This window comes from Pezoporus flaviventris, unplaced genomic scaffold (genome assembly GCF_033815535.1).
Source record: "Pezoporus flaviventris isolate CSIRO_AGI_PZ_B2104156 unplaced genomic scaffold, CSIRO_AGI_Pfla_v1 ptg000063l, whole genome shotgun sequence".
NCBI classification, from domain to species: domain Eukaryota; kingdom Metazoa; phylum Chordata; class Aves; order Psittaciformes; family Psittacidae; genus Pezoporus; species Pezoporus flaviventris.
In genome coordinates, this window is record NW_026892611.1 from 6,231,907 (window position 1) to 6,353,802 (window position 121,896).

The following is a 121,896-nucleotide window of genomic DNA, read 5'->3' on the forward strand; positions in this document are numbered from 1 at the left end:
TCAGCTTTTCACTATGGAACTTTGACATTAATGGCGACTTTCCTGGTTTATTTAAGTGGACTGGACACATGAGCCAGCACTGAAGGAGCAAGAGGGGTAGAAGGAAGGTTTCACTGTTACCAGAAGCTAAAAAGATGGAATAATATATCCCATTACCCTTACTGTGAATGCCTGCAAACTTCCACATGGATTAGTACTGCGGCATCTCACTGCAGAAGGCCCAGCCTCTCAGCACCCGATACTGCTCCACACGGACAATGCAGCCAAGCAAAGCTGCCTTCCTTTGGGAGGACCTGTGGGGACTCCACCGTGGTTTGTCCCTTTTAGGCACTGTATCGCTTTATGAAGGGCTGGTGCCTGCCGCAGCCACGCAGTAACAGCAGCGGAGGCTTTGTTCTCGTCTCAGCTAGAGGCTTAGACGCTGCCTTTGTCCTGCACAATGTTTTCCTTCCCTTCCTGAAAGGCAGCCCCTCACAAGCCTATCAGCCTTTTAACAATTTCACTCACTCTCCGCTGTCCTAAATACACAAAAGGAAAAAAACCCACAGCCAGATTCCCCCGATTCCTTCACTTTTTTTTCTCATGCTCTGCCACGAAGCACAAACGCAAGACAAGGTGAAACATGCTGAATGTGGGACCCAGGAAAGGTCACCTTTCCTTCACCTATGCGCTCAGTGAGAACAGGCAGCAGAAGGCCATTTTTTTTCCAGTGTATCTTTATGTATTCATTTTCCATAGAAGTCTTCATCTTAGGACACAAGTGTCTAATGAATGCCTTACTCTAATGATGAGACATTCTCATTTGCTGCTGGGTATGTGCAGGCAGCTATCTCCAGTGTTATAGATGCCAAAAGATAAATAATACAGCTCTCTTGATTACAGCCATAATCTTTACCCAGAGGTGGGGGACAGACATTTCATAAACACACACTGGGTCCGTCACAGAGCAAGAGATCAGAGCCAGCTCCCCCAAGTTCTTCATCAACATCTGTGGTCCCAAAGTACTGCTCTCCAAAGGTAACTTCACTGAAACATAATTACATTAACAGAGTTCCACCACAAAGTTTTAAGATTAAGAAGCTTGCTTTTAACTAATGGAAAGTGTTTAAAAGTCCTCCTTCCAGATATTCAGACATAACGCCAGGACCACAGATACAAGAGGTCTTGGGCTCTTTCCATTTTCCACAGTCAGTTCCTTCAGGCTTTGCCATCAAACAAAACCTGAATAAGCTTTCTCGGGAAGACTGATTTCTCTAAGCACTTATGTAGCCCATTCCTTGAGATAATGGTTTTGGTAATACATTTTGTGGGGTATCCACAGCCTTCAAGGTGATGCTGGAACCAACATGCTCCTTGGGTGGCTGGGAAAGCACAGCCAAGACAGAACTCTGAATGCTGGAAAGCATTTCAAGATGATGGGGATAAATAACAAGAGCTCAAGAAAGACCAAAACCATGTGTGTAAACAGAAAACTTTGGTCTAGAAGCTGCGGTCTGGCTGAGCAATGCTGAACTACACTGAAGACAAGAAAATTTAAGATCTATTTTCCTTCCCTTCCTCCTGAGGTCAGCAGCTGCTGCCTGGTCTCTAGCAAATCAGGGCAGTGTGAAACTGCAAACCCTTTCCTCAGGCAATTACCCATCAAAAGAGATCACTTCAGGTGTGAAGCACAACCTCTGGCTTTTCGGATACTCTGCAGAGAGAAAGGGAATGGGAGAGCTCTGAAACGTGACTCCTCTGTGTTACAGAATTCTGTCCCTGAATTCTTGCTTTTTTTCTAATGCAGTGACTTTAGAAATAAAGAACAGCATTCCATGGCATGCTGGTGAATACGAATGCATGGATAAATAGCGCACCAAAGAGGCAGAGCTACTGGCTGGAGGTGGGAGATTTGCATCCCATGATGGGATCTCCCATAGCTTTCTTCAAAGGTAAATCATTCAACAACCCGGTGCCTCAGTCTCCCTACTGCTAAATCACTGTAATGTTTGGCTGCCTCCTAAGATGTTGCTGGGTTCATCTAATTAATATTCACAAGGCATCCAGAGATAAAGCAGTTTCGTAAGTGTTTTGTGTAGCTTGTAATCTTTTGATGTTGCCATGCAAAGGAGACATCACAGAGCATGGGAATACCCTGGGAGAGCTCCGGGTCCGCTTTTTGCTTCCGAGAGCTCTTTTCTTGCAGTGATCCCTTCTTTCAGCAGCACATTCACCTTGGCCTCTCATGAGTGGGAGCAATGTGCAGCATCTCTGCTACAGGCCTCCATAAGCCATGAAAACCTGCTGTTATGACCAGAGAGAAGTAACCAGCACCATTATTTGTATCATTTGCTGAGGTTTGTAACCTAGAATTAATTTTCAAATCGAGTCCAGCCACTGCCTATTTCACCCATATCTGGGTAGCAGACAAGAACCCTTTTAGCAACAGAAGCTAAAAGAGCTACAATCAAGCAGCTTAAGGCACAACCCTCTAATAGTTCAGTAATCAGTAATAATCAACCCTTCTCTTTATGTTCAGGGAGACCTAATAGAACCCAGCTACTCTACAGTGAATACATTTTCATTTCTAAGACTAAATGCAAGCATACGTTATCTACTTAATTAAAATCTAAATTCTCTAACTAACCATTTGTTGTTTCTCCTGGGTGCACGTTACATACATTACTGGTGCTTTCCTGAAATCCATTGCTAATGGATTAAAGTAACTCGAGGAAATGTTTCATCTGCTGCATGCGGTTATGAAAGAGCACAAAATCCTCTGTAGGGAACTTCTCCACCGTCATCCCAGGACTGCAGCTCCCACTGCTCTGTGCTAGGAGCCCCAGTCCTTCCCGCAGGTCCCCCTTGTCTTTCGGGACAGGGAAAACAGGACTCTCACAAACACCAGCAGAACCATTCAGACTGGAAACAGCTTATGAGTGCTCAGTCCAGAAAACTTCCACAGTACAGACATGATGGGGTCACAGAGTCATAGGGGCTGAAGTGGAGGCAGAGTGTGTGTGTGTGTGGAATTATTAGCTACAGAAGGGGAGAGACTGGAGGTCCTAAAGGCACAAGTTTACTGTCAGGTTTGACGGACGTGGCACAGACCCTGCACCCTCTGAAGTAACAGCTCAAATTTCTCCTGTAAGGATCTGAACATCACTGCACCCCTGGTGATGAAACATCCCTTTCCTTGCTCAGGAAACGGGGCATTTTTCATGCCTCTCTTTCTCAGGTGAGCAGAGAACCTCCATCCACCCTCTGTGGGGGGAGAGCTGCCCCCTTCTCCCATGAGAGCCTGGGCTTTGTGTCCAAATTATGAAGGTCTTCAAAGGGTCACAATCTTTATCACTGGTGCAAAACCTGCCTTGTTCCCTGGCTCTTGAAGGTTGTGTTTTCTTGCTCCTGCAGCTCCTTTGCATAGATGTTAAATACCGGTAACTGTTTTGAATATCATGAAGAAACGTCCTCAGGAAACAGGAAAGCAGGGAGTGGGAAAAGAGGGGTATAATATCAAATTAAGACTCATGGCTACTGCTCTTGAATGGAAGGAACCTCCTGACAGCCTCACATCATTACTGCAAATCACAATATTTAGAGAGATGCCACCAGGAATTCTGCTTTGCTTCCAGCAGACACAGAGTAAAAGGGCACCTCCTTCAAGCTATTCAGTCTATTGTGCATATAATTAAAAACAATTTCTATCCTCAATAGGGTTTTGATTCAGGTAACTCATTACCCCCAAGAGCCATTTGTGAGAATAAATTGCAAATGCAAATTAACACCGGCTTTAACAATGATGCTTTTTTTCTCCCTCCTTTCTGTCTCTTTTGCTAAATTCCTTTTATTTTTTAAGTTCTCTTTCCTTTGCTCTCAGGCAGGTGTCCAGGTAGATGCAGGTGTACCTGCCCGGGGACAAAGAGGGGCTTGTGCCTCTCTGATTAGATGCAATTTTGTGCTCCCTTGCTGCAGTATGGTCATGCCGGCCAATCCCAATGCAGTGCTAGAGCTGCAGTCCAACACAGAAGAACCTGCCTCTCCCCACTGCAGCCCCACACCAGGGCTTTTCTGTCAGCCCACAGAGATGAGTTACTTGCTGAGGATAAAGGCAGGAATTCCCCCAGATGTCTCTGCACACACAACAGCCAATTGTTCTGATTATTACTGCAACAGGAGTAAAAACATCCATGTATCCTCTGCAGGGAAACCAAACCTCTCTGGTTCACCTGTACTTGACGTGCTTTGCTCTCTAACAAGCCATCATTTTGTTTTATCATGTCATTCTAATTGTGTTGCACGCAGTTCTTCACCTCCTGGCTGTACATCCAGTCTGATGCTGCCTCAAATGAGGCAGAGCCGAAGGACGCCTGCTATTCTGCACAAAGAGGAAAGCAGTAAATACAAGAACTGAGAGGCTTTGCTTCTGTTCCTTGCTTAGACAATACGTGACCACAGCAGCAGCGTGGAGTGACAGGAGTTTTTGGATTTGGTTTGAAAGGGCAAGAGTGCATGCACAGCGAGGCTGCATTCATCAAACACCACTTACCCACATGCTCACATCAAAAGCAGAGGAAGAGTCCCCTGTGCTTCCCATCAAACACACACAAAAGGCCAAACAGGTAAAACTGACCAAATAATTATTGGTAAAAGCTAGAAGCAAGCCAGAAATCCAGACCCCGGGGGATGTCTGAGACGCAGAGACAGTTCCTGCTGTGGGTCCCTGCTGGTATCGTAACAAAAAGGCAAAGGTGTTATTTATTGCCCTTTATCCCTGTAGCATTTGATGTCTTTAATGCAGTCTGCACACAGGAGTGTGGTGAAGTGCTCTTGCTTCCATTTCCCGTATGAGGAAAGAGAGACATAGCCTCATATACTCAAAAAGTACTTGAGCACCTAATGCCCTTGGAAATCAGTTGTAGTGGAGCTCTGAAACACCTCAGAAAAGCACACACGCCTGAGGGGCTGGGGCTTGTCCAGATTCCCAGTGCTGTGAGCTGTACACCTATCAAGAGCCCCGAGGTGGTACTGAGGGGAGAGCACCTCCCAAGGGCTGGGCTCTGCCACTGTGGTATCCACAGGCCCAGCTGGCCTTATCCATCCAGCAAGGATGCCTGGCCAAAGGAAAGCTGCATCTCAAGCATAGAGAGCACCGGTGTGTCCAGAGTCAGAGCACCAAGGCTGGAGGACATGTTTTAGAGCACCCCTTCTCCATGATGTAAATCCAGTGGAGGTCCCAGGGATTATTCCTGTTTTACAGCAAGTGGAAGGATTTTGAGGATCCTCTTAACTCCTGAGAATCCCAGCTCTGCTTCGGATTTTTCCCATGGCCTTCAGCAAGTTATTCTTAATCTTTCCATGTTCCCATCTGGAAGAGCCAGCTACTGGCTCCAGCCTGAGATTTGATGGATTAACTTGCTACTAATTCCAACATGTTCGACAAGTGCTGAGTATCTCTTACTAATCAGCAGAAACTTATTAATTCTCATTATGAGTGCTTCTCATGTCCTTTCTGATAAAGCTCACTGGGAGATACAATAGTTCTCCAGAACAGAGGAACAGTCCCTTGGAAAATCAGCAGGAAAAGAAACAATCAGCCTATTTCTCTGCAAAAATAACTGCATACCATTATGGGAATTTGCCCCACATTAGATTTCCAAAGGAATTTTCCACTCGCTCAATTTCTTAATATTAGAGCTTTTTTCCCCACAGAGAAACTGCCTTTTTAACCCACATTTTCTGGGTAATTGGACTGGAAATGGGTTTTCCATGGCAGAGGATGGAGCTGGCCCCTCACAGATGCCAACCCACACCCCAGAGGCTCTTCAGTTTCTCCCCTGCACATGAAGCTGATGCCAGCCTTCCCAGTGTGTTGCCAGATGCTCCTCACCACTCCATTCCCTCCCAAGATAAAGTGCCAGAAAGCATCCCACAAAGCAGAGCTCCTCAGGAAACTCTCTCCCGCAGAGCAATACAGCTGCTTGCATTTGGGATGAAGGGAAGCATCTCCCACTTGTGAGGGTTACTCATCACTGCTATGAAGGGCACCATGTATAAGGCTAAATTCACAAAGTGCTCTCACGTCCAAATGAATTTGAACAGAGACAATCCCCTTGGGATGGTATTTGCAGGATGCAGACCGGGATGCAGGTGGTGCCATGAACCACACAGGGAGCTCTCACCCCAGATACTTCTCTTGATATGCGAATTCATGACAACCATCATTGCTGACATCCTTGGTCACCTCTGGAGCTACAACAGTGAACCACTACAACCTGGCACAGCAGCAGGCTCCCACCCTCTACCTGCTGAGGCACCAGAGTAAGTAATCTTAAAGCCAAGAGGCCGCTTTTCCATACTAGAGATGGAGTTTTCAGTTTGACCAACCAGTTGTGGAAGAGTCTGGAGGGATAGGGCTGGGAGGGAATCCCATAATTTCCTTTCCTGCAGGCAGATGCTCCCTCCCCAGACAGCACACAACAAAAATAAGAACTTCCTTCAGACATTTTCCTATTGATGGAGCAACCTGCCTACACACCCAATACCACCAGTGAATGCTGAGAGTGGGAACTGGGATGGCTGGACAGGACAGGAGGAGATCCCAGCATGGGGAGGTGTCCAGTCTTGCCACCTCCAGGCAAGAGCTGCCTGGATTTGGAGCCTCCCAAAACAGAGTCCATTTCCACATCACCTTACTGAGCTTATTTGCAGCCGCAGGCTCACTGCAGCAGCAGTATTTTGCTTGCAAGCCAATACACAGCAACGTTAATAGGGTGTCTGAAGAGACATTTTAGTTGTGAGCTGTTGTCTTTCTTAGCTGAAAGTACACCAGTGAACCCATAAAAGTAATATAATCTCAGCAGCACGAGTGCTGCTGCAAGGATTGGTTAGAGCCAGGCTGATGTTGCTGTATGTTCCCAGGAAAACCCCCAGGATGACTGTGCAAGAGCCACCAAGCCAGGTACAGGGCTCAGTATGGCTCTCACTGAGGGTCTCCTGAGTCCCCTCTGCTCTCACAAGCACTTCTGAGGTTCTGCTCAGTGCCACCTAAGGCCAGAGAGCTGAGTCCTGCTGTATTATTAGATCTACCACCTTAACCATATGTCCATGCTGGTTAAAGCACAGCTCTGGGACCCAAGGTCTGAGCTTTGGTCCCGAGACAATCTTTCTGCATAACCCTGGGCAGGAGATTAAAGATTGGTGAACTCCAGTTCTCCTTCTGCTAAACAAGGAGCACACGGACTGGCAGTGCAGTGACCCAGAGACTGGGCAGGGCTGGACACATCAGGCACACTGATGGATGTGCATACACTGAGTAAATAACAGTGTGACCCTCTAAATGTCACTGCCATGCAATTGAACATTATACTTTGGGGGCATCAGATGGATGTTTTAGGCAACCCAGCCACTGCTTAGCCTAAACATTCTGTGTACTTGTCTGTAGCCTCACAATTCCTGTGGTATCTTTTACAGTCTACATAAAAGCAAGCAGAAAGAACATCCTGCCTTGCTAATACATCCAAGCAAAGCCATTAAGGTATCCCCAGCTGCAATCTAAAACCATGGGAACAGGCTGACAGCCCAGTGCTGCTGTTTCCTCTGATGTCTAGACCTCCTGTGCCTTACTCTCTCCCCTGTGAGACCTATTGCAGGAACAAGAGTATTAGTTATGGTCACCTAGCAATATAACTAGGTCTTTGGGGAGTCTGCAGCCTGCCTATCATGTGGAGCCCTAGCCTGGAGGATCTGCTAATCCACCCGTGCTACTCAGCAGAGTGTGAGAGAAGCCTGCACACAGGGAATGGAAGGCAGCTCAACCCCAGTGGTTGAATCCTCTGACCCTGGCTGAATCATTTCACTCACTATTAAAGCAGCTACGTGCACAAAACCTAGGCACTGGCCAGGGAAAACTCAGAACTGTGCTGCAGGATGAATAAGGATAAAAATGAAAGCGTTTGTCCACAGCAAAAGTGTCAGGCTCCATCAGGCAAGATTCAGTTCCACACGAGTGTTAAATAACACCGTTGCTTAAGCCATCCATCATCATGCTGAAACCAGGAGGTGCCTCCAATGTCAGTTTGAGCTGGTAATGCCCATTTCAGACTAGACACATGGGACACAAGGACCCCTTAGAATGAGCTGGCAAAGCTGTAGGACCTGTCCCTAGACAGACTCACAGCTGCAGACACTCGTATGTCTCCACTAACTACAATGGAGTTACTCCAGTTGTATCAGATGAGAATCCGACTCAGAACTGCATTTTTCTACTCTCAGCTCATAATATTTGGATGGGATCTTACAACAGGAACACAAACAGCTCAAGTCACTCAACCCTCGTGTCCTGGGTTGAGGACAAACATCCCCTATCCTAAAGTATTTTTCTTCTGCATTTGGGGTGGCTCAGGAGCACTGGTGGGGAACCAAAGCCCCCAAGTCTAGACAAGGTGAATAAATCCACAGCTTGTGGAGCTGGCAAGGCAAAAAGGCCTATTTGTTTTCTGAATGAATAAAGTTCAGTTTAACCTTTGTTCCACTACACTGCAATTCTGCAGTGTGGCAAATTCTTGCAATGGGAGCGGAGGGTATCCAGCAGGCCCCAAAGCTGTACTTTTGGATGAATTAACAAAAAATCAGTGTTCTGTGCAAACCTCGTCTGACTGTAAGCTGAGCTTCCTAATTGAGAAGCCCCTTTTTCCCCCCTCAATTAGAAAACCTTCAGAATCCAGCTCCAAAGCCTTCATTCTGAAGGACAATTAGCCCCATTTCCAGGATGTATCTAGCCCAGGTGCCACACTGCCTCCGCTCTGTGTTAAGCACATGGGCTGTAGCGATAAGGGGCTCCCAGGGAGTGGGATGGCCATGGAAGATTCAGGTTTCAACACTACCAGCACTCAAGGCTTGTCCCAGCTTTCTGCCCACGTGCAGCTGTAAATCTTCCTCTATGATTAACCAGGCAAGCCCAAATCACGCAGATTCTCCCACCCCCAGCTTCTCCTTATCCCATTTACTGTGCACTGGAAGCACATATATTCCTAACATCAGATCACATTCACTGAGCTCACTTGAAGATCACAGAATTGGTTAGTTTGGAAAAGACCCTTAAGATCATGGAGTCCAGCTATTACCCCAGCACTACCAAGGCCACCACTAAACCATGTCCCTCAGCCACGTCTGTTAAATCCCTCCAAGGATGGAGACTCCACCACTGCCCTGGGCAGCCTGTTCCAATGCTTGACAACCCTTTGGTGAACATATTTTTCCTAATATCCAGTCTAAACCTCCCCTGGTGCAGCTTAAGACTGTTTAGTCTCGTCCTATAGCTTGTCACCTGGGAGACGAGACCAACTCCCACCTCGCTACAACCTCCTTTCAGGTAGTCATAGAAAGTGATAAGGTCCCCCTGAGCCTCCTTTTCTCCAGGCTAAACCACCCCAGTTTGTTCCAATTACTGCACATGAGATAGCATGAGGTTATAGCCCTGAAATCAACTCCTGGACTAACCACACATCCTTCAGAGCAGCAGTGAACAGTGATGTCAGTATTCTGTGGGATGTAATTGCATTGTAGGTGCTCCTATAGCTAACAAACGAACTCCTTAGTTTGAGCACTTTCGAGTTTTGTGGGAAAAAGGCTGCAAAGGGAGACACACCATCACCTGCAAGCTGTGCAACCTACATGGATTTATTAGGTCTCTTCCTATTTGTCCCAGCCCTGCGTCCTAGGGGGAAACCAGGACAGCAGGACACTATGAAGAGATATGCAGAGATGAGGAGTTACCATCCTCCTCTACCAAGGATGAAGGAAAGCTTTCTACTATACACTAGTAAGGCCAGAAGGAAAGACTGGTCTCAAGCTATGTATGAGAGAGACATACTGGAGGGAAATGGTTACAGAAGCAGAAAGGTTTGTGTGCTTAAGAGGTTGTGAAGCTCATTACTTCTGTTAGAGTGCTCTCTGAGTGGCATTACTGGGATTATGCTCTATAAAGAATTAGATGCTCTTCTGCTGTGCTTCACAGTGGCTATTAAGAGATACATTGCAGGCTGCCAATTCGTTGTATGAAGCTATTTTAGTTTTCTTCAGAGGAAACCAATGCCTTTTCAACAAATAAAGGAAAAGAGAAAAGGAAGAGTTCTCTTTTCTTTCTGCCATTGTTGCTAGCAAAGACAAGGACCTCTAGCTCTCCTCCAGGCTGGATCTGCAGGCACTGTATACAGGATCAGGTCATTGCCTTCAAAGCCTACCTACCTTATGACAGCTTGTGATTTGGCCCTGTATATTCAAGCCCACTTCGGCTCTCCCCACAGCCTCACTTGCTATTAACTCTGCTGAGCTGTGGCCCATATCAGTGTTTGCTCTGATTTTCCTTGATGTTTCATCTCTCTGACCTGCTTTGGAAGACATGATAACAGCTTGCCTCCTTGAAAGTCAATAGTTTCCTTCACATCAAAGTAAGAAGCAAGGTCAAGATCCAGCTGCTACTAACTGATAGCTTTAAAACAATAGCTTTTGGTGGAGACCAAATTAATCTGCTCTGAGCTCTTCTTGGGGAAAGGTGGGAGGAGTGGGTTGAGAATGGGTCTTTACACCTTCTACTCAAAGCAGGCAGCCTGCTTTGGTGACAAACTGGGATAAACAGGAGAGTGCTGATAAAAGAGACCAAGGTGCTGATCACAGAGAGCACACAGACAACCCGCTGTTTCCCACAGGAACTGATACAATACAAACATTTCTTTAGAGACTAAATGCTTTACTTCTGCAAGGAAAAAAACCTTCAAAATCTACATATGACACAGCCATTGTCACAACACTGTGTTTTGTTACTTTGATAAGGCTGCAAAAGGATGCAGCCTAAAAAAAGCCTGGGAGACCATAATGTAGCATGAAGAGTCCTACAAACTGCCGGCTTCCAACACTATCAAGATATAGGTGGGCGATGTGGGTTAAATCACATATAAGCATATGATGTGACCAAGTTACACTCTCAGGGATTTAATCAATTCATTGTGCTTTAAAGCAAGGGTAAAAACACCCAGGAGAAATACCTGGACCAGGAAAAGAGCAGCAGAGCCATGAAGGGATCCCAGAAGCCATCACTCCTGCTGAGAGCAGCCCGTCTGGTTTCTCAAACCAGCTCACCCAGCAGGCAGAATGACATGGTGTGACTGGTAAGAGTTCCTCAGAAAGCACTCATACAACCTTCATCACAAATAAGCCTGCAGAGCTGTCAGAATACACACACCACATGGGGCTCTTTGTTGTGTGCTGCTCCCCATTAAATCTGTTCCTCCAACACCCTCCCAGCAGCTGCAGTTGGTGTGGGTTGGAGCATCCTCTTCCTTCCCCACCAGTGCCTTCTGATACCTGCCCAGGTGCAGAGCTGGCTCCTGCTCCCTCCAACCTTGGAAACGAGCCTGAACGCTTCAATAGGGTGTCCACAGAGAATAAAGCAACACATGACTCTGGCCCTCAGTACAGACGGGTGAGCAGCATGTCTCTCATCAAGTCCCTGTCTGAGGGGTTTTACTGGTCCACACTCTCAACTTGCAAGGTTGACTCCTGAGCTGCTGCTGAAAGGCAGCTGTCTACCATTTATATTGTGAATTCATTAAAGGCAGTTCTTTATCCTCTCAGGAATCAGTCCTGCTTCCTGGCAGACAATAACACGCGAGAGCTGCAATCGCTGACAGTATCAATTATTTAGTTTTCTGCCAATTCCTATTAGACTTTTCAGGCTGGAAAATTTACACTGTGTTATTGAATTAAAAACCAGCTAAAAGCTTTAGGGAATCCAAACTAATTAGCCAGTGTTTGTAAACCCCTTTGTTCATGGTAATTTGTTTACAAGAGTAGCTCAACCTTTTAATTCTGGGCACACTCATAGGGCACATTCTGTGCCATTACAGGCAGGAGATTTTGTTTGGTGTAAGAAGGGCAAGTGTGGGGAAGGTAATTTTGCTTTAATGAGCTGTGATGACCCTGCTTGGCACTGAATGACCTTAAAATATGTGTGTCTATAATTATAACTAAGAAAAAAAAACACACTCCAGATGCTTTGAGTGGGCAAGAAATCAGCATCCAATTGTGTCAGCAACACAGCTCCACAGCCCTGACTCTTACTCACTCTTCAGCCTCTTCTAAGATCTCAAGATAGCTCTTCACCCTCTTGCCTATTCCCGTTTTCTCCTTCTGCTTTAGACCTGAAAGATGAATGCTTTAGTTACAGTAGAGCAAGAGACATCCACACCTGTGATGACGACCCTGTCATGCTAATTTGCACTCATGTCTCTCCACAACATTGCTCCACAAACTTCTCCCCCTCTACTGTGCTCTGGGGCTTTGAACAGGGGCCTGTAGTAGTAGGACAAGGGGAATGGCTTTAACCTGCCAGAGGGGAGACTGAGATGAGCTCTTAGGCAGAAGCTCTTCCCTGTGACAGTGCTGAAGCGCTGGCACAGGGTGCCCAGAGAAGCTGTGACTGTCCCATCCCTGGCAGTGTTCAAGGCCAGGTTGGATGGAGCGTGGAGCAAGCTGCTCTAGTGGAAGGCGTCCCTGCCCATGGCAGGGGGTTGGAAGTGGATGTGCTTTAAGGTCCCTTCCAACCCAACCCAGTCTGGGATTCTGTAAAACCACTGCTTGGCAGCAGCACCATCAACATTTTACAGGTCCTTTCCCTTTAACACAAGAGTAAGGTTTTCATTTTGGAGGAAACACCACAGTTCTGATTGATGGGAGGATATTTAGTCCATTAAGCAGGAAGCTGAAGCACACTGTTTGCATTCCCTTTTGATCACTTTACCAGACTGAGCTATTGGGCAGAGCTGTTCCATGGGAACTGGGCAGAAGTGTTTGGGCTGAGATCCCAGGATTAGGAGGCTTCCTGCCTGCAGTCTGTGACTGTCTCTCCTTATGCAGCAATGCATGGACATGTAAATAAAGAAAGTAGCCAAAGAATGTTTCCCAGCTGCATCTTGTTTCTTCAGTAAAAAGCTGATGGCCAAGGCTCCAGAGCAGACCTACCCAAAATCAACAGTGAACATCTTGACATTTGCCTTGACATTGAATAGAAATTCTGAGTATGTTCATTTCTGGGGTAAGGGGTGGTAAAGAAGGGAAGACTTGAAACAGGAAGAGTGCAACAAATTCCTAGTTTCTTTTGAACTCAGTCCCAGTGACAGCTACAGCCTTATGGCAGCCTGCACTGCTTCTTCACACCAGTAACACCAGTTCAGGTGAGTCACACACACACCTGGGTATCTGTGCACAGCATTGTCTAACCAGAGGACAGACACACACAGCATAGTACCTGGGTATCCTGTGCACAGCATGGTCTAACCAGAGGATAGACCAGACCACTGTTTTCTCCCAGTCTCTGGCACTGGTTTGCTGGGTCTGGACAAGGTTGACTTTCCACTCTATTGTTCTGTTTTCCAACCTGGAAACTGCTCCCAGCTCATCTTCTATCCTATGTCTTATAAGCACTTCGAGGTCTGCATGGGGAGCAAACAGCTGGCTGGGGCTCGGCGTGGCATCTGACAGCATTGCATTTAGCTCTGCTTTAAGGGCAGCTGAACATTATATTTCAGTAGAGCGGCTGATTTAATCTCTTTAGGAATTTTGTTATGAGGCTCAAATAGCATCCATAAAAATGGAGATGGGCACAACTGTCCCTCAAACATCCAGGTCTTCCAGACCACATTTAGTTAAAATATCATTAACTGTGCAGCATGTCTGACATGAATGTATGACAGCACTAGCCATATGGAAAGCATAAATATTAAATGCTGGATATTGCAGCCATTTGCAAGAAACTGCATTAATCCCTTGAAGGTTAATGAGAATTATTCATGTGCATCTGAGGGAGAGAAGTACTTCACTTTAGAAACTGAACAGCTTGACATGCCTGATTTTTCACTTACTGATAAATAGGGAAATGGGAAATGGATGGACATCTCAGCACTGGGCCGGAGTGAGCGGCTCAGGAAACAGCTCCCAGGTTTGTTTTCTCAAATCAATATTTTACATCATTAATATCTGCAGTTCCAGGAATGGGAGAAACAATAAATCCTGCCTCATCACAGACATTTGCCACTGTGCAGATATCCCTGCGAGAGGGGAAACAGATGTCAAGGAGTCAAAACAAACCTGGTTTGTTTAGTAAGTCCTGAGAGAAGTAAGGAGGAATCAAAACCTGGGTAGGGCTTGGTCTGAGACCATGTGTAAGAGGAAAAGACAAGTGAGGCAGAATTATCCTTGATGGGCAAGATCTCCAGCTGATATGGAGACAACTGATCACACTATTGAAGCATCTCCCCAGAAAATATTGATAGATTTCTGCAAAGAGTGACTCATAAACTTGATTTCTTGGAATCACTGTTAGAACTATTTCAGATGGTTTTAAAACAGTTTTGTTTTGTGCATTGCAAGTGCTTGGAAGCTGATGGGAGAAAACCTGGAGCATCCTGCCCTACTTCTGCACCAGAGCATCCCCGTGCTGGTGTGCAGTGATGCGTGTGGGTCAGGAGCAATCGCACATACTGCCACCTACCAGTCCCAGCGAAATCTTATGGAATCATGTACAGATCCACAGGCAAATTCAGTCTTATGGTTATCATTAGCTGGGCTTCCAAGGAATCAATGCACCTGATTCCTCTTGCGCTGCCCAATGTCAGGAAAGCAGCTGAGTGAGAGTGTTTTGCATTCCAGGTGTATTTATAAACAGCATCTGAGGGGTTAGTTAAAGGGTGTAATTAATCAGTTTGCACAGAGTATTATAAGGCCAGCAGATGCACAGGTTGCTAATGAACGCCTTCAATATCAACTACTGATATGCATGCAACCGTTTGATATAACACATATTATTAACCACCTCTGTAGCAGCTATGCCTAAGCATTTATAAAACCAGCACTAATATGAATCCTCTCACAAAACCAGCTAATCCATGAGACTGGGACTCACTGACCCAAACCAGGCTGCTTAGGAGAAGACAGGTAGGAGCCCTCTCCCCTGGCCAAAGGGTAGTTTCTCTTTCAAGACTGTCTCATCACTCCAAAATTTGGCAACCAGTGAACTCCAGCAGAAGAGCTGTGCTCTGTTTTCACTGTCAGACACAGCACACGATCCCTGTTAGACCCTACAAAGGAAAACACAGCTGGTGATTCTGGACTATGTTATATTTTTATTCTGAGTCATTTACCACCTCCTTTAAATAATCCCAAAAGCCTCCATGGGGATTTCCTGCTACAGCTCTGGATTGCTCAGGAGCGTGTCTGTCTCTGGCCTTTTCCTCCTGCTTTTCAATTTCTGTTCTGGCCTGCGTCCATCAGAGAAGAAGATGTGCTCAAAGTCATCCAGAGGAACATTTTTAAGCTCTGGGGATGATCCACAACTGATACAAAGCAGAGAAGCCATGCAGAGGGCCACTGCGTCATAAAGTTACAATGGGGAATAGCCCACTTTTTTCTTTGTGCAGATGTGGATGGTTTGGAATATCAATGTTCTTAAAGACCAGACTTAGAGGATAGGTGCTACTGTTCTGTAAAGGTATTTCATGTGAGACACACCAGCTCTTACTGTATCCTGCTTTACCTTATGTTTTCGTGTTCCATGAAGCCAAAAGAAAAGACTCACTTTGCCTAAAATTCCTTTGGAAACCCACAGATAGGGGGAAAACCAACAAGAAATGGAAGTAAAGCCAATCCACCTCTTCCTCTGCTTTGCTGTAAAATATTCACTTGACAGGTTCACAAGGTGAACCTACTGCGAGCTCCAAGATCAGAGCCACAGGAGGAGAGGAATTTTCCAGAGCTGTTTAATATCCGTAGTGAGAATAACCTGTCAGGAAACCACGTTCCTTACCTTGGATCTGTTATGACCTCTTTGGTAGAAAGGGGGCAAACAGAAAGTCATCGAATCATCCCCTCCCTTACTGGCTTTTGGAGGGGCTGCCCAGCTGTGAGGAACTGCAAAGCTCTGCTAAAGGCTGCATGCTTTACAGACTGAGGATTTCTTTGTCTCGTAGCTCTTTGGCCTCAAAATTAGAGATACTGATCAGTTGTAAGTTTTTAAGCAAGTTCACCTTGTAAGTCATGAGAGAGATATCCCTTTTAGTTAATCTGAAGGCTGTATCTTCCCTCAGCTTTTGTGTCCATACCCAAATGCCATCCTCTAATTTTCCAGATGATTAAAGCTTTCATTTCACTTTGGGGAGAGCAGAACCTGTGCAGTTAAAATTCAAGAAAGCACAGCTCTTCTCTGGGAGACATTTCGTGTGCTGCCCACAATCAGAGCAATTGGTCCCTCTCCACGAGGAAAGCAATTCTTTATGGCAAATTAGCTTCTTCTTAATGAAGACTTGTTATTTTCATTAAGTCAGCACTTTTGGTGGGGAGATTTAATAAACTTTATTCTTCTTCCTCTCACTGTGATAAGGAAATTTAATTTTACTCGTATTATTAATAATAATTTGAAGCATCTCCTGAACATGTATAGTAGGCAATCTGAAGCAGTTTGGTCAGGAGGAAAATCCTTTTTTTTTGATAGAACATTTGGGTAAATGGAAAACAGTCCATCTCTCATCCATGGGTGTGGAGACAGAGTGAAGATACACGTAGCAGCGAATACTGACCCGCTGGAGGCGGCCAATGGCCTACTCGTATCTCAGAACATTGCTGACATTCCCCTTGCCTCCAACAAGGTAACCACTGAATAAAAGGGCTGCTGTCCTGAATTCACAAAGGTTATTTATAAGCACTTCTTTCCTGCCTGTCCCAGCCAGGGAGAGGTCACCTCAAAGCCCCTGCACCCACCCTCTTGCAGCCTGGCTCCGGGCTTTGGTTGCAACTCTTCCTTTCCCAACAAACCACTGCAGTGCTGAACTTCCCAACATGATGTTAAGCCGCAGTGTTCTGTGCTTTTGCAGAGCGCAAAGCATTCGGTAAGGCATGGGAGTAAGCCAGGCAGGTACAGAACATCACGCACCCATGCAGAAGCACCCCCCCTCCACCTTTGCTCTGCACAGATAAGCCACAAGTGATATCCGCCACCTACCCACGGTCTCCAGCACATTTCCTTTCCTGGCAAGTGCTTTCTGGGCTATCACATCTGTGTATCATCAGGCAGTGCATTCTGCAGGCTGGCAGACAAAATGAGGCTTAACATACATTGATGAAAGGGAATATTCATCTTATGCAAAAGGTGAATTGGGGATAAATTCAAAAGCTTTCTGTGCCATGACTACAGGAAAGTGCTCCAGAGTTTAATCATGTCTATAGAGAACTCAAAGAGATACAGAAACTACTCTAAAATAGGCTGTCTCCTATAGAAAATGAGACCTTTTCTGTGGGTGCCTCCACCTGGCCCTGCTGCATGGCTGGAAATTCTACAGGCCTCTCACAAAGGAGCAATTTTATTCCCTTTTCTACAATGCATTAGTATAATGGCTTTATCAGCAGAGATTCTCCTTTTAACAGAACAACAATATTTACAGAGCCTGCAAAAATCATTTTCCCTCTCCCGTGCTGACCTAACTGTATCCTGGGGCTTCACATACATTCAAAGGCTTTTCAGTCACTTTGTATGAACGATGGAGGCTCTGAATGTATCATTTCTTCCCTCTTCAGAGAGGCTTTTCAACACAACACCTTTCATTTCTTTTGGACATACTCTTTTCTCTAAGTGTTACTGGCACAGAGCTGTTGTTCTCCTTACCTCAGTGTTACTAGTCATGCCTTACTGGCTCATTTGGTCCAAACATGATAAATCAATTTCCATCCAATTAGGCTACGCCTGAAGAATTAATTTGCTACACTTTAGACTGTAGCATTTGGTATGTTCCTCAACGCAATTAGAAAACTTTAATTTAATCTTACATGCCCAATATGATCAGCTGGCACATAAGACAACCCAGTTGTGGCTTGTTCAGCATGCAATGGTAGTTGTAATTGATTAAAATTGGTTTTGCAAGTGTGTCCTGATGTCATGCATAACTTGATTTGCTTTGGGTCTTACTCCTGCAAGCATGTATGCACATCAGAAACTTTCTGTGTGAGCAGCTCATCAAACCCTGCAGGATTTAGGAGCAGAGATAGGCCTTTTCCCCTCAAATAGCATTAAGGGCTAGACGGTAAAGATGCTAGATTGTAAACGCTCAAGGGCAGGCTGGACACAGCCTTGTGCAACATGGTCTAGTGTGAGGTGTCCCTGCCCATGACAGGGGGTTGGAACTACCTGATCTTAAGGTCCTTTCCAACCCTAACTATTCTATGATTCTATGCTAGATGGTGAAGATGCTAGATGGATTTTCAAAACAAAGGAGGTGCTCAGGCTGACGTCCACAGAGGCAGCAGCAGGGAGGATGCATCCTCCTTGCTTTCAAGATCCACTCAAAGTGCTGATTTCAAGAGCTTGGTTACCTTAGGGCAGCTCTGCTCACAGCAGAGGGTTTCAGTTCGCAATTTCCTCCTCCATTTGTGGTAACAGGAGTTTAGGGTGACTTGTCTTCAAAACACAGCCTGGTACTTTATGAGGTATAAGGGGATCCCATCAATCCATGCCCTGCACCCCACAATGGTGCACAGGGACCATGACCTTTAAAGTGCTGTGGGTGATGGGTACAGGAGAGGTTGATGCCTGTGTGAGACCAGGTCAGGTCAGGAGTGAGCAGCCTGCCCAGGTGGGCTCTGGCAGAAGATGGGACCCCAGCTGCTGCTCTGGCTCCAGCCTCGGCTGTACTGGCTCTGGGGACTCATCAGAGCCTGGCTGCAAGCCCTGGCAGGGGCAGAACACACAGATATGGTCCTCAGCACTCCCATCACCTCAGCCTTGCTGACTGCAGTATTGAAAATAAAGTCACAGAAATCCCACTCCATCACCCATGAATACATCTTGAGAAAACAGGCCCTAATTCCACCAGAGACACCGAATCCATTCCCAGGTATCCAGCCACTATAACTGGACCTAACTGAAGATCTAGCACTTTTATTAAGAGATCTGGGAGGATATTGCACTCCTGGAAACAACTGTGCAAAAAAGCCATTTCTTTGAAACATATCAACAACAAACCAGCTTCTTCCCTGAGCCAAAAATGACTGGATCAAACCCCACAGCTTCTTATTTTCAGCAGCAGGCTACAATGTGGAGGTTGACTGTAACCGGACATGACAGAATCCTAATGCCTTCAATTTTACTTACCCACTTTTGAGAAGTGTTTATATTTGAAATCACGGTGAGTTAACATGAGTTAAAGGCACATGCTCTCACCTCTTGATATAGAAGTAATGGATTGTTCCCTGGATAATACCAGGGCTTGTCAGAAATATATAACATAGACATTGTGATTTTTCACAGCATGTAGTTCTCACTATGTCAGTAGGTAAGAGAATTTCAGAGAGGTGGGAAAAAAAGCAGAAGATACAACATGGAACTATTTCATCCCTTGCAAGATACGGTGCCTGTAAGTTTGCTTCTGATTTATTTTCTCTGTTGTGTTAAGTACAGAAGCTAGAAGAGAATTTCCATTGCATATGTATGATATACTTTAAAAGATAGGAGGCTTATAAAGTAGTAGACAGCACAATGAGACACAAAATGACATAATGAATGCCTCTGCTTTGGAAGACAGGTTGGTAGAGTCTGGGAAAGAGGATGAAAACCTCACCCAAACTTCAAAATGACTGAAAACCAGGGCCCCTGCTTAACCAAGCTGCTACTTATAGGAAAACACACATGCCATGTCTCTGTAACTACTACCCCGCATACTGAAAAAGGAAAAAGCAGATGTTAAAATGGCAATGATTTTCTGTCCAAGGCTTCATATGTTCTTTCTTCAAATGAAAGCCAGCATTTCAAGCCTCACCGTGTCCCTGCCCATGGCAGGGGTTTGGAACTGGAGGATCTTTAAGGTCCCTTCCAACCCAAACCATGTTGTGATTCTGCAATTCATTCTCTGCTGGACTGTCTTTAACGGGCAGACTGGCAGGGTGAATAGCCATAAAGTATCACACAGTATCACAGTATGTTAGAGATTGGAAGGGACCTCGAAAGATCATCTAGTCCAATCCCCCTGCCGGAGCAGGAACACCTAGATAATGTTACACAGGAATGCGTCCAGGCGGGTTTTGAATGTCTCCAGGGAAGGAGACTCCACAACCTCCCTGGGCAGCCTGTTCCAGTGTTCCGTCACCCTCACTGAGAAGAAGTTTCTTCTCAAGTTTAAGTGGAACCTCTTGTGTTCCAGTTTGTACCCATTACCCCTTGTCCTGTCATTGTTTGCCACTGAGTAGAGCCTGGCTCCGTCCTCGTGACACTCCCCCTTTATATATTTATAGACACTGATAAGGTCACCCCTCAGTCTCCTCCAAACTATAGAGACCCAGCTCCCTCAGTCTTTCCTCATAAGGGAGATGCTCCACTCCCTTAATCATCTTAGTTGCCCTGCGCTGGACTCTCTCCAGCAGGTCCCTGTCCTTCTTGAACTGAGGGGCCCAGAACTGGACACAATACTCCAGATGCGGTCTCACCAGGGCAGAGTAGAGGGGAAGGAGGACCTCTCTCGACCTACTAACCACCGCCCTTCTAATACACCCCAGGATGCCATTGGCCTTCTTAGCCACAAGGGCACAGTGTTGGCTCATGGTCATCCTGTCGTCCACTAGGACCCCCAGGTCCCTCTCCCCTACACTGCTCTCTAAAGGAAGGTTCTTTCAAAGTCATTAGCATTGACATTCAATTGGCAACACTTGCACCAGTCCTGGTGAAGACCACGCTGCCACCTTTAGATATTTCTGACTACACTGAAGAATAACGTACAGCCATGAACATGGAGGTGCCAGCAGTTCTTTTCTCAGGCCAAGATATAATTGCTGCTCCCACAACATCCACAAACACTGCATAAATGTCTTTTTCCTCCCTGCTCACAGCTTGGGAACCTCCCCATCCTACACTCTGTCTCCACTTCATCCTCCAGCCACATCTAGCAAAACTACTGCCCCAGGCAATGCAAAGAACCTTGAGCTGGCCAGAGCTAGGGCTGACTAGGCTTGGAGTGATTAACTTCAGCATCATTACTTTCAGCATCATGTGCCTGTGGGTGCCTTCTCCTGGGATTGCAGGAAGCAACCCTCTCCAACAAACCCTTCCAGAAACAGAGCAGCTTTGCTATAAAAGCGGGTAAGTTTGCATCCCACACTCCCGCTATAGAGAGCTGCTCCAGAACTTCCTTCCTGTGATAGCTTGAGGTTTCCAGTTTACTGATTGCCTGTCTATACCTATTTGTTCTGTTCAACAGCTCTTTGCCATCCAGCATAAACTCCCTTCCTCCCTCTGGGCTTAGAAAGAGCAACCATATCTCTGCTCAGCCACACTACCAAAGCTTTCTGCTTGACAGAAGCTCTTCATCTTCCTGATCACCCTTAACAGCCCATCTCTGAAGCTATTCCAGCACAGGTTCATCCCTCTGCAGCTGCCTAACCTAAATGTACTACTGAAAGCCAGTGTATCTACTACAGGTAGAGACAGGTCACATTTCTTTCTTTCTCTCCATATCGTTAACCTTCAAAGCATGCTTGAAGTTATCCAGAGCAGCTCTGGATGTGTCTCTCCACACTGCAACCAGATGCCCAGGTGCAGAATAAGTCAGTCCCAGGTGCGTGTTCTGTATCAGAGCTTTATTCAGTCACACAGTCCCTACTGCTCCCGCTTAAACTTCTGCATCAGATTTCCCACCTCTGGGAAATTATACCACTAAAAAAAAACACATTTACTTTTATTTTTAAACAGATACCACAGGATAAATAGAGACAACAGATGAGGCCACTGCTTCCCCTTACAGGTACTCAGATGGTGGGTATCCTGGGGAAAATAAAGGGAAACCCCAGGTGTAGTATTGTAGCAGTTTTGAAGGCTCCTACCCAGCAAAGTATATAAGCACAGGCTTAATGCTGAGCCCTTCACTAAAGCATCTTGTTTGAATGTCCACAGGCAAGCCAGCCTGGTGATGGTCGAGTATGAGTCAGGCCAGGTTCCTGGTGCCAAAAGAGTGCGTTACTGTTCTGGCTGTTCTGCATGTTCTGCAGGTTTGGACCATCTCTTTGCTGTCCCTTTTTAATACAGCAGTTGTTAATAGATCAGGTGCTTCAAACCGTACCTCTAAAATATTCATTTTCCTGAATATTACATTTCTAGTCATATTATTTAAATGTATCAGGAAAGCTTCAACTAAATCTTTTAATCCCATTTGATCTACAAACAGAGCTGCAACATGACAGGTTGGATTAATGCATTTGGCATTTGTGAAATTATAAACCTCACACAGCAAACAGACAGCAACTGCTGCTGCTCTTTCCCTTCTGCTTCTGTAACACCAGGCTAAACTAAAATAAACCCTTTCCCTACATCTACATTTGATTGAAAGACAGACATGCACGAAAGGGTGAAGTATCCTAAGTGATGGGCTCAGTGGGATATTGAATTTATGTCTACGCTTTGATGCTTCTGGGTTTCGTTTTCTGCTCCTGAGTAGAATTAATTCTGTTCCCCACAGGAATCGATTTGGTATTCTACATAAAGCCTCCCGTTTTATTGTTTTAAATCCAACTTCCAGGGAAAGGCAAGAGGTCAAGGGGAGACTGAAGGAATGAAAAGTGGAGAGGGGACCTTTTACAACCCAAATTCCATTAAGACCCTTTTTAATATACTAAGCTCCGTTTTGTCTGTCTCGGTTTCAAAAAAGACAAGAGCTCTTTTAAAGGGGCCCCTGAATCCTCATTTCCAATTCCACGTTCTCCCTGACAACCCTTTACCTTGTGTTCTTGACAGTTACACAACTGACAGCATTACTTTTCCCCTTACGCTCCATAGCGAGAGCCAGAAAGGAGAGAGCCAGCTCCCCACAGCATCACATCCAGCATCCCCCAAGCCAGTGGGGAAAAACCCCCTTAGCTCCGACCCTGTGCTCCTGCCCTGGCTGTGGTGAAGCCAGTGAGCTCTCCTGAAGAGCCCTGAGCCAGCAAAACGCTGCCCAGAGATGCTCATCAGCATTCCCAGCAGCTGTCTCCATGGCATGGAGGACACTTTTAAAGAGCGTAAAAGCAAAAGTATATATGGAACAAAGCAATGAAAGGGAACAAAACAGGGAGGAAGAAAAGGACAAGGCTGTAACTCAAAGGGCTTTGTCTGAAAGTTTGCTTCTGACAGCCTGTCCCCAGGTTGCAACATGAGGTTTCTCCAGATTTCTCACTGGTCTGAATCCTAAGTTGATGGTCATGTAATACATTAAATATCCAAGTTCACAGACACAGCAAAACTATTCCTCACCCAGCAATTACACAAAACCTAAGCTAACCTCACTGACAAGCAGCTGACAAGAGGCGCATGCATGTGGTGTGAAGGGCTGTTTTAGCATCTGTTTTCTTACCAACACTGTTCCAACAGACATGCCCCTGGGCAACCTGAAGCACCAAGGGCTCATGTCAGAAAGGTGCTGAGCCCCTCGGCCCCAGTACAGTGTTCTTGCCTAACTCCATAGCAACAGGCCCTTACAAAGATGTTCCCCACCTTTCAAAAGCCAGAGCAGAGGGGCCTAAAGAGCAGAGCCATGCTCAGGATCTCAAATCTGGGTCAAGTTCTCACCTCCTAAGACCAACTGTCATTTCGGAATGATAGAAGTGATGCTTGAAAACTAAAGACCCGAGTATAACCAATATTCCTCTTTGGCTGAGTCTGCAGACTCAGCTTGACACAAACCCTATGACCTGTACCAAATTCAGACTGCGTGTTTCTTTGAAATCCACTGTTCTGCTGAAATTTCATCAGCAAAGGCCTCCCTTGGAGGAGGATAAATCCTGTGTCAGAAGTCACGCAGAAACCCTGTGAAGAGGCAGCAGATCTGTACAGGACACAGCATCAGGCAGGCACTGACTGACCCTTCTTACCCCAGAGGAGATGCACCTATGACTGTGGCAGTCAGGGATGCTCATACTGACCCCAAATCTGTTTAATTCTAGGGCCTTGGATAGCTTTAATCCAGTCCTCCTTATAGCCTGCAATGTGGGAATGACTCTCTGCTATTCTGGCACTAATAGTGTCAAATGGCATTCATTCAAACAAATCACTTCTAAACTTCTAAACCAAATCACTTCTGGATTCATACAGACAGGGCTGGGTTTATATCAACTGGGCTGGATTCAGCAACAATAAGTGAGGAGAAATTTTTCCCTTTTTTTTTTCCTGGAATTTTAATGAATAAACAGCAATTCCTATTCATTATTTATCTACTTCTGAATTTTAATGAATAGTTCCCAGCGCTCATTAACAAATCTCTGTATTTATGGAAAACTGGCACTTCATAAATATCAAATTGTGCTATTTTATGTGCTGGTTTTATATAAATATAGAAATTCTGTAATTATCACTCGAACTGATCATTAAAATTCAAAAGCAGATAAATAAGCGAAAGCTTTCTGCCTTATTATTCAGATAAAACATCTTTCTTTTCTTTTCTAAATGACTCCCTGTCCCTACGCTGCATCAGGCCCTGTCCTTAGGGTGGCATGCAGCCACTGCTCACCTTGCAGGTAGTGACTGTCTGCTGTGTTATCTGGGCTTTCTGCTCTGTGCCAGCAGCAAGAGACTCCTGTTGATGTGTACTGGCTTTCTCCCAGCTTCGTCTCTCTCTCTGTCATGAGATTCCTGGTTGGCATTTTCATTCCACACTGATCCATCCTTCCCCCTGCCCCAACACTGTTCCTGACTTCCGTATTATCACAGCAGAACCATTAATTAGCTATTCTATGTAAATCCATGTGTGGAATGAAATCCATGTCAAGTCCATAAAATCAAATTCCAAGTTGATGTGTGATGTAAGCTATAGAGCTGCCTTTGTTACAAACAGCTGGGAGGAAAACCCACCTCATCCCATCCAAAGCAAAGCAATACAACCTGCTCGCCATCTCATCACACTCCTCTCTGGAGCACAGAACAACCCATAGCCTCATCTCAGTAGTGTAAGGAGAAAGCTGAAGCATCACTGCGGCTATCCATGAAGCTGCCCTGGGTGTACAGCACTTCATTTCCGACCAGCAACTGTTCTAGGATCAATTATCTATGTGAAGAGAAAGAGCACTAACGTTAAAGTAACACTTGAACAACACACTGGTTACCTGCGCTTTAGCTGGCCTCACTACAAGTCATTTGTACAAGCCTAATCCATAGAGTACACCAACAGTTTCAGATATATGGAGGTACCCCTATCCCACAGGACAAGAGGTGATAGAGAAGGCAGACAATCCTTACAAAGCAAAATGGATATGTACCTAAAAGCCCAGGAGACGCTGCAGGCACATATATTATCAGGGCACTGCAGCAGTCATGTTGTGTTAAAGGTTATCCCCCTTAAATATCAGCCATTGCACTTAAGGTCAGGAAAATGTGTCTGTTCCCTGATCACATCAGGCCATGAAACCAAAGGCTGCCCAGGCTTCAGCTCTCTTTAATGAAGCCTGTGGGCTAGATTTTCCCCAGGTTTTTGTAAGTCCTTGTCACAGTGCTGGAGGTATTTGCGACAACTGCTAACCAAGTTAAACCAGATGTGATTAGCAAAGGGAACAGCAATGTCTCCTTTGAATTTACATTCTCCTTTTGTTCCAAACATCCCAATCTCCTGGAGTTTTGCATGTCAACACACCTGAAATGAAAGAGACTTTGGATCTTAAAGACTATGGCTCCATCTGAGCATCACATCTTTTATCAGGTCTGCCATGGGAAAATTCCTTTCCAGTCTCCTGACTAGGCTTAAGTGGTTCATAAGAGCTTTGTCCAAAACTTCCTGTGTGCACTCACTGGTATTTATTTGTTCCCCAGAGCTGAATCAGACCAACACTGCTCCAAATTGCAGTCAAGTGAGTCAATGCTCCCTATGTCATTTGTGAGAAGAAGTGACACTTTTCTCCTTTTTAAATCCATTTTAGCTGTAGAACAGTGGAGTTCAGAGAAAGTGCTGAGTTTCATGTGTTGTAAGTCTGGCTTTCCCAGAGCTCTTGACAGTAAGGAGGACAGGTAATATGCCTCCTTTCTTCCTCATGCTTTCCTTTGCTTTACATAAGCTTCGCCTCTTCTCTTACACCCAAACTGTAACCATCCTGGAGCAGCAGGAGTGTTTAGTGTAGCTGGTATGGCACCTTGCATGATGAGACTCCACTGCATCATGGCAGTCCAACAAAGGTAAGACAAAAGGAAGATGGATTAACTGTGGCACTTCCCTGGGGCTGTTAAAGGCTACAGAACTACTGGCCAGTTCCTGGGAGAAATCACTGAAATCCCCGAAAAGCCCATCTCCCACATGGATGCCTTTCCCAACAAGGAATGCTGCAGGCAGCTGTTCCCAAAGGAAAAAACCCAACTTTTTCTCTTACACGCTTATTTTCCCCTTTTCTCTTTGCTACTTTCTCACTCCAGCTCCGCTTTTTCGGTCTGACCTTTTCTCTATTGTGCCGAGCTTCTCCACAGTGCTGGCAGCTGCTATTCAGAGTCTGGAGGCAGCAGGTTTCATTACAGCAAAGCTCTCCTAACATTGTGCACTATGCCTGGTTCAGCAGTGCAGCATTAATCCTCTCCCACTGCCCCTACCACCCCTGGGGGAGGTTCTCCTGCAGGATACACACCCCTTGGCCTGTCACAAGCCAGAAGCTCCCGAAATAGTCTTGATTTTATTGGCACAGTTGCAGCAACAGAAACATTTGACTTGTCTAAATCAATACAGGGTTTCTTCCTCCGTTTTTATTGTAAAGGACATATGCCTACACAGCTGCTTCACTGCCAGGCTCTTCAAAGGCACAAGCAGAGGAAGAGATGTGGAATCATTCTGGATGTCATTTCAGCACATTCTTTCAGTTGCCCATCCACAAGCGGGTCAGTCTTGTACTTTCTGACCACATTTCCCCTCTGTCCCAGGGTTGATGTTGACCTACTTTCCCACAGCAGAACTCACTAATATTCCCCTCAGCATCCAGATAATAAAGTGAGAGGAAAAATCCAAATCCGACTTGCACCAAGCAATTATTTTCACGTCCATCTGTATTCGCTGCGCTAGTGCCAGGGTTTTGTTAATGCACAATAGAGGATAATGAGATCACTTTTGAATTCCCCATCTTCTTCCCTCTGAAGCTCTGAAAGCACTGGGTAAAGACAAAAGCTGTCATGTTTTACCAGGGTGCTGCTTCAACCAGCAGTGTGCCTCGCAGTGATTACAGCCATGTGTTTACAGCAAGGTGCAAAAACCAAGTGGATAAATAAACACATGAATGAAAATCCTTTGACATGGATTTAGTAACACCTCAGGCAATTGTATGATTTAGCGTAGGGTGTCCCTGCCCATGGCAGGGGGTTGGAACTAGATGATCTTAAGGTCCTTTCCAACCCTAATGATTCTATGATTCTATCCCTTCACAAATACTGATTCTTTAAGTCCTCAGGTAACCCCCAGACAAAACCAGATGTAAAGGTGGGGAGATGAAGCAAGTCAGCTGTGTAAGAGACAGAGGGCTTATACTGCAAACAGCCTGAGCTGGACATGTGAAAACACAGTCCTGAAAAACATGATGCTACAGAAAATCTCTGCTTCAGGACTGTGCCTAGGAGAAGGAAGTGTAGGTCCAAACCCTCCCCTACACCTGATGTGCGAGCTACATGGCACGATGTCCCCATCAAGGCAAGCTCACTCCTGTATTTACTGCTGAGCCAGGGCTCCAAAGGCTGTGCGGAACTGCCAACCCTAGGGCAAGCCAACCCAAAAGCTGTGCCAAGGCTCAGAGCAGCCTCTGTGCAGAGAGTGGACAGGGATTGATAGGCCTTGGGGCTAGAAGAGGCTGTGGTGATCATCCAAACAGACTCCACACGCACCATATGCTGCAAACACTTCACAGATGTGTTACGTACCACCCAGCATTTTGGGAAGCTTGAACCCAGCAGCTCTGTGTATCCTGGGAGCCTGCTGCCTATGAGAAGGTGTATGAATGTTTATCACATGTTGGAGCAAACCAACCAAGACCACAATACAAAACAATGCCGTCTGAAGCACAGCACACATGGAGAATGGAGTGTGCTAGGAGTTGTCTTATTTTTCTGCCTTTCAGAGTTGCTCTATTCCACAGCTAGCTGTCGTCTGCTCTCCCTGCAATGTCCTCACCATCTGCTGCATGGAAATCTGTCTACCCTCTTTGCCTGCAGGATTTTGCATGCCTGCATGTGTTTTGTCCTGTGTCAGGACCTGCAGCAGTCATTCCAAGGAAGCACATTCTGCCAGTGAAAGAGGAAGCAGGGGGTGTTGAAATCTCATGATCAGACCCACACTTAGGAGGGAAATGGGTTTGGGATTTTGCAGCAAAGACTGCCCAGGACTCCAGTGTGACAAATACAAACAGGCAGAAGGACACACATGTTCCCCTCCGTGTCAACTCACACATGAGGATATTCTAAAACAACCTCAGAGCACGGTCTGACTAATACTAGAAGCCATGGCATAGAAGCAGAAATTTTCCAAGCTCTACTTTGTTTTAAACCTGATAGATTATGGCTAATAAAACCATAGTGCATTCAGAGAATAAAAAAATATGCATAACATAAGGCAGAAATGATTAGATGGACTTTCAGATCACATGTTTTCTCATATTCTTGAAATAATACTCTTGAGCTACAACAAAAATTACCAAAGCTGTGAGTAAATACAAGTGAAGCAACTCTGCTGCCCTCAGCAGAACAGGGCTAGTGTTTACATCAGGATTAAGCCTGGTGCACACATTTACACTGTTCTCAAAGTTCTGTTTTGATAGAACAACTTGTGCCTTCCTCAACCTTTAGGAAATTCCCCAGAACACAAACTCCAGGGCAAGCAAACAGACACTACTTCAGAACAGCCTGAGTGTGTCAGTAGCTAACAGCAAGGGAAGAAACACTAGGGAAGATCTACTAGAGCACACAAGCGTGAGATGTACACAGAAATCTCTCAGAGTAAGCAGCCTCCTCCAGATGTATTTAGTGACAAGAGAATAAACCCAGCTCCCAAACTATGGTCCAAGTTCACAGCTCAATTTGTTTCTTATCTTTCAACCACATCTAAACGCAGCAAAACGTAACCTCCCAAATGCTGGGGGATGAGGAGATCCATCCTCAGCTGCACCCACAACCACAGCAGGGCTGAAGCCAGCCAAGATCTGTGGCTTTCAGCAGCCTTGCTCGTGGTCATCCCAACCCACCTTCTGAGCCTGGCAAGTGGCTGTGGGCAGCCGGAATAAACCTCCTTGGCTTCACCACAGCATTTACCTCTAACACAAGCCCATGGTCATAACTGGAAAGTACTAGAGAGCACGGACAGGGAGCCAGCCCAAACCTAGGGTGGCCAGAGATGCTCCCTGACCAGCTGGAATGTTTCAAGCACAATATTAAAAAGTGACCATAGGAGCCAGAACCCCAAATCTCATTAACTGTGTCCACACTGTACTTGACTGAGTGGCTCTGGGGTCCTGGCACTTGACTCCTATGCCAGCCCCCACTGGCAGCCTGTGCTCAGCTTGATTTCAGCTTTGCTTCTGCTGCCTGTAAATCCCTTCTGCCCTGCAGCAAAGACAGAATCCTCTGGGAAAGTCATTTTTTCTGTCTGACATGATCTCCATGAGGGAGACCAAACAGCTGGAGACTGAGAAAGTGATGGCCCATGCCAATGAAACCTGTAACCAGTGGATGTGCCTTGGAAATGAGGTTTTCCCTCAGGAATGTAAACTGCAACCTGCCAGACTAACAGGATATATAGAGAAGGCTAATAAGCAATGAGAGAAATAGGTATAAACTGGAGGCAGAGATAACCCACCACCACCAGTATATGGTTATGCCTCTACTAATATTCCTGAGCTATTCAGTTGCTCATTATTACATGAGTACATAGTACATTTACACACCCAAAGACACATGAACTGTAACACAAATCAAAGCAGGATGGTTGAAGGAAGAAGATACTCTTGGAGAGAGTGTGCACATCTCCCAGTAACAGGACAGCCCTCACAGGGCTTTGCACATCTATTTGGAAACACAAACCTTTATGGAAAGAGCTCAGCTGCAGCTTGAGCCCTCTAACAGCCACCCCAGGCAGGTGCAGATCTTCACTGAATTTCTGCAGTTTCAACTAGGCTGCAAGTGGATTAAGCTGGATAAATGCACAAACCTGCACAGGCTGATTGATAAGGCAGGACGTGGAATCAAGGGCTATCAGCTGCTGATTCAGGCTGAGAACCCTCCTGTGAAGTTTTATGTGAGGCTTCACTGTGCTTACGACTGTTTTCTCACCTTTCTTCTCAGGAACAACTGAATAGCTCAGGAATATTGTTAACCTAGTACAAAGTGAAAACATATCCTGCTTAATGTATGATTTTGCAGACCCAGGATCTTCCACTGTTTCTATAAATTTGGCAATTTTGCTGGCTGGTCACATTTTCCTCCCTATCAACCTGGGCACTGTGATTTGTTGCCCTGCAAGAAAATCACTATTATGTTAGCAGTACACAGCAGCAACAGCTCTAACATCTGACACAACAGTAGTAAGTTCCTGACCTGACATTTAGAAGAGCCTCTTTTTGACTCCAGTGTGCTTTGGAATAAGCCCTAAAGACCTTGCCCATGCTTTACACCAGTGGTGCGGCTTGTGATCAGCACTTGAACCTTCATTTGCTGTGGCTCCTGGGGTCTTTTTGTTCTTTCCAACCATTCAGCTTACAGTCAAATGTCAGCTCCTCAAAAATAAGTGCCTGGCTTGTGGTTAAAGAACAGGAAGAAGAAGGCTCAGTTAATTCCCAGCTCAACCACAGACATTGGGATGTCTCACCTGGGAGTGAGATTGACCAGACTGCTCTGATTTATTCCAGAAGCACTAAGCTCCCCTGAACTGAGTTGCTACCTAGTGGAGTTCTTATGTGCTTGGCATATTTGTAAACCATCTTAACACCTCTACTAACATCAACAGCTGTAGGGTAGGGACCATCCTACTGCTTTCCTTTCACTGTAAGCTGAAAGCCCATTAAGAGGCACTGCTCACTGAAGCATGTGTACAGCTCCGAGCACATGGAGCTCCAGTGGGTTTAACATAGCAGCAAGAAGAGAGAGTTGAGGAACAGAGACCCTGCCTATGAGAGAGTCAAGCACAAGGGGGTTCTCCCACAGCCTGGAAAGCTGATCAGAGTATGCCACAGGGAAAAAGAGATGATAATTCTCTCAAAAGTACTTGGAAGATTACACAAGCTGACTCATGGGCACATTTAATGGGTTTCTGGCGGAGTGACTGTACCTCCTCATTTGAACTGCTCCAAACGAAGGCAGAATTTTAGTCACACAGAAATTACATCAAAAGGAAAAGCCAGATGTTTTGTGAATCCCACCACTAATGAGCTACAAGTGCTGTTTTTTCCATTGTACAAGAAAATTATGAATTTTTAAACATATACAAAACAAATTGTTTGTGATTACATTAGACCTTCAAAAGCAAGTGGGAACATAAATTCAGAGATGAATAGCATAATATTGGATGCTTGCCTCACTGCTTGACTTCAATAACTTATCTCAATAAATCCCCAGCAGAAAGCATCTTATGTACTTCAAGCCTGCAGAAGATGAGACGTGAATGCTGGAGGAATTACAAGACAGAGGGGCTTTCTTGCAACAGTGAACAAGCTGAAAATTACAAGGTAATGGAAACTCAGCAGGAGGCCCCGTACCCTGCCATTAGCTAACTCCTACAATGATTGCTGCCGGAATCGCTTGGCTTCTGTAAGCACGGTGCACTGCTTCTGCACTTTGCATCTCTCCCCGCCTAAGCACACAGACAATTTAATTAGGCAAGAGCAGATACCTGAGCAACAGGGACGTGGACTTGCAGGTGGAGCAAAGCTGCCTCCTGGAGCAAACAGCAGCTCTCAGTCCCCACACGCCTGTCTCTTCTCTGTGGCACTTCACACCGGCTCTACAGATCAGTTTATTAAAGTGTTCACCATCTTTAAGCCAATATAGAATTACTGACATAGAACAGTTTGGGTTTAAAGGGACCTTCAAAGTTCATCCAGTTCCACCCCCCTGCAATGCGCAAGGACATCTTCAACTAGATCAGGCTGCCCAGAAACACATCCAGCCTGGCCTTGATGTCTCCAGGGACAGGGCATCCACCTCCTCTCTGGGCAGCCAGTGTTTTACCATCCTCATTGTACAAAATCTCTTCCTCACATCCAGCCTGAATTGCCCTCTTTTAGTTTAAAACCATCACCCCTCATCCTACCATAATAGGCCCTGCTAAAAAGTTTCTCCCCATCTCTCTTATAACTGTGGCCCTTTCAAGAACTGAAAGGCCACAATAAGGTCGCCTCAGAATATTTCTGTTCTCTAGGCTGAACAATCTTGACTCTCTCAGCCTTTCCTCACAGGAGAGGTGCTTCATCCCTCTCATCAGTTTTGGGGCCCTCCTCTGGATCAACACAGCCCCGACTTCCTCAAGCCATGTTATTACTGTAACTGCAAAGCTCAGTAAAATGAAGAACTAACAGGAAGAGAGTATTAGGCTTGAGTTGCTTAAAAGGCCAATTAGTGCCTGTCCCTTGTGCTTCTCATCCCATAGAAATTCTTGTTATTCCAGTCTTGGATAAGAAGTCAGCTTCATATAAATGCCCTCGAGTTGTGGCTCTTATTTTACCAACCAGGAGGTTAATGAGGGTAATACTTTTCCAGTGTTAAAAGAAAGCCAACCCAGCAGGTGCAGTACGTTAGAGCAGAGGGGGAAGCACACTTACAAGGAGGCACAACAAAGTGGGCAAGAAGAAAACGCTTCCTTCAAGCAGATACAACACATAAACTGACAAAATCCTCTACTGAGAGAAACTGGGGGATAGAGGAGGAATCACGTTCAGCTTTTCCAGGGAGGTGGGGAAGGAGAGAGCAGTAGTAATGGCTAATGGAGTGACACTTCAGATTTAGAAGATGATACTAGTGCTGTAAGTGGATTTAAAATGCTGAGATGAGGAGGCACAGTGCTAGGATTGTGGAGCAGGGGCCTTGATCACTGGCTCTGCACACTGCAGAAAGACCCTCCAAGACAAGAGGCTACCTATAGAACAACACTGTCCCCTAGATTTTACCCTCCAAGAACTGCTCTCTCCTACCCTCCTTTATGCTACCACATCACAAAGCCATCAGCAGCAATCTGCCCTCAACCCTGAGGGTTAGGGGTTGTTTGGATTCAGAGAAGCCATGCCAGCCTCAGCTTCCTACTTCCTACCCCTTGCTATGAAATTCAACCCTGCAAGACCCTGGGCTCTGTGCTGCTGGCCAGGTCTGGCCCTACCTCAATTGAGTTTTAGACAAGGAGAAGACAGCTTCTCCTTGAGACCACAGTGGCTACAGAGAGAGGTTTCACTCATCACAGCAGAGAGGAAACACAAGCCACAGGAGATCAAACCTGCAGTCTTTTTTATCTTAGGTGCTTAAAAGATAAACATCTAAATCCATATCTAGGTACTTACATGTCTCAGTGAAGTATTTTGGGGCATGACAGGGGAAAGCTTGATATAAGTTGACATTTTTGATAGCTGTGACCTCGTGTACCTGCATGCCAGTCAGGCCCAGCTGGCCTGATGTCCATCACAGCATCCTCTGGAGAGAGGTCAGCCTCAGGCTGGAGCTGGTTTAAAGCATGCTTTAATGGAAACTCTTGCACTGCACGTGGAATTCTTTGGTGCCATCTCAGCTCTCAAAGAGAGGGCTGGGAGTTATTTCCTCAGAGGTAATGCCCTGCATGGAAGCCCCTTCCAAGCTATCAGCATGTGTTAGAACCATCAGCAACTCCTTTGATGAACACTGCTTGCTTTTAAACTCAACCCTCCCCCAGCATTTTCCAATCAATACTCTGCCAGGATTTCTGAGATACCTTGGTATTTTCCAGTAACTATGACAGAAAACGTGAGATCTATTGCAAATGCCACAGGAGCCACTAGATGACATATATTCCTGTGCCGGGCTTCAAATTCAGTGGGACAGATTGTGTTGTGAGCTGGAGGAGGGATGGATTTCAGCCTGTGTGTCTCAGAGTGGTGATTGTTACATCCCTGGTATGAAATAGGCAATTATAAGACCTTGTCTCTCCCTCAGTTCTAAAAGAATTGTTTCTCTGAAACAGGAACCTGGCTATTAACTGTTAAATATTCCTGTCTTTCTTCTGCAGCCTCCTGTTTAGCAGCATTGGTGCTCTATGTGGGAAAGTGAATCTCACATCCCAGAACGTGCTTTGTTTTTTATGGGTTTCATTTCAGAAGCTGGTTGAATTTTTCAATCAATCAAATGCACGGGTGCATTTCAACACTCATCCAGCTTTCCTGGACATGTTAGGAGATTACTAAGCTTGCCTGATTCTAATTAAAAACAGGCCAGTGGGCAATCAATTTCACTTGTACCAACTTGTAATTACAGTGTTTGCTCCATAGCTCTACAAAAAAGAGGTGGCAGAAGAGGAGGGGGTTCTGAGGGACTCTGTGGTGCTGCCCTGAAGAACGTCAGAGTGAATCTCTTGTCATAAGTCATAGTGTAAGAACTGCATTGTTTTAAAATCATCTCAATACTACTTCATACTACAGTAAAATGGAAAATCTGGAAAAGTAAAATCTGTCATATTCTCTATGGATTGCCATTCAGTCTACTCCTGCCATTGGAGCAGGTTACTCACATGAGGAGCTGTCTCTGTGTCTCGTTCAGCTATGGTAGGTGTTTCTATGGGCAGACCTCTCATTACTGCTGCTTGACGATTTAAAAGTGGAGTTTCATCCTCTTCTGCTTTTTCCTCTTTCCCCATCCCTATTCAGGCTCTAATGAGGCCAAAAATACAATCAAGTTTTATAGTTCCATACCCACCTTTCCCTTCTGAACTGACTTTTTATTAAAAGGATTCCTGAAGAGTTATCCTGCTGCTGTTCAAGCAGTACCTCAAATTCCATGGACTGTGCCTGACTTAACCCAACAAATAGACTGTTTCTCCTATGCCTTGGCACTTCGTACAACCAAGGTGGACCTGCAGCCTGAGCATAACATTATGGCAAGACAATATTTCCTGATCAATGGAGACAAGATGAAGCACTTCCTTTCCTTATCATTCCATACCCCATCCCCAGCAGCAGAAATCCTTTGGCAATTACTCCTAATACAAGCTCTGTCAATTAAATGACAGCAAATAAATGACAAGTTTAATGGCACTCTATAACTAAAATGACTGCAACAATTTTTGCTTTATTACTCACTTGTGTCATATCAAGTATCACACAGTTCTGAAAAAAATGCCCAGGAGGAGGAAAAAAGAGAAATACTGGAAGAAGGAAGCAAAACCAGTGAAAGAAGAGACCAGAATCTGCTTTCTGTTGTTGGGTTTACACAGTTCATCTCTCCTTTAAGACGGGGCACAGTTCAATGCAGCTGGTGAGGTGACCGGTAGATGCTTGCAGTGAAGCTGGTCTTTCCCAGCAATTCACATTTCTACCTTTGTTTGCACTGCCAGGACATGCAGCTACTGACAGAGAAAAACGTACAGAGTTCAAACCTGTGATTTAATAATGGGAAGTACAGCACTGCCTCTGCTCCCTTGGAAATATCTGATGCGCAGGGAAACCAAATCACTTACTGGTGACACTGACTTGTTTCATTGAGGATTCTGATTTGTTCTGAGTTACCTTCAAGCACTGGAGAGTGTTAAATGCACACCACCAACCAGAAAATGCTTTTAATGATAGTTATTTGTCATATGTTGACACTGGATGCTACAGGATGGATGCGGGACCAGGTAAGAAACAGAACCGCTGAATTATCTGGGTTGGAAGGGACCTTTGGAGGGCTTTAGGCCAGCTCCAAGCTGTCCCAACCAGATCAGAGTGTCAAGGACTTTGCTGGTTTATGTATCTCCACTGGTAAATAACCCATAACCTCTGCTCATGTCTGATCATTCTCATAATGAAATTCTTTTCTTTATATCTGGAGAACTATATCCAAAAGGGTTTTATATCTGGAAATGCCTCCTTACTCCTTTTCTCTTGTACCACCGCAATTCCTTGCACTGAACACTGTATATGTCACCTCGTCTCCTAACAGAAGTAAAGCTAGAATCAGGCTGTGTGGAAACCGTTGACAGCATCAGTATTTTGCAGTACCCTACAATAAGCAGGTCCTGTGCTCATCTTCGGGAATGTGGACTCATACCTGGATCTAAGGTGTGACTCTGAAGTTACTAAAGTTAAAGAGAGCTTTTCCATTAGTGACACTGAACATCCCTTGATGTCAGTGACAACTTGTGAATGCTCAACAACATTTTTAAATATTAAACAAGGACTCAAGTGAAATCACTACAAGCTGGGACTCTGCTGCAGTAACTTGCACTGTCAACCAAATCCATGCTTTCACAAAAATAACAGAGTGAAGAAGGACCAATGAATTTACTAGAAGGCCTGAAGCATGTCAGCACAAGAGCCATGACAGCAAAAGAGCCACCATCACCAGCTGAGGCATTGAGTTCAGTGGTCTGAAAGCAGCTCTGGCTGCTACTTTGCTTATCATTAAGGAGGAAGCCGTTTGGTTTCTCTCCCAATATTTGCTGCCGTAGACTTCAAACAGAATCCTTTCTGAACAGGAAAGCACACCACAGATGTATAAGCCCCATTCACCACAAAGGCAAACTGGTCTGCTTCATAATTGATTTTGCACAGACCATTGATTTAAACTTTTCAAACCACTCATGATGGCAGGATTAGATCTGAGTCTTCCTAGTGCCCTACAGTTTGCACGGCAAGCTCTGAGCTATGTTTCTCTTTCACAGAGTTCTGCTTAATTGGACAAAGGGGACGGTTCAAGGGCAAGCCAACATAAGGTGTTTCATTTAAACACAGCCCTCAAGTACCTGTAATGAGCAAGTGTGTCTCTCACTCCCCTGCATAAATGACAGAAGTGATGTTTCAATTCCATTTACCTCTCTTGGCAAGGTAGTTAACACAGAAACCTGAGCTATTTTATACTTATAGCATTAGTGCAGGGAAATGTGTTTATTATGAGTTCCATTATAATATACTTAGCACAGTCCTTTCAAGTGATGACTGGAGGTTTATTTAAGAACTAGTTCAGCACCAGCTACAGATAAAAAGAAGCTTTCACATGTCAGTGGAAACTGCATTGGATCTTTACTGGCTGTTACGGTTAAAAACAATCAGAAAGACCTGAGGAAAAGAGATTAAACATTTTTACATGCAGCTTATTGGCATAAACAGCATTACTTCTTTCAGTGCATTAGCGTTTCCAACAAGGTTTTTACTAGGATAGGTAGAAAATACCAAAGCTCCATGGCTTCTCTGTAAATATGTATCCTGCTCATAAAATTTCAGTTTGCCATTTCAGAACTGGGAGCTCCTAATAACCCTAGAAACGTTTTCAACCCCATTAGGATGGTCAAGCAGCAATAGTAAGGAGCCCCTGCTCACAGGACCACCCAGCACAGCCACCTTTACTTTGCGGGGGGATAAAAAGCCTAAAGATTACCTCAAGTTACTGAATATTCTATTTTTCACAGTTGAGGACTCATTGATTCTGCTGTCCTCCAGGGGAGAGGAGGCACCATCCCCACAGGCCTGGCTGCCTCCATTCGTGGTATGTACTGGCTGGACCAGAAAGGAGCAACTGTTCACAGTGAAGCTGGTTTAGGACATGTTATAGATCAGTTAATAATGTCTGAGGCTCCCAGGATAAGAAAAAAAAGAGCTTTGGTACCTGGCAAAGCTGACAACCATGTACAGTGAATACACACTGTATTTAAAACACCAGACGTGACGCTCTGGGACATGGTTTAGTGGTTGCCTTGGCAGTGCTGGGTTAATGGCTGGACCTGATGATCTTACAGGTCTTTTCCAGCCTAAACAATTGTGTGATTCTATGATTTCATATTAGAACAGCAAGGTTTTTCATAGAGTGTAAATGTCTTTAATCACCCAGGCTAAACAGCACTAAGCACAAGTTCAAGGTGACTCTAACAGCTCCTATTAAAAATCTGCATTTTTATCTTCCTTAGATTAACTCCTATTTTAATTGCTCCTCTCACCGATTGAAGCGCTGGTGAAGGGAGCACTCTCATTCCTTTGATCTCCTGATTTCACTAAACACAGGCGAGGCTGGACATCAGGCAAAGCTACACAATTGCTCTGCTCCAGGGCAGAGCATGTGGCCCAAGCGTGGAACAGCTGATACACACAGCAGAGTGGCAGCAGGGCCTGGGGACAGGCTGCCTCCTGTTTTTCCTATTACCCCATCCATTTCATTGCTTACACCACTCCCAAACCAAGAAGGACTCCATCGATTTTTATGAACCTGGAAGATACTCAGAGAATCCTTTTTTTTCTTTTTCAGTGAGCTTGTGAATTTCCACCCCAGGGTCAGAGCAAACCTCCCCATCCCTTGCACTGGGTGGCCATGGCCCTGAATCTCCCATCTTTCACATAGAGCTAAACCAACCAACAACATACCTCTTCATATACAAAGACCTGTGAGTAAACCACTGCTTCCCAAAGGGCACAAACAAGACCACTGTGACAAATGAAGGCAACATCACCAGCAGGTTGAGGAGGGACCATGAGACCTTTTGTTCTTGCCAGCCACATCACTGAGGAGCTTTCAGAGAAGTTGAAAGGAGAAAACTTTGAAGGCAGCAAAAGGAAGTATTTTTATACTGTGATTAGCCTACAGCACTCACTGCCATGGGATGTTCCTGAAGCAAGAGCAACAAAGATCTGGAAAGGCACTGGAAATACACAGGCCTATCATGGCTGTCAGAAGTTGATGGCTGTCAAAATGGAGGAAAGGATATCAATGTTTTCTTTCAGTGTGGGTTCCTGTGAGGTGTCTGTTCCTCATCTGTCTGTTGGGGGTTTCAACACTTTCAGGCTAAAGTATCTGCTTCTGATGCCTGGCACAAAGAAGACCGTGAGCTAAAGCTGCTGCTGCCAGTGCACCCGGCCTGGATGGTCCTCTACTGCTGTGAGTACTGACATCAGCAGCTCATGCTGCTCAGCACAGATACCATCTGAGCCACCATCATACTTGAAGAACAACAGGAAGCTCCCCAAACCCACACAACCCCCCAACATTGCATTCTTCACTCCAAAAAGCCAAGTACAACTTTTTTCCTGCTGTTGTTCTGCCCAGGTAATGCAGTATCCCCAAGGGGCTTCCACTGAGGACATGAGCACACCCTTGGCAAGTGATGCCTGACCAATTCTGAAAACTATATTCATAGTTCAAAACGTGGTGTCTCTGTGTTAACAGAGGAAGCTCTGCACAAAGCACTGTGTGCACAGGCTGTTTCTGCACACCTTAAAGTCCCAGTGAAGTTGTACACACCAGGAAGAGCACTCTCTCTGGCTCTAGTCACGAGGACCGCAGTGCAGCCACAGTCTGTCCATGCACAGGGAGCAATTCCTTAGGTGAGGAGTTGCTGGTGTCCCTGGGAATTCCCTCCACCAGCAGCCCCATCCTCCTTTCAGCTGGGAGGAAGGTGACAGGCTGGTATGAAAGACCTTCTCCCAACCAGACTAGTTTGCCCAACTTCAGATCTGCACTTCCTCCTTTAATGTGATTAGTGGCAGCTGCTGTTATCTGAGGAAATCTAAATTGCTTCTTCCTGTGCTAATGAATCACTGCACTATGTGTGTGGAGATTAGAGAACAAGATGAATTTATTAATACACGTCTCATTAAAGGGAAAGTTCCACTGTTCCAGTGGCTTTGGTGAAGGGGTTGTAGCAGGTTTTGGAGTTGGAGAGGACAGCCACGGGTTGTCACTTCTAATTACAAGCCACAGTTGTACCTATAGGTCTTCTTAGACTGCGACTAGTGAGTGGAGGTACTAATGTATGTACACAGAGTGGGGCAGCCTCTCAGTGGGGATGTCACATTAAACTCTCCTGTCTGCAGGACCCAGTTTGGGTCCAGCACGGAGCTGCTGAGGCTGCACTGCCTGTTCCAGCAGCCAGAACGACTTTAAAGCACCAATTGCCTGGAGGTGGGAGGATGTTCCAAGGTAAGGGTCATCCTAAATTGACTTCTCTCCCACACTCCTTCTTAAGCATCCTTTATTATCTGTCAGATGATAAATCACAGCTGTCTGATTAGATTTCAGGTCTGACTGAGGCTAACCACTCATCTCAGATTTTTAAGGTACAATTGCTCAGCCTCTAACATAAGAGACTTTAATGATTTTGTTTTCAAGGTAACTGGGCACTTAAAACCTCACCAGCCAGTTTGTAAAACGCTAGTGAAGGATTTTGTAAACTAAGCCTAATTACAGCAACAGCAGACCTGTTTGCAGGCAAATCTGATGTGAACAGTGATTCCCCAAAGAATTACTGTCATTTAGTCTGCTTGGGAGAGTGCAAATTGAAAAAAAGTGCTCGTCTCTGTTGTTCTTCTCTCATACCTAATGCCAGGAACTCAGAGAGAAGTCTCCCAGCCTCCCCTTACAAAATACAATGGAGCAACCCATCTCCTGCTGTGCAGCAGGAAAATGGGTATGGTCAGGAGCGGCACTGCACCATGTCTTGACAACACAGCAGAAGGCAGCATCCTCAAAACCCACTGAGACAAAGCACAGCGAAAAAGAAAGTCGAGCTGTCATGTCTCACTCCTCAGCCCATGTATCTGGAGAAGAGAATGTCTAATGTGGTGTGGCCATTCTTACACTATTCCCTTTATGCGAGAAATCTTAACTTCTCCATGGGACGAGCCAATAGGGAACCCTATCAGAGGGAACTGAGGAAGATCTTCCTTCCTGGACACACCTTTTGTGCTAATTATTTTGGTGCTGATTTAACTAAATATCAATGCAGTACCAGTGGGATTACGACAGAACCTGTTGTGACAAAGCACATCCAGGAAGGTGCTGAGCTGTTCTAAGATGTTCCCTGCAGCCGTAACTGTTCAGAGGAGCAATATTCTCACTTGAAGCAGTATCGTTTGTGTGGTGAGGCTTAGGTGGCTGCACAGTGTGAATTTATATATTAATAATCTTCACCCACTGAAAGCACCAGAACGGACTTCATCTCTGGCTCTGGATCAGACCCTGGTCCTCAGCAGACGTAAATCCCTGCATCCCCACTGGAGGCACCACAGCCATGCCAGGTTAGGTCAGCCAATGCTCCTGCCCTTTCTCTCCACTGTAATTCAACATGTATAATTACCTGCAAAAGCATTCTGCTGACGACAGTCTTCTCTTCTCAAATGAACTACTTTCACTGGGTTCCCAGGCCCTACATCTTCTCTAATAACGTTGTACTCCAGGTGGATTATCCATCACCATAAAATCATTCCCTCTTTCAGATACAGTTAATTTTAATGAGGCTGGCATGGCCTAACAAGCCATTGATTCACATTTATGGGTACAGTAAACAACTCTTCATTTCTTTCAATCTCTACACTTGAGTGTGCTAAATAGTTTTAACCAAAGCTGCAGTCTGAACACACACCCTCCTTATTACTGGGAGCCATCCAGACATATCCTACAAGGTTATCACTGTGCACTTCGCCACAGAGGAAGAGAAATTAAAAGCATATTGGTATGAACAGACCTGCAGGATAACGTGATTTCCTGTAGTCATTTGAAATAAATGAACAAGATTCAGTTTTCAGTTATCACTTTGGAAAGCTGACTCATAGCTCCAGGAGAAGCCTAAAGAAGCAGAAATGCTTTTCATTGTGGATTCTCTCTTTTATTGGAGGTTAAAAGATTAGGGGTACCCAGCCTCCTGTTATAATTGAGGAAGAGATAGTCCCCAGCTTGACCTCAGCTAATTTTGCTGTTGGAGAGATCAGTGCTGTGCTCAGTAGTAGCTCACACTGACAGGAGCAGAACCAGATGGAAAATCCCAAACCCCAAATTGCTCTTCAAACCATAAAGAGAAAAAAAAATAAAATCAAACCTTCAAACACATCTGAGCTACGTGGCCCAAACCACTGTGCTCTATGCTCCTGTCATTTAGATGCCTGAACTCAGCCTGTCTGAATCACCCTATGATAAATCTCTGCCCACACTTGATCTATAAATTATGCACTTTTCAGCATGTGAAAAGGGCAAATCCTGGGATTAGAAGCTGACCTGGGACTCAAAGCATGAGTGATCCAGGGAGCTTCGTATTACAGGGCCAGAAAGGTCTTCCAGACAACAGATAACCTTATCCCCTCACTTACTTGCTTGTATCTCAGTGGTGTGTTTCAGAGACAGCCCCTTGCCCGCTGCAGGGCCTCCTAAGGCTGTCTGTTCCAGTCCTCACCTTATATTTCATGAACAGCCTTCCATAGCAGGCAATCTGAATCTCCTTGGCTGCAGTATAAAGCCTAAATGTCCTTGTTCTATCTACCACAGATAACAAGGACAAATTACTCTCTTCCCTTTTTTAAGTGTTATAAAGATGCCAACTCTTGCCTTAGCCCTGCTTAAGTACATGCTCTTCCACAGGCTCCTCATTCTCCTGCTCTCCACCAGTAAGGATGGGATGACAGCACTGTGCCTCCCTTCCTCAAAGGGACAAACATTAAGAAGATGATGAGTTTCAGATACTGCTGTAGGCAGCATGAGTTTTTCCAAGGTACTCTGAAGTGATGGATAGCACTGTCAACTGCAGAGTTAGCTCAGGCGCTGGAAAACAAAGAGCCCTTCCCTCACAACAAAGTCAAGTGGTCTTTAGTACCACCCCGACGTCATCCCAGAAACCACCCCATGGGGTGCTGCTGACTACTACACTGCGCCACCACCTCCAGCTAAAGTCAGGAGGCCAGACCATGACATGAAGTCATGGGAAACTTGATGAGAATAAGCCACTTGACTGGACATCTCTGCTTTTTATGTGCTGCACTGAGAAGACAGAGCAGCAGACATGCCTTATGCACAAACCTCAACTGGATGTAGAGTGACATTGACATGAAAGGGGGCTGAGCAGCTGCAACCACAGGGACAGCACAGTCCACGCCAAGTATCAGAGGAGCTGCAGCTCCTGCCTCCTATCAACATGTGCCTAATTCTGACATGCAATACAAACAATTTCTCCTTTGCCTCATTAAGAGATGTTACTCTCAGTGTGGGTTCAGTGGTTGCCTCAAGAAGCACAGTTGCTGCTGCTTTTACAGCATAAAATAAAAACTTCAACTAAGCTCCAAAGACAGGGCCTTGGGTTTGGGGTCACTGAACAAACAAACTGGCTTTGACTTCCTGGCTTCACAGATCATCAAAACCTACTGCTTGTCATGTTCCTACATGACACATTCTCAAGTCGCAGGGGAACACCTCCTAAACAGTACTTCAGCTCCTGCTCTCACCTCCAACAGTAAGTGGATGTATGCACAGATCGGAGCAAACAGATCTTAGACAGCTAAACAATTTAGATGCCCACATTCTCAGAAGGTGCAGAGCAAGAAAATGGATGCTCAGGGTTTTTTTAAGCATTTAAGTGAGGCACGTAAATTAGAGCAACGTCACTCCCACAAAGCTATGCAAGCAAGAGGTACTGGCCTGTCCTCCTTCTTCCTCAGACTATGGAAGGATCTCGACAGTAGAATATTTTTAACTCAGCTGCTCCAGTTCTGAGTAGAACAAACCTGCTTGCAATTACAACCAAGTCCTGAAGAAACCTAGGGGATGTGTCTCTTTTCCCCAAATCCATTCAGTTCCAAGGGAACAGGAATTACTACAAGGACTACTTGCATTCAGCTTGAGAATACGTCTAGAAAAGGTGAGTAGCTGTCATACACGATACATGGATTTGCAAAACAAGGCTTAAAGATACACTAGGGAAGCATTTGAAAGGACACAAGCCCAGAGATTTAAGTCTGCAGCTGCTGCTCCTTCTTCCTCACTCCTTTATGCTACAAGGCATGAAAAGGAGAAAATAAGGATCCTTCTACACTCAATAAGTGGAGTCTCCATGCAAATATGGAGTTGGTACTCAGCAGAGCTGTCACAAGAGCTATGGATAAACATATACCCCATCACACCTACAGTGTCACTGTGCCTGGGTGGTTTGGGGGTGCCCTAAGAACAGCCCATGAGCACCAGTGCGATGCTGAGCCTGAAGCTCCCTCCTACAGTTTGCACAGGAGGGACCTGCCAGGGCAACATCCCACAGTGTTAAACAGGCTCCTTAATCAGCATAGAATTCTTTTCTGTTCTATTCTAAAATAGGAAGGAAAACAGGATGAGACATAGACTAATTTACATGCAGAGCTCCGATAAACCAACACTGTAGGATATATCCCTATCAGAAGGTAAGGAAAGGGAGAAAGTAGCTAAACCTTGGAATTATTAAATGCAAAATGTAAAAACATTTTAAGTGACACCTTCATGAAGAGAGCTTTTAAATTATTCACAGTCAATGCAATACAATCCACAGCTAATTACAGTCTATACATGCAAATGAATGTAATGATAATCATAATGACTTTGCACTTATATACTGTAGCAATTTTCGTCTGAAGACCTCCAAGTCTTTATAAACATTAATTAATCTTCCCATTACGTGTGCCACGTAACTCTTACCATAATTCTTCTTTTAGAGGCAGGTAAACTGGGGTTCAAAGGTGAAGTGATGTGCTCACTGTCATGCTCTGGTGTTGCAGGAGGGATGGTAATGTCTCCTCAGAGGGCAGCCACTACAGCCACTGCCTCGGCACACCTGGGGTCTAAGAGAGGAGAGGAGAGTGACATATGGAGACAGGGCAGGTGAAGGGATGATTCTGGAGCTGAGGAACAAGAGTCTGACAACAACACTTCACTTGTACTACAAAGACAGCACTAGCACACCGCAATACAGCAGTTCTGCTGCTGAGATGCATATACTGACCCTAAAAGAGCTGACACTGATTTGAAGGTTTGATTTTTGCCTTTGTAGAGTTGTTTTATTTTGTTCTTTTGGTTTGTTTCTTCAAAGAAAACAGTATTGTAAAAGTCTGTCCAGGAGACAGGCTTGTGGAGAAACAGCAAATACCAGAATCACTGCTGCTAGCAGCTTTGGCTTTAACTAATGAAGACCTTTTATTTGGAGTTTAGAAATGCAAAGTGAGAGGATATGGTGCATTGCTGGGAAACAGGGCTGAATTTACAAAAGGTTCTGGCACATGGACTCAAATCAACCAAGTCAGTCTTGTGCCTTCTGGTTTCTCTTTGTGGGCTCTAGGCTCTCAAGAAAGCTTCTCCACCAGGTTATGCTAAGCACAGAAGGTAAGGCAGTTTGGGCTAGATGCATCTGGCAAGCAGACTGTGGGCTTCACAAGTTAGGTATCTATTTCCCAATGCCATCCCATTACATTTAGAAACCCTTCTGCAGCACCCACTCTAGGGCAATAACCTGCTAGGTACTACCACAACAAAAGTGATTGTTCTAATACAAGGCAAACCCTGCAGGACAGTTTCCTGGTTCTTTCTTGGGCTAATGATCAGATGCAAAAGATGAATGGACTTGTGAAATGCCCTTGGCAGAATACCTGACAGTCCAACAGACACCAGAACCTAACTTCAAACCCCTCTCATCTGGAATTACTTTCCTGCATCTGCATCCCATGGCTCAGCAAATGTCCTTACCCGTGTTTCTAAAGGCTGTTTTGTTTTAATCATTGTCTGGTACCATAAAACACAACAGCCATCAATATCAAGCCTGCCAACTTAACAGACTCTTGTAATGGGAACGTTTCTATAGACCTACACAATAAGACTAATTGCATGGGCTTGCTGTAAAAGCCAGAGGTCATTTGATTACTAGCTGTTTTGTACCATGAAAGTGCACATTAATTATTTAAAAGATGGACTTATAATTATTGTAAGCTCTAAGTAATTACCTCTAATTCTGGCAAGTGTTAGAAAAACTGATAGTCGAGCAAATTCAGGTTTTAGTCATTAGTAAGCTCATAATTACATTTAAATTGTAAAATGAGAATTATGCAATTTATCTCCCCAATAATGCATAAACATTACAGTGATTGTAGGTTTTAATGGACTATATTATTACTATAAAAAGCAGAGCAGTGACGGGCAGTAAGGGCCAATTTGAGTTCACTGCTGTTATTTTACATTATAATTGCCGATCAGTGATTGCACGGTGATGGTTCTTCTCCTTGATTAACATGGGGTGAGTCCATTCCACTCATCCAACTGTACTGCAAAGTAACAAAACTTACGGCAGAGTCAATAAAAAGAAGGGATTATTCTTTTCTCAATCTCGGACTAATTGTTGTAGGGAAACAATCCAGAAATCACATACTTAACCTTTCTCTATCCCTTAAGAAAAGCAGAATTCCCAAGTCATACTGGTTTGGGTAGGGATGTGTTTTCATTCAGACTTTTTCAGGATCTGTTCCCATACACTCCTCACCCCTGTCTGAAGCTACTCAGTGCTACTGCACCACCTAGAAAGAGCAAGAATGAATAAAAAAATGCCACCAACTAATACCTACACAAGAGCATTTTTCAAATGCTGCTATTCCAGCACATCAATGGCAAAATCCATTTCAACGTGAGAAAAGCAGTATGATTACTAGATACAGCTTACTAGACAACAGAAATGGGCTGGAACAGTGAATTGTTCAGCATCATTCTAGAAAGAGGAACTTCCTAGCAGTAATAAATGCAAGCCATCAAATGTGATCAGGTAACTATGGATGTGTATGCTCCAATGCTTACAGATCACCATCTGCCCCCTCTTCAGCAGCAGCTTTCACAAGAGATTTCATCCCTGCTTAGCCAGGCCCCCAAAGTCTTCTTCACACTGGCAGTAGAGAGTAAATAGGAAAAGAGGAGTGAGACTTGCGTGAGGCTGGGACACATTAAACTGGTGCATGGGACAGCAGTTTCTGAAGCACACAGTGACATCCTAACAGCACAGCCACTGGACTCAAAGGACATTTCCCCCTACAAAGTCACAAGGGCAGGGAGCTTCTTTCAATTTAAGAATGAAATTCCCTTAGTTTCAGATGACGGGTGAAGTGATTTCTGTGTGGAATAAGCACTTCACCTGTCAGACAAAGGTGTCAGTCACACAAGATCTGGAAAAGAGATCAGGACAGAAGTGTAGATATTTTATCCAACTGAAAATGCTTGCAATTAAACCATATTACAAACGAGGTGAGGCAGACAGGATTCTAGCCAAAACACAGCATTTTCAGCCAACAGCCCTTCACTCCAGAGCCAAACAGTGCTATCAGAGTTCAATACTTCCTGAAAAGAAAAGGCAACACCAACCACTGTGAGTCACTCCTGCAATTTCCTGACGGATTTTCACCTTCCCCATTAAATAGACTTCTCAGAAAACTGACCACAGACACTGGTAGAGGTGAAGACCATGCCATTAGCCTGAAATCAGCACTGCCCATGCAGTTATCTGTTGCCTGATTTCAGTATGACACTTCCCTGCAACAGTCCTTACTGTCCATAAAAACTCATCCCCTTATAATGCAGGAGGAATGAAGTTCTGGGACTGTAATTCCAGGCTGTCTGCAGGGAGACACTCACACTGTATGCACCTTCGAGGCTGGACGCTTGCCAGTGCAACTGGCTTGGTTTGACACCAGAGAAATTTAAGAGCTGCTTTGTATTGTTATTTTACAAGCCCTTCTACAGTGTTTGTTTTAAATGATGTGCTGTGTGATTTAATGGTGTTTGCTGAAATGATGAAAGCCAGCGCTTGATGTACTGTGCTGTGTGACTGTTGTCTTCTCCTTGAGATATTACTTTGCACAGGAGTTTCCCAAAAGGCAGCAGCAGCTTTAGCCTTTGGGGCACCGGATCTGCTCAGAAATCCCAAAACTAAAATCCAAGGAAATGAACATGCCTTTGGTGCAGCTCTGAATGCCCTTTAGAAGAGCAGCTCTTCTGGGTGGTGGATGGCTGACAGGCACGAAGCTAGTGTCAGAGAGGGGTTTGTTACTTGCTCTGGGAGCAGAGTAAGGCCTTTATTAGCTATATGTTTTGAGGCCACAGTCAAATCATTTTTAGTATCAGTACTCAGACTGACCCCTACACCCCTGTCTATGAGCTATGTCACGCAGGGCCTTCTGCCTGGAAAGGGTTGTTGAACCTGGCATATCTGCCTGGTGTGTATTTCTGTAGTGGTGACAACCAAAGTCCCTGCCCCAGAGGGCAGAGGGGAAAAGAACTACTTCTTGTCAAATGAAATGTTCTACCTTCCTCAAGAGCAATACAGGATCATCCCTTGGAACTCAAGAGCTGATGACAGTCCTGCCCTGTGTAACTTGCAGGCTGCTACACAGTGAAAAGAGTTTGAAATAACAGGACTCCGGGAACTTCTATGCTGCTCAAGAAACCTAATCCAAAACTTCCCCTCTCACAATGCCCAGGATCAGGTACTGCAGAGAAGATGCATTAAACTTTACCAGAGCTAAGCAAGAGATGATGTTACCTCACAGCATCTACTAAAAGCTTCAGCCTAATCCCCATTTAGCAGAGTTTCATCTATACACTTGAGCATAAGAATTTATATACCCCTTCCAAGGCTTTTTATTAAGTAGGTTAATTCTGCACAGACACATCCAATGCCTCTTTGCACCTCCCTAAATTCCAGTTCTTTGTAGGAACTGCCAATTTGTATTACAGACATATGAAGGCTTTGAAAACACTTCCTTTCTCCAGCAAGTGTTCTCTGCCCTCTGGTTCAAAGGTGTGTCTGGTCACAGGTCAGTGAGTAACCAGAAGGCATCTTATGAGAAACAACTTTCCAGCCAGTGCACATTTCCTCTGGGATGATGATAGCGATGGCTACATGGGAACATGGGATCCCTGGGCTGGCAGAGACTGGATGGGTCACCAAGTACAGTGCCCTGATAGTAGAGGCCACTACCTCACCATAATCTCCTTCATACAGGCTTCAAGCTGCATCTTTAAATGGGCAGTATCTTTGCCTCTGTTATTCTGGCACCAACACTGCTCTCTTCCAGAATCTTTTGCTTTAATGGTTAAATGCTGCCTTATTTCCAGCCTAAATTACTGCCTGGTTAATGTACATGTTTTGCTCTTAGCCAGTACATTCCTCTCTCTCTCTGCTCTTTAATCCCATGTGATATTTTTAGGCAGCAATCAGATTGTCTCTTGGTCTGTGATCTGCTAGACTAAACAAGCCAAACTCTTCAAGCCCTCTCTCACAGTACGTTCCCCTTTCCCTTAAGCACTGAGTTCAAGTTCACCTTTCCTGGATATGACTCACTGGAGAGGTACTGCTCCAGACACAGACTTGCATGGGTAATTCCTTACCCTTCAGAGATGGCCTTCGTCTGACAAACCCCAACACCATACTGCCACTTCCATAGCAGCATGTCTAAGGTCTCCCCTGAGCCTTCTCTTCTCAGCCTGGCTCCAGAGCAGAGCTGCTCCAGCCCTCGCAGCAACTCCGCGGCCTCCCCTGGATTGCTCCAACAGCTCCACGTCCCTCTTGTGTTAATGACAAGGACATCACAGTGTTGTAAATTGGCTGAGGCAGATTCTCACTTGTGGGCTGCAAGAGTCCTCTCCTTCTCTGCAACTCTGCACATCTGATGTACGTAACTGATGTGTTATATGCATCTCGCCCAATGTCCCATTTGATCCCTTAGCCAATATCCAGTGCTCCCAAGTAACTCTGCAAAAGCACTACTGGAGTCCGGTAAGCAAAAACGACCCATAAAACCATATGATCGTTTTACAGCCATATGAGAAGAACCCAGAGAGCTCTGTTCCGAGTTAAAAGTCAACAGCACACCACTAGCATTAGACAAATAATAGCAACGATAACTGCTTGCACCAACGTGCCTCAACTGGAAAGAATCCCACCTTAATCTGATGGCACAAAGCTGCCTACAGAAGAACAAACACAAACAGGTCCTGTGACACCTGACTGGGCATCAGAATGCATATTCCATCCAGGTGGCTATCTTCTGAGACCATATCCTGGACCAGCAAACAACAAACTCTATGTTCAGCTGATCTTCATGACAGAGTGAACTCACACCTGCATGGCTGGGTATGGCAAGAGAAATGGAGTAGCTGCACTTCTCAAAAGCAAGACATGAAAACCAGAAGCTCTCACTTCAGTTTTTTCAAGAAAGAATACAGATAGTCTTTTCTTATTTTAACAGATGGATACCAGTCCTACCTGGGAGAGAACATGCACTGCCTGCCTTTTGTAGTTGCATCAAAGTAGAGCTGAAGGATGAAATAAGCCCTGCCCAGCACAAAGTATGGCTTAGGCAAAGAAAACAAGTGGTAGATCAGAGGGTCCCAGATTTGGTTCTATCAAAGGAGAAACAGAGGAAGACTTGTTCTTAAGAAACATTTCAAGGACTGTCAATTTGAAGTCTCCTCAATACTGCAAACATATGCTTTAGTACATCCACTGGGATGTGCTCTGGCTGTTCAGCACCAATATCTTCTATTTCTTCTACCTACTGAATATACACAGTTCCCAGTGAGGAAAACTTGGTTTTGACCAAATGACCCTGAAGAATTTCAAAGCTTTACTAGTCTAAGGATTTGACAGAGCTAAGATATGGCTGGATATTACAAAGGATCTGTGAAACATTCATTAATATTCTACACCATCCTTCTACTCTACTCCTACAAAGAAAACACTGTATACATATGTTGTCCTGCAGATATGCTGAGGCTGTCAAAGCTGCCTAGAGAATTTGGCATCCTAATTGCACCAAAGTTATCAAAATTAGGTGTTCACATGTCCCAAGCAATTCTTTAAAAATAGTGCTTAAAATAATACTAGAAATAAAACACCAGGAGATGGCATCAGCACTGGGATTCAGGCAATCAAGACACAACTGCTCCCCCTTGTACACATTTCCTGAGTAAAGAGCAAGCACACCGCAGTGTGTGTCCCCAGTCTAAAATAGGGATAATAATTTTTCTCCATCTATTCCTAGTTAAAAATAAAAGACACGTAATGAGGACTTGGACAGGGTCTTCTGATGTCAGTATGCAACATTTAACTCCATACCCCAAGGATACTCTTTAGGTTTCCATATATTAATCACAGAGAATTATAATCCCAGACATCACAGGCTGCCTGGCTTTATCTTTGTTAGATGAGTGCAGTAGATGATTAACTGAAAGGCACTACTGCTAAATCCTGCCTCACTCACATCCCAGATCATCACAGTGATAGGAACATTACCACTACTAAGAACTGCCTTTGCCTCAAACCCTCTTGATAGAATTACAAGTGCAATAAGAAACTTTCAACTGTGCAGATATTAAAATAAGCAGAAACAGATTTTAATATGAGATCTTCTATACCTGAAAAGGAAAAAAATCCTGAAGACTTCTGAGATCTGCAATGCTGTTTCTTTGGTCTAATGTAGGTTCCCTTTCGCATGGAATTTTCAGTGATTAAATCTCAGGGAGATCAAAAGAGGCTTTGAATTTAACCTGAGAATTTTCCCCTCCACATGGATACGTTTTTTGAACCTTCTTTTAAACATGAATCTCTGAGAAGGCGAACAAGGAAAAGATGGTCATCTGCACAGGCTGCAAGTAAACCAGAAACATACAGAAGCTAATGAAACATAAAGTGAAAATGTCCCCATCTTTGGCTACTTAATCCCTCATATCTTGCTCTTTGGAAGCAAAACATAAAGATAACAGGAATAACTCAACAGTTTTGAGCAGCTGACACTGAGGCAGCACTTCATGCAGATGGGTTCATCACTGGCTCCTCCTCAGTCATGACGATCTAATCTCAACATCTTCTGACCCTTTTCCATAGTTCATTACTTTCTAATCACTTGTGGCCCTTACTGAAGAATGCTCTGAGCTTCTCAGACTGAAACAAATCCATGAATCAAAGACAATGGCTTTTTTGCTGTCTTTAGCAGCCTGCCTTTTCTTTATAATCACACCCATCTGTTGAATCTGAAATACGCTTTTTGTGTGTGTATATATACGGGTAAAAAAAATAAAGAAGGGAAAATATTTTAGTACAGAATAAATTGTCCATTGACTTTCTGAGCTAGCGAGAGGCACCAGCCCCGGCAGCAATCAGGGAACCAAGGCTGCCTCCTGCAATCTGTTATCTTGTTTTTCTTCAGTGGAGTTTCTCAGTGTTCCTTTATTGATATATAGTTTCTTACCCATGAGCAGACAATAAGAAAAGGGAAGGCTAACAAAATAATGAAGTATTTTGATGCTTGCCTGTAGTTTGCACTGAACATTTTGCAATGCAAATAAAGAATACATGCTTATTAGCCATCAATCTTTGTGTCAGCTTCTGAAAGGATGTAACAATCAGATTTGATACTTACTTATTTTCTGGTTCCAAAGAGGGACTCTTCCTCCTAACACTCATCCCTACTGGGCCACATTAGTGACTTATAGATGAACTTCTGCTCTTTAAAGATGATTACATGAGTGACATTGGTTCTAGTAATGGTATCTCTTAAATCAGTAGAAAACAACATACTCAGATCCTTTGCAATGGAGCATCTCCCAGGGTTTAATGGATTTAACAAGGACTGAAACAACACCCAAGGGGATGAGAGGGGCTAATGCAAGCTAAGAAGATGAGAAGGGCTTCCTCTTCATTTCGGCTAGACAAACAGCCTATATTCTTCCACTCTCAGTAACAAACCTGCAGGGCTTGTCAAGCAGCAGGAGCAAAGCAGTCCAAACCACTGAAAAGATCTAATGTGCCGTCTGCTCACCTGGGGCTGGGAGGTGAGGGGTGCTTAGGTCTTCTTTTACATATCTCTGCAAGAAGAAAGTTTACTTTTGATGGAAATAAGGGAGAACCTGTCTAGTGAAGTATCTCAGGAGCCATTTGATAATACCCCGTGTGCAAGACTGGTATCAAGGCAGACAGTGGACAGGGCAGGGAAGAAGACTATGCAGAAGAGGACAGAGATAGGAAAATCTGGTTTTAAACCAACAGTTGCAAAGAAAGGAGATCTGAAAGGGGCTGTGAAAAGCTTGTCCTGCTCTAGTTTTCCTGGACATCGTTTCCAAGCTTGGGCTTGTGAATGAGTAAGACAGACAAGCTTTCCAAAGCACACAGCAGCACAGGCCTAACACAGCAGAAAATTCCACAGTGCACACACACACCTCCTACTTTCTAACTAATAACAGCTCTTGTGAGATTGGGAAATCACTAACGCAGGCGTATAAACACTTGCAAAGTGGCATTTTGCTTCACCCCAGCTTGGGTTTGAGCCAGGTATGTTAGCCTAAATGCATGCCTGAACAGAAACTCAGGATGCAGTCCTGATGCGGAAGAAGGTGATTTGACATATCAAAGCATCCATCCGGGGTTGAATTTACTGACTAAAAGCACTGGAAAGCAATAGGAATCCACAAAATCAAAGGTAATACAGTTCTGGAATATAGATAAATATAAGACATATACTGTAAATGGATTTAAATTTCCAAGGCAACACAAAATGTACTATACCTCACCTCTGTGTTCACTTTACCCAGAAAACTTACTGGGATTTATTTGGAGCTGTCTAACATGCTGATGACATTCCAACATCATTTATCTCCCAATGCACAGCTGAAGTTGACAGTGTTATTGAGGAGCTGAACAACCAAGGTATAAAAGCCAAGTTGCTTCTTAAGATCAGTCTCATTTGAAAGTATTCAGATAACTAATAGATGAGTTTACTCTACTTGTTAAGTTCTTAAAACTGACAGTGAAATTAAGCCTTCCTGTAGTAATAGCAAAGTAATAACTACAAATACTGTTCCATACCCTTGGCACATTTCAGTTGCACCAACACATGAGCCTCAACAAGTGCCTGGTGTGAGTGAGTTTGGCTGGAGAGCTGCTCTGTGCCACCCCAACGAAGCTGCATTTCTCCACTGGGCAAGATAATACACAGCTTAAGTATGTTATAGTTTTGAGACCTCTCTAGACAAACAATGCTATAAAAGATGTGCCATGTTCTGTCCTCAGCAATTCATCTCACTGTCAACTGGTTACCATAAAAGAAGACTACTGAGCAAGCAAAGAGTAAGGTAAAGAAAGCTTCTTAATAGGAGGGTGATGCTTAAAGCACAGCTTGTCATCTCCAGTGCTGGATTATTTGTAGAAGCTCTGTCCTCTCCAAGGACCTGGAGCTAGTACAGATATATCGTGAAATAAATCAAACTCCTATATCTTCCATCATATCTTCTGACTATTTGTATGACTGTCATATTTCCCATCTTATCTTTTGTTGTGTTTTTCCATGGAAAGTCAATAAATAAGCTTTCCTTTCTTTGCTTGTCAGCTGCACTTTTGGAACAGTTACAAAAACACAACCCACTTCAAGAAGCCCATTTCATAGAACATAACATCATACACAGACCATCTCAAGCACAAAAGCGAAAGACTGTCATGTCCAACTTCTGAAGAGTGTATGAAGGATGATGACTTCCTTTAAATGCTTTGTCTGACTCTCTTTTTCTGCTTTAAAGATGGTTTTCAAGTTTACTTCACAAAAATCATTCTCCCTGGCTGGAGAGAAACAGCACAGACTATCCTGAACAGTCACCGTCAGAGTGCTAAGCTAAGCACAAACCAAAGGGACACGACATCACTGCACAGGCTGAGTCGAGTGAGGCTCCCATGTCTGAGCTGAGAATTTAGATGAGTTAAACAAAAGCACTGCGAAGGAAGAGATCACTTTTCAGACTGTTCCCAAATGGCTTCTCCAAGCTGCATCTCCACAGAGGGACCAAGCAATAACCAGCAGTCAAATCTATCTATTTGCTGTCAACACCAATGCCCAAAGCACCTCCTATTGTTTGATGATGCCACGTGTTTGGTATGTCTGTCTGTACACGACAGAGAAAGAAAAGGAAGGTTATTAAAAAAGCAGTTTGGCTAAATAAGGGAGCTCATTATGTGTGCTATTTCTGTTCCTCAAATGTCTGCCTTCCTCTCTTTCCCTGGAGGTTTCTAGAGAAATCTGACAATCAGGGCTGAGGTTTACTGTCAGCTTCCATTAGGCAAATCAAGCAGGCTGAGGATGGGGGGAGCACAAGGGGAAAATTGCCTTAAAAGTAAGCTGATTCAGCACCCGTAACGCCTTTGTGTGCACACCCACTGCCAAATGTTACTCCATGAAGGCACTGTCCCATAAACGAGCCCTTTCAGAGTCCCCCTGTACGACATGAAATACAGTGTTCTGTCAGACCCACATTAAAACCCAGCTCAAGCAAGAGCTTCCAGTGCTCTGACAGAGCAAATGACCATCAGCATGTTCACCTGCCATGGAGCTCATTTCCGCGTTGTAACAGAGGTGTAAAAGTGATCTCCATTACTTGAACCAAGACACACGAGCCTGCAGAACAGGAGACTTGCCCAAAAAAAGAACAGACTCCCTGGACATGGAGCATTGCATCTGACATTTCAAAATCTCAGCATTAAAAAAGTAAATTTCTTGATCTACTTCTCACTTTCTCCTTGGAAAATACTGATTTCCCATCAGTGATTTTATATGCATTTCATCAGTTTATATATGAAGGAGTGTAAACTGCTCTCCACAGAAGAGAGGTCCAGTTTTAAGCAGAAAAGGTTTCTGCCTCTTATGTTTTTAACCACCCTGCTCACAAAACAAGCCATTATTTCAAGGAGAGGTTAGCCTCCAATACATTGCCATTCATCCCAGTTGCACCTTTTATGTCTTCCAAGATAAGTCACTACATACAGATACAGAAAAGAAAAATTAGAGTCATCCGCTATAGAAAATAGAGATGTTTCCCTGGTTAGAAATAGACAGTGGGGGTATACTGCACAACACAGCTATTTGCAAAACTGCAGCCACCAGGGCAGGAAGGCAGCTTGCACATTATAGTTTTCACAGTAATAGCACTAAGAAAAAATATTCACTTCTCCAGCTGTGAGATGCCTATGAACTGTAATCATGCATGTCTTCTTCGTCATCAAGCAGTTGTGAGGCACCATCAAATCAAACTCACAGTAAACAGGGGATTACATTAAATCATGTATTTCCTTACAATCACAGTCATTTAAATAAGCCCCTGACCCACAGCAAACATCACCAGTGCCGCCACAAACAAAATGACATTTAGAAGCTTCTACAGCACCTGGGCTTAAGGACACTGTGTGTTATAAATGGCAGTTAACTGGGCAGTATTGCACCTCCTTGGGGTTTGACTGTTTCAGGTGAGGTTACATCCTTGCCACAAATGGACAGACCTGCCCAAAGCTTTGAATTAACTGCTGGAAATGGGATGTGAATTGCTTGCTGGCCTCCCATCCCTCCCTCTCCACACACCGCAGAAGACAACAGCAGCAAACCTCTCTGAAACACTCCTGCTTGCTTCTGAAGGCTTCAAGGAGTTAAGTTTCCAGACTCAGGGGCATTTCTCCCCTCCAGCTACTGAGGGGATTGCTATCCATTTCCTTACCAGGCTCCAAAGTAATGCCAGCCACAAAGAGCTGCTGGTGAGATGGCATGAAAGAGGAGATAAGGAATGAATGGAATGAAACCTGTGAGCATCATGGGGACACATGTCCTCTGCAGGGCAGTAACAGAGCCCCAGGGAAGCTCCAGGGCAGGAGTACCACAGGGCAAGAAACTCCTCACAGGAACTCAGCCTTGCACTCCAGAGCCTCAGGGTTCATCTCCATTCCCAACCTCATGTTCTCCTCAGCACCTTTTCTCTCCAGGTCCCCAAGTCACGATGCCTCCTGCTCTCCCCCGAAGCCACAGCTCGTGTGGTGGCAGCAGCTGGCTGACAAGCCCAAGCCACTGAAGAGTCCACTGTTAAGAATTAACAGATGCTGTTTCCAATTCCTAAAGACCACTTGAGACTACGCAGGAGCAACTCAGTAATTGTCTGCAGTAGGGTATGTACTGAGAAAAGCCAAAGTCTGGAGGGTAAAACCTGCTTTTTGCATCTCCATATGTTCTTCTTCCCCGCCGAGCTCACCCTACGCACAAGAAAAGTTCTCTACTTCTGTTGAATCAACTAAACCAAGAAATGGACAAAACTTTGCTGGGATGATCCTCTCCCACTCAAGTATTTCTAAATTAGTATCTTATACGTTAGAATAAAAGCTTTCCAAAAAATCCAAGTGCTCTGAACTTTTATAGTCCCAGCTCTAAGCATTTCAGTGGAAAATTAAGTCCTTTTAAAAGTGAGGTTCTTCCCATTAAAGAATCCAAATTTTCAGTGTGCTGGGCCTGGCTTGTTTTCTTTTTCAGGAAAAGCTCTGCTTCATGTCATGGGGTTGGAAACTGTTGTGCAAAACATGAAAGAAAGAAAAACTGCAGTTTGTTTTTCTTCAGCATCGCAATGGAAAAACCAACCTTGCTTAAATCTTCATCCGTTTCTGACAGGGTTCCCGTATCCTGCAAGTTAATCCCAAGGAAAGGCCCCATGTACCCAAGTGAGCAGGTCAGGGAGGGAGGAGAGTCTGTGCTGGGGCAGGATGCGACTGGAGCTGCTCCACTGGGGCCCCAACAGCCCCAGAAATACCAGGAAAGGCCTTTCTGAAGCAGTCCTACACCACAGGAAGGAAAACTGATGTCTCCCACATGAGAAGACACTCCTGCTGCACGCTCCTGTCAGGAGTCCATTACAGAGCTGAAGTTTACAGAATAAACCATCCAACCTATCAGGAATTGTCAAGAAATGCAGCTAAATAGCAAACACATGTAAGTCCCAGGCATTTCCCTCAGCCCCACTTGTTCTTCTTTTAGCCTCAGGAGAAAAGCACATTCTTCTGCATAATTTATTTCTTCAACAAAATTATGCAGAAAACTGCAACTAAATTGCTTTTCCTGATTAAAACCAGAGTATTTTACATTCTCCTCTTCCCTCCTCCCCCATTTCTGGATTGTTTGATTTTTATCCTAGTCTCTTCTCCCTAGGTAGAGCTCTTTAATTCTGCCTAGAAAGCAAGACAAACCCTGTCTGTTCTTACCTTTCACAGCCCATCTCCAGGTATGGGCAGAGAGACCTCCCATTGCCCCAGCCCCACCTCTATAAATAGGGTATCCTTCAGCCCAGGGGCTGGTTCTGCTGTGCATCTTTGTGGTTTAGGGCTGGGCTTGCTTAGGTGAAGGCCAGTTGTTGATGAAAGGGGGGAGGTATTTTATCTCACAGAAATAGCTTTCTAAAAGGCTGATGCTCTTGGAATGGTGTAAGGAGGTCTCTGGGTAGGTGGTTACAGGGCTGAAGATAATAGTTCTGTACTGGGAGGTCAACACTACAGGTGCTGGCACAGGCACTTGTAAAACAGCAGCACCAAATCACAAATCACCCCAAATCAGCTGCATTTGGATCAACTCGCTGTTCTTTGGGGTTTCTATCTATGAGTGTGAGAAACTAGTTTTATCACACCTGGAAAAGGGAAAGGAGATCACTGGTTCATGGGAGAGCAGTTCCACCTCCCTGTGAACTCCTTTCCTCATGCAGCAGTGATGTAGTGCTTCTACCTGCATTCAGCTCTGATGAACATGTTGGCACAGCTCTTCACAAACCTTCCTTTAGTGTCCACTTCCAGTGCAGAGGTTGGTTACAAACCTTTACCTGCCCACTGCCATGCTCTTAGCACAAATAAAAAGGGATGGATTTTCACTTTCATTTAACATCTTCGCCTGGTACAAGGATCCTGACATGCTGAGCCAGTGCTGAGCCATGCTTTATGGGTTCTGCCTGCCTCTAAGAAACTCAGGCTATGGCAGTTAAATACAGACACAGTATTATTTGACAGGTTTATTTGCAGAATGATGGGGCTGTAGTTTTCTGGCTGTTTGTACTTCTTCCACTGGGTGTTTAGCAGCACCAGTGGAAATGAAAATGCAATTGGTGCAGCCCTGTGGGGATCTCTGAGTTTTCATTATAGCAGTAAAGCCATTTCCCTCTTCCTGCTTGTCTTTATTAACCACGAGTGTAGTAAGTGGAACAGGCTCTGGGTCACACTCCCAGGTGAAGGAGGTCAGAGGACATGGGACGAGGTCAGGCAGGGGCTGTTCCTTGGCCATTAAATCCTCCTTCTCAGCTGTCGGAGGTTGTTTGAGGGTTGTTTGTTTTAATTAGTGGAAAGAGATAACATTACTGGTCTCCTCTGCATCTCTCTCCAAGCCCATCTTTTCCCATAAACCATGGAAATCAGTCTGTGTGGCTGCGGTGTCTGTACTGCTCACTGGTTTAATCTAGACTTAAGAAGCATCCCTCATTTTAGGCCTATGGAGTTACAATACACAGCCAAATGTCTGAAAAGCACTCTAAGAGCTCTGCTAGTTCCTTTCCTATAAGAAAACCAGGTGCTGGGAAGTGGAAAGCTAGTCAGTAAGTTCCCCTTTAGAAGCATGTTTTGAACCCTTGTTCTGGTAAAGGGAAAAAGTCTTACAACCAGGTATCCATCCTTGGAAGACACATGTCCAGAAGTCACTTATACACCAGCTCAACCACTGCTTCAGGAACAGAGCTGACCTCTCACAGGTCTTCTCTGCTCTACAAACAGACTAATACCAATCAACACTGCTCTGAGCTTATGCGTGCTCCCTGCAGCTTATTCCTCTGCCTTGCATAGACTGAGCACAACCAAGTCCCTGGATAAAGATGCCAGGGCTCAGAATCCACATGGAATAGCTAGTTCTAACCACTGGAACTGTGTCTATTGCCATCTGCATGCAGCATACAGTCACAACTCCACAGACGTCTGGGTATTCAGGTTTTGCTAATTTCATCAGTGCTGCCTGAGCTATGCACTTGCTATCACTGCGTTTATCGTTCATGTCTCTACTAATAGGATACATCAGCTATTATAAACCCATCACTGCTATTGACACATCTCATGTGTCAGACACATACCGCTTTTCCTAACAGATCATTAGTGCACTGATGCTGTCTCCCTTCTTGAATCCATTAATCATTGATCTTTAGCTTAAACCTTCAAATTAACTATTTTCTCTATTTTGGCTTCTCTTTTGCTCACTATTAACTTTGCTTATGATAGTCTTACGTGCTCTTCTGGGCTTGCCAAAGATCCTGGTAGGAAGGGAATTCCTTTAACACCAAAAAATGCATTAACGGGGCAATTTTTTACTGATACTTTGAATAAATTATAAATGCAAAAAGGATTCCCAAATTCCTCCAAATGAGTGACTTTTTTATTAGTTTCTAAGTTAAAACATATGATGGCTCCCAACAATAACTACAGATAACAGGATATAGTGGTATTATTTGCAAGTTAGTCTGTACTATTAGAGCACCTTTATTTCTGATGATACCTCTCCAAGGTGTTATCTGTGAAGAGGGAACCAAAATTACCTAAGGAGTTTCTGCACTGTTCCCTTGGGAAACAGTGGTTTTGTTTCCCACTTCAGACTTGGTATTGCACTATTGCAAGTAACAACCTTTTGAGAGCAGTGATTAAATGCACAGGTTGAACAAAGCTGTACATATTGTACTTTACATTCCAGCTGATTACATTAAATATTCCACATTCTCAGGGTCCTCTCAGTACACACAATGCTCCACTGAGCAGACTCATCATCAATATTTAAGCATTCTTTCATATCAAGCTGCTCACAGCCTTCTTTGATAGGTAGCAATGGAAATGATGTAGCAGATTAACAATAGGTTTCACCTTTCCACCAACATCTTTGTGTAGCTACAACCCCACCTTCATTCTCTTCCCGGGCCACCTCACTATGGAACCTGATTTTCCAGTCCTCACAGGCCTGCTCTAATCCCAAAGACTAGCTGTCCAGCTGAGAGAAGGCAAATAACCCCTTGATGTCATGTCAAAAAACTACACGCACATCTGGCCCTTTGCCTTAGGGTTTCTCTGCTTCCACCACTACATGGATCAAAGCTCCAAGTACTGTGGATGTGGATTAGCTGGAGCAAGTCCAGAGGACTGGAGCACCTCTTCTACAGAGACAAGCTGAGAGCTGGGCTGGTTCAGCCTGGGGAAGAGGAGGCTCCAGGGAGACCTTAGAGCAGCTCTCAGTGCCTAAAGGGTCTACAAGAAACCTGGAAAGGGGCTTTGGACAAGGGCCTGTAGGGACAGAATAAGGGGAAATGGCTTTAACTGGACAGAGGGGAGACTTGAGATAAGCTCTTAGGCAGAAGCTCTTCCTGTGGCAGGGGGTTGGAACTAGGTGAGCTTTAAGGTCCCTTCCAACCCAAACCAGTCTGGGATTCTATGATTCTATGAAAGCTCCTGGTCTAAATGCCTCCTGGAGGCCACCCTCTTCCTGCTGGAGGGGATGGAAAGCTCTGGGTCTCATGTCTTCTAGGCTGTACACTGGGTGGTGGGGAATAGGCATCCTGCACGCACTCTTCCAAGCATGTTTTCCAGAATCTTTTAAAAGGAGGGGCTGCACAGCCTGTGCTGTGCACATTCAACTGAGCATCCTCTCGTGTCCTGAGCCAAACTCCAGTCCCACAGCTTGAATGGGGACAAGGAAGGATGCCTCTCCACAGATACTAATAACTGAACTTACAGCAATAATAAAACATGATATGCTCCGCTAGATCTTTCATTTGAAATAAAATCCTGTGACACAATATCATTATCATTTTTATCCCATCAGAAGTAACTATCACATTTGTGGGTAAATATAATGGATCAAAATGGATGCTTCTTAGCAAAGGAAGGTGTATAAATACAAACACTGGAGATTAAAGGGCTAACAACAATGGTCTCTGCTGCTGAAGCTCCAGCAGCACCCTGTGTGCACCCCCAGCAATATATTTACAAGGAAGATTTTAAAGCTAAATCTCTGGTATTATCTCTGCTCCCTCATCAATAATGTGGTAGCCCTAGGCACACATGCCAATGGGAAAGCAGGCTGGAGTTCAAAGATGTGGCACACGAGAAAGTAGCAGGGATAATTTTCACCTGATATCACATCATCAGAAACTGCTACACAAAATTATTGTGAATTATGGGGGCCTGCTGTGCATTTGATTTCCCACAGCTGCCACCACAGCAGTCACTTGCCTGGAAATTAAGTGCATGTTTCATCTGCTCACAGGAACAGAAGAAGGGGAAAAAGGTAAAGACAGAAAAATATATGCCGAGAAGCCCTCTGGAAGTGCCGATGCCATTCCATGAAGCCACAGCCTGTTTCATGGCTGCACACTGGAACAACCAGCCAGGACACGTGGTGCTGTGGCACTGGGCAAGATGGCCTGTGTCAATCAGCAGCGGAGCCAGAGCAGCCATACCAGAGCTGTGTCCAGCAACTGCAATATGTTCATTCAATTTGCATTCCCTGCAACTCACTTCTGTCCCTTATCTCCAGCAAAGGACACTCCACAAAGCACATTATTCCAGTTTCTCTCCTCCAAAGCAGGCAGCAGCATTAAAAGCCCCTGCAACTGCCAGGAGCTGCGCAATTAGAGCCCGGGAGCCTGTCGGAAATGAGGGGCCATGGGGGAGTGAGGGGAAGGTGTTTCTGTCCTTCCTACATGTGAAACTGCAACACAAAGCTCCTTCCTAAGTACTTACTGTGTGATCACTGTGCTTGATTTGAATGCCTCCACTTGTCGGGTGGGTACCGCTTCCCCGCGGTGAGGCTGACAGGCAGAGCACCACGTTGACAGCCAGAAAGGCAACAGCACAAATGTATTTCCCTCCTGCACCCATTATCATTCTGCTCCAACAAACCCTGACCGGAAAAAGCCATGTGGTTATTTCTTTCTGGGGCAGGTTTTACTGGTGTGGAAACAAAGATACTTGAGTCACACTTCTGTGTCCCGAGATCATCAAGTGCTTCTCTGAGTGCTAATTAAATTTCACAACCTCCTCAAACAGTAGGTCAATCAAATCCAACGCTGCTGGAGCTTTGTTTCCTATGGAAATGCCACACTGTCTAGCTGGTGTGCATCTGTAGGCCCTCCCCTAACACGTGCTGGAACCACTGGCCTATTTAAAGGAGATCTGACAGAGTTAGAAGCCCCCAGGAAAACACACCTCCCAAATTATTTATGGCCCTGGCCACCATCACTTCAAGGTGCAGAAGTGAAAGTGATTGTGTGAGTTCATTGAGCAATGCAGGCAGAAAACACCTCAGCCATGGAAAAGCTTCAGCCAAAGCTTGTACTTTCTTGAACACTGAACTGAGAGAAACCCAAAGTAAAATAGACTTAGGATATTCTGGCTCACGAATCAATTACAGACCTTAGTCCATGTTAGCAAAGGGCTTTCTGCCAGCTCACGCAAACCAAACCCAGACCCAGGACCCCAGTCTAGAAGCCCTGATATTTCTTTGTCAAAGCAATGCCTTGAACCTCATCCCCCGGGATACTCGCAGGTACAATCACTACTTTGATTGTTGTGCTGCTTCCAGAACCGCAGGATCGACTGCATGTAAAATCAGGAGCAATAAAATCAGGTCTTCACTGGGATGCTTTCTGTGTCTGGACATTTTCTTTAAAGCAGCTGATTTTGACCCTCAGCCTTGAATTTTTAGCCTTTTCCTTTGAAAAGGACATTGCTTTTTTATAAGGTAGAGTGAATATGGGTCCTAAGAAAAAGTGAAGAAAAGCCACTGTGGCAATTTCATCCACACAGGTGCCTTTTTCAGGTCTCCTCAGGAATTCCTTTGGGATTTTGGGGTATTCATCTTCATACAGGAGGCCTGAGAGGACAGAGTTTATCTGAGATAAGATAGGAGACTTAAAGCTGCCACCCAATTGCCATGAGGGCTTGTTCTGCAAAGAGCCAGGTCCTCCTTCATTAGGAAGCTGAGGCAAAGAAGAAATTACTGGAACTCATTTTAATAGTAAATGTATGCTGGCACCAAGCTGGTATTTAAAACAGATATGAAGTTATTGTAAACAGCAACTGGATTCTTACAGAACACGGAAAAGGATTGAAATTTGGGGTTAATCAGGAGTATAAAGTACTGTTAGAGAAAACTTGAAAACCAGGGAAGTGCAAACACGTGGTGGTACCTCTTCGATACAGTGTGCAGTCAGGTGTGCATTTTTTGCCTGTCTGGAAGGAAAAAGCTAGTTTGAGAGGCAGGAGGGGCATTTCTGTGATTTGGATTGTGACTGGGGGGAGAGATGGAGGGAGATAAGAAAAGGAAAGGAGAGGGGGCTTGCTTTAATTCAAAACATCTTGAGCTGTTAAAATTCTGGCCCTGCCTAGGTAACAACAGGGGAAGGAACACCCCTTGTGGTATCTCTTTTCTTTAGGCATTTCCATGCCTAAAAGTCATTGTCTGGCATTAATCTGTCTGACCCCTAATAAAACAAAATAAATACACCTCAGCAGGTTTTGCCACTGGCTTTGTCCAGTGTAACCCACTGGTTAACTGCCTGAACCCAGAAGTGGCTGTCACTGCTCATTTGTGCACAGACAAACAGCTCTGGGCAGGACATGGCCTGCCACCAGCTGAAGCCATTCACTGGGAACAGCCACGTTAGTCCCAGCTTTATTCCAAACACAGCAGAAGCAAACACAGAAATAACCCTGAGTAGAAAAGCACAGGATCATTAAGGGAAGAGGGGGCTGCATTTCTCTGGCTTCTCAGATGGTATTGCCAACAATAGAGGAAAAGGGATTATCTTTTTGCTTCCAAGGTTGGGAGTCCTGTTTCAGGTTTCATATAATCAGAATGGTACAGTGCAGACAGCCATAATAACCTGCTCTGAAAGCTGCTCGCTGCACAATGGCAAATTGCTCATGGGCAGTGATGGCAAAATTTAATCCCTGCTCTTAGAATGCAACCCGCACAGCCACTCAAGACAACATAATAGCACTTTTGTAGCTCTCTGCTACAAACATCACTTTGAAAAGGATACAGCTGTGGAGGGGAGTCTCCACATGCCTCATTTTTGGCTGCCTACCAAGCAAGCAGAGCCTCAGACATGCTGTGCTCCCTTGTACAGCTCTGCCAGCTACTGCATAGTCACGCTCAGGGAAAGGAGAAGAAATGGATGGAGCATTGTGAGCAGTAAATTCAAGATAAAATTAAGTTACTTGGCTAGCTGAACAGGTTAGGAATTCATCTGCTGAAGAACTGGGAAGAGAGGAAAGTGGGAGACAGCTCCAGTCTGGGATTACTCTACAATCTATAAAGCACTCTATGGACACAGGCAAGTCTCTAAAGCTGAGGTGTGTCAAACATCAGCCATTCCTTAGTCAAATGCTGACCCTATGATATGGTCATGCACAGAGGATCCCAGGACCAGCTGGGTGGTAGACACAGCACCAGCTATTTTTCTCCTCATCTTCCCTCCACTGTTTTCCTGAGCTATCATATTCATCCTGTTTCCACCTGCCAAGTAAACCAACTAATGGAGCAAAGGAGGCCAAAGCACACCCCGTCTCCTCTCACCACTGTGCTAGTTCTGCACAGCCAGAGTGCCTCTGTGCCCTGCAGAGCAGCCAAAGCTGTGAGCACCTGACCCAGCCACAACCAGAAGAGTCCCTTCCACCCCCTGAGCACCATTGTTGCTGGAGGGCTGCAGGAGGCAAGGCAGAAAGAGCCTGGGTTTCAGCTGTGGACCAGAAGGAGCAAGAATCCCTTCCAGAACTGACCACGGCAGCTTGTGATTTGAATCTCTACCAACCTGCTGTTGACTGCTGCTGAAAGCACCAACAAGTTATCAGCCAGCATTAGTTTATGCAAAACAAGTCCAAGAAAACTGTAAGCTTCTTATGGATCACGTGAAGAGAGAGAATGCAGTGGCATCTCACATGATACCACTTGGGCCTTTGCCTCCCAATATTTATAGGAAGAATTTCCTTAGGATGGGCTGTTTCTCACAGGAAAGCTTTGGGACATACCCTCCCCCTTCCTGGCACAAATAACGATACAGGATTTTGAGTGAATTGCCTAGTAATTTTGTCATGAACTGAACTGTTTTCTCCTTCCTCCCCACCTCACTGTATTACTTCTGGTAACAAGGGAGTTATTATCAATCAAGGCAAGCTACATTGTGATCTGTGCCATGGAAATCCATTCCAGATCCGAGGATAAAATGTGATTATATTTACACTTCCTTGACACAATTCAGGCAGCAAAATAACAGCTTTCTAGAGACATTTTTCTTCTTCATATTTAGATTTGTCAGTATTGCAGAGCTGTGTGAGAAGGGAGGAAATTATTAAAGCAGCTGGGATTCAGTGATATGTTTTAGTTGCCTTACAAATGAAGATGTTCAGTTTATTGTGTTGTCTTCACATCTTTTTCATCTCCAAGTTCCTTGAATACTGTCCAGAACATCTTCCAGATTGATGAGATTGCATTTCAATCAATACAACTCTATGTAAATCTATTTTTGCTTTTGACACATCCCATAAATTATTTCTCCTTATAACCTTAATTGCTCTGTATTCATCACAGGAGATGGGATTTCTAACTCATGCAGCTGTTTACAAATTCAATTTGCAATTAATGAAGAAAGTCTGAGATTAAGCACTTCATACTTCCCCATCTCAATTTGAAAAGGATACAATCGTGTTTTATACAGTCAGACTGCGCTTAGATGTTTTTATGTTAAAGGTGTAAGCTCCAAAACTATCCCAGAAAGGCAGAAACTGGCTTGACCAATGTGGTCTTAGTCAACCCGAGGCTGGGCTTGTCCCGCTGGTGGGAACAAACACTCTTCATAACAGAAGTCTCATTTCTAGTAGAAAGCCGTATGTTGGCTTCTCCTTCCAAGTCCAGCTATGATTTTCAGCCCATTCATCCTACTCTGGACACCAAGGAAGCCTCCCATCTCAATCCACATCAGTGCCTGCCACAAAATGTCCTGGCACAGCCAGGAAAATCCCTAAAGCTTTGCCCTGGAGTGAAAAACAAACCTATTCTCAGATTTTTACATCTTTCTCTTTTTAGGAATCGTATTACAACCTCTACAGAGTATTTCAGGGAAGGGTCATCTCCTGTCAACTCCTCAGATTCACAGAGACAGTTTTCAAATGAGGACCCAGCCTGAGAACGTTTCAGTATTCTCCTCACAGGCACGTTACATAGCAGGAAAGCTGGGAAAAGGTGTTAACCAAAAGCATCAATAGCAACTTTTAAGGAACAGACCTGTAGAACTACTGTTCAAATTTGATGATATACCATAATACACCGAGTTCATCTGCCAGAGAGCACACTGAATCTGGGAAAGAATGAAAGCACTTTCTTTTACAACTGGAATTCAAGACCTCTTCACTAGCCAATTTTTCAATACCTGCAATTTGTATTTTCTCTCAGAGCCTCTTTCCTCCCCATCTCCAGCAGACTGCCTTAGGCAAAGCAGAGCTCCTCTCCTTTTCACTTGTCCTCTTTTTTTACCTTCACCACTTATACAGTGAATTTGAAACTACGGGGTGCAACAGGAACATGTCCTTGCTCTGCCACTTAGTGCAGGCACAGAAAACTCTAGAGAAAACATAAATGTATTAAAAAAATCAGGTGCCAAATTCCAGTGCAGTCACTGCTTATGGATCCAAGGTGACCAAGGCCTCCCCTAAGACTTTTGTACAAGCAAGAATAAGGATCTTGAGCCTGTGCTACATTACCTGTTACTGGAAGGTTATAATATAATTTATTAGAAATGCTGTAAATTCCTCTACGTATCCATCCAGTAAAAAATTAGATATGGTGCTGCAAGCTTCCTCAAGTAACGCCACTACTACTATTCAAGCATGTCTATGTGTTACCCTGTGTTTACAAAGGGCTCCATGTCTAATAATAGACTAGAAACTCAACATGGGTCTTGGGAATCACACCAACAGCTCTAGAAACCTGTCCTGATACAGTACCAAAACCTGCTCGACTGAGCAACTGGTATGTACTTTTGGGAAGGAATGGAGTTCTGGTGCAGGAAGAATGAAGTTTTAATAAAGAGCAACGACTGCTGAAGGGAATACTGAGGACGAGAAGCCAGGAGTCAGTAAACAAGCAGATGGTTAAAGAGGAAGGTTAAGTGGATGTTAAATAAAACATGAGAAAGGAGGTGAACCGAAGACTGAATCCTGGAGGAAACAGAAGTGTTAAGCAGCAACAGAGTGTGTATTCACATGCATGTCTTGAGGGAAGCCTCTCCACTGCATTCTTCCTTTCTTCCTTTTACATCCACAGAAAAGCCCCACACACTTCCTAGCGCTGCACATGTCCATGGCATCTATGGAAAAGTACTGAAGGCTCTCGTAAACCACAACAGAGAAAACACCAGGGCAGGCTTGGGGAGGGGAGAGGTGAAAAGGAGCTGAAAAACATTTAGAAGCTCCTTGCCTTGAAAAGGTAACCTCAAAGTGGTGGAAATCACCAATCCCAGGTGATTACGAGCACTTCCTTACTGGACTGGCTCAAGCCAAAAATCCTCCTTTCCGGATGGCTTCTGGAGGGGCGATGAAGCTGCTTCTGCTTGCACACTCCAACCTCCCTTCTTATCACCTCCTTTTCAATCCAATAGTGACCCCTCTTCTAACTTAATCAAGCCATCTACGAGAGGGATTTCCTTCTTCCCAATTTCAGTCTTGGAGGCGAGTGTGTTCTGGAAAAGCAGTAACTTTGATAATGAAATCCTTGGCAAGGCGGTGCGTGTTCACTCCATGCTTCACCACCATATGGTAAAATTTTCCTCTCCAACAGATCTAATAAATAGTGTTTACAAATTCTTAGGCATGCCTCCCTAGCAAAATCCATTAAACCCACAACAAATACACTTATCATGGCATTAATTTGGTTAGAGATTTTCTCAGAGTATTGACAGCCGTATCTAATTTCTAAGGATTTATTTTTATTTCAGAAGATATTGGATGTATTTTTTCTTTACCCACTACAATTCCTTTATAATGGTGTTTCCCCTGAAGGCACGGGGCAGCTGCTTCACAATCATCCACTGCTAGACTACAGCCCCACAAAAATATCCTTCAGTAATTAGTATCTTATATTTATTCACCAGTTAAGAACTTAAACTTTCCAACACAGAGCTGCAAAGCCCTAAGACCATTCTTCCTACAACTGAACACTGACATTTCATGGTTCAAACACCACTCCCTGCAGGGAGATTATCTAGTACCATGGTCTAGATATTAATACCTGCAGTCTGTGAAGTAGGATTTAATAATCTTAGATATAAATTTTAATATAAATTCTCTCACTCATACTTGTTTCTTCTTAAAGATGAAACCAAGCAGACACCTCAAAAGCAGGGACTTGAATTTCTATTCAGTACCAGTTCCTGGTGCATTTCCTTTCTCGGTCAATCAAGTGACCTCTGCTAACAACAGAACATCCAGACTAGTAGTGAATTAAGTGTTCTGCTGATGGATTCAGATGCCTACATTCCTCCTGAAATAGATATTATCTGCCATATAGATGCAAGGCTCTCTTCCACCCCAGTAGTTTCAGATTTAGCATATCAGTACAAACACATCACGGCACATGAATACTAACACGGCATGGATCCAACCCACTGCAAAGACCAGCATCTCTGGTACATCATCTTCACTACATAATGGAGCCATGGATTCATCCTCACCTCTTTATGTATGGCGAAACACTGCAGTAACAGACTGCTGTGCTCAGTGAGTGGCAGCTCAGTTCCACGATACAAACACCCACATGTCAGCACCAAGCAATAGATTCCCACTGAATGTATACTGTTAGAGAGCTTAGAGCACCCAGGGCTGTGTGAAGTGTTCATGATGACAACTGAACTCAGGAATTGAGTTTCCTTCTGTTTGTATTTCTCTTGATGGGACACAGTTCCTCGGTTATGACAAACTCCATTCTGAAGATGTGTGAACTGTTACAATTGAGTTAAAACGTGTGCAGCACCAAGTGAGAGTAAAGGCAGAAAGCCAGCACCCTCTGACATCTGCTCCAACCTGAGGTGCTCTCAGGCTGCACTGTGCTTCCTGCATCAAGACTCTTCTCATCCCACAAATCCATAAATAAACTTTGGAGGAGAGAGAGAGAGAGAAAACCTAATTCCCTGATTGCAATGGCAGACTCCATCAGATAAAACAGCACTGAAGTCATCCCCACACACCCTTAACCCTCTTCTAACAACATGAGCAAACACAGTCCAATCCACCTTCCCTAATAAATCTAACCACCTCCGTGGTAGGAGTTTCCTGAAAAGCAGGACAGAGTTTTTAGCTGAGCAAACCAGTAGTTCCCAGTCACCTGTTAGTCCATTACCAGCCAGACATTACTGCATCAGTCAGCTGACCCGGGTGCAGGCCTGGAATATTATCAAAGGTGGATATTTATTCAAAGATGATGCCAAATATTTCTAAGTACAGGGAGAAGTCTCAGCAGAAGAGTGTGAATAAGGAGGTGCAATTTTTCATGCACTCCTCATGATGAAAACTGCTTTTCTTCACTTCCAGTATTCAGTCATTAAGTTTCCAAGGTCAAATATTCAAGGCCAAAGTTGCAGCTCACATGAAAGACCATTGCTGTGTTGGTTTAGACCATTTCAAAATGATGGCCTTGGGCTTGGTTTTTCCGAAGTCACACTGTCTTTCCAATTGCTTTGGACAACAGTTTCCCACAGAACCAGTGCTTCCCAGTGACAGGAAATGCTTCTGATGCGGTTAAACAGCTTGTCGCTCCAAGTATGCTATTAGCCAAACCACAGTGCAAACTGCAACCTCAAAACAACTGGCCTAACCTTTTCTTCTGTGGCCACACAAAGCCCAGCTCTGCACCACAGCCCATGGGATGCTCCTGAAATAACACTTACTAACAACAGCTCTGCAAGTAACAAGAAATGTACAAACAGTGGCACTTGGATCTGGGAACAACGTTCCTCTGAACATACCCAAACCACAGCACAGCTACCCCTCAGGCTCTGCTGCTGTGGTCTGCAAGGGGCCACTGGTGGAAGGAATTCAGTAGTGCTCTGGATTTGGCTAGTGCAATGATCAGTAAACGTGATGCATCCTTTACTAATGTGCTCAGTCTTACATGTGCAAAAGGAGACATCACTGAAACATACTGGACATACACATGTGCTGTCTTCCCAACCACAGAAACGTGTTTTTCCCTTCCCTTATACTCTCTCTGTAGCTTATCTATTAGCATCTGCTAAATACAACATACCCTTGATTTGGTCCACGGCCTCAAAGCTTTTATGTGGCTTCTGCTCCACTTTAGGAATTTTGCAAATAAATTGCTGAACTGGATTTGTTTTGAAGAAAGCATTTGTTTGTTTTCAAATCATACACTTGGCTAAATGAACAGGATCCAGCTTTGTGCTTTCTCCCAGGCTGTTTGGGTTCCAGTAATTCTTTGCTGCTGTATGTTTGAAGGAGATTAAGGGGACAAGAGATGGGGCAGAACTCAAGTGAGCCCTGCCTCCAGTTCCACATGACCTGTGCCTATGGACAACACTGACTGTCCCCTCTCTCCTCTAATGGCAGCTCCCATGTCAACATGGATGTCAACATCCCATGTGCATGTCAAGCATGAACCCAGCCTGGTTTCAGCCAAAGAAGTAGGTGCACTCCCAGAGCAGCTGCTTTGTCCTGCTTTTAGATAATTACTTTAGAAGAAGAATCATGCCCAAAACATGTCCACTGCTCTCTGTGGGCTTCAAAGGGAATCTGAAGAGTTAGATCCTATGAACATGACAATGTTGTAGCAATTTTGGACTGATTAGCTCTTTTTCCAGTATTTTCCATTATTATTTTAGTCTGTAGAAATAACATGGATCTGATTTGCATTTGATATATGCCTGCATCTGGGCTTCCTGCCCCCATCCAGCACAGAACATCCAAAACTGGCACTGACTGCGGAGCCAATGAGAGGCACCTCTCATCAATACCAAAGATGCCCATTAACATCTTAATGCAAGTTTCTTCTGCATACCTCAAGTCTACCCAATACAGAATTGGGATAAAGATACTGAAACTGATGTCTGATTTAAAGATCTTGCACGCCACAAGACCCAGGGGCTATTAGGAATAGAAACGTAATGGGTACAACTAGCAGAATGAGATTTGAAATCAGTGATTTCAAATGACTGATCAGAAGCTGTTGCGCAGACAGCAGATGAGAAAGAATGAGAGCTTCTAATATATGAAAGCTCAGACCTCAGGACCTTTGAGGACAAAGACACTGCCTGAGAGGAGGAAGAAAGTCATATAAAGAATAACCTTGTAAATAGCACTACCATAATCAAAAAGATGTTTGTGAAAGGCACAGAACAAAATGGCTGGAGTCAATAGAGACAGGCCACATTTGGTGACAGAAGCATTTGCTTTCGTAACCCCAAGTCATGTCAGGGCCAGGAAATAAAGTTCACAGTCTGAGCACACTCTGGTTATATCACACCTTGATCACACACAGGGGAAACTGCTCCAGAAAGGAAGCACAGTCTTGTTTTATGCTAACAGTAACCAGCACATCCCATAATTTCCCCTGTGCTTCAGCGATGGAACTGGCTCTTCCATGTGAACAGCAGGGCAGCAATTATTTTTAGTGGCTAAAAAATTAATCTGATGCTCTCTTCTTGATATCTTCCCATCTACCTCAGAGTTAGCCTCCATCAGGGCTACAACTTCTATTTCCCGGGGATATCTTTACATAAGGCAATATCAGGCTGATAGAAAGACACTCACAAACACGTTCCTTAAAATAGTCCTTAATGTTATCATTAAGCTGACAAAATCAAGGTAGCCTAAGCTCGACAGAAAACTATGCTGATACTTCATACCCACAATATAACATTGCTACAATAGCAATAATGTGTGCATTATGGATTATCAATCCTGGAACAGCAGAACTGGCATCTCTCTCAATCAGCTGCTAAATTATTCTTAGCTAGTCCCTAAATTAAACATTTAAACAGACAACCCTACAGAGAATGCTTTAGAAGTGGCTTTATGAGATCTTAAGAGCCTGATGTGCAGCAGTCCAGAGAACCAAGGGTTTCTGCTCGGCTTTGGCTGGCACTGGGCAGCTCAGCATTACTGGAGGCTGAACTCCTGGGGATGCCTGAAAGGGTGCAGGTCAACCCATCCCCTTTCTGAGGCAGATGCCACAGGAGAGAGCAGGAGGGAAGGGAAACAACTGCTGATCTGCTGGACGGCAGGAAAACCTGACCCTTTTTGGCCGTATGTGTTTAAGGCAGGGCTGGGAACTAATAAGGATGCTGGGCTGAAAATGTTCACTTACCACTTAATTCCACGACCTTCTGCAAATTGCCTGACTAAGCACCATCCATAGCTATAAAAGTGGACACAAAACACAGCCTGGATGATCTATCTGGAAGCATTATGCGTGATGGGTGTCTGAAAGCTACTCCTGAGTCATTCCAATACAGAAGGAAGCCATACTGTATAAAAACCTGCTAATGGCAGACAGAGTAATTCTCTGCACCTGCAAGTCTCCAAAGGCACCTTATACTGACCTACAAGACACTGCTCTCCAAAAGAATAAACACACTGCCAAATAAGAAGAAAAATACATGTATACTGAGGTACATAAATCTCTGGAGGGCTTTTACTGAGCCACATGTGGATTAGCTCTGCTGTATTGCTCAGATGTCTTGAAATAATCCCCTTCTGGAAGATAATTGCATAGAAAACAAAAATGATTTAAATAAAAATATTAGGGTCTGGAGTATTACTTCACCTTTCCCAAAGCTATTCTGTGCACATCCACATGTACCAGACTGCACTGAAAGATAGAAACTGATCTCACCTTATCCCTTTTTTGTTGCTGTCAAGGTATTTTTAATCAGTTGTCTAGTATTATTAGTCTTTGTGTTTTCTCTTGTAAGCCCTAGTCAAAGTCAAAGCATTCCTGTGCTCTTGTATGTGTGAGTGGGCCAGTTTCCTCCTCAGCCAACCCCCAGGTTACCCTTACTCTGCTCAGGCACATCCACAGATCACAGTCATTGCATCCTGTGGTCAGCAGGTCCTGGGCTTATTCAGGCTCGTGGGTGTTCTTCTGAAGTCACTGATTCAGCTTTCAGGCTACGCTTGTTGGTCACTGCAGGCAATGCCTCAGAGAAAGGGATATTCCAACCCCATTTAGCACCTGGGAAACTGGGGCATAAGATAGATTTGCCCTGGATCTAATAGAAACATGGAAGCTGAACCCAGATTTGAATCCTACCTGAGACATTACAGCCATAGATACATCCTTTCTTACTGCATCTCTTAATCTGAATTCCATTATCTTTACCTTTTTTCTTTCCTTATAGCTAACAGCTATAATTCATAAACCACTCTGAAATAGAAATTAAGTAACAAATTATTAACATACTGCTTGCATCTCTCCCTCAGTGCACAGCAACTCCTAGTTTCACAGTGATCACCAAAATACTGCATCCAGCGTCACAGACAATACCAAATATTGTCACTAAACACTTTAAAAGCAAATTGTGACTTCATCAAATCTTTACACGATTGACACAGAAGTTGCTTTCCTTCAGACTCAATCCCCTGTGCTCATGAACCTGTGGAGTGGAAGTTTTTTACCCACTTTTACCCACTTGGCGCCTTCCATCTCAACTTCTTTCTGAAGTTGATCATCCCTGTGGTGCCTAAATGAGAGATGACAGTGAACCCATAGGGAAAATAAGGCTGATGAAATGCAAAGCAGCCTTATTTATGATGAGTCTGTGTGCAAAGTGCATTTCAAACTTGGTTTTTCAGTAATAACCAATGTTGGGGGGAATGAGGCAAGCCAATATTTGCATTTGATATTTTGGAATATTTCATCTTTTTCTTTCTCCTTTGGCTCACTGATGCACAATTATTACATTTTTTTCCATTTGACTTGAAGATCTGAGTGATAACTAAAGCTCTGCAGGAAATGTAACTAGCATCTTTGGGGTCTGCAGATGGAGAGGGTGGGTTTGGGCAACCTCTCCTTTCAGCCTACAGGAGATCAATGTCAGCTGCTTGGATTTGGAGGCATGTTGCTGTGGGAGCCTCACACTGATGCTCTCAGTATCATATTCCTGTTCCCCATTGAAAAGAATTACTTGACTTTGAAGTATTATCATGGTTGCTCCTCTTTAAACAAATCTCCTGTCTTTCTGAACAAAAGCCATGGGCTATGAAGTACTGCTCCAGGGCTGGCCACCTCCAGGCAAGGCTGGGGAGCAGCCAGCAAACCCCTCTGCCATACGGTGAGTCCAGCATGCATCTGGCCAGGGTTTTGCCAGTAAAGTGCCAAAGACTGCTCTGTCCAGAGCACTGCCATGCCTGGGCCTTCGCTGGCCTGAATCAGCACAATGTAAAACATTACCTGAAGGAGACAGGATCAATAAATAAGTCACTCAATATTTCACCTTAGAAGTATGATTGGAGAACCCATCTGCTAACCCAAACAGATCAAACCCTCTCAGATATAAATCTGTGACATCAGTGAAATGCATTGAGTCAGGCAGTAAAGCACAAGATAACCCTGTCCTGTTGATAATGTGACATTCTGCCTTTGCTCCTCATATTGCATAAACGAGGAGGGGCAGGCTTCCTCCCACTGTTTGCATGGAGGGAATCTTGCTAATTTTTCACATCTAGCATTACAAACACAGCAGAAAGAGGGAGGGTGAGGCAGTCATGAGGCAGTCATCAGGCACACACAATAACACACTTGCAGCTCTCAGGCTCAAGGCCTCCCCACAGCGGTGGCTCCGTGCTTATGAACACTCTAAGCGCATCCCTAATGATCTCGCCCAGCCATAGCAGACAGCCAGGGCTTTGCTGCTGGTTATCAGGCACCATGATGGACCTGCTGCCCTGCTGTGCAACTGAGAACTGCCAGAAACCTGTGAGCAGAGCCTCTAGTTGGATCTTCGTTGTCTTCACCATAATTATTATACCTTTGTGATAAGCAGAAAGAAATCCAAAGGACAGGTCTACAGCTCCCTTGGTCACAGGAGCAATGAATCCAGTGTGTCCCCAGCATTCCCATGGCTCTGTGTCTGCTCCCACTATCCTCAGCTCCCCTTCCTCTATTTCAGACCATGCAGATAACAGTGTCCCTGAACGCACAGAACTGGCAAAATGAAATAGGCAGTTCCAAATTTAGAAGACAGTTCTGTCCCCCTGGAGCTATTTTTAACTTGTTCCTATTGGCATTTCTCTTTTCTCCCCGAGCTGGGCTAAGCAGCTAGTCCTTACTGAGATCTAGTCCCATATTTCTGCCTGTGTCGCAGCCAGGTGTTGCAAGGGTATCTATATGAGTGTGGCAGCTCCAGGCTTCTTGCTGTCCCCAGAGCCAGGCAAGCTGCATCACAACTGGCAGGAAAACAAGGGCCCAGCAATGGGAGCAGCCTTGAATTCAAGCCCAGTACTAAAGGAATTACTGACATAACACCCCAGGCTGTGTAGTGCAGACAAGTACACCAGGAAGTAGAATAGCCAAGAAAAGTAGTATAGCCATAGCCTAAATGTCATCTCTGCATGAAGCTGAAAACAGAACGCTACATTAATATCCCAGTGTGCTTTGCTGGTCTAACTTCCATCCAAAATAAGGGTCCCATTTTGCTCCAAACCATGCAGGCCATTATTTGCTTGCAATGCAAACCAAGTAGATCCTGCTTTAACTTTCTACATTAACAACTCATTGATCATCAACCAGGCATGAGAAATATCAGCTCAAACTATAAATGCTCGTGAGATTTATGGTCAGAGAATGGTACAAAGAAAACCATACCAGAGCTGTCCCTTGAGGGCTCAGGTACTGCCTACTGCCTCCAGCTAGTGGTGCAGCACAGACCTCTGCTCCTCAACTGAAAGGCAACCCTGTTCACTGGGCAGTGGTGCAGGCTGTTTTCTCTTGCACCAATGTGGAACACCACACTTCCTCAGTTTGTTGCACTGACTTCCAAATACATAGCAGTAAAAATAAGCTGTGGCCCTCAAATTTTGTGTGAATGAGTGTAAATCATTACTTCAAGCATGAAAACTGCAAACCTGCTTGTAAGATTTATTATTGTCAAGCTGGGCAATTACAGCATGGAGTCAGGTTTGTGTTTTAATAAATGAAGTACCAAAGCTCTTGCCAAAAGAGGAAAAAAGAATTAAGTCAAACTTAATCTGATCCAGATGGGCTGCACCAGGTTGTCCCCTGTGTGGCACTGATTTGATAAGAGACCTGGATCTTCTGCTGCCCTGCTGCCTGAGGAGATGACACACTGCAGAACCCAACTACAAGAGATACAATGGGTTTTTAAATGACCCAAATTTAAAATTAACTAACTCTTTGGGTTTTGTTGTATGACGGGTTTGTACTCAGCAGATTAAGTGCCAGCAGGGAGGCAACCAGCAGAAATAAGCTCTGCTGCAGCCCCCAAAATGACAGGGGTGGGGAACAATGCAGACCCAGCCGGTGGTGACAGGCTTCTGCACAGCTTAAGGAAAGGTGAGAATATCCTCTCTGGGTTGCTTAATTTGTAAAAAAAAAAACCAGTGGGGACCTCTGCCAAAGTAAATGAACTCTGTAAGAGATACACTTATGTTCTGTACTCTTTCTCCCAAACAAGTGCAAGATAAATACAGAAACACCTTCATCCTTCGACGCTGCCCACTGAGGAACACAGCTTAGTTTGCTGCATTCCTCTGCTCCTCTTGCATGGACGTACCCAGCCATGTCCTCACAGTCAGGCACTGCTAAATCCTAGTTTGGTTTTTTGCCTGCTCCCACAGATCTGGTATCTCCACCTGCAATTCTGCTCTGGGTCAGCTCCTGCCCCAGGATCAGGCAGACTGCTGCTGTCTAACTGGTCACATAATGAGAAGCTTGAGTCCAGGCTAGAGATCCTGCATTTGGGATACTATGCTCCTGCATTTGTTTTGTCTCTCATGGTAGAAGTACCATGTGGACTGAACCTGCCAGAAACACTGCTACGGTCCTGCTCTGTCCCAGATTAAGGTGCACTGTCACACTCAGGGTCTAATGAAGAGCACTTACTTTCTCCTCTTCCTTCTGCCCTTCTTACTGAGAATGTTTCTCATTTTCACGCCCGATTTCACTACTGACACTGCCAAGAAGGACAACACAGGAGCTGAGACTCCCCCACATTGACAAGACAACTCAGCTGTGTTGTACTTTGTGCTGGGCCATAGGACGGGGACAGATGGTATCAAAACCTGGCAATCCTTTATCCCTTACCGCCAATAAAAAAATATTTTCTAACAATCCCACAGACAGGTAAATGATGTCCTTAACTTGGCAACTTCATTGAGTTCTATTTTGTTTTGTAAACTGCCCCATATCTTGCCTTGCTACTAGTCTCAGTGTTCAGGGTCACAAGTAAATGAGACACATCTGCTTTCCATTTAAAGGAGTGAGGAAATAGTTATGCTGCAGGAGAACCTGTGGTTTTGCTTGCAGTGTCAGAGGAGGCCAGAGAGGTGCCACAGGAGGCTCCAGGGTACCTGAAGATACTGCCTGGCCTGGATCAACTTATTTGTATTCCAGTGGCTGGCGGCAAGCCACTATGTTTGAGTTTTTGCCCTCAGTAGATGGTTTTACTCTGCTGGAGCCCAGCATCATGCTGGGGGGGAGGGGAGAGGAAAGGAAAACAGGCATCACCAGTGTATACCCAGTGTTCTGACACACTAGTTAAGTTCTAAATTATGGTTTTAATTACTTGGCATGATTTATTGAGACAGTGTCTCAAGGTCATAAAGCACCACAAAGTGACACAACTTGTCTGCCAGTCTGAATCTCTGCACTGAACTGCTCCCTTCTCTTCTGCACTGTCATCCTCCTTGTGCCTCCTCCCACACTATCCAGCATCAATGTGGATACGACAACACTAAGTACCTTTGAGGGCTAATTTGGTAGCTCTGAGCCACAGTTGGAAAGGGAAAGATTTGGGGATAGTAAGCTGGACTGAAGGGCTGGGCTCCAAGGAATGTGTAATATAGGTCTACCAAAGGAGTAGTTAAAAGCAGTCCTGTTGCTGCCCCTGTGATAAAGAAATAAAAAATCCACAAAGCAGAATGCTGCTGTAATGCCCCTCATACAGCATGCCACAGACTTTTGGGTGCACGACAGAACAGACATGCAGTCCACTGAACTTGTCCTGTGCCAGCCTGAAACCAGCAAGAGGATGGTCAAGGCCCTGCCCAGGCCTATTCTGCCCGTAGAGCTGTAAAGAACTCACTGATTTAAGTGTACCACAGGAGCTGCTGTGCTTTGCCCCCAGTGCATAATGATGTGCTGCTGCCCTGCCAATTAAAGCTGCTAACACTCTTCATGCCTTTGGGAAGGAATTTGTGCCCTTCCTGTGGCAAAACAGTGCAGGGTGCCAAGGAAGAGACACTGGAATCCAACCCTCATGCATTTTAAGGCTTCTATAAATAATTAAGGGAGCTCATTAATTAATAAAAAGAAAGTGAAATTGAAAAAGCAGGAGGAGAGGGGCAATGAATACCCACTGGGGGATAATAAGTATGTCCTACACTGCAGCTTACACAGACTGAAGTCTTTTAGGGAGGGTAAAAGTGGCTTTGTGGTTTGAGCTAGAGAAACAAATCTTAGCTGGAAGGAAAATCTTCTGGGAATAAAACAGCTACTTCCTAAATCCAAGTTACATCTTTCAAGACTTACACCCTCAAGTGAGGACAACATGGGATATATGCAGATGCATCTGTGTATTTCTCAGACAGATGAGGAAGAAAAGGCTGTAGCTGGTGCCCGAGGTTGGCTTGCACCAACACACCTTTGGGGAAGAGATAAAATACAGCAATGCAATAAAAAACATTTTTCATTAATTAGATCATTATTAGTCTCCTTTGGCTCAAACACGGGCAGCTTTGAAGCCCTAGCTGCTATCAAAGAAAAGTATTACAGAAGTTCCACAAAGACGGAAAGAAATACACACAATAAAGTCTGGTAACATCCCAGTGGGTAAGAACTGGGAGAGTACACTGACTGCAAGGAACTAATTACAGCAGCTCTGAAATCAGCTTAAATCTGTGCTAAACACCAACACGGTGCTTTGGGCCATCGCTTCAAGTGCAGAGAAGAAATGTGACAAACACACAGACAAGTCATTCCAAAAGAAAAGCAGGAAATTGGAGGTGCAGCTGAATGCTTGTGAGGCCACAATTACTCAGTGGGGGTTTGAAACTGCATATTTCATGTGCACAGTTACCTCTTTGCACTCCTGCCTGCATATTCTTGCATGGGATTTCAATGCCTATCTTTTGAGTATAACCTTGGTATCTAAAAACACGAAACTTGCCTGAAGTGCTGATCCAAACACCTAGCAGGCATCAGGGTTTTGAACAGGTGAAAGAGGCTGGTTTCTCTCCTGTTACTGACACACTGCCTGACACAAATTGGTACTTTGCTGCTGATGACTTCTCATCTCCTGAATATTCCCCTTGGAAACTCTGGTATGCAGCTGGTGAGCTATGCAGCACAAGCGAAGGGAGAGGAGACGTACGTCTGCCCTACAGGAGGGAATGCAGAGGAAAGGCATTAAATGAGGTTGAAGCCTGCGATCTTGCCAGATCAAGAAAGTGGAAGGTAATAGAGGCAGCTGTGCTAAAGTGCTATCTTTTGCTGTCAAGCAGCCTGACATTTGCTCTGGTTTCAAATACTTATAATCTGTTGTGAAATATCCTTTGGTTTTTCCTGTCAGCAGCTCTGCAGGGATGCAGGGGGCATGGCTGGGCAGGCAGGAGGACGATGCATGAGGCCGTTCAGCCCCTGCTGCCTGCCCTGCAGAGCCTGCCCAGGACTGGGACACAGCCTCCATGGGAAAGAACCTTCCTTCTTCCAATTCTGCTACAAGAGCCTTCACCATGAAACAAACAACCACGTACATTGGATGCAAAATGTATTTAAGCAGAGGGAAAAGCAGTCAACAATAAGGTTTAAGGTATTAGGACAATACTCTAAATAATACTCTCATTTCCTACTGTACAGCCTATATGGCTCTTCACCATGACAGATGTTTAATAACACCCAGCCAGTTGTATGCAAGTAGTAAAGAAACAGTTCCTAGTGTAGAGCCAGCACAATCCTTATTTCTGTATTTTCCTCCCTCAGTGTAAGCCCCAAAGCTAGAATAACTTTCACATCTGCTCCACCATCAGGTTTTAGTGCTCTAACTCCACTGTGCTGGCACCCCACGCTCCCAGAAAATGATACTAATCCTAAAATATGTGTCTGATGTAATGTCTGTAAGTAAAATGTGGGGGGAAGGGGTTGGGCTTATTTGCACTGTTAGCAGCCTGCTGTGCCTTCCATGAAAGGGCAAAAGAAGGGAATAGAGCTTGAAGAAATCATGCTAAACAATAGCTGCAGAAAAGTTACTCATTACTATTCCACAGTAGTAATAAAAGTTTGCATAAATGTAAGAACTAATGGATGAAATAATAATTAAAAAAATATATTGTCACTTATAGGGAAAAAAATCCCTGTCCAACACTGCAATGATTTATTAATATAAGTAATCAATAGCAATAGGTCTGTATCAGTTTTACATCCAATTTAAACTTTCAGGTCTCAATGTACTCATTAAATAATAGAATAGATTTACATATTTTAATTATATTTTATGGATTCTGAACATAATGTAATTTCAAAGGTTTTTCAGGAGATGATTAATGAACAGGGCAGTTATTGTGTGTGCAGGACTTCAGTGTGGCACGAGCTCAACCCCTGATGTGAGCAGCAGTGGGGTCACCTACACATACAGGCATGTGCATTGAACTGCTTGAGCTGAAATGAGGAACCAGAGGGCAGAGTGAAGGTGCAAACCCCTTTGGCTTTTAGCACCCCAACAAGCAATCAGTTACACCAGGAATACATCAAGACATTGGCTCAGAAAAGTACAGCTCATCTGTGTTCACTGAGCAGGACTGTGTGAAACACAGAAAAGGTATTTCAGGTCTTATGCCAAGGACCTGTCCAGGTGAAATCCCTTAGCCCAAGCACCACTCCTGCATACATTCAGGTGTGTTGTGTATTTTACAAGTGGGAAACCGAGCTCAGGAGAGGGAGAATGAACTCGACCCAGGTCCCAGAGCAGATGGGGACAGAACCAAGACAGGGCTCTCTATCTCTACCCTTCTTATTCCAGCTGTTAGGCTGAAAGAATGATTTCAGAAAAGGCTGATGTGTCCAAAACTGCTCTTCCAACCAGCTAATAAAAGGTAATAAATCTTTTCTGCAAACCTTGAGTCTCTCACATCCTTAAACAGCCACAACTGTAACACCATCACTATTGTTTCTAGATTCAGGAATTACTTATCAATAAGATAACAGCTCCCTCAAACCAGGGTCAAAACCTACTGAAAAAAACATCCCCATGAGCCTCAGCTTCCTTCTGAAGGCAGGCAGTAAGGAAGATTTGAAATAAAACCTGAAATGCAAACATAGAGGAAAGAAGGTCAGAGCTGCCAGCTCTCTTGACTCCACTGAAGATCTTTAATGCTCCACGTTTCCTTCACAGCTTCAGCTATTTGGTCTTGTGAGCAAAGAAATAGAGTTTCTAGTACTCATGACTGCGGAAGAAAAGCTGAAAATTCATCTGTTGACTGCTCTGAACTGTTGCACAGCAAATGGTCACATACAGTAAAATTCTTCCTACTATTACAGTCAGATTAGACCTTGTTCTGCAGAAACCATCATGGTAATAAGCTGTACAACTTGAGGTTAGTAAATTCTGTAAATGTTTCCTTTGATGTTCACATATTCTCTGTTCACCATACAGTACCCTGTCCTTCTAGTCATGGAATGCTGTTTTGGGAGTGGCAACTAGTGATTTAATTAATCTGTTATCTTCTGCCCTCATGAACCTTTTCCTCTATCACATAACAAGTTTATTTTCATGGGTCAATAATTCCTTGTTCTTGCTGCTAATACTTCTTCCCCTGAATATGCACAGAGGTGACGGTTCAGTTTCATTGATTTTCCCAAAAAGGATTTAAAGTCAAGTGTAAAATACAGCTAAACTACAACAAGGGAAGGAATTCCCCCCAAAGTCAACCTGTGATGGCTGAAACAGAAATCCACTACAAGGTATTCTGTAAGGAGGCACATCCTAAGAGAACAAACGGTATAAGATCTGTAAAGATTTTGATGCTGCTTGTGTTCCAGCTCTCTGCTTGAGCAACCTCACTGTTACACAAGTTCCACTACACGAGAAAACATTAAAGCCTTCTGACACACACCTTAGTTAACCAAAGTGAGTCATAGGGTTACAACTATATCCGCTAGCAGATCAGACGTGCTTAAACATCCTACTAGTTAAGACTGCATCAGCCTTGACCTCTAGGCAAGGTCTTTTCTCTTCTAGCTTAGCCGCACCTTCAAACCATAAAGCAAGTTTCATTATCTTCTCTGAAGAACCCGAATGCATCACTTTGCCATTACTGCCAGTGCTGTTCAGAAACTTGTCCCCAGGGTCTCATCTCTCAGATGGCATCCCTGTTCCCTTCAGCCTTGGCTCCTATTCCAGCTCTCGCTGATGTTTCTGCATTTGCTCAGTAAACACACCAGGCTCTGTATAATGTAAAACATGAGCATCTCCTACACTGATAGAATTACTTCTGTGCTTACACAGCTACTTAATTCCATTTTGCTATTGATTTGTCATTTTAAAGTTAAATAATAAACATGGATTATAGCCAGGATACTAAGTGTTGCTTTTTCCCCCCTCTAGTTTTTGATTTCTGTGTTTATTTACTGATAGATTTAAGTACTCCCTATTGCATTTCACACATAATCTGGCAAATCCTGAGGATTTACTTTCACAATTGATTAGAAAAGTCAATGTTCTACAGATAGGATTAAAATGGGAAATATCTAGAAGCTTTGATGGAATCTACTTATGACAAATATCTCCACTAGGCTCTCCAGCCCTTAAAACCCTGTGTTGTCAATGTTGTGATGACAGAACCATTTCCTACTACAGGTATTATGCTCAGTTGTCCATTGTGGGAGGGCCTTGTAAGCATCTCATTATAAGCACATGGGAAAAGACCAGTGTTTTCCATTTGCTGGTCACTTTCTTCTCCTCAAAACACAGCCAGACAGGCTGGGAGGCAGTGCTGAGGCAAACAGCGTTTGAGTGTTGTCACTTGAGTAGTCTAAATTTAAAAATTCAGAAATGGCAAGATGTGACATTTTGTTTTTCCCTTTTTTGTTCTAGCTCCAAACCATGTTTCACTTCTTCAGTTTCAGTTATTTTTAAATCAATGTCTAGAATTTTTTTTAATGCTTTCTGATAGGGCAAACTCCTTTTTAGCATTTGGATTCCCTGACAAACGGTGAACCTGGTTCCTTCTGATCCACTCTCACAACCAAAACCAGATCAGTTATTCACACGCAGCTCACTCCAAAGTGGAATAATTTTCCAGATCATGACATTTCAGTGCAGAGTGATAAAAACATTAGGCTCGTGTCAGAGAGCACATTACAGGGCAGCCTGAAGAAGTAGATCTACTCCTAATCCCATTCTCCTGGGGTTGGGGTCCCTCTCACTGATGCTGCTGGATAGTAAAGTTAAATTCTGCTGCACAGTGCCATCAGTGGTTCCAGTTCCTAAGATAGGCATTGTTTTGCTGTTCTTAGTGAATTTAATGCCAAAATGTGGGGGCAAAGAAAAGCCACCATGGCTCAAGCTGGGGCTGACAAATTCCTGAAGAGAGCAAGGCATTTCTACGCTATTACCTGACCACTGGAGTCTGTAAAACAGTCAGTACTTATTGACCTTGCCTGGTAGAGAAAGGTCAAGTGAGCAGACAGGAGAAGGTGAAGGTAAAACACTCTTTGTGTGTCTCCCTTCTAAAAGGTCACACAAAGCCAGAGAGACAATGCCCCCCCCCCCAGTCTGAGACACTGGAAAACACCCCAATTACGTGAGAATTACCATCCCCATTAAGTGGTAGCCATCACTGCTTAACTGCTATCCAGGGAGGCATCCTGACTGAGAGCAGATGAAGTTTAGTACATCTTAGGCAGTAGATTATTGCTTGGATATGAAGGAAAGGAAAACTAGAAATATAAGACTAAGGCATTTCAGTTAAAGCTGGAGGTGTTCATTTTTGCTACATAACACAGAGCAGAACTTGGGCTCCACTGAATTGGGCTGTCTTTCTCTCCTCATCCACAAGGTCAGGGTCTTGCAGGGGCTGGGGATGATACAACCCTCTTGTCATTTGTTTGCTCCCAAGTAGGGAAGGAGCAGGAGTGGAGCCCTGCTCCAGGACACTCAACCCAACCCAGGCTGGACTGTCATGTTGTGGCTCTGTTTTCTCTGCAGAGCTCAGAACAGCTCTAAAGCATCTTTTATTCAGCTCTAATCAAGCCCCCTGTTCCTACTGTAAATCCTCTGGCCTCAGTAAAGACTACGGCTTTGTCAAGATAATGTGACCCCCTTTTTTTTATTATTTTTCATAACCCAGAAATTCCTCTTTCTTTGACCTTTAAATGAAGATGCATGCCAAGAAAAATCCAGGGCTTGTTATCAAGACAATCTGTGGCACAGGCTGTGTGGTAATGTCCTCCTGAGGTGATGAATCAGATCTATCAGTGTCTAGATACTAAGGCCTTTTTTATCCTTGCGAACTTGGCTTTCCAAATCTTTAAGCCTGATCAGAGATACAGGCACTACAAGAGCTTACTTAAATCTCAGCAAGACAAAAAGAGGGCGAGGGGGAGAGAGCTCACATAAAATAAAGAACAGCACTTTTTAAAGATAAAATATAACTCTAGGTACAATGAAAGCCTTTAGAGAACAGAAGAGATCTTTGTCAGGAATGTATCTCATTTAAACCCATTGTTTCACTGCATGCTTGGCAGAAAGGCAACCATTTATCTTGCCTTTTTTTCCCTCCTTTCCTGATGCTAGTTTCTATTTCATTAGGAAATGAATCACTGATGAGGTGCTAGTCCTGTCTCCCTGCAAGCAGACCTCAGAAACAGGGGAGTCAGGAAAACGAAAATTACATATAGTTTTACAACCAAAACCCTGAATGTTTTTACAAGTCCAGTATTATATATGTTGTGCTGCATTATGGATATCTGCTGCTTAGCGTTTATGGTATGCAGGCAAATAATTCCAAGCCAGAGTACCTGTGGTTAGATACCTTCAACATGTGTTAAGGCCGAACAGGAAGAAATTTTCAAAGGGAAAAACAAAGGGCAGAAGAATTCCTAGATTTTCACACAATTTCCCCTGTGGGTGCTGTGAACTGAACCTTCCTGGTTCACAGCACATTGCTGGAACACTGTACCATCTCCCAGAAAGCTCAGAGGGATCTCTCATTTTCACACTTGGTGTAGTGCACACACGTGTTCGTAGAGTTATATGCCCAGAGAAGGAGACAATCACATTTCTGTAGCTTGAATACCCCTGTGATGAGGCATAATCCTGTTGTGGTTTTGCATAGAGAAGCAAACTCCCAACAAAGCCACCTCAGCTTGAGTTCGACCTGTCGTTCAACACAACATGGATCAGGGTATTTTCTGTGCATTGCAGCTGCACACTGAGCACACAGAAGGTGTCAGGTACAGTGCAGTCTACACCCAAGCATCCTTAATTTGATGATGCCTGAAAAGCCAAATCCTGACCCACACAACAGTTCATTTTGGCTACTTCAGGTATTCCACAGAGAAAAAGGAAGAGAAGGGAAGTTGCTTTCCTACCCTCTGCATGAACACATCCACCATTGATTGTACTGGCGTGACACACAAACCAAACTGCTGTCAGAAATGCCCATCTTGGAGCTTGAAAAATGTGTCTAATAAAATATACTTCTCTCCACCTTCCTTGGTCTCTTTCATATCCTCTGACAATACTTCACATTACTACCATGGTGCTGTGTGAACCTTCACAGCTTCCAGCTACATTTTGGTTAAATTTCAGTTGGATAACCACAAAAGAAAACAAATGGATTTAGGATTTGTAGAATCTTGTCCCTCAGCTTTATAAGGTTAAGAAACATAATGCACATATTTATTTTATACCATTTGATACTTCCATTTAGTAGGCATGTAGCATTTAGCAAAGATACACTGGACTGACCTACTCAGAAGAAGCACATGAACAGGACTCACCACTTTCATTCAAGCAACCAAAAAGCTTTGAAAAGTGCTGTACTAAGATGTTGATCAAACTCCTGCACAGGTACGATTCTCACAAGGGCTTTTTATTTTGAAGATCCAGATTTACTGACCAGCAGAAAAATCCAACAGCCTTCTGAGTCTCTCCCTTCTTCACACGATGCACGTTAAAAGCCTAAGGTCATGCTGCAATCCCAATTACCTACCAGAACACAAAACTAAACCCACCGAGTCACCCTTAAAACTAAACATTATCCCACCTTCTGCTTCTCCTGGAAAGGTGCTTTCACTTTGCACATTGCTTTTTTACTTGTTCTAGAGTGAATTGGTTTGTATCTCAAAGCTACTTGTAACTAAATAAACCTGTAATACTGATTATAATGTTGCATTGTTTTTTTGCAGAGCCTGCCTCTCCGTTATCCTGCTGCTCCTTGTTTTCTGTTCTTAATAAAGCATTTCCAGGTCAGAGACAGGGATAGAATCATAAAATGGTATGGGCATGGGCAGAGACTTGCCACTCTAGACCATGTCACCCAAGGCTCCGCCCAACCTGGCCTTGAACGCTGCCGGGAATGGATCATTTACCATTGTCCTTTCTGTATCCTGTTGTACTGGGGTTTTCTCCCCTCTGTCTTTCTGTATTTGTGCAACTCACAGTGCACAGCATTTTCAGTAATGAGTTTGTGCGTTTTTCCTCATGGCCAGTTTTATTTCCTCTGTTTTCCCTCCTTCATACTGGAGCAAAGGAGGAAACCTCAAATGAACTGTGCATCAGCCCACTGATAAAGTGGAGTACCTTTCCCTGCAGTAATTACCATTGCCTAAGCTATACCCAAGCACAGCAAATCATTTTTATGTCTTTATGCTCTGCAGCTTGCAGAAAGAAGCCCTAGTCATAGGTAGACAGCATATGAATTGCCAGAAAAATACCTGCTTGTGTACAGATCATTTATAACCCAGCCAGCCCAGTGCTTGAGAGGGTTTTGCCCACTAAACATCTCATGAATCATTGACTTCCTTTAAAAAGATAACAATAATTTCAAAGAGGTGAGTGGGATTGGACTGGATCATTATGTTCTCCCTCTAGGGCAGGGAGTTAAAAGTTTTAATTTTCTTTCATCAATCTAAGTCATCACCCAGGGCTGGAGCCTGATGTTTGACTTCCACTAGTGGAAACCTTAGATAAGATGAGATCTGAGCACTCTCCACAGAGGGCTCCAGTGATGCTACTATACTCGTTCAGAAACGTGTATCTTCAGATGACTATAACCCTCCATCAAGCCCACTAAAGTCACCAGCAGCAGAGCTATCTGCCCATCTGCTTGTCACACGTTTACAAGGAAAGAGAAGGGAGCAGGGAGACGCTATTTTTGTGATCAGGACTTCCCAACCAGGTCTGTGTGACTGGCATTATAGAGCACAGCCATAATGAGTTCAGTGTGGCTTTGGTAGCCATGGATTCATTGCACATGTTCTGTAGAGCTGATTCGTTCAGGGAACACATCTGGGGTTTCCAGACATCTGGCAACCCAAGGTATTCCTCCAAACTGACATTCAGGAGCCTGAGTAATTGTTCTAAACCTTCAAATCTAGGCAGAAAAACAAAATATGGCCCCATAAACTCAGATGTACTGTACTCAGGGTGGAAGTGTTACTCACTCTCTCAGCATGTGTCCTGTGGTGGTGTGCTGCTTTCTCACCATCACTTCAGGACTGCATCCAAGTCTGCACCTGAATCCCATTTGGTTTGTTGTTTCACTGGCTCTAGTGCAGCAGTGGGCTTTTTTGTTGCCTTTGCGTAATAGCGGACCCTGAATCCTTGTTTAAAGTTGATGGCTGATGCTCTGATGTGCCATCACCCCAGCCACAACTACCATAGCCCTGAGCTAAGCAGTTTTTCTTGCAATTAATCTAATGGTTTTTTAATTTTGCAATAACTGCACATCCATTTAATGCTTTCCCAAAAAGTGCTAATTATTTTTAACTGCTATTTTATATGACTGATTTCCAGCACGTGCATTCTTTCTTTATTATTTTTTTATTAGAATTGATTTCGTTTTAGCCAGCTGTAAGCATTCTTCGTATTCCTGTCAAGAATGGAGGATCTTTCTCATAGGAGCTGTGCAGAAAATGAGGTACTGAATGTCCCCTACAGTCCATAACTTTACATAAAAAATACAACAGAAGGCTAAGACAAGCAGAAGGCAGTGAACAGGGAAGCTCATAAGGCAGAGGTGGGAAAGAAAAGTATTACAGAGCCACCATCATGGCTTACCTGGACTTCCCAAGAGTTTCAGAGGAATCCTGGCAGGAGGAAGTTCAGCACAGTCAGAGATGCAAGATGCTCCAAGCCTTCCGTATGTCAGCTTCGAGCTTTCTCATGGTGTGTTTTATGTGTTCAACCTGGAGAAGAAGATACCATATTAATATACCAAAGGACAAAGCAACTCAGAGAAGACAGTGTCAGAAACCTGTTTACAACAGGTTGTTGATGGCACATTGTACCAGCTATGCTAAAAAACACTTCTGTAAGCAAAAGGAAAACGAGGGCACCAAGTTCATTGCTTTCTTAATCCATCTACTGACACTGCCAACAAAGACAGTCCTGCCTTTAGGACCAGATTTAGTGAAGTTTTCCAAACAACTTATTTCCTATGTGCCACAGAAGACAACTGGAGTGACAGACTGCAGACAGTGCAGCAAGTGAGCAAATCAGTCAGGTCGGAAGCACCTCTTCCAGCCTCAAAACAAGATCCACCTTTTCTGCTAGCAGCTGTGCCCAGGAATACAAACACACAAGTGATGGAAGGAGATTCCTGCACTGCACAATCACCACCATGTACCAGCTACTGCAGGGGACAGGGCTTGGAGGAGGAGCTGAACTGCAAATGACTAATCTTACCCAGCTACTGCTTAACTAACATCCAGTTCCCTATTCAGGATACAGAACTGAGTTATAGTTGAATAGGAGTATTTAAATAAAAGGTATTTCAATAAAAATATATTCAATCTAAAGAAAATATTTTTTAAAGGTATGGATGTATAGAACTGGTGTTTCTACCCTTACGCACTGATGATATGTGCTCTTTAAAATCTGGTTATCAACCTATAATGTTTTAAGAGTGTATTTATATTTAGATGCTCACCCAGATTTCTTTGCAAATTAAACTGAAGCCCTCAGAGATACTTCACTTCCTTTTGTTCTTTCTTCTCTAATTATACTGTGGCACTAATTATCTTATGGGCAGAAACAGTCTACAGATTGCTGCTGCTTCAAAAACTCAACCGCTGCTCCTGCTACTCTCTTACCTTCTGAGTATCTTCAGTCAAAAAAAAGCAACCTGAAACACCATGCAAAGCAAGCAAGACTGCCCTAAGTTCTCTCCTTTCCTGCAAGTTCTCTGCCTCCCCTGTTCTCACCTGCTTCCTATCACTACCAATCCCCAAAGTTTGCTTCATGGTTATCCTTGATCTACAGCACTTCTCTATAGACTACAGATGGTACCTCTGCTCTAAAAAGCATGACTTTTTCCCAAGTAACACAATTCAAGTTGTTATGATCTTCTCCTGTAGCCTTTACGCGGATGAGTAGTCTACCTCTAGTGTAACCCCATCTGGAGTAACTTAACAGCAGCTGTCAATAGTTGGAACCATGAATTTCTTAATCTCAGAAAATGATTGTAAAATTGGATCATCAAAGAGCACATTGTAGTGAATGCACCTGGTATTTCCTTTTAAGCATAAGCTCAATAAATGATGTTTCTAATGTTAAATCATGCAATGTTAACTTATCGCTAATGGCACAAATGTATGCTCGCTTCACAAGATCTACCACATTAAGACCCTCTAAAGAGAAGGAAAAAAGGGATCTCAACAAATTTTTCAACTCATCAACTCACCATGGAGTCAACTTAAAGCATTGATTAATAGGACCCTTGCTATCCCAGCTGAACCCATAAGTAGCTTAATAAGACATAAAATATTCTATTCAGGGTTTTTAGTTTAATACTTTTTATTGATTTTTTTTTTTTACAAGAAAATACAAGAGCAGTGTGCATCTAAAGAAGTCTGCACAAGGCCTTCATTTTGCACTGGCACATCAGAAGTAACGTTCATTCATTTTGCACATGCTACCAACCCACATGACCTTTAAACTGTTATTCAACATGAAAATTAAACATCTAGCAAAAAGCTCTGAAAGAAGGATTCATTAGAATACCTTGGATGTGCTGCGCATTGCATCAAGTCACACACACATTTAATGGGAAGCTGTTGATATCTCTTAACACCAGTGGTGAGCGGGACAAGTCTCATTGGTGGCAAAGAGGTTACCCTGCCATACACGCTCAGGATGTAGTTGGGTATTTATGAGTCTCATGAGAATGGAGAAGTCAGACAACAGCAAGGTCACCCACCTATGGGGCATTCACAGCTACGGTATCTCCTTGGCGCTCTGCAGCCCTGTATTACACAGAAAACTCATCACAACTGTCACCATCCCCAGGCCTCCTCACTTGTTCCCCACTCCAGACTCTCATCATAATCTTCCTATCAGCAGCCCCCTTCTCCCCAAGGCAGTCTGACACCCCTACTCTCAACTTGTGCTTTAACCACGAGACTTTCCTTTTGCCCTGCTGAGAACAGCCTCCTTGAATCTCCTTCTCCTGATCAGGCACACTGAACTAGGTGTGTGCTTTCCCCAGCTTGAATCAAAGTGTTCAAGTTCTTCTGTTAGCACTATTTCTGCTGGCAGGAACAGAGTGTTCCATTCACCTCAAAGCCATCAACTACTTCTGATGGCCCTCACAGCAGGTAGCTAGCAGTATTCCCACCTCCATTTGTCATGGTGCCCACACTATGTGGCTTTAAAGTCATTACACAGGGCAAGAGACACAGCTGCCTAAAGCACAGGTCTGCTTAATGGAAAACCAGGTTATTGTTGTTCTCTATTTTATCTCACTTTGTTTTTCAGTGTCTTGCCTAGAGCAAAAGGCCTAGAGTCACCACCACTGGGAAGCCCCAAGATCACACAGGCATCTCCTCCATGAGTCAGAGCATAAGGCAGATTTCAGACACACTTACCCTGAACAGAACTGCCTTCCCCTGTCCAACAGTGACCCCTTTGTGACATTGCTCAGTAACAAGCACAGACATTGCAGGGATGGGGATTGTAATCATTAAATTGTAAATCCCTTTAAATGCAAAGATCAAAGGGAAAGTTTCAATCCAATGACACATAATTAAAAATGCAGACGTGAAGAGCTTTGATTCATGAATGCTTATGTACTTTTAAATTGTTGCCAGGGAGATCAGGGCATGAGAAAATTAAAACCCATTACGCTTCAAAAGGATAAATGATTTTCACAGCTTTCGAACATTATTTCCTGTTGTGCACATTTTTGTGTGGTTTCACATTTCCCCGCCCTGCCCAGGCACATTAGTTCTGAAAAATGTTTTCCAGAAAATGTTCAGAACTCAATGAGATTAAAAGGAGATTAGTGAGCTGCCTGGATGGAGAGTTCCCATTGGTACTCAATGGCAAATGCTCGGGGCAGTTACAGTGGAACCCCACCACACACATTTTATCCTTTTACCTGTTTTAAATTAAGGAGCTGTGACCTTTTCATTCATTATGCTTTTTCTAATGGAGCCAGTACAATACAATATGGTACAGGCCATAAGCCAAATCTCCCTGAAGTTAAAAGAAAATATTGCCATGGCTGCAGTGGTTTCAATCTGTTTGTTTAACATTTCTCACTTACAAAATCAAAGCACTTAACTGAAAGGAAAAGGCTGCTTCCTATTTCACAAATACAAAATTGAGACTTGCAAAGTGGATGCGATTCTCAACCATCACATCATGGATGCCAGACTAAGTCTAGAGCTGTCAAGCTACAGCAAATACTCCCACTTCTGATCCATGGTGTCTTTCAGATCTGCCCTGCTTCAACACGTGATGTTAACACTCCCAACTGGCACCTGAGATGTCCTTTGAAGTGCTTTATAATCATCCCAATCTTACAAGAGACAAACAGTGTTGCTTCATATTTGCAAGCGTTTAGCAGTTAATTTCTTTGTTAGAAATGCATTGCTGAAATCCACCTGTGAGATGACGGTTACAATGACTCATAGGCAGCAGTTTCATTAGTGGCCTGAAAGTACATGTGAAAACAAGAAAATCCTCAGTGCTCAACTCATATTGCTGCTTAACCACTGGCAACAGGAAGGGTGAAGATGATCAGACAAAACCTTGAAACCTGTACTGTACACAGCTAGGTATTAGCCAGCCACTCTCCCTCTACAGTTGATGGAATACAGGAAGATTCATCTCATCTGCAAATACCTATATATGTGACTCTAGATGCCTCCGTACCATGAGGATGTTTTTGATTTGTATGTATAAAGTTACATAGGATGAATCGCACTATTCAAACATGTACCTTTGGGATGAGGGAATAGATACAGCCCCCAAGACACAGCAGCTCTAAATACACCAGAAATCCCATTCTGTTTCCATGCTTTGGAATTTCAGGAGTCCACATTTTCAATAAAGTAAGGCGCAGCTGCATCAGGCTGACTTGCTCCTCACTCTACTGTGGCATTTTTCAGCTGCTAGTCGAGCCAACCTTCACAAAATTTTCCCCAAAAGGAAAAAACCAGAGACAAGTAGCAGCAGACTAACCGAGCACTGAGCAGTTCAGCAGGCATTTGATGGTGAAAGGAAAAACCCTTTGTATTTACTTTTGAACATATCAATCAGACATTGTTTCTGCTGGAGACCAGTCTACTTCTGAAAAGTGTCTCTATGGCGGCAGCCAGCTGAGACACAGCAACAACGGGCTATCCCTATAATGCCCCGATCTGCCTTTGTTACCCACTGTATTCACTGAGATAGCTCCAGAAGTAAGGCACCCCACAGCTAAAACATCACCCCTTCTTGTTATTATTTCTAATGTCTGAATAGCAAACAGGAAATGATGAATTTATCCTTAAGTTGGTGGCTGCTCAGGAACATGCTTGTATTAGTCTTTGTTTACACTTATTGGATCAATAATGTTGCTAAATAATTCTTATTCTGCAGATTTCAGTCCAAAGGAGATTTTCTAGTCTCAGTTTCTTTGTGTCACAGACCATAATACTTAATCCATTTACCGGAAGGCTGAGATCAGTAACTTGCATTTGACTAAGGCAAAAACATCTGGTGTTGGCTTAAGGAACTGAAGTAGTGGAGAAGCAATTTATTAATTTTTTTTTCCTAAGTGCCTTACTTTTTATGTGAGCTTGGTCATAATGTCCCCATCAGCATTTTCTGCATGAAACAGCAAAACCACTCCATGTCCAAGCACCTCAATCCTCTCATACGTTTGGCTGTTAAACAATGTTTTCTTCCATGCACCCTCTGCGGAACAACTGTCCTATCTTAAGGGAGCAAGAGACCAGCTCCTCTGCAGGTTTAAGTGAGCTCTGACATAAGTTTACATCAGCTGTTTTGCCTTGAACATGGCAGTGCCGTAAGAGCTGGTTGACAACTCCTGGATAGTGAAGACTGTCTGATCTGAGCTGCCACCTCATTCATGTGAATACTCAGACTTCTCCAAACCCTCCAAGGAAGGACCTGATCACACTCCATACCAGAAGGGTTGCCTAGCCTAGTTCAGAGCTCTTCTGAAGTCCCTAGACCCATATGCACTCAGTCTTTGGTTTAAAGGAATTCACTTAAGATGATGTACCCAATTTCATCATTCTTTCCTCAAGCTTTTTCTCAAGTGCCCATATTGTTCTGCTCAGCACTTCTTGCCTTCAAAAGCAACATGCTCCTTGTAAAACAAGGGACAAGGGCATATTTATTGCACCCCAGAGGCACCACAGGCAATCTCAGAATTATCTCTGCAGATCTCTATTGTGCTTCTGCAGCAGCACACCAAACACAACCTTTGTTCCCCTTGTAGTCAACTATTAAGGCACATAGGGCCCAACACTTCAGGGATTTGCTACAGTTACATCCAACCTCCTGTCTAGTTGGGACACTGCATAAATACCAAGACTTCCTCCCACTCTATTTTCTGCTGCAAGACCTGTGATTTTTCTGTGGGTATATTTGTCAGCTGCTCTACTATAAGATCCAATCTAGGATTACAGTTCTCTGCTATTCACTGCATTTCTTTATCCCACTTGTCAAAACAGAATCAGTCTTTCAGTATCATGATGACACCTTAATACAGTGTGGATCAGGTTATGACTGACCTACAGACACAAAGAGGAAAAGGAGTAAGCTTCCTTGTGCACCAGTAGGGCACTGTCCTGAAACGTGCAGATACCATTTGACTCTCCTCCCTCTTATACATGATGTACACGAGGGTGGTGAACAGCAAAGATGACTTTGTCCCTCAGTACGCAGCTGAGCTACACAGCTGAGGCTGGGAAAAGTGTGAAGGGAAGAAAAGTCACAGCAATACAAATTCTCTCTAGCACAGTACACCTGCAATCTGCTTCTGCTGAAACCAGCTCTGGGCAGTAACACACCAAAAGCACGTCTGCTGTTTGCATATTGGCTTGCAAAACCAGGAAAGACAGGTTTGGATAAAACAGATGCAAAGGACAGTTTCCTACATAATGAATCTCTGCTCAGCCATCATGCCAAAAACTGAACTGTTCTGTTTCATCCCCCCAGTCAGAATATGACTTTTACCAGGACAAATAGCAGGAGCTGCTGCGATTTCCAACATGCCTGAAAGCAGGGGCAACAAGAGATCTCACAGCTGAACAAAATCCTCAGGTTTTATTATTGTTCTTGCATTTCAGTATCAAACCAACTGTCATTCAAACATTCAGGCCTGCTTTAGGGACTGGTGGTATGACTTTCTTGCTCAATTCACATTAATTCTGGTCCAAGTAATGACTACCTTTGGCCGAGGCTCATCACAAGTCCAGGCTCACTGCAAGGCCAGGAGAAGGATAAGGACAAAACTAATGAATTTGAATGGTGTTCATCAGTAATAAATTTTATAAATGCCTTTACTGTGTGCAGCAGCTCCAGTTTACTGCGCTTAATTTGCTTTGTAGGACAAAGACCACCACAGTTTCTGACAATCTCAACAATTTATCAGCATACTGTGGGAGCAATTATTTTAAAGCAGATAGGTAAACAGACAGGTAGTGTTCATTCCCCTCTGCCCCCCCCATACCTGCTCATGTGAAGTAATTCTCTTCCTTAACACTCTCAGCCTCACCAGGGCTAGGACCGTTACAAAGGGAAAGATGAAGATGAAATCCTCATCCAAAGATAAAACAGCTACCAACTGCCTTTTTTGCCCTACTGGAAATTACACTGAGAGTATCTCTTCTCACCTCCTAGAGTGGTTGGCAACCGAGTGCTGTCTATATTGTGAAAAACTCCCCAATCCACTCTTCTGTGCATTCTTCAAAAGGGAAGTATGTTCTCCATGTTCTGCAGGTCTCCTTCACTTAACAGTTTCTTAGCATTGTGCTTCCTCTGCTTAGCCTGCCCTTAAATTGAGTGGTTGTTTTATACTAAGATAGAGAATATGTTACAGACATATTTTTCCGAAGGGCTGAGTTCCTAAAAGCACATCACTGTACTGAAACAGATTCCCATTCATCTTCTGGCTGTCACTGCCTGACTGGATGACCTCAGCCTCATCATCCATAAGGTAGTGATGAGAATCATCAAACAGCTCCTTGTGTGTCAGACACACAAAAGCTGGAGGTGAGTAGTGCTGAAAAACAGTGAGGCATGATTACTAATAGCTCGCATGATTATTCCCAAACACATGCAATCTCATAATATTGCCTTCATTTGGCATAACACTGCCTGAAAACACCGACAGGAAAACACTGTTTTGCTCTAGTGTTTTTCTGATAACTGGAAGGGGAGATACAAACAGAGCATCTGCACTGCCCCGACAGACAAACAAAATCCCCATGTCCCGCAGGTAATTACCATCTCCTAATTGGGTTTGAAAACAGGAGATTTGAGTCTGAATGCATGCAGCTTGCACCAAAATGAACAATTACATGTCTGAGGGATTCAGTTGCTTCAAAACACAACAGGAAGAGACTGAAACTGAGGCTGAATTGAGGTTTTGCCTGCAAGTTTGCAGATAGCCCAGACTGACCTACACTAACAAGCTGGTTTCTTTTGCTGGCTGGCATTAGAATCCGTACTCACCCCTATTGTCATTTTTATCTGCCACTCTAGGCTCATTACATCAGTTTAACTAACAGCAATTAATATGAAAATTAAAATTGATAGCAAAATTAAGTACTTGGAAGACAGTCACTGTTCCTGCATGACTCTGGCATGCCCAATTACTGCTAAACAAAACCCCAGGAACAACCTGCACTTTCCCAGCCGGTCCTGACCCAGCCCTACAACCCAGCCCAGCCCTTGTGTCTCCAAGACCGCCCCATCTCTCCCCACTGTCGGTTCACTCATCACACTCCAGCGCAGCAGCCAAATTTGAGAACCTTTAAGATGCTGTGACAGGTTAGTCCTACCTTGCTGTTAACACATGCAAAGGTTTTATAGCATAGCTTACACTGCAGAGAGCAAAAATAGACACAGGCTTGCTCAACACCAATACACGCCTCTTCAGAAAGTCAGGTTTCCTGCCAACGGACTGTCAGAATCCTATACCTGACACAGGAAAACTGCTAGACTTGCCCATGACCTTGAAGTTTCATTTCTCTGTGGCTTGGTTCACAAAATCTCTACTTTGCCAATCCAGATGCGTAATTATTCAGTTTGTATAGTACTTGGAAGGCACAAGCCGTATCAGAGTTAAATTATTATTACTGACAAGGTTCTGATATCTTCCAGCCTTCACTCAGCAGCACTTTAAATGTTATCTGCCCCACCATTATTGTGACAATAGCCTCCCACACTAGATCAGCAGCAGTGTCCAAACTTTCCATGCATGACATGCAGCTTAAAACTCATCTACTTGAAATGAGCTGGCAGAATTAGTATTATCCTCTGTATTTTCCATTACCAAGGCACCAGACACACATTTTACAAACATCCTTTCAGCAAGGGAATATGTCAGTTTACTGATACAATAATCAACATAAATCTGCAAAACTCTTTTGCTGACATTGTTGATAGGGAACACAACAGCGTTAAACAAACTGAGCCCTCATTCCCCCAGTGCAGCTTATCTGGAGGTGCTTTGTAGAGAGGATGTTGCGATTTTATGCTGGTGTATCCAATTTTATATTGATACCTGCTGCGTACGAGTGGAGCTGTAACTGCGTTGTGCCCAAGAGCTATCCTTACTATGCACTATGCTGTAACTACCTCTGTCATATACTTATAAATGGTTCCAAGCAGTGAAGTAACATCTGTATTGATCTAAAGAACATTTTATCGATTAAAGACTGCAGAAGAAACCATATGAAATACAAGCCTGTTATTTAAATAATGTCTTTCCAGTACCTGCGTTGGAAATACAGGAACATGAGGCTGTTAAATTTTTTATCAAATAGCTCCCACTGAGATTGCTGTAATGATGCAAAGTTAAATTGCTAAGCTTTGGGTTCCCACCCTCCACTTCCCTTTATTCTCTTCTCTGGGGGGAGGGAAAGATCTACAGATTAAAAATGCTTCTGAATATTGACATTAAAAGCTTAAAACAGGACAAAATACATCCCCATAACTTCTACAGCAAGCTGGCACAGAGGTCTAGGACAGGGGATTGGTGTGACCAGCAAGCTTTTGGGAAGGACAGTTTACACAGATTGCCACTGGTGCACACTTGAACAGCTTTCACCATCTTTAATGCCACATTAAAACACTATTGTGTCATGTAGAAGTGCAATCCATCTTCAAGGCTTTGTACTTTGACACAGAGGAGAGAGATTTGGAAGAGAGCCCTATGAATGGCATGAGAAGCATTAGCTGATGTTAAAGAACCCCCCCCGGCAAGCGTAGCTGTGGTTCAGGTATAGCATGGAGCAGGGGAAAACAGAAACTTGGCATACACAAGATTAGCACAAGGGTGCCTCCTGGCAGCAGCTGACAATTTACTGTATCTTTTAGTTCACGTCTTACATTTGAAGAGAAATTCAGCAAACACCAACCGACATCTCTGCCAGGAAATAGGAAATGTAAATAAAACCCAACAACCTCTTGGGAAATCCAAATTCAAAGGTTTTCAGACACAATTTCCACACAGCTCTGAACTCCCCAAGATTGTAGAAGTCTGTTCTTGTATGAGAAATCCAGTATCAATTGTTTTACCACTGATGTTGTGTTTTAAGGGGAAAAATACCACAAGAAAGTTATGAAAATCAAAGTCAGGAAATAGGATGAAATCAATACTTGGAGACAAAAAGGAAAGAATGCGATAAGATCCAGGAGTTCGACACTGTTCAGTGAAGGTTTGCTGAGCTGTTCTGTTATGCACATCTTGAATATTTCTAGTTACATTTATTGTAAAAAGAGAAAAAAGTGATTTCGATATCACAGGAACGCTAATACAGTATTTCTAGTTATATTTATTGTAAGAAGAGAAAAACCTAGTGATTTTGATATCACAGGAATGCTAATACAGATTTTCATGTATATAAGTTGGGAAAGAAACACAGTCATTGTGTGGTAACCTGAGGAATGAAAGCCTTGGAAAAACTAGTAAGATCAACTCCGTAAGATAACTTCCCTTTTGGCTGGTTTGTTTGCTCGTTTCCTACCTCCCTTCTATAGCCTTTAAAGGTTTTTTTCTGCTGAAGAAATTAAGATTAATTGTGCTAGACTGAGCGAGCCAAGCTAGACAGTCAAAACTGAAGAAGCTATTTGCTGTTCTGGCATTTTTCTATACCAGAAAACAATAACTGCCCACCAAGTGATACCCTCCAAGATACCTCTTGCCAGGTTGAGACAGCAAAAGGCACTATCAGAACACAAAGCGATTCTGCCCCGCAAAGTGCGTTGCTCAGCCCCAATTACAGCTCAAGCTGCTCCTGCAGTGGTTGAATCAAACCAGAGGACTCTGGGGGAAGAACCTGTAGATCAAAATTCTTTTGGTGACAAAATCTTTTGCAGCCACCGAGGGAATGGCCAAGGCTGGTAGCGAAGATGCAATAAAACTGTGGAGCTTCACCTCAGTACAAGAGAGCAGAGGTGTATTTACAGCCAAACTTGGAGGTCTTCCCCCTTGTGGCTTTCCTTGTAATGTTTCAGGGACATGGAAGTCACTGCCAGAGCCAAAGCCAGCGCTGAAATGCACTCTATGCAGCCTGGCAAGTATGCAGGCAAGCCCCTCAGTGAAGTTTAAGCAATTTAATGGTGGAGGGTAATGAAAATGGTGTGTCCAGAGCATATACAAGACAAACTGATTCTTTCCGTTTTGCTACTGGAAGGAGACTTTTTTCAGTTAGTTACAGTTCATTAATTGCTACCATTGAATGAGTCTTAATTTCTTTGCTTGAATTCAGACAGGTTTTTCTTTTTCAGCATTCAGCCAGAGTGTAAGTTTGGGCTTAGTTAATGAAATATATACCTGATTTACATTAATGACTATTATAGGACACCTAGAAGCATTCAGTCCAATCACTCAGCAGGCTGAATATTTTAATCTTATCTCTTAGCTGGGAAATGCTGCTTCATGCAAGGGGAGAAGCTAATGGCATACTTTGGAAGGAGCTTGGAAACACACGAATCAAAACCCACAAACGTATGGGTGTGGAAGAAGAAATATGGGGACACTTACTGAACACACAGTGTCTCAGCAGAGCTATTTAAAGGGGGTCTCTACAGTGGCCTGAGATAGGAAAGACAATTTCCAGTCCGGCCTTAGGTCCTATGAGAAATTTCAGTAGTCAGAACCCAGAGGCCCACATCTGGAAATCTCAAGACAGTGACCCAAGTATTTTCAATTCTAAGACCTGTGATTACTCAAATCTAACAGGGTGAAGAGAAGATAACTTTGAAAAGAGACAAGCCCTTCCCTAACTTAAATTCAGCATTCCATCACAAAGGTATTATCTATGCAGTGTATGTCCAGAGGATCCAGAGAGATTATGTGTCATTTTCCTGTCTCTTTTGGATTTGGGCAGTCTGCAGGAAAAGTTAGCTGCCATTACCAGAGCAAGCAGACTCCAGAGTGGAGTAAAATGTTCACAAATTTGAGGGTTATCATGTGCCATCACAAAGACAGAAAAAAAACATTTCTATTCAAGTTCTATGGCACAAACCTGACAATACTTGGGTTCAATTTTCCATAATAGAGGCAGATGGTCTCTGAAAGGGCAACAGTAATAAATAATGACAGACAAAATCCACCCATTGAAACTTTTTGCTAGTAAGATCTCAGATCTTGGCACCAGCCACTATTCCAGGCAAGGGATCCCACTGCAGGGTATGACATTATATCACATGCTGATGCAGCAACAATAAAGGAAAATATCAACAGTATGAAAAGCCTTTCGAGTCCAAATCTTTTAGGGGGACAGTTTATTTATACAGCCATAAATGCATCCTGACATTCCTGTTGGTTTACATATGAATAGGGGAAGTAAACTGTGGGAAAGGTGGAGTCTAATGCAGAACAATTGTTTTGATTATTTCAACTGCAACCACCCCAAATTAGTTTTCAGCTAATTTCGTTGCAACTAAGCATCTGGTATTTTATCATCAGCATTTTTAGTAGTCAAAAACTTTTTTTCCTAACCCATTGAAGCTTCCCCTCTCCCTCTTTATCATCCAGAGCATTGTAAATGTGGGACAATGTAACATAAGCCTCAAAACAGGCCATTACTTAAACTGATGGGGTCATTTTCATTTATTTCATGGCAGCCATTCTCCACCCTTTGCTTTCCTTTGAGGTTGTTTTTTGATTGTCTTGTTTTGAAGCCAGGCAATTTGTCCCACACTCGCTGCTGTTCATAAGCTAATTAGAATTTTAAAAGTAATTTAAATACCCTTGCAGTGTGCTGTTAACTCCCTCCAGATTGCTGGGAACATTAGCTTCAGTGTTTGTTTATTTCAACTGACTCTAAAATATCGAGCACATTAAAAGCTGTACCAGATTTGGGATAACTCACCTTTAACAATAAATTCATTCCAAAAGTAAGCATCCTACTTAATTAGCATTGCCTTGTTCTCAGGGAAGGTTCCACACAGGAGGACTCTGTGACTGAAGCACCTGGTGGGAGATCTTAGTGCACCAAGAGGCCAAGTCAGAGAAGCATGGCCTCAGCACCCTGTAGTGACAAAAGCAGGGTAGCACAGGGTACCTGCAAAGTTCACCTCTTCATCACTAGCATGGTCTGAAGACCCAGCTTTTGGGACACATCTGCTGCTGTCATGCATGCTGACTGGACTGTCACTGGCATGCACTGGGTCCCCAGACACCAGGCACACCTTGGTGGTCTTCTTGCTCCTGAACTGGTGGTGGTTTTGTATGAGAACCTTCCCTGGCAGAAGTCAAACCCTGACCTGGGCCCTTAGACAAGTCCAAAAGAACCACAGCCCCCAGCACATCAACCCTAAGCTACATCTCTCTCCTGCACCAAGTTGGGGGGACCCCAGAAGGGCCATCCCCCCTCCTCATACCATCTCTCCAGGCTGCTGTGGTGCCAGCAGGCACACACAGCTCCAAGCACTCCATCAAGCTACAGCAAGGCTGCTGCTGAGCAACCTGGCTCAGCCGCCTGCCCCTACAACAGACCACTAACAGGGGCCATGGAACATGGGACAGGAAACTCTGAATGAGATCAAACATGGAAGTGTTCCAACCCCCTTCATATTGATCTTTAACTGAAAATCACCATACGCAAGTTGTGTAAACAGAACTGATTATATAAGAAATAATTATGGAATAGTAGGAACCAGCATCAGGAACTTGGGAAAGAAGTTAAAGAAAGTTCACAGAAAAGAACTGATACTGTAATACATTTAGAGCCTTCAAAGCCATTTCATTTATCACATTCGACATTTCTTTCTGCAAAGAGAAGGAATTTCATGAAGAAAAAAATAAAAATAATCACTACTACACAGTCCTGCACTTTGCAAATACCATTATTTGTGCAAACAAAAAGTATCTAATTCTCTGTAAAAATTTGACACCGATTTCCACAATAAGCATTCTTACAAGCAATTAAAACTTGAACTACACTTGTCGGAGAAGTGCCTACAGTATACACCTGTGAACATTAACAACCACTTCCACCTGGCATGTTTGCTTTGCATTAATACTCTCATTAAGCCAGCTAAGAACATGAAGGCAGCTGTACCTGGGTTCTTCTAGCCAAGTACCCTCCTCTGCAACAAGGACCATAAGCTGACACCTAGAGATGACTAAAAACTGCGCCAATGTATATGGTACTTTCCAAGTACTCTTGCAGCCTCCAGCCATTTTCAACTCAAGCAGTTTCTTGATTCTAACATTCTCTATGTGTGTGTGTGTATGTATGTGTGTATATATATATATACACATATATACACACAAACAGTAGATATTTTCTCCAAATACTGTGCAGGCTCTGTGTCTCACATATCCTTTTTGCAAAATAGACAGTCTTTGGCAAGGAGTTTCACAGACTTACTAACATTTCTTATGTTAGTCTTGAACTCAGTTGCTACCATTTTTAATGACAATTTTATTTTCTATCATTCCTTTATGAAAAACTTTTTTTTTTGTTGTTATTTGCTTTTCTGGTAGCTATAGAATATAGAGCTGATGTTTTCATGCAATTAAAGTGTGCTCTGAATGGCAGCACACACTTTTTGTAGTTATGCCACCTCAAAAATGAACAGTTTGACTTCCTAATGTGGTTACCAGTATATCATGGTCACTCTAAAGAGACCAACTACTTTCATGCCAGTGTATCTGTACTTGAGCCTGCTCTAATGGAATCACATATTAGTACACCAGTTTTAAACTGAAACACATAATGAGGCACAAGCCAGTGAGAAACCAGCCAAAACCAAACTATCATTTTACTGCCCAAGAAACACTGGGGCAGAGCAGGAGACAACAGTACTGCTTCACCAGATCCCAGCTCTGCTGACATAAACCCCACCTCTATTATTAATACACTGCACTTTTGTTTACTCCTAAAAGAGCTTGTATACAGTGCTCAGGCTCTAAACATATCAAAGCATTAATGAAGAGTTTTTAAACCATCAGGCTGGCATTGAAAGTTGAGAAACAGTTTCTCCCTTAGGTTTCCATGGTTACTGCATCTCCAAAGCACAATTCAAGTCATAATTTGCTCCAGGTAGCTTCCCAAGCTGCCACGGAGGTATCATTGCCCTTCATGCAAGTGCACGGCAGGGACAGCCATTGAGCCCTAACTCCTCTCAAAGGTGTTTCAGGCAGCATCCCCAGGTGGCTGAAAGGTGTGTTGAGCATGTCTTGCAGTGAAGTGAGCTGCCACCTTCTGGGATACAGCCACTGATGGCTCTTCTTATAGAGTTCAATGGGACCCACATGGGCTTTTGCAGCCTTCAGGGCAAGTGTTCAAGGCTCAAAGTTGGCCTGGCAGGAAGCAATGAAATCCTATCTGTGGCTGAATCTGCTTTCAACTAAGACATGCTTACTGATGGCTCTTAGAAACCTAGCATTTTCCAAGAGAAAGCACAAGACAGTGGATCACATCACAGGCCCAGGTCAGTGTCCTCCCATGGCTGTATCTGACATGCACAAAGGCCCTCAGGACATCACTGTATTTCTGCAAATCCAGTGCTAAAGCTCCAGAGGATCTGACAGGCTAAAGCCAATGAGAACCCACTTGAAAAGAAGCACAAAGAAACACGAGACACACACAGCTTGTAAAATGCACTTTTGTAAGCGTAGCTGGCAGATAACAGAATAATAAGTGAAGACAACAATAACTGTACCTATATAAAAGTCTTTAGAACAGCTGAGATGTTTTCCAGCTACCCAGTCCCACAGATAATCCTGCAGTAACAGAAATCACCAAGGAGACAAGTCAAGCCCACAGGATAGGAGCCTGTGTGGCAGAGATGCAGACAGCAGTGCATTATAGACTAAAGCTCATAGGAACCAGTTAACTTAAACAACGTACAGGCAGCATTGGTCAACATGTGCAACATGCCTGGGGCTCAGTCATAAGATGGAAAGTAAGAGCTCCAGCAGATCAGTCTACAAGAAACAGACCTAAACACTGGTGCTCAAGAACGTAGTAATTCTGTTACGCATTCAGGTCTATATTCTACCATCCCATCCCTCCCCCAATAGGGTGTCCCATACCAGGAACCAAAGGGCAGCATCCAAAGCAGATCATCACCTTATGAAGAACGATCACACACAATGAAGCCATACAATCCAAAAGTGAAATGCAATTTCAAGTTTCCTAAATTCAGGTATCTTGAAAGGCCAACTGCTGAGCTCTGTCAGCTAAAAACAAGGCTTTGTCAAGCTCCTGAGAGTCTGGAGGCTGAGCCAGTCTTTATTCATTTTTCAGGATCATGGGCTTAAGGAACTAATTCAGACTGAAGGAAAGCATGCTACCAAAGAAGAAAAACAGGGAGGTAAAAAACACCATGATTAATAAACACAAAACATAATGTGAAATTTACTTCTTCTAAGCACTTTACTACACTCAGTTAAAATGCTTTAATTTCTGATCAGTCTAGCTATGTTTATCTACAAACATATAAAATGACATTATATGTCCCTTCTGGTGGATAAAAAGGCAAATAGTTAACAGCATGCAAAAATAATCAGGGTAGCAAGCGGAAAAAGCTCTTTTCTACTTGAATTTACACATGGAACCTAGAAAGAGAGACTAATTGCTCCCTGGGACCCTGTGATTAGCTAAATCTGACTTGTAAACAGCTGCAAGATCATGATATCAAGGAGTGGGCACCTCTGTTTTCTGTCTCACTGGCTGCTTGAGACACATTTTTTCCCTGATTTGAGCTGATTGGGCCTCTCATTTACCAATTAGGGGATGAGACTGAACAGGGAGAACAGAGGATGATTAAAAATCTGCTCTTTGCTATTTCTGCAACAACTGTGGACCATTCTCTTCCAAATTAAATCTGGCTTCTGGCTGGCAAGCTAACTGGCAAATGCAATCTCATTCCCTGAGTGCCAGGGTGCATCAGCTGTACATGAGCCATTTGTGGTTCATCTGCAGGAAACATGACATGCCAGTTGCTTTTGGGTGGGCTGGGAGGAGGATGCAGCACCACCAAGAAGCACATCACTGAGCTTCTCTACTGCTCCCACCCAAGCAGATACGGTTTGGGAATCTTATGAGACTGTGCTTTAGAAAAACTTTGGCTATTTACACTGCCTCCTAAACTTGCTTTTGTCAACAGGTCTGGTTATTAAAGTATTATTCTTTAAATGGGAAGACAACAGCAAGGAAATCTTTTCACTGTTTAAAATAATTATAATGTAATCAAGAAGTTCTGGCAGGTGATGTTGTGGGAAGTGTTCCTTTTCTGTTTGTCCACTCAACCTCTTGAGCTAGACTAAACCCACAAGACAAGAAGAATGCTCAAACATAGCTATTTAAAACTCACTCTGAGCCAGATAAGTAAAACATACATCCACAAGAAACCCATGCTCTCCATAGTTTAATTCCTGGGCACAGGCCTCCCACAGGAAGGCTTTAGGCCAGTTTCATAACCTTAGTCATTTTATAATCTCTATCTTGGGAAGGAAATGGTGCTCTCAGGAGAGCTCTCTTCAAAATAAAACATGGGGTTTTCCCTGAGTAATTGTGTCTTTTTTAAACTCATTTTCCAGACAAAAAAAAAGTCATATTGCATTTTATGATGTCAGATTTTTTTCAGCATGAGAAAATACTTGCTATGAATAACAGCACAGAGGCAGCAATGCCAACCAGAATTACAGGTCACTTCTCTAGGTTTAATTCAGTGAAAAAGTGAGCGGAACAACCTTACTGCAGTAACTGAGGCCTGTTTGTCCCTCTCCAAACTGTCCTAACTAATTTGTTCCAGTAAGTGTCATAACTGGTAAACTCAGTTCAGGAGAAATTCAGGAGGAAACTGTTCACAGTTACCAGTGCAGATTAACACAAGTCACACAGTTCAAGGGAAAGCTAACAAGGCACCTGACTGTATTATGCTTGGAGTAAGCTGGAGCTGTCAGTCTTCCACTCTTGAGTACCTTCATTTGAGAGAAGCACAAGATCTTGAGTGCCTCTTGTCCTCTGTGATTGCATCTGCACTCCAGTGCTGCCATCCTCTTGGAGTTTCACTAAACCCCATGATCACTGAGAGCTTGTTTGCCATTTTCTTGGCATATGTGGGGTCGACCTAGTTTTATTTTTTCAGCCCTTGCTTGCCTTGCTGCAGCTGAGAGCGGCTGCACACAGATACTGCCTGACATTGTCAACAGAGAAATTCTGTCAAACACTGGTACCCGTGCTGTTGACTGCAGCTTAAGCCAAAAACTGCACCAAGTGGCCTGACTGCACAGCACTGAATTAAAATGTTGCACTTATGAGTAAGCTTCTTTGGCATTAATATGAATAACATGGCAATACGCCTGTATTTTATATCCTGTCATTTCACTCTGCATGACTAGTACTGTAACTTTGCATGCTCCCACTACACTCATACAGATTACATTTACAAATTGCCCCTCTGAATAAACAGCTCTGCACAGGGATGACAAGTATTGATTTTCAATCTCCTTCCAAAATGACTCTATCATTGCAAGTAAGTCAGGCAATCTGCCTCACTTTACACTTTAGGCTATAGGCCTCAGATCACACTGACAGGCCTGATCCTTCAGGAGATGTTTAATTAGAAAAGAAATGAAAGGGATTACTGTAAATCAGCACTTAGGAGTGCTATAGAATTTGCAACGCCCCCCCCCCCCCCCCCTTACCTACAAGGTGTCTCATTTATTCCCTTATCCTCACCTGGAAGTGTGAGGTGGTTGTTTCACACACAATTCGAATTACTGCCTTTTCTCTAGGAAACACCTCAGCACATCCAACCTGGGTTTTGCTCTTCACCGACATGAAGATGCGGCTGGCACGGGCCCACCTTCCCCACCAGCTAGAGGGGCCAACAGTGCCGTGCATTTGCCTGGCACTTCTACTTCCTCAGCTACGTTTAAACCTAATTACAACTAATACGCACTAAAAATACGTCTTACTTAAGAATTACACTGCTGTTCAGGGCGGTATGTGCTCAGAAATCCGATAAACGCTGCTCCTGTAGCCCCGTCCTCTGGGACAAAGGCTCCCTCCACCTTCAGGGCCCAGATGAAGTCATTGGCTGAAGTTTCTTCTACCAACAACTGCATTTTTTGACGCTTTCCGAGCCGTTGTGAGGTGCGGCCGTCTCTTCCACTCACACATCAGGTTTAGATGTGCCCTTCCTCTGCCTCCCGCCGTCTCTGTCCCCCTCTCCTCACGCAGCCGCGCTCCCCGCCCGCCATTTCCCCTCACCCCACAGCTCGGGAGCCCGCCCTCGTCTGAGGAGCGCGGCGCGAGCCGGGCCCTTCCCGCCCGCCGAGGCCCCGCCATCACCGCCCCACAGACGACGCCTGGAAGCGGCGGAAAAGCCGCGGGGTCCCGGCCGAGCCCGGCCTCGAGCGGGGTGCTCATGCTGGAAGCTCTCAGCCACAGCCCCGATTACCTCCGGCGGGGGAAGGGGAGCGGAGCGGCAGAACTGCGGGTGCTGCTGAAGGGAACAGCGGGACACGCCCGGGCCCCACCGTGCTGCTGAGGGGAGAGCCGCGCTCACCTCCTGCCGCAGCCTTCCCGAGGCCCGGCGGCCGTCGGAGCCTGCCGCCAACGGGACAACACACTGCTGCCCGGCCCACGAGGGAACAGCGAGACGCCGTGACACTGGTAAGGTGCAGCACGATGCGCTTTCAGCTGCTCCGGGCCGGCTTTAAGGGCACGTACCCTCCATGAGGCCCGTGATAGGACGGGGAGGGCGTGATCGGCAGCGCCCTCCGCCCCTTAGAACCCACGGAGAAACCCCCGGCCATGAAGGGATCCTCCCCCGGGGTACCCGGAGCCTTGTGCTTGCACCCGCGAAGGTAATTTAGTAAACCGAGTTGTGCCTCCTTTGAGGGGTACCTCGGGTATCCTAATACAGCCCCAGTACAGGCGAATGCAATTTATATACGGACCTGAGCTGCGTAGCGGTGGTTCCCCACGGCCAGCACTGCTGTGAACCAATCCCAGCCTGCTCAAACGTGCAGATACCACGGTCATGCATCCACTAGAGAGTAGGTAGCACCTGGGCACCAGAATCATAAAATCATGGAATAGTTCGGGTTGGAAGGGACCTTCATCCTCCCGCACAGCAGCGTGCGTGGTGTGCACTTGGTCCTGGGATCGCAGGGCTTGTGTCTGCTGCTTCACTGCAGTCCAGCTGCACATCAGGCTCTGACAACCCCCCCCCCCCAACCCCAACAACCAGGCTGCCTCCGGTCGGAAATGCCCCCAAAGCAAAGTGCCAGTTCTTGAAATGTGCCCATGCAGGTGCCACAGCTGGCACAGGATGGGAAATCCTGGATATGCCCTAGGTTCACTGGAGTGTTTTTCATAGCAAGTCAGTTGGTGCTTGTGTGAATGATGTATCCATCTTATCATCTGAAAAGGCTACAGAAATAACCTCTGTGCCTTTTAAGTACTTGTTAAAAAAGGAATATCTGTAAGCTAAAGAGAAGGATGTAACATCTGTGACTCTGGAAGAGGTTTTAAAAATTACCTGCTGTTGGAATGCGGTAGGGAGGAAAAACCCTCCTCCAGTTTTATTAAAACTTGTTACAAATGGTGAGTGCAATCATCCATCACCTTGTATAGATTACTTTTTCTTCTTTAGTGTGAGAAATGAAACCACTTGTTTACTGTAGCACTAATACAGGGAGAACTACTTTCAAAGCTCCCAGCTGTGCCCCTTCTCGCTATGGAACAGACAAAAAATAAATCACAAAAAAAAACCAACCAGCAGGTCCAGATCAGATAATCACATAATCACAGACTGGTTTGTGTTGGAAGGGACCTTACAGCTCATCCAGTTCCAACCCCTGCCATGGGCAGACACACCTTCCACTACAGCAGGTTGCTCCAAGCCCTGTCCTACATGGCCTCAAACACTGCCAGGGATGGGCCAGATGCCAGCGGTCTTGCCTGTGCAAGACAAAAGTACCTGAAAGAGGGGACTGTTGTATGAGTGCTTTTCAGCCTTGCTGGCGCAGCTTCCTCAACCATCTCAGGCTGGATGGGGCTGTGGAGGATGACCGGGCTCCAGTGTTAAGAGACTGTTCTGCAACATGAAGGGGAAGCATGCTTCTGTTTGAGTCAAGGACAGCAAAACCCAAAAACCTTCAGGTTAATTTCTGGGTTTGCTGCGTAAGTCAGGAAAAGGTCATTTCATTTTTATAACTGCATAGAAAATTTGAAACATCTGGAATCTTCAGTATTTCTTTGAACACAGTGTTGTTAGTGTAAGCTCAGTCGAGCCTATGAACTTCAGTGCTTTGCTGTTAATTGGGGTCGCTGAGGTCATCCAAATGACTTGGACTTCTTCCTTCGGTGGTGTGAGGAATTCTGGCTGCAGAACAGCTACTTGCTATTTACAGATACGGTTTGCCAGCTGACTACAAAGGCTTTTAATAAATAGATTGAGTGTTGTTCTAAAACATGTGATAGTGCAGCCCTGAATTGTTGGAGTCAGAGGAGGTAATAGTGGGTGGATATTTTTGCCTGAATGGTTCAGGAGTTTAGTGAAGAGAATCATTCTCTAAATAATAATAAAAATACAACACTGTGAACTACTCTCATATACTTCATGATTAAAATACAGTTTTCTACTCAGAATTCATTAGAACAAGAACCAGACCACAGGGTGAACCTTCTGTGCTTTATTACTACCACCATTAGTATTTTCAGAAATTTCCAACTGCTTCAACCATTTGTTCTGGCACTAAAAAGTAAAGCTTTGATTTCTAGTGGTCTCAGCTAAAAACACCAAGTTGTTCTGTGAACAACAGAGATAATGGAGTCCGGTTTCCTATGAAGTTGAGCTTTTTGTTCCTTTTTTTTTCTTTCTCTTTCCACACAGAGTAACTGCAGCCTCCTTGTGTGTCCTCTGTGATAGACACACTGAGCAAGAGAGAGCCAGAAGGCGACCCCCAAGCAGAATGTGTAACAACTGAGATCTGCTTGCCTTTTCTCTGGCTGAGGTGCTCAGTTGGGTCCCTATTCTAGCTACACACTAACTGCTATAAAACTTGTAGGAATGTAAATATCTTTGAATTGTCTGTACCTCTGCAAAATTTGTTAAAATAGGCTACCCGGTTCATTTCATAACTTTCTAGGGGGTTGGGTTAGTTTGGTTGGTTTGGATGAGGTCACAAAGGTCTGTTTTCTTCAGGAGATTAGGTCCCTGAATTTAAATGGCTCAAGTTTCTAGTCATTATCCTGGGAACTTCAATCGTATTTTCAGGACATTCAGGAATGAATAATGCTTCCTCACTATCAAACACTGACTTTACACATGGGGCTTAAAGAAGCATAATGCACTGAAGGGAGCCCACAGTGTGGCATAACTGAACGATCAAGCATACACAAGAGTTTTACAGCCTGGGGTAAGAGGACAATGCATTTGATCTCTCTCCACAGCTGTGAAGGGCTGCTGAGGTAGCTGGTACTCACCATCTACTTCTAAAGGGATTTGAAGTGCCTAGGACTGCACAGTCTCTCCCACAGGTAGTCTTTGTGCTGGGTAGGGAGCTCTGCTACTCAGCATTGTCCTCAGCCCCAGCTTGCTGGGAATTGTTATTGCTGCAGAAGCTACTGATGGAGGGATGCTTCTTGCTTCTGACGCAGCTTCTGATGATATTTTAGCTCTTTTAGAAAAGAAGCAGCAGCCTTCATAACTCCCTGTAACCAGAACAAACTAATTCTCTGTGGGTCTCTTTCACACTGTGTCAGCAGCTTGCCGTCTCTGACAAGACTGGCCACACTAGGCAGGTAACATCAAGGTAGTTCTCCTGTTCAGACATTCCCAAGCACCAGTGCAAATACTATTGCAAGTTGCAGAGAACATATGATTTCAGTAAAAATACCACAGCTTCTTTCATGGAGATGAGAGCTGAGGGGTCCAGCCAAGTGCCCTTCCTCACTTGCACTCCTTTCCCAACCGGGCTGCTACCATGGGATGGTTCTTCTCCCTATCCACTGGCAAGTACCCACAGAGAGCTCCCCTTCTGCTCCCTGTTCTCAGGGCTCTGGCTTTCCAACATTACAATAACAGGCAAGGAATAAAAGAATAATCAAATCTTGGCACCTCCTTAGGATTGTCTTTCAACAGATCTCTGCTGTGCTATGTGCAGCCTGTGATTATGAAGTCATTTTGTACTTTCAAATATTTTCTGTTAGAAAACAAAATGCTTTAGCCAGTAACTTATTTTCAAGTGTTCTGTAATTTTAAATACTTTTTTATTTAAAAAACATCTACTGATCTAAATAAGCCAGAATAGAGGGCTGAATTTTCAGTGCAGAAGTTATTTATATATGCTGCAAAAGAGATTAGAATCATGCTTAATATAAATCCCTTTTCTCTTTTTAAAGCTCTTATGATGTAGGTACAAGCTGTACTATACAAATGGGGAAAATGAGGACATGGGGAAAGTAAATTACTGAAGACCATGCAAAATTAGCAGTAGTACTGATTATCACTAAGTATTCTGTTGCCGTTATCTGAGGAAGGAGGAGGAAATAGAAAGTGTATATTCATTTCAAAAGCTTCAGATCACTGAAGAAGTAAAATGCTTTCTGATTGCCTGGCAGGAATGACTGTGGAGGGCATCGCTGTGACTCCTTTGTTGTGTGATAGTTCTTAAATTCCATTACTCATGCTGCTATTTTGGTTGTTTCTTGCCTAAATGCAGGCCCTAGCTCTCAATTCATAGAATCATAGAATAGTTAGGGTTGGAAAGGACTTTAAGATCATCAAGTTCAACCCCCCTGCCATGGGCAGGGACACCTCCCACTAAACCATGTCACCCAAGGCTTTGTTCAACCTGGCCTTGAACACCACCAGGGATGGTGCATTCACAACTTCCTTGGGAAACCCATTCCAGTGCCTCACCACCCTTACACCCTCCTTATATCCAGTCTAAACTTCCTCTCTTTAAGTTTTAACCCGTTACCCCTTGTCCTATCACTACAGACCCTAATGAATAGTCCATCCCCCAGCGTCCTTACAGGCCCCCTTCAGATACTGGAAGGCTGCTATGAGGTCTCCACAGAGTCTTTTCTTCTCCAGGCTGAACAGCCCCAACTTTCTCAGCCTGTCTTCACATTGGTGGATCACCAATACATGAGGTGTTGTGGGGCACAGGCTGCCCAGGGGCCCCTGACTAGCTGGGATGGCTTTTGGGGATGAGCCATTTGGGCTAAGGACAGCCTGTTTTATTTTCCTGTAGAGCACCATGCACAGTCCTACCTGCACCCATCAGCCAGCACCTTCATTCTTTTCTTTTCACCCCTCCCCTTATTCCCCAACTCTGTCCCTTCTGTACCAAAATAAGTAATAATTTCCAGTCCCATTTCAAAGGGATGTAGACCTTATGCTACTTCCTTACTTCCCAAGGTAACGTCTGAAAGAAACCTTTTCATTAAACCAATTTCAGCATGCTCTATTTAGTCTTTCAGAGATTCTGTGTGTGAGAAGGAGACAAGTGACACAGGCTATTTATTGAACCAGTCCAAAACACTGCAGAATGAAGTACTGAAAATGTTAACTTAATTGAAAGGATTAATTAGATCTTTGTAACTCTGTTCCTACTGAATAATGCATGTGACATGAGGGGAAAGAGGCAAGTATTTGGATGATGGAAGAACAGCTGGTTCCTAGTTGCTGGTTACTAGTTGCTTACCACCTGGTAAGCAATCAGCACCTTAATTGCACCAGTTCATTTCCCCCAGAAAGATCCCACTTCTTGTTTTCAGTTGTTTTCCTCATTAGTTTTGCAGTTTCCGTTTATACTTCCTCCCTGTTTTGGGCAGTTTCAACTGATACTCTTCTCAAAGCCCACCAGCTCTCTCACACCACTCCAGTATGTTTCTAAAGACGAAACCTGTGGAGACTCTTCACTCACAGGTTGTACTGGAAACCCCTTTTCCCTTCAGTAGCTTATTGCCCTGCTGCTTTGTCCCACATTACTGCTCACCTTAGCCTGTGTATTTGGGATTCTCCCTCCTGTCTGGTGAAAAGGTTTGCTAGAACTCCAGCTGCATTTGAGCCTGTGTGGTCTGAAGCAATCATTTTATTTAAGCTGCAGTTTAAAAATAAAATCCTCTACATAATAATTAGAGTGTTGCATTAGAAAATACTGGATGTCTACATATTGCATACATAGACTACTCTGCACTGAGAGCTGCACCATCTGCTCTCCTGCTCCCTGTTCTTACTCCTGCAGACATTAGATAAACATGTTGAGAGAGCAGCAGGCTGTTTTCAATCATGACATATCTGAGCTGTGTTTAAAGTCAAAAGCCTTTATTTACAGCTCAGTGAAGAGAGAGGACTCATAATCAAGGGCAATAAACTAGATCCATAGCAGTTTAATGGTTTAAAGGGATGGCAGCCATGTATGTCAAGCCTGTCACTTCTTTAAAATGCAAAAGGCTCCAAAAAGAGCAGAGAGGATGCAAGGCTTCCTGGCTACCATGAGATGGTCTTCAGTGCTGTGGGTTGGGTTTGAAGGCACAGCAGTGGGGCAAATATGCTCTGCTTCTCATGGACGTCATGGAGTGGCCTGGAAAGAAATTCACTGGCTTTTACCCAATGCATAGTGCTAAAGCAGCTTGAGATGTTGGCAGGAATTCTCGAAGGAGGACTTTCCTCCCTGGGATAAGTGGCCACAGCTGCTCTTAGGAGAAAAAAAATAAAAAGAATTTTAGGTCTTTCTACATGCTTGGAAAGGAAGGAGAGTAATGAAGGGGCAGGTTTATTGGCAGGATGGTCCTGTAACGGCCTAGAAGTCAATCAGTCTGTCTCATGCTTCACTGCAGAAACCCACAGAATTCAATGTCCACCTTTGAACACAAAACCAGTCTTGATCAACTGACTTAGTCCAATACCAGCTCAGAGTACTTACAACAATGCTGAGTAGCTACTACATCTCAACCAATAAGCTAAATCCTGTCTCAATCTGGGCACTGAGCCTCCACAATGTGAAGATATTGTCATGTTAACTCTCCAGTGCTGTGAACCCAGGAATGGAGTTAACATCAAAACTTACATATGTTGGATTGGTTGATTCATCCTTGCAGGAGTTGTGCCTCTGCGATGCAGTCTCCTGGTTTAGAGCTAGTGCTATTATACCAAGTAACTGACTGGTTAAACTGACCCAGGATAAGTCTCCATAATACAAACTTGCAAAAAATCCCAGAGCCAGGTTTTCAAGCTGAGGTTCTCCAGCCATGTGTGTGCATTTTCCCCTGCTCATTCCAGCAACCTTTCTAATTTTACTCGTTTTCTCTCTGATCCTTGGAATTCAATTGTACTGATTTCCTGAGCATTAAACATACATGAATGTTCCTCTAGTCTGCTTAATGGCCCTAGCAAAAACTGTTTCGACTCATTGGCAATGCAATTGGAGCAGTCACTGAACACATCTACTCTTTCAGGCTTGGATGTTGGAAACTGCTTTTTTTTTCTCACAGTGAGTGAGCATGCAAAGTTATTATATTAGAAATGGCTCTGAGAAGTGACAAATGGGCTTCAAAGTGCAGCATAATGATCACTACAAGATGGGGGTGTATTTTGTTCTTGAACTGCTGTGCACATTTTACTGAGATGGGAGTACAGATCCCAGACAGTGAGGCTTCAGTAGCCAACCCAAACCCAATTTGGGCTTTGGCAATGAGGCATTCTTAAAGTCCCTTATCTCTAGGATGGTGCTAAGAAAGAACGATGTGGCTGAGGTGGATTGGCAAAAAATGTTTCAGAAAAGCTAAAGATGTAGAAATCTCCAAGCCTGAAGCGTATCACAGCTACAGCCTTGCAGTTCCTGGTGGTCTAGTGGCTGTCATGTTGCAAAATCCCAGGAGTCTTAATTCAAGTTAATGTTGGATTGACAGCCAGTTTCTAAATTCCTTCTCAGTTTCTGTGACTGAAGAAGCTGTTCTTGCACCAAACACAATGTACTACTTACACTTTTGCCAGAGATTAATAAAATGGCTCTAGTAACTGAGTCATAACATGAACTGCTGAAGATGCTGATTCCTTAGATGGGATCTACTACTCAGTCAAGCTGAGCAAAGTTTCTTCACTCTGTTTCAGGAACGTATCTGAAGCTGTTCCCAGCTGACTTCTGCTCCCTACAGGTCTACCAGTGCCTCTGTCTAGGATTTTTCTGCTCTTGAGCTTCATCCACAGAGTCTTTTCCGCTACTTCTCTGCAATCCCAAGGTCCTTATCTGATTACTAAAGGAGACAGGGGGGAGGCCATAAAAAGCCTCTCATTGCAGTTTCAGAATGGCACAGTTTTCTTCCTAACCTCTGTGTACTATCTCTATTATTATACACTGCTGAGGGTAGGCATTGTCAGCATCAGCTGGGAGGTCCTGCACTGTAGCATGTGTGCATACAGAATCATGCCCTGGGTTCACTTGAAGCCAATGCACAGAAAGGAATAAAGGAAAACTTTTCCCTTTATCCCTTCCTAATGGTTCCTATTCCTAGTGTGACTAGCTGAGAAGGTGGGACTCTCCCAAAGTCATGCTCATCAAATGCAGTGCAGGTAGCTGAGGGTTAGATGGCACACTCATGACATGGACTGTGCTCCCCAGAGTTAAAGCCTCAATTGTCCATATTAGTCCTCTGAGAGAGGAGAAATCATCTTTGCCTGCAGAGGAAGAAGTGTAATGCCCTGTGTCCAATTTTCTTTTCATTGCTGTTTTTATTATCGAAACAAAATGTTCACTGATCCTAAAATGAAAATGGAGAATGCTAATTTTTGTAGTTCTTGCTAATAAAATTCTTAATGTGCTCTTCTCCCATTATCCTAAGACTGTTATGGTTTACTTTAGCTCTGGAATCTTATTATTTTCCCCAGAATTCATGGGCGTTTCTTATCTTCAAAACTATTCTTAACTTCAAAACTTCATCTATTCAGATATTCTTCTATCTTATCTTTATCCTCGTAGTTAGTATGAACATACCTTTATTATCCTACTTCTGGGTTTGCAAACAACAAGTGGCTATTGATCAAGAAGATGAAGATGAGGCAGCAGAACTACTGGAAGCACTGGGTAAGAGTCTAAAGGAGAAATTAAGCGTTTACAAATACCAAAAATCTGATGGATGGCAAAGTAATGCAAAGCCATTTAAAATTCAGCAATTCCAGTAGTATTGAGAAGTGCCAGCCTAAATTGCTGTGTTGTAAATGCTGCCGATAATATACAGAGCTGAGGCCCTCTTGATACTGGTAAAATGCAGGTCAAGTGCATACATCAAATGTTATGTGGTTTGGGGACAGGTGAAGTATAATCTGACTGTACAGGAACCAGCCTGAGCACTCTGCCTCATGCCTGAGCGTACTTAAAAACGGGGTTCAGTGAGGGCTACAGGGCTGCTCTCCATTCATAAGCTGCTTTTCCCTATGGAAATATAAATAATCCAGGATGATTTTTACCTCATGCTGCACTTGCAGAGTGCAAAGAAGGCTGCAGTGTGTGGTCCAACCTTTGCACGTGTGCAGTGGTCCCGCTGACCACAGAGCCAAGGTGCAGACAGAAACTGTTAAACTTGTCCCAGGGTGTACTACCACTCCCTCAAACTGTCATTCACAGCCACTGCCTGCCTTTGAACTGGTCACTACAGGAGACAGTACTGTTAGTCATAAGGCCCTGAAGCCTGTCTGAATGTATCTAGGCAGCAATTTAACACGAGGAGAGAATCGGAACTGTCAAGAAATTCTGTGAATTTGACTTCTGAAATCCCAGATGTTTCTTCTGTCCTTTCCTGGGATGGCAGCACAAGTCCAGTAACAAGCATGTCATTAAGACTGAAACACCTTTAAGCTGTGCACCTCCACACCGGAATTCACCTTGTATTTCCTTTTGACATGTGGCCAAATAAGTTGACTTCTCCTGGAATAACCTGAGAGCTGGCAGCAAGGTGGGAGCCAGAGCAGTGATGGATGGCTCAGGCAGCTGGAATCCTTCATTTTCAAAATGAAATGGCTCCATCTCCTTTAAGCCATAAAGACATGCAAAGCACATGAAGAACAGCCATGAATCAGGGCAACTTTGCTGACAGCACATGCTGACAGCAGGCTCTCTGGTCCAGACCCTTGCTCCTGCCGTTAATCTTTCTTGCACTGACCCAAATGCTCACAGTGGCTTTTCCTCACCCTCTCTGTTGAAAGCAAACTGTTAAAATTGCTGCCAAGGTGAGGAGGAGAGGACAGGGCAGCCTGTGCGTCAGGGGATGGAATCGCTGCCAAAGGGAGAACATGCAGCCCTTGTCCTGCTTGAGCACATTGCTATGGCAACCCCAAGCTCTTCGATGCCCTGATGCCATAGTGAAACCTTTGGCTTGTACTGGCTGTGAGCAAAGTGTTTTGAGGCCCTCAGCACTATTCTTTTTCCCCCACACCACTGAACTTGGACCACCAATGAAGTGCTGTGTGGAGGATTCCTGGAGACATAAGCTTCTCTGGTTTGGGTTTTGGGGTGGGTTTTTCATTATATCAGTTTTTGCTGTAATGTCCACACATTGCTAGTACAAAAAAAGACAACAGAAGGATAAAAGCTAATTAGAGCTGTTGGCAAAAAATGGTGGAGGCTCTCTCCACGCTGGCATTAGTTCACTTGACATGTGATTAATGGTGGTTAGTGTGGGCACAACCAAAGTTTGCACAACCCTAGATAAATAATATTGAAGTTTAAAAAGATATATGCTCCTTGCATTAATAATTTTAACGGGCTGTGAGAAATGTTGCTGTTCTCATGGTAACAGGAAAGCTGTAATTTTATCTCTAATTTGAGAATGCTTGTATAACGTGTGCAGATAGCCTTCTGATGGGAACTTTCTTCTCTCTTCTTTAATTGAAGCCTTTCTAATGAAGCGATATGATCATGTAGTTTGGGCAAATAATTCAAACTGGGCTAATTAGCACTCAAGACACCATTGAAAAGTGGAGTCAGAACTATTTGGAACTAAACTGGTTGCAGCCCCCGGTTTCTGTATCAATAGCTGCCTGATCTTGATGTATGTGGGCATCTCTCAGGGCTCTTCAGGATATTCCAATCACATTTGCATTTCCCTGGAGGTTGCATTTGTAGAGTTATATTCATTAGACGAGAAAGAAACATCCACTGGTCCTCAACTCTGTACTATAAACACGTGAGGTCACTATTTGAATAAACACCTCAAGAACCAAGACTCGCAGAGGTCAAAACAGCCCAAAGATTTGGACAATCCATTTTTTTCTATCATGGGTTTGACTCAGATGTTGAGGTACACAAAGATACAGAATCATAGATAGAGAGTCTCATCCTTTCCATAGTAACCCTATAAAAATACGAATAAGGCACCTAAATGTGCTGCAGGTGCAGGACTGAGAATTACTTTCTTAGAAAAACAGCAAGAATTAGGCCTGTGATTCCTTTGCACTTTCGAAAGTATTATCCATGGTTCTTTTCAGTTTCTTACAATGCCTTAGTCATGGAAACCAACTGACAGCACACAAAATGAAAGCATTTCTGCTAGTTGTACAAAAGCGCCTCCACTGACTACTAATCTTAACCCATCTCCACTGCTCACTTTTCCTATTAAAGCTCTATATTCAGATTTATTATTCTATATCTGTTCAAGAACATTTAACTGCCTGTTACTGGGGCAGTACCAAAGCAGTTTTAAAGCACTAAGAGATATGAATTAGTGCTTTGCTTGTAGGAAAATGCAACCATGCCCCAGACAAATGTGTACAGGGATTGAGCCAGGACCTCAGCTACCCAGGGTGGGGAGTGGGAATGTAGGTGGTTTGATGAGCCTCACTCACCAGAGGCAGCTGGAGCTGAGCCTAGAAGAGGAGGAAAGTGCCATTTTCAGCTTCTTGTTTTTATCTTCCAGCACGGAAAGACTGACGTGTGATGAAACACACAAGTTTCACAGCCAGTTTTTCAAAGGCTGTGTTACTTCAGAATCATTAACCTGGCTGAGATCTCTGCATTCTTCTCTGCTTTGTTGGATATTTTCATAGCAATGATTGGTGGTGGCTTGCATATCCTTAAAGCTGCAAAGCTAGCATTTTAATTTATCCTCATTCAGAACCTAATTGTCTTGCACTGTTGGCTAATTAAATGTTCAAAGAAGTGATAAATTAAGCAGGTTGATCATTACAACACAAGTAATTAGTCAGTCCAACTGAATCTGAGCCTTGAAATCCACATTCCCTGAGATGACAGGAATTCTGGGGATGTGCAAGAAAGCAAAGAGTGTGTCAATGTTGAGGAGGAAAAAACTTTCCTGAATATTTCACGTGTAGTGCCCAAATCTCACACAGTTTGGGGCTGAACGACCTGCTCTAGTGGAAGGTGTCCCTGCCCACGCAGGGGGTTGAAACTGGATGATGTTAAGGTCCTTTCAAACCCAAACAAGTCTGTGATTCTGTGATTTTCACGCTGATTATTTTGTGCATAAGGAAATCTTTCTGGTGCCACCGAGAGAAGATGAAGTTCCAAGATGGCACCTAGCTAGTTTCCTACAGGATCTGACATCTCCCTGTGTTAGACACATGGAATGTACTTTGTGAAATAGGTACGAATGGCTTTTTTTTAAATACAAATAAACCAAAGCACAAAACCTCCAACCCTCCCAACAACAGTTACATACCAAAACAGGCAGTTATAAATGGAATATTCCCTGGTAGGGAGTTTTCATTCACAAAGGTTTCTTACAGTGTTTTACTAAAGACTCTCCCTGGGGTCAAATTAGCAAAGATCTAAAGACCCAAATGAATGTTCTGAAAATCAGTCTATGTGTGCAGCTGCTCCAATTCTCAATACAGCTTTCTGCCAGAAAAACATATCCATACCATGCATCATCACAGCAGATTGATACTCTTCCTGCTAATATATCCAAGCGCACTGTAGCCCTCCCAGGTGTCCAGCCTGTAGGAAGGCGCGTGTCTATGGAAGAGGCATGCTGGCACACTGTCCAGAACCACCACATCACTGGCGACTGGCTGGAACTACCTGGGGATGGTGTGCCTGGGACAGGACACCCCATCGTGCAGCTGAAAACTGCAGGAAAAATAGCAGAGGCACTGAGATTGTTTAATTAAAGCATGTGGGTATCTTATCTAGGAGCTCACCTCAATAGTGAGGCAAGCATGGTGCTTGGCTCCTGGCTGTGAGAGAGAAGGATGCCCCAGAAGCAATCCTTGGTGTGATCCTGTGGAGTGCTGCCTCCCTCCTAGCCTGGCTGTTACAAGTCAGACTTCACCCTGCCTTGCTTCCATCCTGCTGATCCTCTCTACAGGTTCAAGTCTCAGAATGTTTTTTACCAAAACTAAATTAAGTGACTGCACCATCTCCACACACAGCTCTCTCACTTCATTTTCAATCATATCCCTCACTGTTCGGTTCATTAACAGTTTCCTTCTCTCATCCTTTGCATTTAGGACAGCGAGATTTGAGGTTTCCCATCTTCTGCAGTGGAAATAACAAATAATAATTGCTAGAAGTGGCTGTCAAGGGTGAATTTCAGACACAGGCTTCCCACAGGCTGTGTTTTCTCACCTATCCACAGTGCCTGTGGTGTGGGACCAGCATTTAGATCATTCTCACAGAGCTGCTGCAGCAGCCACACTACTCTGTCTTCTTCTGCCTCTTCTAGAGGTGATAATAAGTTTTAAAG

At 44.1% G+C, this 121,896-nt stretch overlaps 2 long non-coding RNA genes across 2 annotated transcripts; both read right to left on the bottom strand.

Annotated features, from left to right (window-relative positions):
• Positions 1-26,663: 26,663 nt before the first annotated feature.
• On the bottom strand, positions 26,664-108,708 carry LOC133277753 (uncharacterized). Its single transcript, XR_009746321.1, has 4 exons — positions 108,638-108,708; positions 89,303-89,430; positions 34,904-35,060; positions 26,664-27,150 (listed from the first exon to the last, which is right to left on the bottom strand). It is a non-coding gene; the product is annotated as an uncharacterized LOC133277753 (long non-coding RNA).
• Positions 108,709-114,035: 5,327 nt separating this feature from the next.
• Positions 114,036-118,505, bottom strand: LOC133277755 (uncharacterized). Its single transcript, XR_009746322.1, has 3 exons — positions 118,357-118,505; positions 117,192-117,289; positions 114,036-114,782 (listed from the first exon to the last, which is right to left on the bottom strand). It is a non-coding gene; the product is annotated as an uncharacterized LOC133277755 (long non-coding RNA).
• Between the last annotated feature and the right edge of the window lie 3,391 nt (positions 118,506-121,896).